This window comes from Acipenser ruthenus, chromosome 13, assembly GCF_902713425.1.
Source record: "Acipenser ruthenus chromosome 13, fAciRut3.2 maternal haplotype, whole genome shotgun sequence".
Taxonomy (NCBI): Eukaryota; Metazoa; Chordata; class Actinopteri; order Acipenseriformes; family Acipenseridae; genus Acipenser; species Acipenser ruthenus.
Window position 1 is genome coordinate 31,547,554 of NC_081201.1, and position 107,980 is coordinate 31,655,533.

At 39.0% G+C, this 107,980-nt stretch overlaps 3 protein-coding genes and 1 pseudogene across 6 annotated transcripts in view; 3 read left to right on the forward strand and 1 right to left on the reverse strand.

Annotated features, from left to right (window-relative positions):
• The window catches only part of LOC117417651 (aspartate aminotransferase, cytoplasmic-like), a 7,315-nt gene extending 738 nt beyond the window's left edge, over nucleotides 1–6,577 (forward strand). The window contains exons 2-9 of the mRNA XM_034029811.3: nucleotides 386–567; nucleotides 905–1,028; nucleotides 2,189–2,301; nucleotides 3,283–3,387; nucleotides 3,768–3,918; nucleotides 4,289–4,454; nucleotides 4,693–4,835; nucleotides 5,256–6,577. Of these exons, the coding sequence (XP_033885702.1) occupies nucleotides 386–567; nucleotides 905–1,028; nucleotides 2,189–2,301; nucleotides 3,283–3,387; nucleotides 3,768–3,918; nucleotides 4,289–4,454; nucleotides 4,693–4,835; nucleotides 5,256–5,395 (1,124 nt within the window). The 3' untranslated portion in view covers nucleotides 5,396–6,577. The remainder of the gene's footprint in view (nucleotides 1–385; nucleotides 568–904; nucleotides 1,029–2,188; nucleotides 2,302–3,282; nucleotides 3,388–3,767; nucleotides 3,919–4,288; nucleotides 4,455–4,692; nucleotides 4,836–5,255) is intronic.
• A 4,210-nt stretch (nucleotides 6,578–10,787) lies between these two features.
• On the reverse strand, nucleotides 10,788–11,871 carry LOC117417816 (metal transporter CNNM2-like; annotated as a pseudogene).
• A 13,539-nt stretch (nucleotides 11,872–25,410) lies between these two features.
• Nucleotides 25,411–93,540, forward strand: LOC117417872 (inactive heparanase-2-like). The gene is made up of 12 exons (XM_034030256.3): nucleotides 25,411–25,938; nucleotides 29,916–30,073; nucleotides 32,780–32,941; nucleotides 64,319–64,492; nucleotides 64,982–65,156; nucleotides 69,467–69,514; nucleotides 71,718–71,811; nucleotides 74,347–74,453; nucleotides 74,729–74,843; nucleotides 82,565–82,710; nucleotides 84,950–85,096; nucleotides 91,080–93,540. The coding sequence occupies exons 1-12, from the start codon at nucleotides 25,670–25,672 to the stop codon at nucleotides 91,243–91,245; spliced, it is 1,761 nt and encodes a 586-aa protein (XP_033886147.2). The 5' UTR covers nucleotides 25,411–25,669; the 3' UTR covers nucleotides 91,246–93,540.
• A 3,773-nt stretch (nucleotides 93,541–97,313) lies between these two features.
• Nucleotides 97,314–105,090, forward strand: LOC117417990 (BLOC-3 complex member HPS1-like). 4 transcript variants are annotated; one of them, XM_058985108.1, is made up of 19 exons: nucleotides 97,314–97,773; nucleotides 98,082–98,198; nucleotides 98,393–98,527; nucleotides 98,858–99,000; nucleotides 99,198–99,306; nucleotides 99,559–99,719; nucleotides 100,169–100,271; nucleotides 100,642–100,752; nucleotides 101,096–101,165; nucleotides 101,358–101,419; nucleotides 101,730–101,897; nucleotides 102,142–102,321; nucleotides 102,478–102,545; nucleotides 102,780–102,944; nucleotides 103,238–103,302; nucleotides 103,545–103,690; nucleotides 103,881–103,994; nucleotides 104,216–104,298; nucleotides 104,424–105,090. In XM_058985108.1, the coding sequence occupies exons 2-19, from the start codon at nucleotides 98,082–98,084 to the stop codon at nucleotides 104,584–104,586; spliced, it is 2,163 nt and encodes a 720-aa protein (XP_058841091.1). In that variant the 5' UTR covers nucleotides 97,314–97,773; the 3' UTR covers nucleotides 104,587–105,090. The 4 variants fall into 4 exon arrangements, with proteins under 4 accessions (XP_058841091.1, XP_058841093.1, XP_058841092.1 ...); XM_058985109.1 differs by having other exon boundaries at nucleotides 97,316–97,773; nucleotides 102,813–102,944; XM_058985110.1 differs by lacking the exon at nucleotides 100,642–100,752 and having other exon boundaries at nucleotides 97,315–97,773.
• Nucleotides 105,091–107,980: the final 2,890 nt, after the last annotated feature.

The window sequence follows — 107,980 nt, forward strand, 5'->3', positions numbered from 1 at the left end:
TCACACGAATGTGAAGCCTGCTTCCTGTTTAAAACTCTAGGACACTGTGCATTCTCCTCCTTTTCTCATAAGTGAGAGTCGGGTTTTTTTTTCCTGGTTCATTTAATTAAATGTAAAGACACCTATAACAATAAACTGACAACGCGGTGGAACAAACCATTCTGCACAATGCTGCATCTGATCTGATTATTGAAACTGGTCTGCAAGTGTGAGGGAAACAGAAAAGATGATATTGGGCTGTGCTGACACATGAAGAATGGCCTGTGTATGTTGCTGTCAACAGATTTTTCACATTTGTTTCGAGTACAGCTGCAACCCTCCCTACCCTCTTGTGTTTTGTGTAAATTCTTAGCAGCTGTCTTTGTGCCTCTTTCTGCCCCCTCAGCGTACCGCACAGATGAATGCCAGCCATGGGTCCTGCCGGTGGTGCGGAAGGTGGAGCAGCTGATCGCTAACGACCACAGCCTGAACCACGAGTACCTGCCCATCCTGGGACTGCCCGAGTTCAGAGCCAGCGCTTCCAAAATCGCCCTGGGGGAGGACAGCCCCGCCATCAAGGAGAACAGGGTAGGAGTCTTGGGGGGGAAAAGGGCTGAGGGGATCAACTCTAGACCTTATCCAATACAGTTTTAATGTGCTAGAATTGCACAAAGCGACCTTCTCCATTTGTAAATAGCCCCACCCCCAACACAAGCCCCGTTCAGAACACATTTACATCCGCACAAAGTTACTTTCACAGTCGCAGCTACATGATTTACTTTCTTTCATACACACACACACACAGGGAATACAAGCCATGTGTTTGAGGGCAGTTGGATGAGTGTATGTATGTTTAGTAGTTTGAATGGTGTGTGTGTGTGTGATTTGAACCCCTGCTTGTGTCCTCACTGTATCTCTGTCCCAGGTGGGTGGAGTGCAGTCTCTGGGCGGTACAGGAGCTCTGAGGATCGGGGCTGAGTTTCTACGCCGCTGGTACAATGGGAAAAACAACACGGCCACTCCCATCTACGTTTCTGCACCAACCTGGGGTGAGTCTGTAGTCCAGGCTGAACTGACCTTGTAACCTGATGATCCATGTTTGTGTGTAAGCAGTATATGTATCGCCCACCTCCATGATCGCACAGCAACAGCACAAACTACTGGAGACGTTGAGGATTGTTCTATGGCAGCTAAATAAATAAATGAGACCTCTTTCTCCAGGTTTCTTCCTTTGGAAAATTTGACTTCTTTACTTCAGCAATATCATTCTCCCACACAGCGCTTCTGCATCACTCAACTAACAGCCATGGTCTGTTATTCATGCTGCAGGCTATCATTTTTGGCTCATACACACAGTACATCACAGCGGTACTATTATTGCCTAATTATACAAGCCTGCTTTACTTCTAACTCTAAAACAATTCCAGGAATTTTTCATTAACCTATGGATCTCTCTCTCTCTCTCTCTCTCTCTCTCTCTCTCTCTCTCTCTCTCTCTCTCTCTCTCTCTCTCTCTCTGTGTGTGTGTAGCCTTGTGTTATCAGGTTGTTTACAGAGAGCTAACTAGGGCAGTAGTGGTTAGGGCTCTGGACTCTTGACCGGAGGGTTGTGGGTTCAGTCCCCAGTGGGGGACACTGCTGTTCTACCCTTGAGCAAGGTACTTCACCTAGATTGCTCCAGTAAAAACCCAACTGTATAAATGGGTATTTGTATGTAAAAATAATGTGATATCTGTATAATGTGAAATAATGTATAATGTGATATGTTGTAACAATTGTAAGTCGCCCTGGATAAGGGCGTCTGCTAAGAAATAAATAATAATAATAACTAGTGTCATTATGGCATTTTATGAGACCAATAAACATCAATTTTAAAAAATATTAATGATAATAAAAAATGTTTATGCAAAACCTTTTATTGTTTGGTTAAATGATACAAAAAATCATACATACAATTTACAATCTATCTTGTATGAATATCTCTTATGTTTGTATTGACAGTCTGGCAATGGGATTACAGTCTGTCCAGTTCTGTACATTTTTATTTGCAATATGAATTGGTGGTTGTATGTCTTATTGTTTTTCCGTTCACATTTATGCAGGTGACTGAACTACGTGGACTTCGTTCAGTGTTTATCCTTTATCTCTATTTGGAGAGCTGACGTGAAAAGGCTTGTATTGAATCCTTCCTTTTTGTTTTTTCTCTCCAGAAAACCACAATGCTGTGTTCGGTGATGCAGGGTTCACGGATGTCCGTCCCTATCGGTACTGGGATGCAGAGAACCGTGGGCTGGCATTGGCAGGATTCCTGGAGGACCTGGAGGTGTGTGTGTGTGTGTGTGTGTGTGTGTGTGTGTGTGTGTGTGTGTGTGTGTGTGTGTGTGTGTGCGTGCTGTTTCTGAATTCGATCTTGAAGATGTCATACGGCAACGAATCTAACGGCACCCTTTGCTTTGACCTGTGGCCTAAGATGGCCTCCACATTGAAGTCATGTGACTTTGGTTTCCAGGTTAAAGACCTATGGCTTCGAGATAATGGCTCGCTCTCTGTACCCACTTGTATTCTGTGATTCCCTAGGTCAAGTAATGACTATGGGTATCGCAATGTCAGAGCCTCATATCTCGGAAACCATTAGAGTTAATGACTTTATATTTTCAGGGTTTTCTAAGCCCTGCATGATTAATGTGTTGGTGACCATGGCATTGACCTCTGTCCTAATATGGCAACCATATAGAGGGCATGTGACCTTTGAAGGTACAGCTGCATATATTTATTTATTTCTTAGCCAATGCCCTTATACAGGGTGACTTACAATTATTACAAGGTATCACATTATTTTTTACATACAATTACCCATTCATACAGTTGGGTTGACGGAGCACTTTGAGTTATTGTCTTAATGTTTGGTGCACCGCTGTAGTCTTTGATTATCTTAAGTTCCATAACCAGTGTTATCCATTTACAAATGAAGCCTGCATGCTTTGATGGGTCATTATAGTTGGTATACAGTTTGTATCTATGATTCTATCAGTAAAGTCAGTGTTTTTACAAGCTGCAGTCCTCAATTCACTCAACTTTCCATGATATTTGTTGTATATCAATTCTACAGATGTTTAACATTTCCATATTACTTTGTTTACAAACCATTTGATGTGATATAACAACATGACACTTCTGAAGTTTTAGGAGAGGAGACAGAGGTACGAGCAAGCATGTTCTAACAAGTATTGCACCCCCATACCTCCCTTTTTTTCACAATTGAAATATGATTGCCTGTGTAACATCCACTTCTTATTTTTGCCAGAATGCCCCAGAGTACTCGGTGTTCTTGCTACATGCCTGCGCCCACAACCCAACTGGAACAGACCCAACCCCAGATGAGTGGAAACAGATCGCAGAGATCATGGAGGTGAGGTGGGCCGCCGTCTCTGTGAGGGGGGGGTCAGGTGGGCCGCCGTCTCTGAGGGGGGTCAGGTGGGCTGCCGTCTCTGAGGGGGGTCAGGTGGGCCGCCGTCTCTGTGAGGGGAGTCAGGTGGGCCGCCGTCTCTGTGAGGGAAGTGAGGCTGCTCACACTTGTCAGGAAATGGTTAAGGGGTGAACTGGAAGGACCTATTTCCTGGTAGCGTGAGCTACTGGACTGGGGAGCAGGTTTGCCAAAGGGCCCAGTGCGCTCTAGTATGCTAATCTGGGGCTACTAGGCACCATTGATTCCCCCAAATTGATGAATCGCTGACTGTAGTTTATTAACACCTCTAACACATGAATTTTCTTTCCCTTCTGTTACTCTAGAGGAAGAAGCTGTTTGCTTTTTTCGACTCTGCCTACCAAGGCTTTGCATCAGGGGACCTGCAGAAAGATGCCTGGGCTGTGCGTTACTTTGTGTCCAAGGGCTTTGAACTGTTCTGTGCGCAGTCCTTCTCAAAGAACTTCGGCCTGTACAGTAAGCAGTTTTTTTAAATAAATTGTATCCCTTTGTTTTCACACCTTTTATACTTGCAATTTTTACACCTGCTCTATGTGCAAACTTAACTTCAGTAGTTGAGGGCGAACCCTTGTGACACAATTTGAAACAAAATGGCTGTTTGGACGAGATGATAAACCCCTGTGGTAAAGATGGCGATTGGTGGAGGTGGAGAAATGTGAAATTAATTGAGAACATCGAGGGGTTAATGACATATCAATTTATAATTTTCACAGTTGACTGATGGTTGTCCTTCCACCCAAACTGAAGTTTAAAGCTTATATTTAGAGAGGTGTTTAAATCGCTGTTTGTTGTTTTGCTAAAAATAACATTCCCCTTCCTTCCACAGATGAGAGAGTCGGAAACCTCACTATCGTGGCCAAGGACTCGGACAACGCGAGTCGGATCCTTTCCCAGATGGAGAAGATCGTCCGGACCATCTGGTCTAACCCCCCGTCACAGGGTGCCCGGATAGTAGCCACCACATTGACCACCCCAGAGTTGTTTGCTGAATGGTACAGTTCAGGGGTCTGTTGTATGGAGCCTTTCTTTTTCACAAATGTTTCCAATGGGCCTGAGAGAGCTCGAAGAAGCTCCTTGTGGCCACGTACTGTAATCCCATTGGCAGTAGAAATTAGAAATGTTAAATTTACTTCAACTGTGCGTCTGTGGCAAATGCCGAGGTGTGTTTGGATGTGGCTTGTGTGTCTTTTGTTTATTTCTCTGAGGATATTGTGTGTGTGTGTGTTGCAGGAAGGACAATGTGAAGACCATGGCAGACCGTGTTCTGTTGATGAGGTCACAGCTGAAGGCAAAGCTGCAGGCTCTGGGAACGCCTGGGACCTGGGAGCACATCACCCAGCAGATCGGCATGTTCAGCTTCACTGGACTCAACCGTACGTACTGCAGCTTCTCATGGGAGGTTAACGTTGATTACCGTAGAGAGGGATGGTTTTTCTTGTATTAGATATCAGGTAGTTTAATGTAAATACCTGGTACATATCGGTGAGATTCTGGTCATTATATGGGCTGCATCCACATGCAATGGAAATCCATGCATTCTGTGTAAATGAGGTGCACAGCTGATGCATTATGAAGTCTTTCTTTCTTTTTCTTTCTTTCTTTCTTTTTATTTATTTATTTATTTATTTGGATAATGCAGATGGAAAGTGATTCAGGCACAGATTTCTTGTTAGATTTGTCTTGTTTAATATCAGTAAGGGCAGCATAAATTCTGTTGCTGTTGGAATCCTTCCAATCTGATCTGCCCACCATGATCTTTCCTCCTGACCACCTTCTTCTCCTCCCGTCTGCAGCCAATCAAGTGGGGTACCTGATCAAGGAGAAGCATGTCTACTTGATGGCCAGTGGCCGCATCAATATGTGTGGCCTGACCACCAAAAACCTGGATTATGTGGCAGAGTCTATCCATGAGACTGTCACCAAGATCCAATAGAACAACTACTTGTCTTCAGCAACTCCCTAGCACTTGCTGATGCCACAGAAGTGACCATCCACTTCAATCATGTCTAATCGCTCACCATCAGTCAGACAACTGATCAGACAGCTTTCAATGTATGCCTACAAGAAAGAAAATTAATATGTAACTTAACTCTTGATGTTCTGATGTAACAATGAGCTGTGTATATTTCAAGGCAGCCTCTGTCTAGGCTTTTTTGGGCCATGTATGTGTGTTGCCTGGTTCTAGGATATTGAAATTAGTTTCTCAGTAATATTGAAGTTGGGTGTAATACTACTGTGTCTGTACCCACAGCCTGGGTTCCAACACATTTTAGTATTGCGTTTTCCATTTTCAGAAATGTGTACACTTTAATACAGTAGAAAACGTGCTGTCTCCTGCTCCCCTGAAATGATTTTAATGATATTTTATTAAACCAGTAGCCCTGATTTTCCAAAACCTTTTCTTTAAACAGCATTATCACAAGTCAATGGAATAAGGGACTTGTGAGAATGCTGTGACAGGAAGTAAGGCGATGTTTGGAAAGTCTTGGTTTTTAAATCCTTTTAACCAGCAGTGTGTGTTGCATAACAATTAAAAAAAACACAGCCTGAAAAACACGGTTAATGATGAGGATGTAGTGTGTGATTAAAAGAAACTGCTACGTCCCAGATGGTTAGAGAGAGCTATCTCTCGTTACCCAACGGTTAATGTTTAAATGGACCTTGCTGCTAGATAGTCACTTTATATTGCATTCATAGTGCTGTGTGAGCGCCCTCTTAATCAGACTGATTTATGCTTTAAAACCATGAAACATCAGGCAGTGTTTTCTGCCAACTACAGTACTGAAGCTGCCAGTTCAATGTTAAGCTCCAGGCAATGTTCCCTTGAACTATTTCCTTGAAAGGCCTTTTTTTTTTTTTTATCATTTTGTCTATGAATTGCACAACAAATTAGGCAAAGTAATTGACCTTTCCTGGTCTCCTGTAATCCTATTTAATTATGTGATCTATAGATTTAAGATGTTCTATACCTGTCGGTCGAAATCTGGATGTGTGCTTTGTGTTTTTCTGTGTTCTTGCTTGAGAATGTGTGACTGTCTGTGCACCTCGACTCGCACCTTGAAGCTGAGAGAACAAGGAGAAATCTTAATTTGAAAAATAAATGTAAAATGTGTAATTGACTGTTGATGTTGTTATTACCCCTTTCAGATGAACAGAAACTCACTATCTTACCAGAACTGCATCTGCAGCCCAAACGCTGGTTTTGCTGTGCTGTGCAGTAGTATATTAATCATTATGCTTATGAAGTTATGGCTCTTGCAGCGTGGGTCTAGGCTTGCACCTTTAATAATTGGAAAAACTTCTGGCCACTGATTTTTTATTTATTTATTTATTTTACACTTCGCAGCTACTTCTTTGTGATTTATAATAAACTGGGTTTAATAAACCAACAGTGAAAAATGACACTAGTATTTACTAAGGGTGGCAAAGCCCTGTTTCTGAAAATAACTGAGCTACAGTTTGCAAAAAATAGCAAGCTCATGGTCTGTTTTCTTAGTTTCTGGGCTTATCCAGCACGCTGTTGGAATTGAACTTACACCTTACCACATTTCTGAATGAGTCATTTAGAGATGTGTTTGCTGGGAAAAGGACCAACAGGCTGTTCTCACCACAAGCTCTCATTGCTGGAGTTTAGCAGTTAATACTGCACAATAAAAACCTGCTCTATGGGGTTTAAACATAACAGTTTATCAGACAGAGAAGAAAGTGAACAGAATGCATTGCATCAGCCCTTCCGAAATTCTGCAGGTACTCGATAATCATTCAGCTTAGATCAGAACATGGAAATGTCAGTAGTTACCATAATAAAATGCAATGGCAATTTGTTTTATTGCAAAATAGAAACCTCTTCAAATGGTGTTTTTCAAACATTGTGGAGTTACAGTGCATATTTGTAAATACTTCCATGAACCAATTGAAGGGGTATTATAAGTTTAGCTGGGTGTGCAAGAAGCTAACTCACAAATTCGGTTCAACACGTTCCTTGCAATTATTTCTGGTAGCGTATATACTTTTATGTTGTAATGAATGACATCTTTAGTGCTACTTTCCTCAGCTGCTACAGTGTTTACATAATTAACAGATACTTGCTGTGATTACGTTCCATAACTACATGAAACTTCTGTTCTATGTTGAGCTGTGAGATAACTTTATAATCAAGCCCTGTCTTTCATGCTCTTGGCTTTGATTGTTTTTGTGTGTGTCCCCCAACCCCTGACAAAAAAGATAGTTTTTGTTACAGGTCATGTTCATTCCTCTTCCAGTCGTTTTTTGTTCAAACCCTCTTCAGCAGGAAGTGCTCAGTCGCCACCATGGAAGTGAACTTTCACCTGTGGGAACACAGATTGACCCCTAGAGGCCTGTGATCCCAAATTGTGCCCCCTTTTGGTCCTTGCCATAGCTGAAGTGCAAGTTGCTGTTGACTTAAATTGGAGCCTCTTTAAAAATAAGGCAGATCTTTTTTTTGCGTTTTATGAATACTAAATCTCCTAAATTCAAACCATATGTAAGACAAGAAATAAATAAATGAAGATCTGGATGCTAAGTCGCATTGATGCATCAATGACATCATAGCTTAACACGCAACATGCAATATGAACAATAGAAAAAGAAGGCTGTAACAAGATGCCCCAGTAACACAATTTCAGTTATATATATATAGATATAGATATAGACATAGATATAGATATATAGTACCACAGTATGTATATAAACAAATATGTATATAAACATGATTAAGATGTACATCTTGTTTACAGTTGACATGGAGTCAAACAACACAAGACTTTTGGCCAACTGGATGAAGTATTCCCAGTACATTTAGCTCCTATTTAGTGTAACGCTGAGTGACTTGTGATCAGCCTGTGTTGAGATGATGCCTGGGTGAATCCTGTCTTAAACACAGAGTTCCATATGAGATGATAGAAACCAGGCATTCCATTGCATTGAGCCCCCCAGAGGTGTGTCTACTAAATTGCTGAAACCCTCCAATCAGTAGCCTCAGGCCTATCAGCATTCTCCCAGGGATTAAGTCAATCCTAAACTAAACATATAAAACAGATTGCTGGATCCTTCACATCAAATAAAACAACCTGAGTGGGCAGTGAGTTAAACTTTACCTGACACCCATAAAAAACAAAGGCATTGCATAACCTACTTAGCATAATGTAGAATTCAAAATCCATCTGATCACTACAAAATGGCAAAAAGAAGCAGCAGGGTAGTCTGGATTCAACGCAGGCCCACCGAGCCCACCAATACTGACAACTCTGATGTTATGAACTTGTAGAATGAAGGCTGTCTGAGGACTCCTTTCACTAAATCAGTTTCTAAAAAGAATCAAACAGAGCTGATCCTGTCCTTAAATCTAGTTACTATTATTGATTTGCTTGCTTGTGTTTACATGGACATTCCACTTCAATCGCAAGTACAACTGGAGATCCTAGCGTCCTTCATAGATGTCAATCAGTTGTCAAGCAAGTAGTCAGCTCTAGAAGTGCACAGATTCCTGTGTTCCCCATTGCATTTTGGCATGTTACGAGCTGTCATTAAATTCAATTTCATGAAGTTGCACAATAAGGAAGTATAGGGCCATATTTACATTGTAATCATTTGGATAGTTCCACTTGATGCAGAACCAACTGAAACCAAAATGTCCAAGAAGTTTTTTTTTTGTTTTTTTTTTGCATTGCTCATGTGCATGCCTGGCGCCCCCTTCTGATGGAAAGGGATTAGGTTTTCACGGGCGGGATTGCAGAGTTGTCCACTGGCTCTGAAGGACTCCAAGATGAGTATTTAAATCCCTGCTGCCGCTGCCACTGCTATGCCAACATGACATTACCAGCTTCTTACATAACCAGCGCCTCTTCTCTGAGCTACATACTTATTTGCTGTGAAATTACTGTTTTAGTCCAGCTACCCCGCTATCAGCACCCAAGATAGGAATTGCAGCTGACATAGTAAGCAAGCATGGCAAATAATGATAGAAAAGAGAAGCATAGAGAACACACATATTATCAACAGCTATGAGATTAACTATTAGAAAAATGCTGATGTTGGTGAGTGTCCCTTTTATATTAAGCAGCTAATGTATGTGGCTGGAGAGATCACTGCTACTTTAGAAAGTTGACATTCTGTGAGCTCAGTCAGTGGCTTGGAAAAACACCAAGGTTATGAAAATTACAATTTTGAACTAGACAAAATAAACAAGTGGGTTATTTTAATTACTTACAACAAAAAATGTCAACAAGCATTTAAACTGAATTTGGAAATAACGACTCCCTGTAAAAATGAGTTTGAATGTTTTAGTGACCGAATGGATGGGATCTATCAGTCTGACAACATGGCTTTCTGTCGCTGTTGCCCAGTATTGATGCCTGTGTTGAAGATTTGAGAAATGCATAAAGTAGTTCACTGTGCTAGCATGCAACACTGTAATAGGCAGATTTAGGCAGTTTTCCTTGAGAAGGCTCCTTTCATTGTTTAAAAGTTGCTCTTAACTTCACTGTGAAAATGTAAACATGCAGTCTTATTCATAACACATGAAATCATCATTTATTTGCCTCTAGAAACTTAAAAAGTAAACTTAATATGGCGGTCATATCAGGTTGGAGGTCAGTGTCTTGGTCACCAAAGACATTGAGCACACAGTGTTAATAAGACCCTGCAAATATGAAGACAGTATCTCAAATGGCTTGGGATGATTTCAAGCTAGCTATAACATTTTATAAGTAACTTGAACTCTGCAGCTGTTTAAGAGCTGAAAACAATTAAAAGGGTCTAATTAAGCAAATTATCATTTCAATTAAGGGTCTAGTTAAGTAATTGAGAGCTCAGTTGAAATGAAAAGCAGCAGACACAGGGGGTCCCCAGGACCAGGGTTGGGAACCACTGATCTTAGTGACCCACATTTCATGGGTCAGACAGTCATTGTACAACCTGCAAAATAAAACGTATATATGTAAGATCACTGTTTGGGTGATGTAAAAAAAATGAAGTTTGTCATTATCAACATATGACTGTAGGTACACTCCATTCATTGACAGGTTCTTAATTCAAGTTGCAAATTATATTATTTTAAATTAACCAGTGTTTGTTGTTTTCTTTTTTTCATTGATTCAAAATGTAATTGTAATAATTTAGGTCAGATTCATTATTGTACAACATTTTATTGAGGAAAGAAGATATTGCAGCACAACTTCTCCAGCTCCATAGAGTACAAAATGAGTGACCAAGGGGGTGTACATGTATGTATATATATATATATATATATATATATATATATATATATATATATATATATATATATATACTGTAATACATAATACATATCAATACCATTGGTATGGGTGTATAGAGATATATGTAGGTCTTACAAAAGATGAACAGTGACTGTTTATTGTACCCTTCTTGAACTCCTCCAGCCTTGCATCCAGCTTGGTGTCGTTGAAGACACGGTGCAGGGGAAGGTTGTAAAACTGCGTGATGGTTTTCAGCGTGGTGCTGTCATCGGGATCCACGAAGGTCAGGTCCTTCACGAACAGGATATCAACGATATTGGCCCTCTTGTTCTCATGGTGTAACCGCTCTGCATAACCTCAGACATGGTGTTGGACCGAGCATAAAGCAGTCATTCAGTAGGTGTCAGCACATGTTCCACCGTCTTAGTGCGGAGCTCCAGGGCGCCCTGGATAATATTCAGCTCCTCTTTGACCAGCTCATGGTAAGGGTCTGTGGCGCGCAGCATCCACAGGAGCTTCTCTCTGGTGTAGAAGTTGCTGATCTCCTGACGCGGGAACACGTCCAGGAGCTTGCTGATGGGGAAAGAGATGGAAAATTAGATGGCCATTAACAGTCGCGTCATCCAGATGGTATTGGAAGCAAGTGCCAACCCGTGTCTGGATGCCACCGAGTGAGGAAGAATCTCTCCGATAAAAAAAAAGATGCCGAAAGTGCAGACGAGGATGGAGAGCCGCTGAGAGTTCTGTTGAATCGCTGGGATGCTGTGTAATAAACACGCAGCCTGAATCGCGTCCCTTCTGTCGCTTTCAGCACCCATTTTCCACGGACAGCTCTCCCGGAGTTTCCTCGGGGCGGAAACCGAGTAATCCAAGAACAGAAACCGGCAAGTAGAAGGCAAAAATGATGAGCAGGGACACGGATCCGGGTCGGGAGATGCAGAGCTAAGAGCTCACAGCCGCAGCATCCGCAGCCATGATGCTGAGTGACTTGTTTAGAGATATTGGAGAGTTCAGTCACATGGTAAACCCCTCTCCCCTCTTCATTCGTCTGCTCCTCGTTTTAGCAGCAGACATGCAGGAAACAGCTGGAGGACTCAGTAAATACAGCAGAGTGAACTGAGAAGTATAAGCCTAATGTCTGTACGAAATATTGCACTACAGTGATGCAATGCAATTTAACAATAGGCTCTACAGCTTATGTAGTAGCTCTGTTACAATATCCTGACTACACGTTCTTCTTGACGCACGCTGCCTTGAAAACAAACATACATGGGCTTATTACTTTACGTTTGTGTATGTTTTCTTCTATGGATATTTGTTTGGGTGTTTGTACATTTTTTTAAAGTGTGTTTTTATTTTAGAACTGCACTGTCCGGCATTTAAGATTATGTTTACACTTCAGTTTGACTCAGGGTACATGCATTCCTTCATTTGCATCTCTTTAGTACACGTGTCTATAGATTAGCACTCTGTACACCCAGTTTACAGCTTTATCTGCATAGACACATGCAAGCTAAAATATCGATTTAAGGAATAAGAACAATAAAGAACGGTTCTGCAGACCCTTGCTGAAGTACGAGGTTACATATGCAACATATTCAAACTCAAGAAGGGACCATCCAAATGCTGATTAATCCCGATAGAACTGGTGATTTCAAACCGTGCACATAAAATAACAACCTTTTACAAACATGAATCTATTAAATAAATACATAAATAAATACATAAATACATCTTATGAGATCGCAGTGTATTTACAGTGATTGTATAGGGGTTCTTGTGTAGGGACACAATATTATTACAAATAAAAAGCCTCAGTTTCCAGGTGTATTTCTCCTTTTGTGGATAATCGGTCAAACACAACCATGACACTTCCAATCCCACAAGTCCTGTCCCTCCCACCCCAGTGTGATCCAGAACACTTGTCGTTACTCAAGTTTCTCCTACAGTTAAACACAAATGAGTTTGTACAGGAATTGAACATGGCAATTCGAACCCACAAGATGGCGCCCTTTACACTTCTAACACAACTTTTTTTTGACCACAGGAATTTTATAATAGTTGAAGAGGTAAGGCTTGTCGTCTTGTTAAACTGGAGTTTATTCATCTATATTAATCTATCTTCAGTTTATTGTAACACCAGTTATCTGTGTCAGATGTTTATTCGGGCAATCTGTATATGAAAAAATGTAAAACTATTGGCTGTATGTATGTATGTGTGTATGTATGTATGTATATATGTATGTATGTATAAATGATTGCATTATTATTAATATTATTATTATTAGGTGGTGATGATGGTGGTGGTGGTGGTGATAAATATAAAAATAACTAAAAAGGCCTAATAATATATAATGAAATGATCCCGGAGGGTCGTGGGTTCAATCCCCAGTGGGGGACACTGCTGTTGTACCCTTGAGCAAGGTACTTTACCTAGATTGCTCCAGTAAAAACCCAACTGTATAAATGGGTAATTGTATGTAAAAATAATGTGATATCTGTATAATGTAAAATAATGTATAATGTGATACCTTGTAACAATTGTAAGTCGCCCTGGATAAGGGCGTCTGCTAAGAAATAAATAAATAAATAATAATAATAATAATAATAATAATAATAATAATAATAATAATATACCTTAACAGTAACGGAAAATACCTTGTGGTTGGCGTAGTCTTCTTCATTTTTATGCACTTTCACAAATCGCAACCACTGGTCTACACACAATTATTTGTTGATTCTAAACACTTCAGACAAGATTCAAGTTGAGACTTCTAACTGAACAGAGAGCAGAACATACGTTTTCAGTTAAACTGATTTGAATTCTCGGGTTTTATTGGTTGCATGCGAGTTTGGGCTCTGAGATGCTTGACTGCAGTTCCCAAAGGGGGCAAATACTTTGGTTGCATGATTTTTGGCTTTTGCTCGACCTACACCACGTCGGGATGAATAAATCACTGATGGGATTGTTTAGGACATTTAAAGTAACAAGGATTCCACCTGGATTAATGTAGTATACTGCAAACAATTCAGCTGACAATCGAAAACTTTGAGGACAGGAGTTGTTATAGCAACCATCGTTCACTTAACTATTATGTATATTACTATAACGAGTGTTCGTTGCCTAAAAAATGTTTGAAATTTAAAAATAGCACAAAAGGTTTTTTTCTGTAACATACTATACAGCTATTATATTGCCCATTTTGCAACTAACTATGTTTGCAGTTGAGTAGTTGAAAATGACACTAGAAAGGTCCCCAGCACATAACAGAGCAGAAGGTATACGTGCATTCCAGACAATGTGCTGCGCTTAATGCAAATATGCGGGGTTTCACGACAGACTGAATTTATTACAGTACTAGCTGCGTGCGTTTTATGAAACTTTCTGGTGCCGTACGCGTTCTAATTCAAAACATGCAAAAGATCCGCGAGAGCAGCAACCTCTCCCCCCAGAACATAACGCCGACTTCTCCGATCTTCTTTTGTTTAGTTTATTCCGTTTCTTTAATATACTTTTTTTTCTTTTCTTCCAAGCGCGATGATGTTTGCTTACATTTAATAATACCACCCCAATTATCGAAGTTCGGCTTATAATGTTGGGACTTTGGCCAACAGTACTTGTAGTAATTGCACAGGAGTAAAAGGTAAGCTTCTTGTCATTTCTTTTGTGTGGTGCTTTTTTTTCGGGAGTAGCACTTTAATAATATTAATATTTTATCCATTAATCTTTATAAAGTTTGTTCTAATTCAGCTAATTGCTTCCCTGTTGAATGTTGCATATAGGACTGACAGGTATTTAATATTGAACCAGCCAGCGGGCAAAAATCACTGAGGTGGCCAACCACGCACTCGGGTTCGAAATATACTGTTCATCTCAAGCCGGTGACTTGTTTAAACTTACAGTGCAATTAAAGTGTTGGGAAGACGACTTGTGCATGCAAAAAATTAACTAAGAACGTGTCTTACTATTTCTAAAAGCCAAATAACAGAGTCAGTATTTTAGTTAAATAAATCAATTCTATTGCAAACAAAGTCTACGACGACAGCAAGTCACCTGATTAGCAACGAAGACAGAGTTGACCGGTCACGAGATTGAACATTTGTTGAGATACACGGTTCTTAATATCTTTTTGGGAGAGCGTGTTTCAGAGATTATTTTAGTGCACACTATATCAAGCACAGATTTCCTTGTATAAAATAACTTTTCATGTGTTAACATTTAAAATAGCACAGACGTGAAAGAAAGAAAGAAAGAAAGAAAGAAAGAAAGAAAGAAAGAAAGAACGAAAGAAAGAAAGAAAGAAAGAAAGAAAGAAAGAAAGAAAGCGAATTTAATGAACTCCTGATGGAACCTATAAATCCAGTCTCACAACGGGGAAGGAAGTAACCGGACTTTGTTACATTTTGTTTTGGACAATCGTTCTTTATGCAGCAACAGTCATTCCTTAGCCCGGGGTATTAAGGTGTTCCTCGTTAAGAATAGTCTATCCCTTGTTTGGGTAGACTAGAGGCAAATAAATGAGTACAGAACATGTATTTTGAGTTCACTGAAGATGCGGTATACACAACTCATTACACTCATCTGTAAAGCAATATAACCATACGTTACTGTTTTCTGAAATATCTGCATTTGTGCAGAGAAAAATACTGGTAGAACGTTACCAGTAAATAAAAGAATAAAATCGGCGACACTGACAACAAATAATATACACCCAGATTGTATCAAAGGTTTTCACAGAAATTTCCTGTGTCCTCTTGAGAAGGGGTTTATTTGAAAATCTGCGGTTATAACGGCTGTCATATATACAGTCTTAGAACAAAAGGTTCGATATAGAACTTAATAAGGTTTTATCCACGGGTATAAATATTAAAAGGTTATTTGAATGAACCCTACATCAGAGGTTTTATATAGAACCACGGAGGTTCTTTTTAAAGAATCCACTACCAGAGATCTATATAGAACCACTGAGGTTCTTTTTAAAGAACCCACTGTCAGGGGTTCTACAGTATATACAGGGTGTCCCTGTATATACTTTATTTTACAGATCTTTTATTTTAATCATGGCACTGAGTAAAGACGACCGTGTAAAGTCCCCGGGAGGTAGCCAGTAAGATCAATGATGCACATCCTGACCGAGAACCAGTATCATTCCAGGGTCGGCAAAAGATTAAGGACACAGGAAGCTTAAATGACAAGCCACGCAGCGGAACACAAAAGACTACAGCTGACAAAGATAGAAGTGCTGCAGTGCTCACAAAGTTCGTTACGAGTCCAAACAAGTTCATTCACATTTTGTAAATGCCATTGGTTGATATTCCCTATGGTGCGTGACTCGTGGGGCACTGAGGTTCATTTAAGAAACTGTGAATGAATCAACCCATCATGTTGGTCTATATAATAAGTCATAATAGTGAGTATCAACCTTCGAACAAAACTAAGTAAGAAACAACTTAGGTGCATGTAGGATCAGTTAATCTCATCCACTTTGATATTTGAATTTTACTTCTGTGGCATATAAACTTTTTCTGCCATCAAGAAAAAGTGGAGGGAATTTTGCACTGGAGCAAAAAGCTTGGACAACCGCCCCTTGTGTATAAAAACTATGTAGGCCTACATACCGTTTTGGCGGATTGATACCTTACTGTACTTTATCGGTGATGGTTGTGTGGACATGCTGATGGCATTTCACATTTATGTATGTATGTATGTATGTATGTATGTATGTATGTATGTATGTATGTATGTATGTATGTATGTATTTGTTTGTTTGCTTGTTTACTGTGCTGGCCACGTTTATTGTATGACTTCTTATCTTACGATTACTGCGATTTATATATAGAAATAAAAAAGAAAAAAAAAAACCATTATTGCTATTCGTGGATATATTGAATTTTGTAACGTTTGTATATAGGCCTAATATGATTTTTCTCATCATAATGCAAAATTATTGAATAATTTAATAAAAAAAAAAAAAACTGCCTTATTGACTTGTATTTATTCATTTTATGGTTATTAAAAGGTTTTACATATGATTTGGCAATGTACTTTGTGATATTTTGCTTAGTTTGGAGTCTCCATAAAATAGCTAACAGTGCCTGTAAATAGGGCCGTTTTGTCATACAGGCCATGGCCCCGACAAAATCTTGGAGCTCCTCATCTGTAGAAGATATTTTAAAATCTGGTCTTAAATGTTTTCCCTGTCTTAAATAAATTAAAAACTAAACTGTATTTTGATTTTTTAATGTTTGGTTTGTTTGTTAAGAAAAAATAGTTCCCTTCACAGACGGAATTATACCGTTGAAGAACCGCTGCAGCAGCACGGACGAGCACCGCAGTGCATACAGAAAAAAAAAGGTTATAAATCTTTATTGCTGTTAAAACCATTAAGACGGTTTATAAGCGCAATAATGACCTTTCCTGGCCGTTATGCCCTGGCTGCGGAGCCGTAACTAGGCATTTTAGCGCAAGGGTCAGACAATTATACACCTCCCCCACCCCCCACCCCCTTTTTTGTGTGTGTGTTAGAAGTTGGGATGGTATAGGCTATTTAACTTATTATTTCCGAATCTCTCCTTTAACATGTTTGAAGGGAACACAACATTACTTAAAACGGAAAGGAACGCGGAGATCAAGCTATTGTAATAAGGACGATTAAATTGTTTTCTTTTTTCTGATCAAATTAAAACTTGATCAGTAACTGCACGCATTTGTGGAATTTTAGCAATGTCGGTGTAAACAATAAAAATATTGTATGCTTATTTTAGCAGCCACATTAACATTTACAAAATCCTTTAATATATCTATAATATCCTCGTATATATAACTTAAGTTCATGTGTGGCGTTTTCTCATAACCATTGATTGGTACTGTAAAAACGCATGCATTGAAAATAATCTTAACACAAACGCGGATGCTATGACTTAATGGCATAATCAGAAATACATAAACTCGCATTTTCATCTATATAGTTAAAATGATTCTGTTTCCCTAAAGATCCAAAACAATTTAGAATTTAGCAAGATCCATACAGGTTTGTATGCAATTAAAAAAAAGGTCATTAAAAATAATAACTAGATTTTATGTTTCTTCATATGGTACGTATTTTAACGCATTATAAGAGCTAGTAATTATCAAATAAACTTGTTTTATAATGGTGCTTTTAAAAATAGCAAATAAATAAATACTGGTACCACATTTAACATCTTGTAGTTCAGGATGGTGAATTTTAAGGGCCGTTTATCTATTTGCATTTTCTTATAAATTAATTTCTTACTTGTTGTCTATCCTATGGTAATGTTTTGGTTTACCTTTATTACGGAGGTGCTTAATACGTGTTATGAAACGTGCCTTTACATTTCACACCGCAGGGAAGCGAACGACACAGATATGCCAGAATAATAACAAACTGAAGACGCTATGGTGTTGGTTTGTGTATATTCGTGGTCGTTAAGACCGTTGCCAAGGAAGTGACGCATTCCCTTTTCTAGTGCAGAGGCACATGCGATCTTCAGACTCTGCTAGGGTGGTGTTGACAGCTGACAAGTGAAAACATCTGAGAACCGTAGAACAAAATTAATACTCGAGTGGCAATGCATTTAAGTATTTTTCCGCCCCCAACGGCTTTGCGCCTGGGGCGGTTGCCCCGCTCGCCAACCCCTAGTTAGGGCTATCCCAGGCTGGGTAAAGCGGGAAAAGTCGAGCTCGCTCTTTAACGTTAACATGATTTATTTTGGTCCTATGCATTTCAATACATTTTATTACAGGGCAGTAGCCAGCCATGACAAATGAGGCACTTGCTGGTGCACTGCGGCTAAGCAACGTGTAAATAAATAATTATTTGTATGATTTTAAACGAGGCCCGTGCCTCATAGCTGGCTACGTCCTTGTATTATATGTTAAAATGAATGTGAATTGTAACAAACCGTCTCCTCAAGCAGCAACATCCTTTTCATGTTACGTCTTCTTCAATGGGCAACAACGCATCAGTTCCAGGATGTTGATTAATGGGTGGGAAGACTGACTTATCTCCAAACGCTCTACAGGCAACCAGTCCAATCGAATAATGTTCTGTTCTTTGATCTTAAGCGTCTCATATCTCTGATTGGTTGATCTAGTGGTATCAGTCACAGGTAGTGAGCGCAGACCTCAACAGTTTAATATAGAACCCCGAAGAACCACTGAGAACCCCAACCCTAATTAGAACCCTCAAGCACCCTTTTTATAGTGTTTACCCTGACAGAAACGATGCAGATCTCAAAGCTGGGACTTCTTACGGTCACACTCTTCAAAACATTGGAAATAATGAAACTACACGTCCATCGTTATATCATTCAAATAGAGCTCGGCGCAGACACCCGTTTTTATATGTTAATGCGTTTGTCTTTCTTCTGTTTAACCAAACCAATACTTTTTATTTAATATCAAGTATCCAGCCCATTTATTCAAAAGATACAGAAGACTGGGATTATTTATTGTATTTATAATACTTTTTCTTGTCTTTTATGGATTTATTATTTACATTGTAAATACGAATTTTTAGACGAATTATTTTAGAGGGATTTCTCTTTAGGGAGTGCTTTATGTATTGAATTATGTATTTATGTATGTGTGCGTGTGTGTGTGTGTGTGTGTGTGTGTGTGTCTGTACGCGCACGTGTGTATGTGTCTGTCTGTCTGTCTGCCTGTCTGCCTGCTGCATGTATGTATGTATGTATGTATTTATGTATGCCTACCGGTAAGTACTTATTTAGCTAAGGAAAGCCCTGAAAGTTTAATGGTGCAGAATGACTCTTTTGCACCTATGAGGGGATTACTGCAGAGAAAGGGGAGACTTTCCTAACCGAGAGTTAATTGCTGAGACGCCGTGCTGTCACTGGAACAAAGGGATACCTGGAGTGGAGTACAGTAGCTGCCCGCCCTTCACATCGTGCTCTTTGAAATAAGATACACTGCTTTCAAAATAGCAGTTTGATTTGATTATTTGTACAGCCGAGCATTAATAACAATAGTTCATCGGCATTCCGCATGCACCTGATTCTGTAATGCTGTTGTGTATGAATATTTTATGGCTAAAGAAAAAAAAAAAAGGAATATACATATTGCCGAGTTATCCAATTATGTGGGTGACTTTGAACTGAATTTTATACAAATAGGCTTATTATAACGAATGCAAACACCTTGATTTATGATCAATGGTTTTCCAAAATATTTTCTCCTCCAGATGTTAATGAATGCGTTGGCCATAGTTGCTTTTAACAAGCGCCGTCTGAAGCAGCGCCAGGTCCCGACTCCCGCGGATATCTCGCCGTTATTATTTTTCTTTTCCTAATTGGATTCATTATACTATTGTTAGTGTTTATTTAATCGCATTGTTGTTACATTTAATTGCCTTTTTGCGCAACGTGTGCATTTTGTTGTCTATAATCTACACCAGTGATATCCAGCCAATGGCTCTAAAATATGTCTCTGGGTTTGGCGGTGTCTATTAGAACATTTTATTAGCAAAACAAACAAAAAAAAAGTCAGTCTAGTCAGCTTTTTGTTTTGGTAAATTAAACCTATTTAGAGAACACTATCCAAATGCTAAAACAGATTGAAAACTTTTAGACTAACTTCAGACGCACAAAACCCACAAAAGTGTTACCAAAATACAAAAAAATTACAGAAAAAGTTACACAATAAATGTTAACACGTGTTTACAGATACGTTTTACATTTCATTTCAAAACATTTGATTTAGAGTGTAAAATCTGAAATGTTTTAAAAAAAAACAGTTTGTGCATTTTATTTTTTTTATATACCAATGTGTTTTTCCCTTTGAAAACATTTCGTGTTCTTCTTTTGTGTAAACGGGGTGTTGCAACCTGCCCCTAATGACCACTGCTGGTGTGCGCTTTTGATGTAGTTTTATTAATGTTTCCATCAGATCAGTGTTGAATTGTAAATGCGTCTGCACTGTTTAAATCGGTAGAATTACGGAACCTGCAGCAGCGGATTTTTCTTTTTACATTCTTACATTCTCATCAGACCCTCAAAAATATTTGTTTTGCTTTTTGTACCATGCAGACCATTACAAGTTAATACACCTTTAAAAATAAATAAATAAATAAATAAATAAATAAATAAAAATCAGCAGAAACATCCTGTCCTATCATCGATTTTGTCTGCGCTTTTTTTGTTTTGTTCTGAAGCAAGTGCACTCCAAAGCAGATCTTCCCAGAGGAATAGATTATTCTTATTATTCGCATTATTGTTATTGTTATTATTGTGTGTGAATGCGTCAGCTGCAGAGTCACTGAGCTGGAAGAAGGGTTCACATGCCCATGAATGGTAAATACAATACCATATATGGGATATAAGACCTTCTTCCAGTGCGTAAACCAAGTCAGAATAGAGCGCAGGGCCAGATTAAAGGATGTGGAGCCCTACGGTAATCCACATTTTGGGGGCCCTACGGTAATCCACATTTTGGGGGCCCTACGGTAATCCACATTTTGGAGGTTTTGTGCATATTGTGGCGAATGGTGTTATTGTCATATTGGTTAATCCGGCCCTGCGTTGGGGACATAGTGTGAGCGGAGCTCTTTCACAGCACTAAGAAATGGTGTTGGACAAAAAAAAAAAAAAAACGGCTGACACATACAGATGCAGTATTACATGATACATACATGTAATACATGGTAACCATTAATTTTCCAGTTTCAAACCAAAATTTGGCACTTCTATGTTTTGCAGGCTTGAGAATTCCATTTTTAAACAAAAACTATTATATTCAATGTGATTGGCGTTGCACTTTATAATTAATAATGGATTATATATTTTCTCCTGATTGTGGAGCTGCCATATAAAACCTTGAGAAACGGCATCATGTGTTCACCTGTCTGCTGTTATTAGCACATAGCCTATGTTGTTCTTATACAGTTCTGCGGTTATGGACCAATACAGCGCTGTGAACACAGTTTATATTTTCTGCACTCTTAAGGATAGATCATACACTACAGGGTGGTCTGTCAGCCCCGTTGAGACTCACTCCTGTTCGTGGGTTGCTCTGAGCTCCATATGAGATATTCGGATACAAACAACGCCAGTATAAAGCTAATTAGATATGAATCGTTTGAAATATGTAAGTGCACCGTCGTAGACATCGTAGGAACCGGTGCATTGCAAGATGATTCCCTAACCTTTTCATTATTTTATATTTTAGGGGCCACCTACATACTCACTCTTCCATAGCAACCAGTTTTTAGTTTTTTTCAAACCTGTTCGTAGATTCCTTCTACGGACCACTAGTAGCATTCCATTCAGTAGAACAAAACAATCTATTTTAACAAAAAAAGGTGAATAACTAGAGAAACAAACACTATGGACTTAAACCCGTTCTTGCCGGTTGCAAACATTTGAATTTCCTTTAGCCTCCTGCATTGTACACGTTTACCATACCTGCCTTTTTTTCTCTAAAAATCCAACCCCCACATGAAAACGGGAAATGTCTAAAATTTGAAGAGGCATATACTGTGCGCCTCTCTTCCTTTGTGTTTGGGCCCGCCGGCCCGCCCACGTGCAGTTTTTGTAAAATGTCCCAAACAAACGGCGACTTCGAGTGGGCCCCAATTCTGCTGGGGGCCCTACGCTATAGCGTCATTTGCGTATTTGAGTGAGCAGGGATTTGAACCGGGGACCTCCTGGTTACAAGCCCTTTTCTTCCACCGGACCACACAGCCTAATAATATATCATTTAACGGTCTAAAACAACATACCAAGAAGGTTAGCTGTTTAGTGATTGTAGTATTTTATTTATTCATTCGTTTAATTTTTTGTGCTAGTTTAATTATTATTATTATTATTATTATTATTATTATTATTATTATTATTATTATTAGTAGTAGTAGTAGTAGTAGTAGTAGTAACGTAGTAGTAGCAGTAGTATGTAGAAGTTGTAGTATTATGTATGTATGTATGTATGTATTTTAATTTCGTAAGACCATAATTAAATTAGTTTAAAGAAGAAAAATATGTATTTACTTTGCACAGGAAATGGTAATGTGATATACCGGAATTTAAGTCTGTAAGATTAAAACAATTTTAAAACAAAGCCTAACAGTTTGATTTCGATGTGTAAAGAGTTTAACTTGAATTTAACAAAGATTAAACACGATTCGGTCTATGGTCGATAAACAAGTATTGTATTTTCATTCTTGTTCTTAACAACAGTTCCATTTCAGTTTTGTAATGTATTGCCGGGTCTAAAAGGTGAGGTTCCAAGTGTCAATAATTCTAGCACATATTCTTTTTAAAAATGTATCTTTCTTAGTAGCTATTATTTTTTTATCATATATATATATATATATATATATATATATATATATATATATATATATATATATATATATATATATATATATATGTATATGTATGTATATAAGTTGCATAGTGTACGGACTATACAAATGTCTAAGTTGTTATTTCCTGTAAGTAATTTTACAGATTTAACCATGCATGTAATCTTGTTTTCTACGGATAACATGCTCAGAGGCTTCCCATTTTCTTACTATTTATTATTAAAAACATCGCGGTTTAAAAGGATAAATATGTGTGTGAAACTGACCACTTGCTAAGGTATATAAAAGAAAAACAGCGGATCCAAAAGAGAAATTGAACATGACGCCAGAGTAAACATTAAAAGGTTAGAGCTGTTGTGTTGATCCAACTGTATTCGACATACAGAAGAGAGTGGCACATCAATGCGTGACAGCATTTGACAGAAAATGCTCTTAAGCAAACAATAACTGATTTGTTCTAATTATGATTATGAAATAAAAGAGAACAAAATAAGAAACTTAAATATATTTATCGACAAAAAAAAACGCTTAACAAAGTTACATATGTTGATAAATTAAAAGTAAAACTCTTTTGGCCAAATAGAAAGAAGGGTTGTAGAAGGAGAGTGAGGTTATAACGTATATTCAACAAAGAAAATGAGGATCAACGCGTTAGCATATTCACCACTAGCATATTGATAGCATAAACTACAAAATATTTGTTGTAAAAAAGTGGTCGTCGTCATATAACGCGTTTAACACAGTGTGCACTTCAATTTTCATTTTGGTAACACTGAAATAAACACTACAATTCGTTTATAACATGTTCCATAAGATTTTTGTTTTATGCTAAACATTAGTTTTTACAGTGTATATATTCAGCGTTATATATTAGACAACAACACTATAAAATAAACTGGGAATACATTAATACATTATTGGTTTGTTTATTTATTTAAAAAATACTGTTGCAATAATTTGTTTGATAACGGAATACAGTTCTGTGTAAGATGAGTTTTCATGCTTCTAAGCTGTTCCGTGGACTTTCTACAAAAAAGAGAACAGTATCATCACTGATATTAACGCAATTGTTATTGTTTAAGAAAAGCAAATGTTTAAGAACTAAGTACAAATCCCGTGGAACAGCTTATATATACATCTGAGTGTGTCCAAGTGAGCAATACCTTATATTAATGGGGTACCCCTTAAACACTTGATTTACAGCGTCGATATTGTGAGAAAGAGGAATTACTAAGCGGTTTAGTGTAGTCAAAATATTAGTATTTTATATCATCTGGTGATTGCACAGTCAGACAGACAGTCAAATTTCACATAGTATAAATAGGTAAAGCGCATTTAAACTAAACCACTGAAAAACAAGACACACTTAACAAGATACACGTATAGCAAGGTAGCATGTACGTTGTGTGTGTGTGTTTGAAATCGGCAAAACCTTTCTAATCGACCACATACACAAATACTTGCGCATGGGTTTTGGAACAAAAATTCTGTATAACTTATTTATATACATATCTTGTTTATTAAAGGTGAAACAGGAACGTTGGCTCTAACTTCCTGGTATCAGCTTCCAAATATCACAGGGTGTTTATTTGCATTTATTTTTCTCCCTCCAGAGATTAATAGAAACCTTTCTTAGCACCACAAGCAATGGTTTTCAAATATTTCTAGTTGTTTTCCATTTTCTCGGTGATGTTGTATGTCAACCCTGTAAAACTATAGGCTACTCAGTGAACCACGAGGCAACGTACTTCATTAGGGAACTATTATTATTATTATTATTATTATTATTATTATTATTATTATTATTATTATTATTATTATTATTATTAATAATAATAATAATAATAATAATAATAATAATAGTTTTCTCCCTGAAATAACTCCCTACATATTGCATTAATTCCTGTAAGCATATACGTGTTAGTATTTTTGAAAGGGTTTTAGTCTGTTTCACATAGACTTCAAGGTCCATATTCACAATTCATCAGTTCAGTAACCATCAGGGTTTTACAGAAGAGAGCATATACAGCACAGTGGTAAATACTTAGAGAATATTGCCCTAAATACATTATGCCAAAGAAAGGGTTTTAGAGACACCATTAAAAATGGCGTTTGAAGAAATTAAAATATGTGCAATATTCAATATCTGATAAGCCTCAATAGTTATCGTAATGCTTTTTTTTTTTTTTTTTAAGAATATGTTACAGTATTAGTTAATGGGCATGTTATATGTGTCCTTTCTTAAGGTTTGCAATATTGTGTTGTCTATGTAAACCTTTTTAGATATTTATAACTTCCACCGATGCGTAATTTGCAAGAGTACTCCCCAAGAGATGAAATGAGAACCACCTTACCTTTAAGAACTAGTTATCAGACTCTCTTGGCCCTCTTAAAGGGGCGGTGCTGGGAAATATCTGCTCTTGGCACCAGTTCCTGAGAAGGCTGTCCAGGGGCGTGAATTCCCTCCACCAGCTCCAAAACATTGGGGAAAAAAGGGAGAGAGAGACAGAGGAAGAGAGAAACAGATATCTGCACTCACTGAGGACAATTCGTCCCAAGGAAGATCCTCTTAAAAAGTATTTTTTAAACTGCAGCCGGATTTTCAGTCGAGGTGCTCCTCCAGTTGTTTAAATGATGACGATGCCCCACTATTGCCTCTCCCCCATCCTTGGCTCTTCGCTCTGGTTGGCATCCGTTGCTTTGATGGTGCAGCTCGCAGAATCTTCAGCAGGTAACTACAGGAGACCGGTCCCGGGGGGGAAAGCCCATGGGTTCACGGAAAGGACGCTTATTCTCCTTGATGTGAACACTAGGAGTCCCATTAAGACTCTGAATGCAAACTTCCTTTCCTTGCAATTGGACCCTTCTGTCATTCACGACGGCTGGCTCGACTTCTTAAGGTAAGCAATCTAAAGAGATCGGCCTCCCAAGAGGGGTCTTATATCCAAATGGCTTTTTTTTCTACCAGACAGATAAGGTTTCATCATTATGGCAAAAGCAATGTGCTCTTAGTTAAAATACATGGCAACACGTAACATTGCAACAGGCTGTATGTCAGCTGGATGAGAAAGATGTCATATTTCATTATATAATGCAGATAAGAAGACACATCGCAAAACAGGGGAAGAGGACAACAGACTCAAAGACATTACACAACCTAGGGGTATCATTATAACAGGCCCCAAAAATATCACATTGCATTTTTTACGAGACGTAAAACCGAGGTCCTGTTGGAAGTGACTCTGCAGCAGCATTTGTGATTCATAGTTCGCCCCCAAATCTCTGTATTTCGCTTTGGATAAAAGCGTATGCTAAATGACTAAATAATAATAATAATAATAATATTATTATTATTATTATTATTATTATTATTATTATTATTATTATTATTATTATTATTATTATATTTGTGGACGCCTTTGTGGTATCTTAGTTCTCAATGCAAGGCTACTTTGTTTTATAATACTGTGGAAGCTGCCATTGATCAGACATTCTTAGAACTTACAAACCAGTAATATGTATCAATTAGGTTTAAATATAAAATTGCAAAGTCCGAAAACCTGTTATTAATTTCCCAGTTTGCCAAGCGAATAACTTGCTAGCACTGTTGCTGAAAAAATAGGCTATTTTAGAATCCCCAGACCGTCCATAAACACCTTGGGCTATACTTGACATAATTTAAACTTGCTGAGCTGTAGATAAAATTAAAAAAATGTAACGGTCTACAATCGTCTAGTTGTCTTTGTGGAAGTGTTGTAGCCTACATACGCTTGTTTTGTTGAGAGCGACACATCTCGTGTACCTCTCAATGAAAAGCCTCCCCAAGTGATGTTAAAACAAAACCTCCACAAATCATGACCTGGAAGTGAATATCTGCAGTTGTCAGTTCTCATTTCAGTGCTTGGTTTCCTCGGGATGTCTAGCCTCCACAGCCGTGCAGTGAATACATGGGGAAGGCCCCAAGACTTCAAAGGTTTACACTGCAGTAATTCTAAACGTCATTTTGCTGATTAAACTGTTCAAATGCACGTAATTCGAGGGCCAGGTTAAGGAATGGGTCTCAAATGGAACTCTATCTGATAAAACAATAAAGAAATAAATAAATTAACAGCAACAGGAAAGATTTGGATGCAGGAACAGATTTTTCTTATGCTTTTCTCGGAATGTCATTTTTAACGGTGAGTAAAAATGTTTTTTTTGTATCTATTCAATTATAATGAAACTATAACAAAACTAAACATTTTAAAATAATAATATAAAAAAAAACAATACGACAAGCTTAACACATTTTTGGTCAGGATGTTTTTTTTTGGTTTTTTTTTTAAGTTTTGTAAATTAAAGACAGAATTGTATTTTGTCCATATAATTAAATGCAACTTTCCAAAAGTGATTTCCGTTTAGGGAAACCAGTTGTAGTTTTACTTGGACGTTTTTCTCCAAACGCAAACACTGCTCAGTCTTTGTAGGGCTGTTTTTATTTATCTTTGTTTACTGAATCAGAGGTTTGATTTCCTAGTTCATTTTTAACAGGAAGAAAACTGACGGACTAGTTTAGGCTCTTGTTTTTTTTTTTTTTCAGGACTTTGTGTTTGTTAAATTCAAGTTAATAAACTGCATACACTTTGTATGAGCATTTCTGATTGGAACATAACTGAACAACATTAAGCCAACTTCTCTGCGTGTATCTTCAAAGATGAACAACTACTAACACCACTACCGCTGTAGCCACACGTTTTGCATCACCCCATAAAATTAACTGATTTTGTCGAATGAATCCTGCTGATTAATGTTACAAAATATATTGAATTGCATACCGCTTTATATATATATATATATATATATATATATATATATATATATATATATATATATATATATATATATATATATATATATATATATTTAATGATGTCTCAATTCTAAAATTCTATGTGATGCAAAACTTTTGGCCATAGCAGGCTTATTCCTAAACATTACCATATATGTTAATAAAGGGTAATAATAATAATAATAATAATAATAATAATAATAATAACAATAATAATAATAATAATAATAATAATAATAATATAGCATAATTGATAACATTCCATGAGCATAAAACAAACCAAAAAAAAACCCACATATTTTTCGCCGTTTCCCGAGCTATTCATTTATTACCATTATTTATTTCATTTTAAAACAGATTGAAATGTAACAGTAAAAAATGCATATCCGATAAGACTGCGGCTAACAATTTAAAACAAATAAACAGGAAGCATAAATGATCTACGTTGTTACTCCTACTACTACTCCTAATACTACTACTACTACTAATAATAATAATAATAATAATAATAATAATAATAATAATAATAATAATAATAATAATAATAGCAGCAAAACATCTTGTGGAAATAAAAAAAAAAACATTAACAGGCCTAGTAGTTATAGTTACATATTTAAAAGATTGCTCTAAAGGGTTTCAACAAATGCACTTTCATCTAAAATGAACATTATAAATCCAAAACCACGCCTTAACACAGTGCTAATCAATTATGCGTCTTGGTTGTTGTATGCCAAGGCCATGTATGTCACTGTCTTTGACAAATATCAACTTACTTGGCATTAGTTTGTTTTCCTGCTTGCGTGATTTAAGATGCATATTGTTCTTTTTGTAAGTAAATCAGGGAACCTAAAGAAAACAGCGCGTGACTGTAAATGTCATGGTAACTCGTTCGTACGTCTGAGAGCGCCCTTTTTTTTTTCTCCCCAGGTATTCAGATTTTACAGATTCAGTTGGACAATTACCACGGGAATATTTTTTTTGGAATACATATACATGTGCGGCAATTATTTTACATTTATACTAACGAAGGCTTTTTTTTTTTTTTTACCAGGCGTATTCCATGTACAGTGAAACATGCACTATGTTTTAAAGCGGGTGTTCCCCAACGTTTTTACCAGGGCCCCACCTGTTCAGCTGCATTAGGCACTGCCGCCTACTATTAACACTCTAAGAAAAATGACAGATGAAAAACATTTTAAACTTGTAACACTGTAAAAAAATACTTTTGTTGCTTTATATATATATATATATATATATATATATATATATATATATATATATATATATATATATATATATATATATATATATATATATATATATCGTTTCTCTGTCGTTTCTCCGTCGTTTCTCCCGCGGCCCACTCGGCACTCCACAGCCCACGGTTTGGAAGCCCCTGCTTTAAACACTTGTTGAGTATCCATATTACATTGGATACATGTAACCAGAGCCTCGATCATACAAACCATTTACGGTAAGAACCATTGGAAATAGGAAACTGAGCATTTTGAACCCTTCCCTACCAGTTGAATCTAAGTTCGACACTGCTGTGTCTCTGAGACACTCCCCATACCCCAAAATAACATTTCTTTCTGTACAAAAAAAAACGAACAAAAAAAAACCCATATTCCCATATTGGCTTAACTAATGTATAATTAACTGTGAATAGCTTATTGTTACACTTTTCTACTGGAAGAATGAAAATATTTTTTCTGCCTTTTTCCAATTGTGTTGTTTTTAGAATTGAAACAAAGTCCATATCTTTCAACCTCGGGCCATTTTTAAATCCTTCCTGGATCTTTTGACCCTCGGAGTGACTGACCAAACTCGATCAGAGTCAGTGGGGTAACCAAACTCAGGCAGCAGCCCCTGTTTAAATAGAGCCTGGCTTTCTCATTCCTGGGGATGATTCCCCTTGGAGCTAACACAATTCTAGCAATGCACGCCTGTGTAAACTCCAGATAGACTCGATCTGCCCTGTGTTTAAGTGAACTCTGGCAGCTGGACTGCATTAGTAATATGTTGCACTCTGTCTGTCTCTCTGTGCAGTTCCAAGCGATTGGTGACGCTGGCGAGGGGTCTTGCCCCAGCCTATCTGAGGTTTGGGGGGAAAAGGACAGACTTTCTTTACTTCCACAACCTAAAGAATCTGGCCAAGCATAGAGGAGGCCCGGGGCCAGATTACTACCTGAAGAACTATGAGGATGGTAAGAGCACGCTTTGGGAATAACAAAAAAATCACATTATACTTTCCCTTTAAGGAAATCATAGACAATAAATAGCTCACTAGATTGAAATGTAAACAATACTATGTCAGCCACAATGCCTTCTGTCCCTCACTTCTGACTAGGTGGCCACACTGCCCTGTATAGATAAGTAATTGACAGACTGCTTTATGACTAAGCTGGAAGGCTGTCCGTGTTCAGTCTCTCTCCCAGCAGAGCTGAAACCTTATTCTGATAATTATGGGGTGTAGACCAGTCTATTGACTGGAAGAAACTCCAGGCATCTGGTTACAGTTCACATTGAGTTTATTGGGCTATCACCCCCTTAAATTAGTTGTGTGTTATTGTATTTCAGTGGGGCTGTTTGCTGATGATCATTTTCTTTTTCGAATTGCATCCCTTTTTTCTGGCTGTACAGAATCCAGACGGTTGTCCTCTCAATGCCTTTAGTTCAGCACAGTGAAGGAGGAGTGCAAGGTACACAGATGGTTGTCCTCTCAATGCCTTTAGTTCAGCACAGTGAAGGAGGAGTGCAAGGTACACAGATGGTTGTCCTCTCAATGCCTTTAGTTCAGCACAGTGAAGGAGGAGTGCAAGGTGCACAGACGGTTGTCCTCTCAATGCCTTTAGTTCAGCACAGTGAAGGAGGAGTGCAAGGTGCACAGATGGTTGTCCTCTCAATGCCTTTAGTTCAGCACAGTGAAGGAGGAGTGCAAGGTACACAGATGGTTGTCCTCTCAATGCCTTTAGTTCAGCACAGTGAAGGAGGAGTGCAAGGTGCACAGACGGTTGTCCTCTCAATGCCTTTAGTTCAGCACAGTGAAGGAGTGCAAGGTACACAGACGGTTGTCCTCTCAATGCCTTTCAGCACAGTGAAGGAGGAGTGCAATGTGCACAGATGGTTGTGAGAACTTGAGCGCACCACACTATTATTGAGCAGTAGAAGAAGGAATCCCGTTTATTAACCACAGCTCTGTCGCTTTGTCTCGTTTAGGTGAGATTCTTGTATCTCTTGTATACCCCCTAAACAAGTTTATTTATTATGTGAACAAAGGGGCACACATTTATTATGTGAACAAAGGGGCACACATATCAAGGATTTTGCAGTTTGATTTATTTTATGCAAAAAGTATTCAACATATTGATTTGTGCATGTTTGGGTTTTCAAATAAAAGCCCATATTCACAAAGCATTTACCATCATGCATCATTCTTTGTAAACTGCTAATGTTACATAACTATCAATACACAGCTTATTATTATTATTATTATTATTATTATTATTATTATTATTATTATTATTATTATTATTATTATTATTATTATTAATAATAATAATAATAATAATAATAATAATAATAATAATAATAATTTAATCTAAGCTTCTTTCTTTCAATAGAAACCCTGGCCACAAGCTAGATTAAGGAAAGGAAAATGTAACTTAAACATGCAAGTTTCTGTCTCCTGTCCCATTGCTGGGGCAGGGAAGCTGTAATGCAGTCCTTTGAATAGACAGGGTTGTTTGTGCAGTTTGTGGTTTTACGATGATAGAAGAAACACGACATGACATTGTCATTACATTGTATGAACTTCATTGTCAATCATTTGTGCAATACTAATAAAGCAATGCATGTCTTTATCATGGATTTCTTTCACATTACAGATAACATGTTTAGAATTCCCTAGAGACTGCTGTCAGGTGCATGTGTTATGGTAAAAGTCAGAATATTTGCAAATCTTAAGATTTACTGGTAAATGTTGACATTTACCAAGCAAAACAATAAATGTCCAAAAAAAACACGATAATGCTTCATTTCGGATATTTACCAGTAAATCTCAAGAATAACCAAGTGCCTTTGGCTAATGACTGAATGTCTTGCTCTTGCGCATTGTAAGGCTATGTATCTCCAAGTGCCACAAGAGTCTACCATGCTGCAATAAGTAGTAAATACTGTATATCTATTCAGTGTCTGTATTTGTCATAACCAAAGTGTGATTTTCTGTTGAAAAAACAAAGATCCTAAATTATTTAATTTGCATTTAACAGAATGTTATTTTTCATCAAAATACGATGTATTTGGAGTACAATATCCTTCAACACCATTGTGAATTGTTTTATAAGCAAATTTTCCAGAATGTTGATTGTTCTACATAAGTGGATCACAATATAGTACCATGTTGAACTGCTCAGTTGTGCATTACTCTAAGCTCATTAATGATTATTTTGTTAATGGAAAATGTGTATGCAGAAATAAATATATTCTTCGACATTAATGATTATTTTGAAATACATTAATGAAATACATTCTTCGATGATATACCTGCATTTACCAATACACTTCGGTAAATCGTAAGACTAACCGGTAAATGTCCAAAAAGCAATTTATTTCTTCATAATTTCGGACATTTACCACCTTATTTGGTACATTTACAGGTAAAACTTAAGATTGACCAGATTTGGACTTTTACCATAAAACAGGCACTAACTTGAGCTGGAAGAACTAAAAACATTTTCTTGAAGAACTAACAATACAGTATGTCATGAAAACATTTGCAATTTTCAAACATAACACATTTCTAAGGCTGCTACCTCCCTCTGCAGCTCTGGTTAGAGTTCACACTGCTTTTAGTTTAGCTATGTTTTCAAAACTGCCCTGCCCCTCATGTGCATGCCTCTGTCTGCCCATAGATATTGTGCGAAGTGACATTGCCCTGGACAAGCAGAAGGGCTGCAAGCTGGCCAGTCACCCAGACATCATGCTGGAGCTGCAGAGGGAAAAGGCTGCACAGATGCAGCTGGTCCTGCTCAAAGAGCAATTCTCCAACATGTACAGCAACATCACAATAACAGGTAGGAGACTTTACATACCGGTGATTACTACAGCATATACAAGACATGTTTAGCTTTAAGAACTACAGTAGTCCAATATATAAGGATTCAAAATCTGTCTTTGTTTTTAAAATATTTATATATTAGGAAAATACTGGACCCTTGAGCCGTATGTTTTTTTTGTTTGTTTGTTTTTTGTAAGAAATTAAACCAAGGTGTATAGGTTGTTTAATCATTTGGGATGGTGTGCTGCTTGAATCGAAGGCTTCCCTCCTTGTGCTCTTCCTGGTTTAGCTCTTGCCCCACAGCTTTCTGGTTTAGCTCTTGTCCCTAGCTCAGACCCATCACTCTCGGTGCCCCAGGTTTGTGCCTGCATGTAACATTAGCCGTTTTCCGTGCATGCACCTAGACTAAACTGTATGTTCACATTAGGATCACTGTCACAACACTCACTGGCTTGGGACAGGCAGGAGCGCAGAGGGAAGAAAAGCCTGTATAATTACACAACAGGGTCAGACTGACAGTAGGCAATCGTGTAATCAGAATGACTTTTTTGGTTTAGAATGGAACAAACGCATGTTTGACACGTAGGTCCTTGCCAACACGGTGTGCATATGAGAACAGGGGTTTCATATGGAGGGCATTTTGTAGGAGCTTTACAAACCCATGCAGTTGAACTTGTACAGGGAGATTTGTCTAAATATTTGTAAACTGGATAAAGGTCCCTATTCATGAGGTTCTTTTTTTTGTTTTTGGTATAAGATCATGCACAGCAATTTCAAAGAGATGTTATCTACATAGTGCACTTCTGACTCAAAAGTAAAAGTGGCATGCAATTCCAGCTTCTTTGTTTGTTTGGTTCAACTCTTGTTTGCTTAACTTTGGATCAGTGCTACCCAAACTTTCATATAACATGCAGGGACGGATTTGGACTGATCTTCCCTTCAGTCTGGATGTTACTCCAAGGAAGGTTGGGAGGTTAAGTGTACAAAATGAGGAAGCAAGAAAGTTAAACAAAATAAAATCCTGATCTGTATTTTTTTTTTTTTAAGATGGGGGTCCCCAATTGCACTGTGGTTTCCAAAACCCAGACAGTTGTTTCTAATTAAGATCTGAAAATAAATTAGGTTTACCACTCAAGTCTTGCAATAACACAATTAAGTCTTGGCCCTACAAAATAAAATTAGGGTAATTTGCTTGGCAAGGATTGGTTACATAATTATTTCTCTCCCAATTGACTAACCATAGGCTTACAAGACCAATCTTTTTAGTTAGAGCAGGACCAGGTAATCCCCCGGATTCTTGGATATCTCTAAACTTTGCCCCCACAAATCAAAGTTACCAACAGGGAACCCTAAATAGCACATGCATGGGGATAATAGAATAGGTAGATCTGGGATATTTTTGCTGGTTGACGAATTCCCTTAAACAGGATGTTAGACTTCCTACCTTTGGACAGGCTATTGTAGCAGAGAGGAAGTACTGTAGGTGTGTAATTAAGCAATAATGGTCTAGAGCCTAGCCTTTGCAGGTTGTAATAAGTTGACCCAAGCTGACATTTGTTTCCTTTGTTCCGGAGAGGCCTTTTATTCTTGGTAATAGTTTCCTAACCATTATAGTTACTACAGATTTGGCTGTTTTTAAAACCGTGCTTGTTTTGGAGTTCATGGCACGATTTTTGCAATCATTTTGCGCTGAAAATGTAGACTCTGCAAGTCAAAAGACAATCGGAATCCGTTGGAACATCAACTCAGCAGGGGTCATCATTGCACCTGTAAGCAATATAATTATCTGAGAACGATGCAATACAATCTAATGATATATAGAAATTCAATCATGTCAATTAAATATGCCATCTGTTGTCGGTAGACAATTTGCACATCATACCATCAAGGCCAGCTTGCAGATTGCTCTGAACAGTCAGATAAAAATTAGAAACGGGCAATAAAATATGTAACTCAATTAACTCAAGCAGTCTGTCTGTTGGAATACATACTGTAATTCCTGCTTTGAAGCATATTTGTTTATACATATTGTGTGTGTGCACATGTTGGTGTGTGTGTGTGTGTGTGTGTGTGTGTGTATAATCGGGTGGATGAGGAACACAAAGGTACCAGGAAGAGTTTGACATCTATTACACAGGATTACATACAGCTCTATAATGTGGGGATGACATTTTTGGTTTTGGTGGAAACTGTAGTGGATTTGTCACAGATCTCCAATTGCTGCTCGATAGTCAGTTCTGTTTTAAAATGATTTTACTATGTCGCTTGGTGTCGGAAAGGGTCCCCAAAATATTCTGGGAATTTATCATACTTGTTGCATTGTCAGAAAATAAGGGAAGGAAAAAAAAAACATTACAAAAAAGCCCCAGAAGTTCCAGATCAGCTTTTTAAATGAAAGTTTGCTGTTTTTGAGCAGGTGTCATTGTTTTACATTCGTCCTTCACCATTATTATTATTATTATTATTATTATTATTATTATTATTATTATTATTATTATTTATTTCTTAGCACTCCCTTATCCAGGGCGACTTAGAGCCGTAAACAAAAATACATTGCAAGAATCACAGTACAAGTATTAATACAATTAAGAGCAAGATAAAATACAATGACTTCGGTTCTAGCAAGTACAAAGTATATGACAAAATACGATTCAATAACGGAGCAGATAACAGTGTCAGTGATAGTTACATCAGGATATAATTAAATACCAAAATACTACAGATTAAATAACACTTGTGACAGATTACAGTACTCTAAAGTACAGGATTAAATGCAGTAAAATGGGGAGCAGATAAGAGCAAGTAAAGAGTGATAAAGTGTCCAGAGGGAAAAGAGGAGTTCTACAGGTGCTGTCTGAAGAGGTGAGTCTTGAGGAGGCGCCGGAAGGTGGTCAGGGACTGGGCAGTCCTGGCATCTGTAGGAAGGTCATTCCACCACTGCGGGGTGAGGGTGGAGAAGGAGCGGGCTCTGGAGGCAGGGGAGCGTAGAGGAGGTACAGCCAGTCTTCTAGTGCAGGAGGAGCGGAGAGGTTGAGTGGGGGTGTAGGGAGAGATGAGGGTCTGGAGGTAGCTGGGTGTAGTCTGGTCAAGGCATCAAGGCGAGTACAAGAGTCTTGAACTGGATGCGAGCGGTGATCGGGAGCCAGTGGAGTCAGCAGAGCAGTGGAGTTGCGTGGGAGAAGCGAGGCAGACAGAACACCAGGCGAGCAGCGGAGTTCTGGATGATCAAGATGAACACGATGTGGAGTTCAAAGCCTCTGGCTGGGTGTTGGGAGCAGTGAACCTGAATGGTTTATGTGTTAAAATAATTTCACCATGGTGTAGCTCTTGAGACTGCGTTACCCTTTCTTTCAGGAGCGTCCGCAGAGCAGCACAGCAATGTAGGTAGCAGTTAAAGGAGTGCAGCAAAAGGCAAGCACAATTTGATACGAGAAGAAGATCCGGAACACCAGTTGTGAACACAACCTGTTAAATAATGCACAGTACACGTAAGCCAGAACATATTGTGTCATAGGAAGCCAGTGAAGTTGGGAAAGAACAGGAGAGATATGCTGGCGAGGTTTAGTAAGCAGAGTTTTTGACTGCAAATTAGTCAAAGAAGATGGGGGTGGGGCAGTACACATACGATTTTAAACTTAGTTCTGATATGTTACCCATGCCAGAAGGCATAGTGCTCACTGAATAGATTTTGTTTCAGTGCCATAGTTCTAACACCACAGCATGGGTGAACGGATGGGGGAATGCTATAAAATCCAGCCTTGTTTGCTCAGAACTTAGTGACCACTAATCACCTCATTATAATTGTTTGTAAGAGCTGTACAAAGCCAAAATGGTTCATAAAATGGGTCCATCCTGTTTGTCTGGGGCTCCTGTGCTTCGGTTCATGTTGTTCAGACCCCCAGTTCTGAGTTCCGGACCCTTTGAGTTTCCTAGTTCTCTGTGCTTCTCAAGGAGACGTCTTTCTCAGCAGGAGACGGGTGTAATGGGAGCAGAGCTTTTCTGTTTAAAGCATTTTTAGCACCTTCCCCTCTTAATAGGTCTCTGCACCTCCTTGTTATATTTTGTGTTTGTTTTTACAACTGCAATGCTTCAGAATATAATTATTTGCACCTGCAGGTCTGTGCTAATAAAGATGTTTAATGCAGTATTATTCTTTTTCATTTTGTTGCCAAACTTCAATTTTAACATCTGAAACTTTTTATACAATTATTTAACAAACCTACAGGAGGTTTGTCTTTGCTGGTGACTGAAAGGTCTTGAGTTATTGGCAGTGTATATTATCTGTTGCATTTTTTATTAAAAGCTCTTTAATAGAAATACTTATAAAGATTATCATACAGATCCATAACAAATTCACAAAAAAAAAAATCATAATTCAATTACAATCACCTTTACAGTTGATGATGTGTAATGTGCTCACCCAACTTGATTTAACAGCAAGGCAGCAACCCTGCAGCCCTGAAGGCTTCCAGAAAGACAACGGGTCCCATTCACAAAGCTTTAGTTCCACAGCAAAGTTTGCACTGCCTTCTAAACAAAATAAAACCATTTATGACGTTGTGTGGAGTCCTGGCATAACCATTCAGCATGTATTAGGCTACTACTTTGAGGCACACACAAAAGTTTCTGTGAAATAAATGTAAGAAAAAAATTGCAATAATTAAAGATACCATGATATCGTACCATATGTGCACTACTTGTAATACCAAAATATATTTTCATTCATAATAATCTACTACGTCTAAATTGCTCAATTATGATTTACAAATAATAACTGGCAACAATTATAAGTGTAATGTGTGTGCATCGTCAGGCATATACACAGGGGCCGACTTTTCAAATTCCAGGTGGGTGCCGAGTCACTTCGACCCCGCCCGCCCCGAAAATAAATAAATATATAAATAACGCCACTGTTATTTGATTAGTGATTATTAAATATGGACAGTATTATATCACGAGAAAATCGGTTTCTTTGAAGGCCAGCCGATCTGACATAGCTGTATGATTTTTTTTAAAAAAAAAAGTATTTTGTATGTTTTTATACAGTAGGTCTACCTACGCGCCTTTTATAAGGCTACATACAGTACACAGTACACATAAATGCGTTATGTTATTAATTCTACTCACCCAGTTAACACCATGATATGCCCGGGGTTGAGTGTCTACGCGGCTAGTATGTTGTTTTCGTTCTGACATTTTTTTTTTTTATGAATTAATTCTAAATCTGATACTAAAATGTTAATTGTAGCAACATTCAGCTGCATAAAAACGTGCAGAAAGAAATAAACTGAAACAAAAGTTCTGTTAGTCCCGCCTCAGCTAACTTATGATTGGACTGCCGTAGAGAAAATGCAGATCTTCGATTGGTTGATCATATCGCAGGTCTGGCTTTAGGAAAACTTAGAGTCAGTGGCAGTGCCTTTCACAACAAGCGTGCCTGATGGCACGTCCCAAAACATAGAGTAGTGCTGTTTTTTTTTTTTTAAAAAACAAAACCGAGATTATTAATTTAATAACATGTAAGCGTAAAACCAAAACGGCCGTAACTCGGTGGGTGCTGAGCACCAGCTATTTTTTTTTCAGCGGGTGCTTGAGCACCCACAGAGTCGGTGCCTGTGCATATATATATATATATATATATATATATATATATATATATATATATATATATATATATATATATATATATATATATGTATGTTTCATTGAAACTTTGGCTGGGTTTTCTCCTGACATAATGGCATGGGATTGGTTGGCTGTTTCTGTGTGAAAGACAAAGAAAAACAAACAGCAAAGAAATCCCACATGTCTTACTCTTTAATGAGCCTAGCAGGATCAGCCCATTTTAAACACGTGATCCTGGCTCAACGAGTCCTGAGCACATCTTGAAGTCCTATCTCTGTTCTAAAGCCATTTCATTCACACTCTGGGACATCAATAACAGCCACTCAACTGTCTATTTCATCTCTTCAAAGAAAATACAGTGGCATTACAGTAGCAACCCAATGGTTTTTGACGAAGTGCAATGATAGAGCTAACACAAGGGCAGCTACTACTACAAACTGATCCACACTGCTAATTCAAACATAGTTTTGTTCCTCTTCAGATTAATACTCCAAAGCACACAACTTGTAATGGTTTCAGAGAGTTGCCATACATGTGCTGTCCTGAACAAATATGTTGATGATTCCAATGTTCAAAGACATTTTCTGACATCTAAGGGTCAGAAGTCACTTGACAGGAAATTATTTGTGTCAGTAATCTTGGGACCACCTAATGCAGACATACACAGTCCTTCACACACATACTAACCATATAAACACAAATATGTTGTCCGAGATGCAAATGGGTGAACACAGAGAAACACACCTGTATCAATAATCACATTATATGGACTTAGACGTTTGTAGTACAGGAATAAAGTACGTTTGTGCAAACAGCAGAGTGTTATATTAAATGTTATAGCATCTGCACACAAATACTGCACCCTAACTTATGGGCACAGACAGACAGCAAAACAAAATATGTGCAGAGATACAGGAGCACACATAACTACACGTCCAATAAGCAGCAACACACGCACACCTACTCAGACAGTCCTACACACGTGACACTCTGAGACACACAGCAAATAAACACAGTGCATATACAGTACGCTCTGTTGCTTCCTGTGCAGAGATACATGAGAGGCTCTATTTGGAAAGGCTAAGATGCTTTTCCTGGTGTATTTTGTTGCTGTAATCTGATCAAATTCTTCAGCTGTTTTGCTGCACATACCATCAGACAGACTATGGAGGCTAAGCCAGGTCACCTTCTCCTACATTATCATCTACATTTCAATACTGAGCTGCCACAGTGAACCCTATTCATATCAAGTGTCAGTATTAACACTGACATACATTAAGGATGCTTATAAATTATCATAACTGGAGTTGTGCCGGATGGTTTGCAATACATTCCCAGTCCTGATTAGATTAAAAAAAAAAAAAAAAAAAGTTATAGTTTTTTTTTTTTATTACTGGTGGAAAGGTTCCAAATCAAATAATTGTCATCTTCTTCTGATTGCATGGGTAATATTAATAGTAATATTAATATATATTTTTCATGTGTACTTTTGAACCTGCCAGCATTTAAATCAGTGTTTCAGATGCAGAACAAACCTGCCAAAGAAAGTCTGCCAAAACCCAATTTTGGTAAACTGCGCTGGAAGAAAAATTGGAAAGTATCTAATTGAGGGATATTTGATAATGGATTGCATGATTAGAAGTCAAATAGGAATGGCATTGTTTCTTATCTTGTGTTTTTTCTTTTGAAATTATTATTATTATTATTATTATTATTATTATTATTAATATTTTAGTAATATTTTGTCGTGTATCCTAATTTAATAACTCAAGAAAATCGGTTTGTGAAATCTAATATATATAGTAAAAGGATATACCGACTTGTTTACATATTGTAAATATAGAGATAGATTATGAGTTATCCCATGTTTGATCTCAAGACAGGAGATTTTCCTAATTGAAGCCAGCCGTATTCCACAAGGTCACGGGTAAAAACAGTTTAGAAATATCTTAAGCATTTTCAATTTTCAACCCCAGTAAATTGAACGTACACCTTGCTTCAGGCATGGTTTAAAATTTTTTTTTTTTTTTTTTTTTACAGAAAACAGAGATTGATACCCATGAATGCACATTATACTTAAAAAAAAAAAACAACTGCCAGTATATTTACTTCATGAACTGGTGCAACACATGCAACAAGCGATGATTGTGAAAACTATGAACCGGCCTATGGAATTAGCACACTTTATGTGTATCACAGTGGCGTATTCACAAAGCTTTTACTCCTGAGTTAGTAATAGCTGTACATTCTATACTGTACAGACACCTCAGGTGTGCCTTCAACAGTCTGTATATTACATTATAAACATTCAGACCGGAATTGACTAGACTGCACTGTTCTGAAATCATATAACACCAAAGGAATGTTGCAATGTAATCCATTTTTTTTACAAACTGTTTAATCATATAATCTGTTATATATATATATATATATATATATATATATATATATATATATATATATATATATATATGATTGGTTGTTTTGAGGTCACTTGTATTGGAATCTGTTTTATGCCACACGTGATGAGGAATGTGTGAACGACTTCCTGACTGAAGTTATAAATAGTTGTTTCTTATGATTGGCATAAACCTGCTAGAACTTAATTTCCCAGGCAATCAATTACTGTAAATGTGAGTCGACTAAATGCTTTAAGCACTGTAACAGGCTTTTTGAACTATCAAGCTCCTACTATAACAGAATGGTAACTTAATATATAATTTTGAGGAATAATTATGAAATATTTATTCATAATGGCAAGCCATCAACTCAAATGTCTCATGACGTTCAAATTAATACCCCCCCCATAAATGATTATTTTCATCATTTGTTATTACTTATGACCACATTTTGATTTACATTAGAGTCCACAATCAATGGAACCTCAGAAAACCACACAAGTAATATTTTAATATATGTTTATTGACTTTACTCTGTTTCCCATCTATCTTCAGTAATCTAATCATACTTTAACACAGTGAACAATGTTAGGTGGTTGGCCAAGGCCCCAATCATCTTGCATCTTGAGTTCACCCAGCCCTGCAGCACCAACAGCTCCCTACATTTACTATTTATACAACTAATACGTTGTCCAGGTCCCAAGGCAAAACATGCCTCCTTCATTACAAGCAGACAAGTCTTATTTTCCTAATTGACTCTCAGGCTGTCATGTGTTATTTATGAGCACGTTCTGGGAATGTGATTTTTTTTTTCATGAATTGTAACAATTATGTTTATTAATAATAATAACCTTAGGGAGCCCCAGAGCGAGTGCCCTGAAAGGAGCTGAGGCAAATAACCCAATGAGATGCATTGATGTGGAGATTTCACCTGGCAGGTTGAGTGTTCCCAGCCATCCACTGGGTAAATCTCACCCCAGCTACCCAGTCCCCCATCCGGTTATCTCAGCGAAGCCCGGCACAGTTCCCCCAGTCCTTTGAACTTGACAGAGCTGCTTGTACTTCGTAATTTAATACTAAGAGCCTCTATTAGGCAAATTGGGCTATTTACGTAACTTATTGGTTTAATAATTTTTCACAATAGCTGCCTATACACAGAGGGATATTCTGCAGATTCCAGGGTTTGTTATACAATTTTTATTGCGTTTATCCAAAGTTCCAGATATATTAGTTCCATTAAACTGTGTAAAGAAAACCCTGTATATTGAAATATCTCTCATTAAAATTATCATGTGTCCAGTATTTAATTAAATAATTAAATATAGTATACTCATGGCTTTGTGAAACTAAAATGAATTAAATGAAGTTTTCCAACTACTGTATTCTAATTCTTCTGGTTTGGATGGCATACATAAACATGTCATAGAGAGGATACATGAGGGTTCTAAGTGGGAATTACACAAATAATCAAAGAGTGAAGATATAAGCTCATAGGGACAAATTATTTATCTATTTACCACAAGTGGTTTATGTAGTAATAAATGAAGTCATTTATTTTTGTTTAAGGATTAACCGTGCTGTGGAGAGCTCTGAATTCAATGCTTGTCGAAGCTACGAACTGGCTATTGAAATATGAAAAATGAAGAGCATCACACTTGCTTATGAGTTACTGCTAGGTAGGTGTTTGTAGCCATAGCTAATGAAATGAATTAGAAAAACTGATAGTATTATACATTTCTATAGGACCAACAAAAATAAGTGATATTAGGTCAATATAAAATCTCCTTTACACTGCTCTAACTCTTCACTACACTACATTATATATATATATATATATATATATATATATATATATATATATATATATATATATATATAGCTGACTCAAGTATATTTTTATCTTAAGGTTCCATATTGGCATGCATATCATATTGGAATGCATATGTAATGGAAGTTAGAAATAATAAGATATTTCAACAGACACTGATGTGTTTTTTCTCCCCCATACTTGGACAACAGTACAGCATGCAAAGACCAATTTATATTACCTTTTTTTTATTCAAGCAAACGTCGGAATGCGTTTTGTTTGGCAAGGAAGAGTATCATTATTCGTTAAAATAGGAAAGGATATTGGGTTACCAACGGTGTCTGATCTATTTCCTGAAAATATGCTACATATCCCCTGAAAAGAGACATACTATATTCGTGCCATTTGCGAAAGGTGCCCTTCTCACATCCATAGTATCTTGGTTTCTGTAGTAAAGGTTTCTCATTACTTACATTCTCCTGAGCTGCTGAGCAATCAGCATTGATCTCCATCCAGCCACTGGAAGATTTGTAGCTCTTCAAAAACTTGTAGAAAAATGCATCTGACTCCAAAGAGTATTATGTTTCTGTTCTCTGTTGTGTTTTTATGCAGCTGCTGCTGCTTCTTTACTGCCAGGGCACTCTTAAAATAAGACGTTGTCTTGTGAAGAATGGGTCTTCTCTGGATAAAAATACATATTAACCATAAATAAGGATACATCCTGCCACTACAGATACAGCTGTAGGACAAGATGTCGTGGCAGCCGTACTTGAAAACAAAATGACTACATTGCGCTTTCACATTGACATTACTTTATAAGAAAACCCATGTGGTAAGGTTCTGCCAAGCATTCTAAAATGCTTAAAATACTGATTTGGGGATATTTGGCAGTTGGCCTACTTTAATATATAAATAATATTCTTTCATATGGCTTATTGGTGGTCCCAGTTTAAGACTGTGTGTCTAAAGTGTTTTTTTCTGTTCTTTGACAGATTATATTATAAACAGAAAAATACTAAATTGCAGTCATCATTGCAAAAGAATTACCATAATCATGCTGGGTATTAAAATAACTGCATTCTTTCTGAAAGAGTCAGAAAGTGACAGCAACAATTGTAGTCTATTGGTATTGATGGCAGTAGTAGTGTTGTATACTGTTGGGGGATTAGGTATATATAGAATACATAAAGTATATAAATCCTTATCCTCTGAAAATAACATCAGATTTACATGCTGAAACAAACAGAAGGCTATCAATTCCTCCTTGATTCAAGTTCCAGCCTGAGGCCTTGCAAATGAGACTTTTCAGGGTTTTTTTAAGCAATAATGATTTATTCATACAACATAACAAAACAATAATAATAGCATTCAAGTAATTAGTCAAAGCAGCTTCTATAGAATTAACTGTAAGATATTCTATCAAAATCACTTATCTTAAAACTGTAAGTTGCATGCAAAACATGCACAAACCCAAATAGTACTGGATGCGATCAGATTAACTAACACACACACACACACACACACACACACACACACACACATATATATATATATGGTTTCATATATGTAATATACGGTACGATATCTGTATCTTACTCACATACATGCATAGATTTTAACTCTGTATCATGGTTCACCTCTCTTCTTAGGTAACTCTAATAAGCATTAACATTATGTAATACTTACATGAAGTTTCTGTTGTATAGTTAGCATCTTCTTAGGTAAAGCATTAAGGACTTTTTAAGGCATCAAAATCGGGTTCCTCTGAGGAGCAATTTGAAGAACATGGTACAGCACTGATGGCTTGGTAGTCATTTTGAAGACAAGGAAAAGTGGTACAACTAAACAACTTGCCAGTCATTTTGAAGACAAATTTTAGTTGGTAAAATTCTTGTTTTATTGGACCAAAGGAGGCTAGAGAGATTTTTTGATTGGCTGGTCATATCAGAGCTGACACCTCCTCTGTATGAATTTTACAATGATTTACTTAAAATCAGTGCTTATGCATTTTTAAGGAAAAAAAATGTAACTTTCTTTTGATATGAAACTCATCAGTGTTCAATGCAGGCAGATCAGAGCTTTAATTTAGTAAATGTTAGATATTCTTAATGGTATCTTATTTATTACTGATTTGTTTGATTCTGGATATCTTTTAATCTCAATGCTTTCTTAATTCCTATGGACTTCTGTATTACTTATTTTGTTTGAAATATTTTAATTTTCTTGATGTATATTTACATTTACTATAGAGTTATATCGGTCCTTCTAGGACCTCTGAGAGGCCAGGAAGTCTGGGTCAATACCTAGTTTGCAAAAATGTCTTCCTTTAAGGGGTTAAGGGTTACTGATCACTCTATGTTGCGAGACCCTGAAGAATTTACCTTGATTAAGGAACTTTTGTTGGAAAACCAGTCTGAGTGTCACTGAATTTGTCCTCTTAAAGTAATTACTTAGATTACTTATCTGTCTGTAATGTTAAAACCAATATGACCTACAATACTAAGCAGGAAGCTGTGTATAATACATTGATAATACATTTGAATACATTAACTGTAAAATCATTTGTCAAGTAATTTAAATAGCTTATTTTTGTATTTCTACATATTACAATGTACTGTTTTAGAGATATAAATGAAAACTACAAGGAGCCCCTTCTAAAAGTTTACCAAGGTATTTTTGCAGTTTTACCATTCTCTTCCCATGGATAGTCTATGCATTTACTATAGTTTACTCTTTTTTGACATATTTATTAATATGCTTTACTATACCTCACAATTCTTTATAATGATTACTTATGCTTTAACATGCTTTTACTATGTTTTATTACACTTTGCTACACTTTTCCTAACTTTTATAAGGGCACTGGCTGAAATTTAATTAACAAGTTTGTTCAAACTGAAGTTTGGAGTTTTGCACAGTCAGAAGCAATTAACAGAGAGAATAATCAGTTCTTAATGAAAGCAAGTGATTTTGTCAGTGGTATGCATTCAGGTTTCAATAGAAAATGGCAAGTGCTAATTCAGTTACCAGTATTGAATTTTCTGTCTGAGGAGCAACCTGAGAATGTGCTCACGATCAGCACAACTATTAAAAATCTTCCACCTGAGTTGCACCATTGTTCAGTTTGTCAGACAGCTTATTTGCATTGGGGTTTGGATCATCCCTAGATAAGCTTTCTCCTAAAACAAAAACATCAGCCCAGATGTTGAATACAGGAGTTATTTAGGGAGCTGGGCCAGCTGCTTAACTGTAAAGTCTCACGTAACCCTTTATTTACATGCACCCTTGCCAGCATAAGAATAATATTGTATTAAATGAATGTATTTTCCATTTGTAAGTGCAACTAGTGAAATTAAAACAAAGATAAAATTCCAGGAGAAGCTGGATTTAATAAAAGAGTTGCAGTCTTTTATTTTTCAGTGGAGCCCTTTCTTATTAAAAACAGAAGCTGTTACTCCATCAGTACAACAGCCTTCCCAGACAGGAAAACCGCTTAAGTTTCTGTACCTGAAAAGAGACAAGTTGATCGGTTTGGTTTTTCTTCTGATTGGGTTGATCTTGCATGTGTTTGTTGAAGCTGCGTAAACCTGGAGAAATTCCCTTTCTCCTTAAGCTTTTCTTTAAAAAGAGTCCTCATTATTTTGAACGTAATTCCAAATTTAGTTGACATTTTTGATGTCAACTAAATTTTCTTTCTTAACTGTACGGTTCCCGTATATTGATTGAGGTTTACCTTTTATGTAGGGGATACAGGAAGTATGAATGAGAGAGAAAATGTGAGTGAGACTTGTAAGCAAGACTAAACAGCTGCGCTATCCTCTTTTGCTTGTGCAGCTCTTCATGCTGTGTAATCTCCCACTAAAGCCTTTTTAACCTACTTAATGGGTATTGACAATTAATACACAAGCCTTACAGAACAGTCAATAATCAGACTCAGTCAATGATCAGACTCAGATCAGCATTTTAATTTAATTCAGTGAATGGGCTAGGTCTCTGAAAATATTTTATTTTGACTGGAAGGCTGGACCTATGCCTACCTGAATGTCAAAGACAGACAGAACAATAGATGCAGGGTTTTAGATTCTCATGCTATAAATTCTTTCCTTTTTTCCCAAGCATTAAAATATCTATCCTTGTGCAAAGAATGGCAAAGATATATCAACTTGCGGTTTTGTCAATACCTCCCCTGAACTAACTACGGTTTTACTCAAGTTTACTCTTTGCTCTTGTGTATTAATTAAGTCTCCAGTTTTTTATATTTAAATGGCTTAAATTAAGTTTCGATCACTGCATGCTGGTACCAGAAAACTTTGTTGTTGAATATCACTATAGAGTTATTATACAATGCAATACAATAATCTGATAATATATGACAATCCCAGCTTTTAAAAATAATAATTTAAGTGTTGATACAGACATGTAGCTGTAAAATATCAATAAATACGTTTCTCTAGTTATGCTACCTGTACCATTAAATTACTGGTTTGGTAATTTGTACTATTCGGGTTTGCCTCTCAGCACCTGTGTTAACCCTTGAGTTAGGAGGATATAGGGAGTGAGGGAAGAAGTGTGAGATGTGCGTTGGCAAACAGGGATATCAGCTTTATCCCCTTAGCTCTGTACACTCCTGAAGCATTTGCTGTCTGTAATAAAGTCTTTAGAACCCACTTACTTTGTGTTGGTAGTCCTCTCAAGCCTTTACAGTAGCATGCCTAGAGACCATATACATGCATTACATCTCTGTGGTAGCAATGTAACGATGTCACAGAATTGAGCTGACACTGGAACATTTTCTTTCAGTAGTTGGGTGTCATTTTTGTATTTGGCAGTGCTGAGTGGTGGAAACTGAGCATAGATGTGTTATTATTCAAAAGAAATCTGAAGAGTGAATGAATAGGAAACTTACATACAAACAGGCTGTAGCAGGGCGATTGCCCTGCACGTGTGTATTTAGTGTGGATATAAGTTGTATGGGGAAATGGGTTTATTGTGTGTTGTTTTGGAGTTGATTTGTTTAATTGAATTATTGTTTTACAGACGGGCGCTCAATTGAGACTTGCTGCCTGCTAGGTTTGGTTGAGGGGAAGGGCAGCAAGTGATTGGCTGTGCTGGACCTCAATCAGTAGGTGGGCGGGTCTTGACTGGGTGTCCGTCAGTTTAAAAGCATCCGCGGGAGATGGTTCGGGGCGACTGTAATGCCATGCCAGAGGGGAGCGGCGTATACTCGGGAGGAGAGGGTCTGCTCTGAAGGAACGACAGCTACGCAACCCTGAGACTGCAAGCGGTGCTTGTAAAGGCAATGCCCAGCCAAGGCCGTATGAAGCAGCACGAGTTGTTGTATGAATACCGGCTCATGAGTAGGTTAGTTAGGGGATTGTGATCCCATGTGATGTATAGCAAGGGTTACGTAGTGTAGCCGGTTCCTGGAGCGGGACGCCTCGTTTTAAGGCTAGCGCTCGCCCTCTGGCATGGCATTACAGTTGCCCCGAACCATCTCCCGCGGACGCTTTTAAACTGACGGACACTCGGTCAAGACCCGCCCACCTGCTGATTGAGGTCCAGCACAGCCAATCACTTGCTGCCCTTCCCCTCAACCAAACCTAGCAGGCAGCAAGTCTCAATCGAGCGCCTGTCTGTAAAACAATAATTCAATTATTATTTATTTCTTAGCTGACGCCCTTATCCAGGGCGACTTACAATTGTTATAAGATATCACATTATTTTTACATACAATTACCCATTTATACAGGTTTTTACTGGAGCAATCTAGGTAAAGTACCTTGCTCAAGGGTACAGCAGCAGTATCCCCACCGGGATTTGAACCCATGGCCCTCTGGTCAAGAGTCCAGAGCCCTAACCACTACTCCACAAATCAACTCCAAAATGACACACAATAAACCCATTTCCCCATACAACTTATATCCACACTAAATACACACGTGCAGAGCAATCGCCCTGCTACACAGGCACACTCATTTTTTCTGTGTCTTGGCTGTAGATAGAGCCAAGACACAGACAGGCAGGCAGCTTCGGTCTCAAGGTTTGGTAGACCTGCAGTTTTGATAAATATTAACCTTAGCTCAGAAAAATCTATAAAGTTTATTTCAGGGCTCCAATGACCATTACAGTTAAATTTTACAAGAATCTCAAGTTTAACACATATCCTGAAAAAAAAACTGACATTTTGATGGGTTTTGCCTTTCAGATTTGTTTTTCCTAGGCCCATGGCTGCAAAATTAAATTTGTTCTGGTCCAGAAAGCATAGAACAAAAGTAAAATTACATTTTCTGTGGTATGTTGCATGGGTCTAGGGTTCTTAACAGAGAAGAAAAAAAAACTTGCCCTCGTTTTTTTTAAACTTGAACTTGACTGACAGCTACTGACACCTCTAAACAACACCACATGTGCACACTGCTTCCAGCTCTGACTTAGTGCATCTAAAAGGCAGAGGTTTTGGATTGGCTTTTATGGTCTTTCTGCTCTATTAAGGAAAACTTAGCAAGCCTTCCAAAATCTCTTCTCATTACCACCTGCATTATCCATATTTCCTGGCTCAGTCTGCACTCTAACAAACAAGAATGATTGCAAGATATGCACAAGGTTAACATTGCCAAGATTCTGCAAACCCCAAGTGGGATGAATCCCATAATGATGGATCTGAATTCATGCAAATGGAACATACTGAATCAATAGTTACCGTTAATTACAGTTCAGTCATAACTATTCATGTTTTCCAGAATCTCAGCTCTGTTCTCTTGCTAGCTGTCTCATCAGCAAGTGAAGATGTGTACATACTTGTAAAACACCAAAATTTCAACGAACACTCAGTAAATCGGTGGTAACAGCGGTATATTTTCAATAACAGCGATGTCAGTAAAAGACAATGAATGTCAAAATATCATGAACAACAAAGTGAGTAAACCCATTACAAACCCATTGTCTTGCTGTTGCTGGTAATGGTGTGGTCTGCTAACAGTTCTTTTACGGATTCTTCAAGGTAATGCAGTGATATTATAATCTGATCCCAGTGGTGTTTTTTTCTGTAAGGATGTAGATACATGGAGAATGCTGCTCACGTGCATTGTAATTGGAGGCCACTGTAATATTACATACTCTTGCAGTCTAACTGCATTCTGTTTGTGTGTGGTTAACACATTTTGTTTTTAATTAACGCCCCCCAACCTCCACCCCCTGAGGCCACAATGTGAGATGGAAAATCTGTCATCGCCTCAAGCAATGTCATTCCCAATAGGAGTGTCTGACTTTCTAAAGCTACGTACATGCCACCACCTATAAAAAAAAAACAACAACAACATTTTATTTTATGCGCGTTTCATGAGGAATCACTGGCATTAAAATAACATAATTGCCATTTGTAACAAACTCACACAATTTGGAAGCATGAGTTCATTGAATCGGCTATTTGCAAATTAAATAAAGTAGAATGACTTGAATTACTTTGCTTAGCTTAATTTCATGAATCAGCAAAAGTCAAACACTACCAATGTTCCAGAAACACAGAACCTCACATGCTGATTGACCATCATTTTTTAAAGCTACCATTTAGTCACCCAGCGCACCTGATGAACTCATACATAGAATGATGGGAATTGTAGTCCTATGGTTCAAGCTGAGCCCCTTGCTTCATAAAATTGTTCGGATGGCTCCTATTTTTTGGAAGGTGTTTTTGAAATGCTGTTTTTGAACATCCCACTTCTTCTGCATTCAGAAAACATCTGTGAGAAACATGCTTTGCAGTTCTGCGGGTGACAGAGTAACCTTGACCTGTCAGAGCCTGTTATCACAGACCTGTTTATACCACAGGTCAGCATGGCCATCCTGGGTCGATGGAAGCCACCAGTATCCAGTGCAGGTACCTCTGCTCCCAAGCAAAGACATGACCACAACAAGATGAAATGTATCCTACCCTAGCATGTCACAGAAGTTTTGGAACACCCTTTTTTCATAAATATGTGAACAATATGCTTAATAATGACATATGGTAATAATGTTTTATAACATGCTACATTGAAAAATAAAACTACAGCATCTCTCACTATTGAATTAAGCAAGCAACAGCACTACAGCTCTCAATAATGAATTAAATGCAAAATCGCAGCAAGTGAGAACTCCTAAGCTTAGATTGGATGGTATTTCCAGCACCATGACTATAAACTCTTCAAGGAGAATTTTCCATTGTTCATGTTTATGCAACTACAAGATGTGAGAGAAATGTGGGAAAACTGTCAGTAAAGAAAGTTTATTATTCAGGAAAGCACATGCTGTGATCGCACAGTGGAAGAAACAAGAAAAGCGTCTGTCTGTCGTTACTGTAGATGTCATTTGACGTGAAGGATATCAGTCCCTTGTTTGTTGGCAGTCAGTCGTTCTTTGTTGGGAATCTAGAATAAGTGATTTTACATTCAGAACTCTGTGTAACCCACAGCTAAGCATGCTGTGAAGTACCCTTCAGTATGAGCTGCAGTGCATGGCTGTTTCATCCATTAGACATGCAGTGAGAATGTCTGCAGGTAGTGCCATTGTATTGAACATTTGAAAGGGTAGGGGCCGCACATATGTTTTTGGTATCAAATATACTCTGCAAAAAACATGACATTTTGAGTGCAGTGAAAACATAAAGGGAACATTTATAATAAAGTGTGTTCAGAATGGAAGGTAGAAAGCCAATGACCCAAGGGTATGTATGGAATAGTTAAGTTAACACTTAAAATGCTTGGATGGTTACATAAATGAATTAGCTACTGTCCTGGATTAAATGGTGTGGTAGCAAGAAAGAGTCTTAATTATCTGAACATCCTCATCCCATTCTGTGACTGTAATGCAAAAATATTTTGAGGCAACAGGGAACAAGCCATCAGCTGCACAATAACAGAATAGCAAGTGATTGGCCTGGGGCAATGGTCACCCAAAACCTGTAGCTCTTATTGGAAATGATTCAGAACAGAGATGTTAAGAGTGGCATAAACAATGACAAGAAAACCCTCCACATCTGTAAGAAATCAAGAATGTTCATTATTAGATGACAGATCTATTTTTTTTAAGCAGCTCTCAATGCCAATGCTAAGAGCCCAGGGTGATCCTCGAATCTCTGTTTCGGTTGTCTTCCACTTAATTGCAATTTTTTTTTTTTTTTAAATTACCGGTCCATCCCAGGGCAATTATAGTATTAGAGCTGGAGAATGAAGAACACATTTAAATACTTTCTGGTATTCAGGGGTTTATAGGATTGAGAATGGCCTTGTAATACCATCTTAATCAGCCCCTCCCTCAACTACTCCTTAAATACCTCAAGCGTTGCAGCAAGTGCAAAGAAACTAAAGATGTTTCTTGCAGTCTTAAGCACGTGCCAGCGCTGGCCTTGGTTCTAGGAAGGAGACTGATTGATTTGTTTATTTACATGTATACAGTTGTAGTCAGTAGTTTACATACCCCAATGGAAATTTATAATTTTAGGGAAAATCTTTTGTAGCAAATGTTTTGTTTTTGTGGATGAGGTAAAAAAAAAAGTTACAAGAAATAGCTGTTTACAATTATTTATTTTACAAAACTCCAAAAATGCTAATTCAAAACTATTCATACCCTTTGATTCTATGATTGTATTGTCTACAAGGTGCTAGAAATTTAAATATGATAATTCAGAACCTAATTCTAGAAAAGTCTAGAAAATGCTGGATTATAGATGAACATTCTTAGAGAGTATAAAAGGTTTAGGCACAGGATGATTGCTGTCATTACCAATAAGTCAATACGGGGAAAAGTAAAGAGCTATCTGAAGACCTTAGGCAGAAAATGATTTATTGTCATAAAGCTGGAGAAGGATACAGGAAGATTTCCAAGCATTTGAGTCTGGTGAGGCGTACAAAGAAAAGAACACCATACCTACTGTCAAGCATGGAGGTGGTAATATCCTTCTATAGGGCTGTTTTTTCTTCCAATGGCACAGGAAATTTAGTTCCGATACATGGTAAAATGGATTCCATAGCATACCAAAAGATATTGACCAATCATCTGAAACCCTCTGCTACAAAACTTGGTTGGACATTCCAACATGACAACGATCCAAAGCACACATATTACAATTTACTTCAGACTGGTTAAAGAAGAATAAAATCAAGGTTCTGAAATTGTCTAATTAAAGAACTGATCTAAATCTGATTGAGAATCTTTGGTATGAGTTGAAGAAGGCTGTGCACAAGAGAAGTCCTCAGAATTTGAATGAACTGGAACAATTTTGCATTGAAGAATGGTCAAAAATCACTAAAGAATTATGGCAAAAGCTCATTAACAAATGATCCTAATCGTTTAAAAGAGGTTATTATTGCTAAAGGTGCCTCAACTAGCTATTAATTTCATTTTCCTTGTCAAGGTATGAATACTTTTGAATTTGCATTTTTGGAGTTTTGCAAAAAAAATGCTGAAATAAATAATTGTAGACATCTATTTCTTGTAACTTTTTTTCCTCATCCACAAAAGCAAAACATTTGCTACAAAAGATTTTTTTCTATAAATCTTTGTTTTTGAGAAGTTTCTAGAAATTATAAATTTCCATTGGAGTATGTAAACTTTTGACTACAGCTGTATATAAAGGGAGTGTAGGCGAGATGTTAGCATCTCCCATTCTCCCGATTCACAAGCACTTCCTCCCAGCTGGCAGCACAGCATTAACAAAACAACTCACGTCACGTCACAGAAAACACAAACACGATACAGCAGAACAAACTAAAAACAGGTGCTTACATTCTCCAGATGCCTAATAACATGTAGCTTCACAATGATCATCGGGACTCTAGCACTCTACCATGTTATTGCAAATAGAGTGGAGTTTCACTATGATTGTCACAGTTTAAGAATAATATATATGTCTAGCATTATTGCAAGCAGAACTCAGTGGAGGTTGCTTTCCTCAAGGTGGAGGGATTCTTTGGTGGGGTTGAGGGTGGAGGACAATACCATTTTTGGATGTCAGTCACCAGTGTAGTAGTCTATTGACAGACACTACCTGCTGTAAGGGCAGTCTGTCGCCACTCAAGTGAAGTTCAACCTCTCCCAGCAGGTGGCACTATCTGACAGTGGGGCCCTGTTGTTGAGTTTATTCATTTTTCTCATTAGCTGTTATTTAAATGGCTTTAAAGAGTAAGTAGCGGGGTTCTGAAAAATATAGCATCCCCACATGTTGTTACAACTGTTTATAGTTGTACCTGTAATTTTTCTTTTCATTGTTAACATCCTGACAGCTTTTTACACTTATAACTTTAAAGTCTGTTTCAAAGGTCTTTTCACTAGTGCACTGGGGGTTTGAGATCTGTCCTCTAAATCACTGCAGGAAGAGCGATTAAACAAAACAAAAACATAACAAGTGCTCTGGCTTTTCTGTTCCGTACCATATCATGGATCGTTATTTCTGTGTTACCTGTTTGACAATGTGGGCAATAATCCTTACACTATCAGTGCACTAGAGCGGCCATTTTGAAAAGAGCTTTGAAACAGACTTTTAAGTTCTAACTGTAAAAACTGACAGGTACTTTATTTAACATTAGATTTTTCAGAACCTTGTTTGCAGCAGCCATGCGTTTGTCCTTCCTTATCTCTGATAAACCATATGACACCATGACCTTTCAACTCTGTTGTCTTTACCTGCTTCTATATTTGTCAGAACACAGTCGAATGATTTCTCTCCCTGATTGCCACTGTGAGTCAAATAGATATATTAAGAAATAACATATATTTAGGCTCTGTTGTAGCTCAGGAGACAAAACAGACCCCACCTCAATTCTCGCATCACAAACATCTACAAGAGGTTTGAATTAGAGGTTTGGATTCATTTGGATTCAGTTTGCATTTCTGAGAGTCATTTAAAGACTGCTAGATACTAGGTGGTCAAATAAAGGGATACAGACCACATGTGGACTGTTTAGTGAGCTGTTTGTATAGATAAACTAAAGAAAAACAAGAACAGTGCTATTTAGCCAAATGTTTGTGCTTGAAATTGACATATTTCTGCTAATCTAATTTTCTGCTAATGTAACTTTTCCCTGAAAAAGTCTAATTTGTTTAGATGTTGATTCCATCAATTTTGATTCATATGTAATGCAAACCACTCACAGCAAAATGACTTCATTGAAACAGCCACAGTGTAACAAGTGAACCACTACAGGCCTAATTCAAGTACATTTTTAGTTTTGAAAATAAGCATTTAGAGAAAATATAAATGACTGCAATAATTATGAAAAAATACACTTCATGGGAAGGTGTATTTCATGCTTTATAGAAGGAACTTGCTGATAATTTAGTTAGTAATCCTTTGTGAAACCTATAGGAGACACAGTTCCATAGGTTGCTGTTACTTAAAAAAATCACAATACGTTTTAAATTAATTTAGTGGCTGTGTGTAATTTAATTCTATCCAAATAAGCATGTCTTCAGACAGCTCTTTCCAATATATCCAAGTTAAATACAGTGTGTGCTTATGAATTAAATGCAATGAAAGAGTATAAACAAAAAAGGTTTGGGAGAATGTCTGTTTTCATGGCATACCTGGCCTAATTGATGGCTATTAACCCTAACCAAAAAGCACTAACAGACCCAGGTCCTGACCCTCCCCCCCTTTCCCTCTCAGCTGGAAGCTCTGCTCTGGGCTATCTGAGAAGGGGCTGTTCTCTGTAAAAAGTCAGGGTAGTTATCCAGGCGAAACCTGCATTTTTCCCAATTACCACGTTTGTTAAAGACTTCCTCCAACTAATCGTTCCAGATTGAGGCCTGGCTGTTGCCTGCTCTTTTTTTTTAATCTGCTCACTTTGACTGTTTGATTGTACTGCGATAGCACTGCACTGCATTACAAAGTCATTGCAAGTGCAGTTTACTCTATTATTATACATTTCTAAACGTTATTTCTTATCAGCCTGCAAGTGATGTTAGACATTGAGGTGTTCCAAACACAACCTATCAGCCAAGCCAAATAGAAAGATCTATTTGAAATCACCTAAAAGATAACCCGTAATATGAATAGATCACTGTTCCTTACTGTTAACAGCACAAGGTCTATGATTAATACTATTAAACCTGTTAACTTAATGAATCCTAAAGAAAATAAATCAAGAGCAAGTGCAGCTGTTAGGGATCGTCCTGGCTTCACTGAACTCTTAGCATGCTCCAGGTTGGGTTACTAATTTGGGTTATCCAGACTTAAATACACTGCTAATGAAGTAAACATTAAAACACTGTGCTTGCCAGCTCAGGCTCTTCTGCAGTGTATAAAGTGAAAGTAAGCCTTTACTGATATCAGCAGCTTTAAATCTACATGTACTAAAATAACTCACTTCCGTATCCAGTTTCTGACCTATAGATGAACTTCCCTTACAATTTCTTGTTTTCAAATTCAAATGCATAACTTTGTTTTCCAGTCCTGTGGGGGATCTCTAACATTAACATGCACTGAATACACCATCTTTTGTTTATTGTCATTATTTATATTATTTGCTCTACAAGGAAAAACATTATGCTTGATTTTTTGCACCTGATATTGTGCATTCAAGTACAGTTATACCCAGCATACCAACTAACTGAGTAGTAACAATAACATATTTTAACAGTGTAGTTGAATGCATGTCTCAAGTCCAGTGTCGGGGAAGTTACTGTTAAAAAGTAATCTATTACAGTTACAAGTTACTTGAACAAAATTGTAACTAATTACAGTAACTAATTACAGTAATTGGTTACATTTACAAGTTGTTACTTCTCAGCCAAAGTTTACATTTTACAGAGTTTTTTTTTTTGTTTTGGTCAGGCTGTAGTTTAAAATACTTTTTAAAATCCAGCTCTCGAACCCCTTCATCTAAAGCCATTTTCTGATTCGAAAAACGTGTTCTTGTGACAATTGCTTTCTGATTTCCACGTTGTGCGTTAGCCGTCGTCTCTTTTTTAAATGTAACTAAAAGTAACGATGTTCTTTTTTCACATACAATGTAATCCATTACCACATTTTGTTACGGGTCTGAAAAAGGAACCGTTACAGTTACAAGTTACAAAAAATGTAATCAGATTACAATAGCGCACTACATCACATGCTGCATTACTCCCCAACACTGCACCAGTCATGCTGGACAAGGTTGAAACACACTGCGGCACTGCGCCTCTAATAGCAGCTTTCATTATACAGGGAGGAACTGATTACATTCACAGGCAAAGGTTTATAAAATGGAATGCAAGCTGGGTTTGAGAACTCTTCCAGTAAGAGACAAATGACAGTTTTATTAGATGTTCAATTTCACGACAAATCGTAAAAAAAGGAGCTAATGCGATAGTTACTAACCATGCAAGGGATTTTAAATAAAAATCTTGCTCTGATGCAGAGCCTGTACAAGTATTTTTTATATATATATATATATGAAGTTTAATTTTAAAAAAATGAAAAGAAGGATTTTCCTCCAAGAAGGGGTTCTGTCTGCCCTGTCACTAAAGACAGAAGCTGAGGGAGGCAGGGGTATGATAGGGGGAGGGGATTGCTGCAGTCCACAGTCCCTAACACCTGGTGAGTGCCACAGGCTTCACTGAAGGTAAACAAGTCTGTAATTAAAGATCAGGGCTATGCAGTTCCAGGGCTCGTGGGGATTGGCCTGAACGAGTATCTCAGCGTAAGACTTAATTTATGAAATATTATGTGACTGACTTACAGGGTAAGGTTTGGCTTTGGAATGGTGTTTTAATCGTATTTTGGACCATGCAGCAACAGTACACACCTTCAGCTTTCACAGAGCATCATTCCAAATGTATCACTTAAATGCAAATCTGAAATAAAGTGTTATGTTATCATTTGTTTGTGGAGCCTTGGAAAATACATTTTGGTATTTTTTTCTGTGAAATGTGTATGTCGCTTTTGGGGCATTTCAAAACATAACAAAACTATAGCAGGGAAAACAAACCTTTGAAAAATTCAGGATCGCAGTGTAAATATGTACTTGCAACTGCCTGTCTTCTGGTTCGAGAGAGCTTCTTTATTCTGATTTATGACTCAATAAAACACAGTTTCTGTTCTGCCAGAATCGGAGCCCCAGAGGGTTGATATGGTAACCAGGCCAGGCCCTGCTGTTGTGTCTGCAGTGTGTTTTGTGGTTTCCACAGTTAGGCTCTGTGGTGAGGGGATTTGGACGTAAACAGTTCCCATTTTTAGGCCAGACGCTGTTTCTCATTATTGAGAAATACCAGACCCCTCCATTGCTCATGTAATTGTTGCTAAGAGAGGTACCAGGAAGTACAGCGTTAGGGAGAAATGATTTCTTAATGTTTCACATTTCTTCCGCCTCCCATCCTCTCCTGGGTTCCTTAACTCCTTAGCTTCTCCTTGCCCTACAGCAGCTGGAAGAAAATAAATGGCCCTGGGGTTTAATGTGGACTCTATCTGGAGCACAGAATACCCTGTTCAGATTATCGAAAGCTTTTCAAAATACTAAAACGGGACACCTGCCATTTCCTATGCTGTTCCCCCGAAGAGCGAGCAGCGAGCGGCCAGCGGCGAGCAAAAAGCTATGAGTTTTAGTGGCTGCCATAGTGACTGACAAAAGCCCACCCTACAGAATTGTTATTTTGATACTGGATAGTAAGTGACACTGGGATACCACCCTGAATACCCGCAAGTCCTTTCCAAAACATGATAGCTTGCTACTCTCATTCAACTAGCATGTTGCGTGACTCCAACCACTTAGTTTGTCCTTTATTCATTTTCATTATTTATTTACCCATTCCCTGACGCCCTCTCTCCCTGTGTGACCGGAAACCGCTCACACTGTCTCCGAGGGAATACGTATGGCGCGACTACAAGCATTAAAAAAAAAAGAAAAAATGTTTTCCACCTCTCTTCAAAAGTGCTGCTGACAGGTTAAGTAATTAACTGTGGCATATGAAAAATAAAGAAGTTTTATTGAGCAGTGGTCTTTAGCTTGTTCAGGAGTTTGGTTTCAGGTTTGGCAGTACCGTTCTCGCTGCGCGCACTTAGCATAACTGAAAACAAAAAGAATCTTGCAGAAATGAGCCGTGGCATTCTCGAGCAGTCTTGCTGGTATCTGATAGCCGTTGTGACATTGTCCAGATCCCTCCATTTTATGAGGTACAGAGCATGGTTGGGAGGTTACAGGGAAGTAGCCTGGTTTCATTTAAAGCTGTAGTGCACTCCTGTTTTTACCTGGTTACCTCACCAATGATCTCACTGTCTCTCCCCCCCACCTTTGGAGGAATCACTGTGCCAGATCACAGCCTGAGGTGCGTTAGACCAAAATGAAGGAATTCATTCTTCTAGGCTTGTGGTCAGAGGAACCTGGAGGCATGCTGACCAAATGACTGAGGGAAGCCAAGTGGTTATAATGTGAGAGCTGAGGATACAGCCAATGGAAGTCGTGTGATAGTGCCACAAGAGAAAATGAGACTAATCCATATGTCAGCAAAGAACGTTTTGAACAAAAACAACAGCATTTTTAATAATAGGTGTAAAATGTGTGATTACATAGTAATTTTACAGTTTCAAGATTGTTACTGTCTGATTTTTAAAATCTGGACACTGCTTAAATCACTAGAGAATATGGTCTTACTCAGTGTTATATCCACTTACTGTGGTCTACTTGTTCATCGAGTTTTGTTTTTAAATAAAACCACAATGGTTTTTATACTGATATTTGAATGTTCTAGGGCATTACTCAGCAGCCCTCAGCAGTTCCCATGTGTAGCTGCTTGGAACCAGCCTGTTGGATTGAAATCACAATGAGGCCAGCTTTGGTATCACTAGCAGTTCTAACACATAGGCTCTGAGTTGATGCTGAAATCCAGTCAACTGCCTGTTAGAGAAAGTGATGTCTAGCCTGATGCCACAAAGACCAACTGAGGAGTCAGACAGGTAGCTAAGCTTACCCAAGCTGACTTCATAAATCAGACTCTTCCGATTAAGCATATTAGGTGAGACCAAATCTCCATTCAGTACAGTTAAATTCTATATTATCAAGAAGATAAAATATTGAAACTGGAGACTTGATAGTTTAATCAGATCAAGTGCATAAGAATTAATTAAAGTGTGGCTGAGCTGTTGCTTCCTGGTACTCACTGTACCTGGTACAGTGTATTTGAAATGACAATGTAACAATTGTACAGCCTTGGTGATCACTAGAGGAAGAACTGCACAGGGCCCTGTCCCTTTAAGCCCTGCTATGATGGTCTGGTGCACAGGTGTGCGCTCTGGCAGTAGCATCTGGGAGGTCAAGTGCAGAGAGACTCCTTGGACAGTGGATTGAGGTGTGTCTGGCAGTCTGGGATCACTCATCCCTCCACTACACCTGGATCTGCTTTATCCAGCGCTCTGACACCAAGGCCCTGTTTCCTTTTAACAACTCTATTTGTATAAAAAGAAAAATATATATATATAATGAAATGGTACTGTAAATATAGAGAGAGGCGGTACTGGTGTGCTGAGGGCTGCAGCACATTATAATGTTGAGAAGTAGAGCTGTAATCGAAAACACAGTTGGCTTCCTGTCCTTTACAGGCACAACATCAAGGCTGGTGACATCTGGAGGAACTCAATGGCAATGTTTTAAAGTTTTTGCCTTGTAATGGTGAAGACAAAAACATAGAGCTGTATGTTGAGTACACGATCCCAAAGGGAGGTGATAAAGTCATAGGTTATTATTCCCAGGGCACTTTTAAAGTGACATTTTTCAAATCGAGAGATTTTTTTTTTTGCTGGTGAAACTGAACAGATTGACAGATTCCAGATATATGTCCTGTCCCACATTTATGAAGACTCGAATCTTTATAAAGGTAACAGGGAAATTGATTGGTCTAATAAAATGAAACTATTCTGTTATAATTACAAGAAAAACTAATTTATCTGCAGAATGGACTGAGTACCAGATTAATAATATATTAGAAAAGTATTATAAAAGAAAAGTATTCTCTTAAGTACTGTAACACAGCAGGGAGGGGGTTAAAATCCTCCCTGTTTATTGTTTGTTTATTGTTTGTTTGTTGTGAAGAACCTGACTGTGTCAGGTAGCCCTGAATGGTATTGTGTGAAGCCTGTTTGTGAATAGCGTTGTGTAATACTGTGTGTTTTGTTTGTTTTTCAGACGGTAAACAGCCTAGCTGTCCAGTAATTCGTTTAGGTTCCCTTTTGTGTTTTAGTTAGTGCTCGAAAAAGAGCTAGGTATTTATTTTCATTTTATTTATTTTTGTAAATATTAAAAGCGCATGAAGTTCTAAACTTCCAGTCTGTGTGTCCTGGGTCTATTTTTAAAGGGGCAACGATCATGAGAGAGTGTGCTCCATATATATATATATACAGACGTGCTCAAATTTGTTGGTACCCCTCCACAAAAAACGAAGAATGCACAATTTTCTCTGAAATAACTTGAAACTGACAAAAGTAATTGGCATCCACCATTGTTTATTCCATATTTAATAGAAATCAGACTTTGCTTTTGATTTTTTATTCAACATAATATTGTAAATAATAAAACAAATGAAAATGGCATGGACAAAAACGATGGGACCGCTAACCTAATATTTTGTTGCACAACCTTTAGAGGCAATCACTGCAATCAAACGTTTTCTGTAGCTCTCAGTGAGACTTCTGCACCTGTTAACAGGTAGTTTGGCCCACTCTTCCTGAGCAAACTGCTCCAGCTGTCTCAGGTTTGATGGGTGCCTTCTCCAGACTGCAAATTTCAGCTCTTTCCATAGATGTTCGATAGGATTCAGATCAGGACTCATAGAAGGCCACTTCAGAATAGTCCAATGTTTTGTTCTTATCCATTCATGGGTGCTTTTAGCTGTGTGTTTTGGGTCATTATCCTGTTGGAGGACCCATGACCTGCGACTAAGAGAGCTTTCTGAGACTGGGCAGTACGTTTCGCTCCAGAATGCCTTGATAGTCTTGAGATTTCATTGTGCCCTGCACAGATTCAAGGCACCCTGTGCCAGGCGCAGCAAAGCAGCCCCAAAACATAACCGAGCCTCCTCCATATTTCACTGTAGGTATGGTGTTCTATTCTTTGAAAGCTTCATTTTTTTGTCTGTGAACATAGAGCTGATGTGACTTGCCAAAAAGCTCCAGTTTTGACTCATCTGTCCAAAGGACATTCTCCCAGAAGGATTGTGGCTTGTCAATATTGCATTTGAGCAAATTCCAGTCTGGCTTTTTTATGTTTTTCTTTCAAAAGTGGAGTCCTCCTGGGTCTTCTTCCATGGAGCCCACTTTCGCTCAAAAAGCAACGGATGGTGCGATCAGAAACTGACGTACCTTCACCTTGGAGTTCAGCTTGTATCTCTTTGGCAGTTATCCTTAGTTCTTTTTCTACCATTCGCACTATCCTTCTGTTCAGTCTGGGGTCGATTTTCCTCTTGCGGCCGCGCCCAGGGAGGTTGGCTACAGTTCCATGGACCTTAAACTTCTTAATAATATTTGCAACTGTTGTCACAGGAACATCAAGCTGCTTGGAGATGGTCTTGTAGCCTTTACCTTTACCATGCTTGTCTATTATTTTCTTTCTGATCTCCTCAGACAACTCTCTCCTTTGCTTTCTCTGGTCCATGTTCAGTGTGGTGCACACAATGATACCAAACAGCACAGTGACTAACTGGCAGAAGGCACAGGTGTCGTTGTCCATCAAATCAACAGTACGGAGGTCACTCTTGAAATCAGAACTTAAAGGATGTGTTGCAGTAAGAATACTTCTGTTAAGAAAGGGGAACAAGACTAAAAGACTAAAATATGCACAAGAACACAGAAATTGGACTATGGAACAATGGTCAAAGGTGCTTTGGACTGTTGATGGATGGACAATGGCACCTGTGCCTTCTGCCAGTTCTGTTGTCAATTCAACGCTTGTCTTCTTTCTATTCCTTAAGGATATTATCTTCAAGTATTGCTCATCCTTGTTAGACAGCTTTTTGGGTATTTCAGTCCTGGGTTTGTCAATTATAGATGATGTTTCTCTGTACTTGTTGATTATGATTCGGATACCACACCTTGAAAATCGAGTGATGCAAGCTATTTCACTCAATGTGTTTCCTTCTTTATGCAAGTCAAGGTTGTTATAATAGTAGAAAACACTAGTGGAGGCTTTGAGTAAATTGTTGATGCTCATAATGCATCAGATATATAAGGGCCTTTGTCCAAAACATCCTAATTTTTTTTTAAATTATATATAATTTAAAAGGAATACAAAAATATTATACAAGTACCAGTATTAAGAAATGTAGATATGATACACTGCAGCTTTTTCCACATGCTATTTTTGTTACAGATAGAATTTACAGGGAAAGCCTATAGATCAGATGTTTTCAACAAGGGCTTATAAGTTAACAGCCTTCTTCTCAGATATGTAAAAACTATTTTTAACCTTTACTGCACATTGGACAATCTCACTAAATCTTCTCAAAAATCTATCAACATTTTGGTTTCAAATGTAGCTAATGGTACAGTCCAAACTTCCTTTGACTGATTCTGTAAGTTCATTGTGGGATTACAAAGGAGTTCATGTTTTGACAGACATTCTTCAGGTTTTACAAGTCCATGCATTTTGTAGGCCTCAGTGTTTTAGAAGGCTGTCAATCGGAACCAGTTTCTGAGTTGCTTTTTTACAACAGGAAATGGGGTCAAAGTGCATTGCAATATTTATGTTCCTTGCTCTGCTCTTAAAATATAGAGTTTCAAAACAAGCTCTAAAGAGTCGTGCAGTGCAGGAGGTCCTGGCTATCCACAGCACCTCGGCCACGCTTAAGGAAGTGAGATCACATGGCAAGGGTCTCGCTGGTGAGAGGAGGTTAAGCACCTTTTATTTCCAGAGTGACAATTACTGCAGGCTTCAAACCATCATGTGTTCACAGTCCACAGCCATGTCATTTGGAGACACCACCATTAAAATACCTTTATGAAATCACCAGATTGAAATGGTATAGCTTGTTTCTCCTGGAATCTGGATTCAAGTGTGAACGCGGTGCTACAAGAGCACTGGAAATACAACAGGTTGACAGATAGACGCAAGACAATAAAAATTGCAAATAAAGTTCATGCTGAAATTATAAATAATTATATTTTGCAAGGCATTCAATCTTTCCTTTGTGTGTCTAGTTAAGTGTATAAACAGTTTCTAATTTATTTTTTTACAATGACATATTTATGGATTATGGTGTATATTACTGTATACACAAATTAAAGCCTAATCTTAAATTCTTCAATAGAAAACTGATTGTATTTTAATAAAATGTTCACATTTTTTTACATGTGTGACTAGCAAAGTAGTTCTTGTCAAAATATAAATATTCCACACTTTTATCATTATGCAAGTCTAAACTTTTTATTCAAAAATTATTTTGGCCAGCAAATTAGCAGAGGGCTTTGTCCCCAGCATTGTCCTTCCTATATCATGTACAGTCCCTAATCCACATAAGATTCATGCTTTGTCAACCCCTAGCCATTCCCAAACTCCTTACAAAGATACAAAGAAAGACTTTCTAAAAGAGTAAAGAAACAAAGTTACAACTGCAAATCGCTTTTTCCCAGCCAGGTCTCTAGACAAACTCTACAACTTTGCCGACTGTGCCGGGCTGCATCTGATTTTCGGGCTCAATGCCCTGCACCGAAACCCTGATAACTCCTGGAATGGATCCAGTGCCCTGAGCCTCCTCAAGTACAGCGCTAGCAAGAAGTACAACATCTCCTGGGAGCTGGGCAACGGTGAGTGCTGTGGAGAATAGAGTTGAGATGGGAGGTGAGGAAGAACAGAGAAAATGAAGAGAGGGAACTGACAATCAGAAATAATGGGAAATTGGATTAGCATTCTGCTATCATCATCTCTATGCTTCAAAAGAAACAATATTATATGCATCGAATCTGGAATGAAAAGAGGTGCTTCTTTCTTCTGCAATAGAATCGAGCTGTGTTTTATATAGCACATACAGGTCTATTAAATCGTCTAAAAGGGCAGAAATTGCTTGGAACACTGTCCTGCCTCCGATTAGCCAGTAAGGATCCTCATGCCTTTCACGTGCTGCTGCTGGATCACCCAGCTCCAGAATGTGTGTAACAATCATTGCTTAATTCATTTCTGATGTAATGTTCTCTGTAGTTCTGTTCTTCATGCCTTTTTGAATTACACTGCAGGAAATAAGCTGTTTTCATCTGAATACACTGTTAAATTATTTTAAAGTGCAAATCTCCCTGCAGAGCACAACAGCTACCGGGCAATGGTGGGGCGCTCTGTAAACGGCAGCCAGCTGGCTCGGGATTACCTCCAGCTGCGCAACCTTCTGCAGTCGGTGCGCTTCTACAACAATCGTGCCAGCCTCTACGGACCCAACATCGGGCGGCCCCGGAAGACCGCCATACTGCTGTTGGACGGGTGAGTGGCGCGAGGCTCAAGCGGGCACTGTGTGAGGGCACTGGTTAATGGGTCTCAGCTAACAGGGAATAGTAACGCTGTGCTTGATCACGCTTCAATAGGGAATTATGAAAACTCCTGCTGTGTAGAGAGTTCAGAAAAGGAATTGTATGATGAGCAAAACATTGCTTGGAAAGGAATGTATCATTAATTTATCCTTTTTTTACTATTATACATCCTGGCAAATTCCTGTGTGCTGGTAATCTACTTCTAAAGAGAGTCTGTGGTCCCTTTGTGTTAAGTTTAAACAAGATAAGACTATAACTCAGTTTTTAGTCTTATGACAATTTTTGTAAATTATATCCTGTATATAGTGTTTGTCCATCTCGGTTCAGTCCCTGTCTAACCAGGTGCTTGTGAAGTCTTTGTTTATCAGAGGGCCTCTCTGAGCTCTCGTGCTTTAGGTAGCACTCGCCTGAGAGGAGATGTTTATCTCACATCGAGCCAGCCCTTAATCCTGAGAGAACCTCGCAGATTAAACACTCTGTCAGCTAAATAAAGTGTCACTTGATTAATAACGTGGAAGTGTGATTTTCCACCTGTGCTGGGCTTCACACAGACTGAAAGCACTGGATCAGTGCCGTCTCCTGCTCACAACCAGCTAGAACTCAGCCTTCCCTCACCCCAGAGCCAGGAGGTGTAAAACAATTCTAATTGGCCCTATTTCCTGTTGAAACTAATTATTTATTTATGTACAGTATTTGTTTTTCTCCACACTCATCCCTCTGAAATGTAACATCGCTTTTACAAGGGCTCACAGTCCAACACTAAAGTCTTTTAAAATCTAATTTCTCAAGATTCTGTAAAGGCAAAGTGATATTCCTTTGAGGTTATAACTAATTGAGAATGTGCAGTGATCTTAGGACACGCGTTATACCCTGGCTGTGTCAATAGGGGTTTAGAGTCTCCTTGAGTGTAATGACAGCCATGGCAAGGTAGTTGCTCAATAATATTTCCAAAGTGACATTGCCATATAAATCTGGCATTTCCTGAGCTGTAGCCTGTGCTCCCTCAATGAGAAATGTCCAGGCAAATTGAGCGCATAAAATCTCTAGACATGGGGATTTGAAGTGAAGTATTAATAGATGTAGGCAGACAGCCAGGCAGGTTGATAGACGGCTTGAAAGGTAAACAGTCAAGGGGGGCTTGGTAGCAAAGCGGGCTACCCTTTCATGACTTTCACATTTGGAGGGCTGGGTTCGAAGTGATCAGAGTTATGTGGTCTTAACCTAGCCCCTGTCTTCACATCACAAAACCACCTCACAATGGTGAGAGGGCCACGACTGAATGTGAAGATAAGGCCAACTTTTTTGTCAGGTGGATTTGCAGAGTTGTAAAGAATAGCACTAATGGAGGATGTAGCTAGTTCTTGTACTTTTCATTGTCAGTTCATGTCGTCGGTCCACCAGTGCGGCAGCAAAAATGTCAGAGCCCAGGATGAGAGGAAAATGTTATTCCAATCGGCTTTTAAAACAAATTAATTGTCATTGATTAGTACTCATTTGTAAACAATGAGGGAGGGCAGCTTGTCTTGTTTTGAAATCAACACATTAGTGAATGGATTTATTAAATACCTGTCAATGAATTGAAAATATGACCCTTTGTTTCTAGTGGTCTCCAGATGGAACAGCAGTCGCAGTCACACCTCACACATCTTACAACCACAGCACACAGCGCATCCAGAACAAAACGTGTTACCGGGGAAAATACATGCTTCAGATACTCACTGACTAAAGTTCTAATCAACTGCAGAATGGTGGTATTTTGTAGAGACAATGTGAGGTCACCCCAGACTAAGCAGCTCAGATAGTAGTGAATTATTTTGTTAACCTTTCACTCAGGTTCAGATGTAATGACAGGTGTAGTTAAGACAGGCAGCTCAGACATCATCATTCTGCCACTGACACCCAGACACATAAACTAAAGCATTCTGAAGAGATGGAGAAAGACACTTTGTGGAAATTCTTATAGAAATTAGATAAATGCATTACCTATTATAGATGTTATTCAAACTTCAGTATACAACTAAAACGTGAATTCATATATTAATCCTTGTTTAAGAAAATCTCTATTTTAGTGGTGCTCCTCTTCCTTCAGATTTAGGACTACACCACTGACGACAGGACAATAAATAATGCTGTAAATAACCACTGCATTATTAAGGTATAATTAGAGGGGAATGCTTAGTGAGAGAACCAGAGCACTACAGCCCTCATGTGGGAGAGGAACACTGGCACAGTTGGCTCAGTTTAAGACTTGCCTCTGTCTGTCAGCTTGAGTGAGATGTCTTAATGGGTTTCTATTGGTTTAATTGCACATATGCATGCATGTGAGTGTGAGAGTGCTTGTGTGATTCCGAGCTCCTATCCAGAAAAGCTCCTTCATTCATCACAGGCACACTCTGTAATTAGTAATCACCTGTGTAATTCTCTTATCTGCTCTCCCATCGCCGGCTTGGGGCTGTAGATCACAGCCTGACAGTAAGTATGTACCTTCAGGGTGGGTGGAGAGCAGTAAGAGGGACTGCACTTAACACAGCAGTTACAAGGTTTCTAAATATTTACCACAACTGCTTCAGCCATAAGCCAAAATGCCACCCCATCTCTGTGTCTCTTTACAACTTTACAGCAAACATTGTTACCCATTTAACACTTGAAAAAGGGAGGTTAATATTCTGGTAGTCTAATTAACAGGCTGGAGTTGTATTTGTTTAAGTGCAATGTCCTTAAACTTTGTTTTTGAGTTATAGTGCTATGAGTCTGTGATCTTCAAAGATGTAAGCATAATTTAACCCACATGTTAACTCTGAGGCGTTGCCAGAACATTGTACAGACATCGTTTTTGATGTAAATACGTGACACTTCGGCTAATGCACCATTTTAAATTGTGATTAGCTTCTTCCCCAGGTTTATGGGACTTTTATTAATCCCAGGTTCAAGGAAGTATTGCATTTAACAGTAAATAGCTCAGTCTTATATTTTGATGCTTTATTTTGTAATTAAACAGTGAAATTAAATGTTTGTAAACTATTATACCAATATAAATGTGCCTTTATCTTTTATAGGCATAATAAAGTATTAAACATAAAAGATCCACAAAATGTAATTCTATGATTTTTCTTTTGTCTGATTAGTAGGGTAGGTTTGTTTAGTAACCTGTAGTTTTAAACAGTATTCAAGTGGTTGCTACCCAACAAGGGGAGCGAATACACAATCACAGGCCCTGTACTTCCTCAGTGGTAATTCCTGCTGTACTTTTTAATCACCCTGATAATATAATGATAGAACCTGCCATTAATATAAGTCCAGTTCAACTGCAATCCAACTGCACTCTGCAGTTACTAATTATCGTCCAATAAGTGCTACAGCTGCCCTGTATTATATTTGTTATTTACAACGAGTAGTTTTCTATTGCTCCAGAAAATCAGTAGATTTATGGTTACAGCCCTGCTAATGTCCAGCATCCTGCTGAAAATCCACAGTTACACAACTGCCTGCCCCTCTCGCCCCTCTGTGGGTTTGGCTTTATGGAGCACATGTTGACAGATGACCACAAATGTTTAGAAATAAATCTTCTTCAAATGCTGACACCACCCCTTGCTACTACCAGTTTATGATTATAGCAAAAAAGACTCCGACTGAATTTAGACACAAGACAAGCGAGAGAGGGAGCAGACAGGTGGACAGGCTGATTTAGGAAGGCTCTGTCCCTACTATGGCTGACCGTTGACCAGATATCAGTGAGTGTTTAATTATAAACTGTGGGTCCATGGGTGTGAGCTGATGAATGGGGGAGTATTTGCCAGATCCTTTCCTGGAAAATATTTTCCAAATTAGGACATTTCTGCCATGTCTCTCTCTCTCTCTTTCTCTCTCTCTCTCTCTCTCCTCTCTCTCGCTCTCTCGCTCTCTCTCACACACACACACAACACATATACACACCAAGATTTATACAGCAAGTCGTATTATTAGGTTTTATTGTCTGTGTTGTCACAGAGAATAAACACCTGATAATCTGATAATTTGGCAGTGCTGGTACCAGCAGATGGAGAGGCTGGGGTTTAGATTTCCAGCAAAAATAATATTTTGTTTCTGTCTGCCACTGGGACTGAGTTGAAAGCATTTTAAATCAGACCCCTTTGTTTCCATTGGCAGCAGGCAGAGGGCAATCCATTTGGAATTTGGAATCTATCAACCTCAAAAAAGATGATCTCTGCATCTGCTCCTTTAAATATCATTCAAAATGTAACCTCTTTTTCATTTGCTTGTCAGGTTCATGAAGACTGGTGGCTCTGTTGTAGATGCAGTTACATGGCAACAGTAGGTATTCTGCATTTGTCTTTTATTTGTTCCTTTTAATGCAATATTTTAAGAGTAGCATGCATTCATATGCTGGAGGGAGTTGTGACTAGCATATTTTAATGAACATAAGTGCAGTGGTCTCACACAGTAATCTTTTCAAAGGGATCTGATATACATTTTCTGTAAATTATTCAGAAGAAGCTTGTAGAAACAATTCAGAGGTCTGTTATGAGGCATTTGAACGAAAGCTCCCCCTAAAGATATTATAATCATAATGAGCATTTCCACAGCTTTTTCTGAGGGCTAAAACCAGGCAAGCAAGTTTATTTGAATTGTAATTTGAGGTAGATTTGAAACTAGGTTGTCAGAGTTAGTGTTTAGGAAGTTACTACACCACATAATCACCTTATAGGAGACAGACGTAATTCAGGTAGGTAATCAGAAGCATCACCTAATTCTAGATGCTGAAATGATCTAGTGTATTAATCCTTAACAAACCAGGAGCAAGAGGTGACTTTTTATTTATTTTATTTTATTTTTTTTTGGGGGGGGGGGGGGTGTCATGTTTACATCTGGTATTGCATTCCTTGAGGGATTACAGAAGCACCCGGTGTTAATGATGCTATTATCTCATTATCTAGAATCCTTAAACTGTGTTTATGAACTTTATTGGCTATAATGGCCTGTGTAGAACTGCTCCACACAAATCCTGCTGCAGGGAGACAGGGATTGTGGGTTCAGTTCTGTGCAGTCCTGTGGAAGGAAAGGGGGAGAATTAAAACACTGATAGAACCCCTTTACAAGCTGGCCCAGTCCTTTTAAATATTCATGGTGTTAAAGGACTAGAGGCCAAAACGTTCATTTAGTAAATCTGAATCCTGTGCTATTTGTTGCACTTGTCTCATCTTCCACTCCTCACAACAGTAATATGTGACAGAAACAGGACATTTTCAAAGCAACAGCTTCATATGAAAACTATCCAATCACATAATTCTGAGGAGACACAGCTATTGGAAGTAAGATCCAGCTTAACCAGCTAAGAGCAACAAGTCTCATTCTAAGATTCACCTGTGACAAGATCATGTAGCACACAGTATGTTTTAGCAAAGGACATGGGCTGCCAAAAATATGATCACATATCTGTCAAAAGTAATGCTCAAACAGATGTTTATGAAGCAAATTACTTTTATAAAGAATCCCCTTTTGGATTACAGTATTAAACCACAAACAGGCAACACAGAAACCAACAAGAGTGGAAGTGTATTATACAGGACAGATAAGGTTATTTGTCGAGTCATTTCATTCATTAAAGAGTCCCAGCTGTAATGGCACTCTATCTTCGATGACATAGTTTCAAAATGAACTAGAATTTCAAAAGAGTCAGAAAGGCATTCCAGGCAAAGGCAGCTCAGAAAAAGCAAGCTTAATGAAATTGTAGGTGTCCTGATAACAGAACGCTAGTGCAAACTCACAGAACATTAGAAAACGTACACTTACAGCTTTTATTCACTGGATAATGGTAAAGGATCTTTTGTATCTTAAGCGTAATCTGTGTGAACTATGAAGGGACATGTGGGTCTTTCTTGGGAGTCATCTATACCCAATGACCTTTGCCCCATTATTGCCACCAGATGTAAAAAAAATGCAAGATATGAATATGTTGAAAAATGCTGATATTAGTCAAATTGAAATGGTTCTGTTGGAATCCTAATTGATCACGTGGAAATAAATACAGACTAAGATGCCTAAGATATTGAAAGGATAACTATATTAAAGAAAACAAGCATGGCGAGAGAGCCTAGGGCTTGAACCTTTCAACGATTGCCCAAAATGAAAATGAAACCTTTTCCATGTGCAAGTTTCAGAGGCTGTTTAATAAGAGAACTTTAAATGTATTCTCAGTGGCTGGTCAGCCGCATTAAACGCTGCCTGACTAGTAGGCTGAGTTAAAAATGTTGCTGAGTGCACGCAAGTTAGGTGTCAATCATGCTGCATGTAACTTATCTGCACACTTTCCAATAAGGAGCCAGGGGGCTTGTTTTATCAAACTAATCAGAAAGACTTACAGGACTATATCCTTACAGGGCTTTCTGATTCACTATAAGTAAGTTAGACCTCCACTGGCAATTCATATACACAGAGAAATTCAAGCCCCAGACATATTCCCTTTATGATCTAATAGATGTGTTCTGATTGGTAATGATCTCTGTCTTCCACACAGTTATTACATTGACGCACGGGTGGCCAAGGTTGCTGATTTCATGAAGACTCGTCTGCTGGACACTCTTACAGAGCAGATCTCCAAAGTGCTGAAGGTGATCTGAGCAGGGGGTGGATCAGGGGGGCAAATACACTTTTGAGATATAAATCATGGTATCTGAAATATTTGTAATGATATGTGTTATTGGTTTTAGGCAGATACCTCTGCAGCTTGTTAATGAAATGAGGATTTCAACTTTATTGTGTTCACGTTCTTATCACCATCTGTCCCTTATATTATATAATGGAGAATGTTTTTTCTAGAATTCTCTATTGTTGTTTCTGCTTAAATCATTATTCACCAGGCTTACTAACTATGTCCTGAAAAGACTGCTAAAAGCTGAATTTCTAAAGTGAGGTTATTTCACAAATGACCACTAGGGGCGTGCCACTGATGTAACTGTGACAACTGCGAGTTAGCACATGTAAAATCTATACAAAATCACAATTACTGAGGGGACGGAAATCACAGCTGTTAGGATAATCCGACTAAGTGCTTCACAACAGTCTTTTCTGCTGGACTAGTTTGTTTTTAAAGCATAATAAAAAATGAATAAAACAGAGGACAGCAATAGAGATCGCTAGGAAATTACATATTGTGTAAATGAAGATGATATAAAGTATCCCTTTTACATGGAAAATAAGTAAAGGAAAGGTATTGATACCACTTGACAAGGAGGAGCATCTTTCCAGTTCAGCCCGGGGATACTGTAGGTCTCCCTGCAACCTTTGGGATTGAAACTCCTGAACACACACAAAAAGCTTTGAGCTAAAGCAAACATATCCGACAGCGTCCTTTGTGTGGAATGTTTCAAGATTAATTGGTTACAATATGCACATTCTATTCTTAGCACATGAAAGAAATCAAGGGGAATGTGCCAATAGGGCAGAGTGACTGTTTTGATCTTTCGACAGGCTGTATGTGCATTTCTTGCCTTTTGACACAGTATAAATTACAATACTGAAAACCATGCCATATTGGCAAACTACAAATTAGTAGGTGATTTTGGCACACCTTATGGGCAAGTTGATCATAAATATGTGTTACACCCTTTTGGCATGCATCTACGTCGCTCAATGATAAACTGTTACTTCAGTGAGTTATGGAAGGTAGGTGACTGTGCCAAACGTTTAGTGAAAGCATAAAATCGGATTTCCTTTTTATTTTGTTGTTTTTGAATATGAAGAATGTGAATGCGCTGTACTACTTTAGAATGAAGACAGGGGTTTAAAATAAACATGTTAGAATGTTTTTAAACTTTCAGTACAGCTCAGGTGCTTTTTCTTTGGTTACGATTAGGTAGAATTTAGAAGAAACTAACTCAAGCAGACAAAAGTTCCATGCCTTCATCAGTGTGCTATTACAGATATCCATACTGCAGTACTGGTCAGTTCAACATCCGATCACATGCATTTTCAGCTTTTTGGTATTGTAAATGTAATTGATAACTCAAATACAGTCAGAAATATAAATCCTGGTTTAGCCTCCATACATCAAAGCTTGTCATTAAATCAAGCGAAAGTGTGCCAGAAATCTGAAAGGTATTGTACCAGGGGTCTCGCTACATGTGGCTGAAGGGTGATTAGTTAAATGACTTGGGTTACGTGGATGCGTGATCGCTGCGTGATTGACAGGAGAGGGAGACTAGAAGGTTGGGAATGACACGCCCCCGCAGGCGTGCAGATTTTATTTACATATAGTACAGCTAGGAACCCCACGTGACGCTGTCAGCAATGGTAGCTCACGTGGGACATATGGCCCGTCGTACAAAAGACAATAAACACCGTACAAACACTATCAAATAAAAGGCGCTACTCCGCTAACAAATGGAGGTCCTGCTTCCACACCTGCCTGCTATACTGGATGGGATCTACTATCCCGAAACTAATTCCCTGTTAATTTATGTAAGGGACAATACTGTACTACAACCAGGAGTGGACACAATCCAGATTGAGTGAGAGTGACACAGCAGTTGACAAACCCCTGCAGATAAAATTATTCCCAAGTAAAATGGTGGTATCCCAAAAAAATGACACGTTTCCACTGTATACTGATCAGTTTACTTTTTTGCAAACCACATCGCCAATTTATTCATGTTATAGGACTTTTTTATGTGCATTATGTATTGGTGGAAATACAAATTATCATATTAATAACACAACCACAGGAGTGGTGTCATATTTGGCATGGTACTACTGAGCCAACTTAAACTCTAGAAAGCAAGCCACGGGCGGCTCTGTAGAGCTGACATGAGACAGAATCAGTAGTTAATTTGTGAGTTTTAAAAGGACATTGCATGTTGCTACTTGGGTAATAAAAAAGGTGAGTAGTACCATAAAGAAGTTGTAAATTCTCTCGGGTTGTAGATGTGGCCTTGTGGTGCTACAGGTTAGTCAGTGCAAGTCAACCTTGCCTTACAGCTGTGTTTCATTAAAAGACCATTTCCAGCCAGAGCTCTTTAAGAGACGCTTTCCTCACAACCAGCGACACAGTGGAAGAACCAGTAAGAACTGGAGATGTGGGAGAATGTTTCACTGGAGAAATAATAATATTTCAATGTGCCGTCCCTCCCTCCTGTCATTGCCCCCAGGCTGTGAAGACTCATGCCCCGGGTAAGAAGGTGTGGCTTGGTGGAGTCGGGCCAGCCTGGGTCGGGGGCACCAACAACCTATCAGATACCTACGCAGCCAGCTTCCTGTGAGTATTCACTGTCTAAACAAGCTGTTATACTGGACTGCTTCCCTGTCTCTGCCACAGCACAACATTTTAATCCTAGCCCCTATAGAGTGCTTTCAGTGCATTGAAGTAGCTATTAGCTTGAGCAAGGTGAAGTGAGTGACTGCAATAGGCCAACACACCAGCCCTAAGCTCTTTACCATTTAAGTGGTAATATTTCAATTAGCTTTTTAAAGTTTTAACATTGAAGCTGTCTCTCTCTTCCTCGCCCACCACTTTGCCCTCATATTTTCCAGGTGGCTAAATACACTGGGAATCTCTGCAATGCAAGGAATTGACGTTGTCATACGGCACTCATTTTTCGACTATGGGTACAATCACTTGGTGGACCAGAACTTCAACCCTTTACCTGTGAGTTTCACTATATCAATATCAGTGTATGAATTCCAGTCGGCAATTGCTCAGGTCTTCTTGAAATACAGAAAACTGATCAGTTGTTGTCCTTACTGGCTCTGCTTGTCGGTTTTGGTATAGTTTGAGATCAATAACCACAAAGAGCCAAATGAATTAACTTCTGTTAAGGGACAAGGGGAAACTGTGTGCCAAAACATTTAAAGTTGGCACTGTAATGATTAACTTAAGACCAGGAAGAACAGTTTGAAAGACCAATGCCATATCTGTATGTCTTCAGTGACGTGAGTAACTGTACGATTTTGGATGCTTATCCTTGGGTAAAAAACAAGTATGCATCCAGTTGATGGATTGAACAGTTGCAGCGTGAAATAATGCTCAATACTAAGGTTTAGAATGAAAGTCTGAGAGAATTATGAATTTAGTATTTTAGTGATCATTAAGCAATGACAGTATTAGAGAGCTGAGGAAGGAGTGATTTAGATTCCCTTCACACCTTGCCTTTACTGAATCCAAACATGTTGTTGATTGATTGAAGTCCTGTTTAACTTGGCATAGAACAAGATACATCTGGAACCTTCATTATGAATCTCACAGACCATCTCAAGTTTATTTTCAGTGTTCCTTCTCCTACCGTTAGATTCTTGCTCAGCTTAATAAAAAATGACAAAGCTAGGTACACAAATAATACCAATAGTAAGGTAGTCAGTTCGGTTTGACACAGTCACCAAATACTCCTCCCCCCCCCCCCCCCCCCCCCCCCCCCGGTGCCCTGTGAAGTTTGCAAAGTTGAATTCTGTGAAATCTGTCACTGCTAGGTACTCATTATGATTCAAGGGTGCCAGTGCTAGGTACTCATTGTGGTTCAAGGGTGCCGGAGCTAGGTACTCATTATGATTCAAGGGTGCCAGCGCTAGGTACTCGTTGTGGTTCAAGGGTGCCAGTGCTAGGTACTCATTATGATTCAAGGGTGCCAGCGCTAGGTACTCATTGTGGTTCAAGGGTGACGGTCCTCTCAGTCCTATCTGCGGAAGTATTTGGTTTTCATTGATTCCAAAGCCTCCCAGCATAAAGAGCTAGAACCCTGCAGGTGGAGCTGGTAGTTGCAATGCTGCAGGTTAGTGCCCTGACAGCAGAGTGAAACAGCGCATGCTGCAGGTTAGTGCCCTGACAGCAGAGTGAAACAGAGCATGCTGCAGGTTAGTGCCCTGACAGCAGAGTGAAACAGAACATGCTGCAGGTTAGTGCCCTGACAGCAGAGTGAAACAGAGCATGCTGCAGGTTAGTGCCCTGACAGCAGAGTGAAACAGAGCATGCTGCAGGTTAGTGCCCTGACAGCAGAGTGAAACAGAGCATTCTGCAGGTTAGTACCCTGACAAAGCAGAGTGAAACAGAACATGCTGCAGGTTAGTGCCCTGACAGCAGAGTGAAACAGAGCATGCTGCAGGTTAGTGCCCTGACAGCAGAGTGAAACAGAGCATGCTGCAGGTTAGTGCCCTGACAAAGCAGAGTGAAACAGAGCATGCTGCAGGTTAGTGCCCTGACAAAGCAGAGTGAAACAGAGCATACAGCATCCCTGAGTCTCAGAACTCCTGACAGTGAGGCCTGGCCCAGCCTTTTGGCTCCTCTGGCACCTTGCGATTTTCCCGTGGGAGCTATTAGCTGAGATGAAAGCAGTTTAATGGTGTTGACTGCAGAGTGAAACATTAGCTCTTTGTCGGCAGCCCAGGTCAGCCCCCCTCCACACATGTCCTCCCTATGTGGAACAGCCAGCTGCTGAGAGACATGCAACCCGAGCCTCTAGCGCACACAGGAGGGAGCCATTCCAGTATCTGCAGCCCCTCAATTCACCACGCTTTACTGTTAGACAGCTACAGTGAAGAGCGCCTCAGCATTAACCACTAGGACTGCTTCCCAGTCCTCTAATCCTAAACTGGTACTGCAATTCTTCATCTTCTCCCAGTCCCTAAGCTGTAAATACTAGGCCACACTACCCCACTTCATTCTTACCACTTTACCTACCAGTGCTAAACTCTAAAAGTCTGGTCAGGTTACACATTGTCATACTGCTCCATAACATTCACTACACAACTTTTAACTGGTCTTAAAAACTGTGGATATCTAGCAAAAAAAAAAAAAAAAAAAACAGCAACTTTATATCATTTTTGTAGATTACCAAGCAATTTTTTTTTTTAATATATAGCAATTTAGTAAGATCAATCACCATAGAAGGTTGACTTCATTAGATCTTTAAACTTTTTTTACACCCCAATTTTTAAAATAGACTCCAGTGGACAATCTGCATTTAGAGTACAAAGTCATTTGCAGATTATGATTTGGAGTAGTGCAAGGACTTGCAGCAATGTAGCCTTAACAAAGCTCCCCAAAATAACTACAGTGTGTTTCTGATTTTATTGATGTGTCATAGGGTTTAAAAAAAAAAAAAGATTTCAACAAGAAAAAGTATTTATGATGAAACTTGATGATTTGATGATGTTTGTTCCCTGGGATCCAGCAGTTCAACTGTTGGCAAGCCTGGTGTTTTTGCACAACTATCGCCCCCTACCAGGATCACAATGCTTTTAACATAGTTGGGCGTCTGTGTGAATGGTCAGGCTCCCCACTGCGAGAATTCGCAACAGCCTCAACCTGTCAGCCTGCCTAGAAATTTATAACCCAGCTCCATCCCTTTAATCCCTCGTGCCCCAGTGAGAAGAGAGCAGTCAGGGTGAGTCTGTCTCTCTCAGAGCCTCGGGCCCCGCAATCCCAACCCAGCGGCTCAGCTGCCTTCTTGTTTCTTCTACTTTTATTAATGGGGTGCGAACAAAATGCTTCCCTGTATGCGACAAAGGGAATGTAACACCTGAAGACCGATAGTTAAAATCCACAAATGTGTTTCTTTGGATTTTTTTTTTAAGGTGGTTCAGAATGTCCTGTAGAATCTCTATCCGGTGGTGACAGCACTCATGAACTTGTAGCCACGCAACAGTGTTACAGGTAAATCAAGATGGAGGAATTGATTTACATGGGGAAATAAAGTATATGCAGTAAATTCCAGTTTATATAGGGTACAGAGTGGGTGGGCCATTAGAAAATCCAATGACAGAGTATACAAAGCGATAATAAAGTTGTGGCTCTCATAAACTGTGTCTAATGCAGTTATACGAAGCCATAACACATGCACAGACAGTTGAATAAACAAGAAATATCCAGTATATTCACAACCCTGTGACATCCATTTACATGGAATGTAAACAAGAGAGGACAGACTCCAAACTCTCAAATACCTTCAAAGGAATACAAACCAGCAAGGGAACCAACAGTATACAGAGCGACAGGGCGCTAAATGAATTCTCCTTGTGATCCTGAAACTCACTGCACAGCAGCTTTGTTAGGCAACTCCCAGATTTCTGTCAATTTTCTTGCAGACGTTCTACATTCCACAGGACAGGTCTTTGCCCTAGTTAGTTCATAAATTGTGTTTAATCTAAAAAAAAGACATCTCTTCTACAAAATTTGTATCATTTCATAACAACATTAGTTGTTACTGAATCTTGTTCACTATCTTGTTCCGCAAGCAATGACTAGATGTTGCACAGCATAAACAGAATTGATTCAGGATCCCTATTATATATATTCTCAACATTCCTGTAGAAAAGAAATCTCCTTTTTCCTGTCCATAAAGGCAACATTTATAGACATTGCCTCACCCTGTAAACATTCTCAGCACATTTTCACATTACTTTTATACGTGCCCCAATTACAGAGGACTGCAGACTATAAACTTTTATTTAATAAAGACAATTTTTTCTGTTTTCGCTTTGATCTGGGACTCATGAGAGGAGTCTTTGCAAGGGTTTGGAAATTTAACTTGAACTCCAAACCCTGCAGCATGAAACAAAGGACAGCCTCAACAGCCTCCCCTACTCTGCTAACACAAGTCCTGCTCCGAATCTCGCCCAGACAGACAAAGAAAGACAAAAGGTCTGCATGAGTGAGAAAGAAGCACGTTGCTGTTCATTAGGGCTGAGCATCGCTCCAGTATTTACACTATTTCAGTGTGCTCAAGGATGCAGTGACAGTGGTCGAGACTAGGAAATGGAGCGCTTTTGTAGACATTACAGAACATGATGGGAGAGTTGGAGAGCTGGTAAGTTCAGTAGACGAGCATTTTGCTTAGTAGCAGTGTAGTGCAGTTCTGGAATTAGGTTAGTGTTCTTTTAGTTCCCATTACTTTTTAGGGCAATAGCAATGGCAAGATGAAAACTGAGTTGTCTTGTGTTTGTGATGGGTGTCCAGTTTTGTTCTTTGATTGAAGTTCTGTGTAACTTGGCAGCGAAGGAGATACATCTGGAACCTTGTGCTCGCCACATGCCATTAAAGCCAGATGTTGTGAGGCTGGCAGTTATCATCATTGGCAGTATTTTTATATAGCTATATATTGCTACAAGCAGCATTTCCTCCATAGCCGCCACTCCAACCTGAACAGGTGTCTGAATCCAGCTATGAAGCAGTGCGGCCTAGCAGTGAGAGTTAAGGGACTCTAAGACAGTTTTCAAGGTCTAGTAGTTAAAGCTGTCACTCATATTTTGGGATATCAGTGTGATCTGGGGTGACACCAAGGCCAAAGTAGCAACTCTTCTCTCTGTCTGGAGAGACAGCAGGTCAAAACAGGGATGGGAACAAAAGGGTTATAAACACAAGAGAGATTATTAACAACAGACCACTTTAAATCCTAATGGCTGTGAAAGCATTATTATTATTATTATTATTATTATTATTATTATTATTATTATTATTATTATTATTATTATTATTATTATTATTATTTTTAGTAGTAGTAGTAGTAGTAGTAGTAGTAGTAGTATTTGTTATAAAGCCCGAATGCTTGTTTTGGTAGCCTGGGACTGTAAGTCTAGTAAAGGGGTTACCTCCCAGCTTTGGGTGGCCGGGTCCCTCCTCTTCCCAACAACCAGCTTTATTTTATATCAGAATCCGTAAACACTATTAGGCTGTAAATTAGCTAAAAAGGTGCTTTTAAAAAGAAGCCCTTAAATGCTGCCATATGCAGGATTGCATGGGAACTTCCTGATGGAAACATGTTTATCTGAAATACTCAATTAGGTGTTGAAGCTGGGAACTGCTGAGAGAGAGAGAGAGAGAGAGAGAGAGAGAGAGAGAGAGAGAGAGAGAGCGAGAGAGAGAGAGAGAGAGAGAGAGAGAGAGAGAGAGAGAGAGAGAGAGAGACTCCACTGCCAGCTGAACACTTCTTTATTTCTCTATTAAATATTGCCTGTCAGACCAGCATATTTAAATGTTTATCTTAACAGGCCCTGTTCTTAAAGCTTTGGCTATATGAAGAATGTCTTTAATGCGACAAATAAACAGCTTGAAATTCAAAAAACGATGTTCTGTTGCTAACTCGTTTAAAGACACTCTAGAATAGTTTCCCTGTCTGATGTCTTCTTTCCAGCTGCCTCTGGGACTGAATTGAAACTCATTGGAAATTCATTCCTTTTGTTTCCCTCAGTCATCAGACCAAAATCAACACGGTTTGAACTGGGAGTCTGACAGTTTGAAATCCTAACTGATGAAACTCTGATAGAACTTGATAATCAGTTTATTTGGACAAATCCACAAGACCCAGAATCTTAGGCTTGCCTGTAAGTCTGTTGTAGATGACTGAGCAGTGAAACAAACATACTATTTTCATGGCTTGACCATGTATCTGTTTGAATGTTTAGTTTTGAAAAACTGAGGGACTGTGTAGAGTAGCTGTTAGACTGTATACCTCTGAGATACAGCAGCAAGAGGATAGTGTAGTCAGACCAGCTGGCCGGTCTTGTCCTCCTGCCACTCGACAAGCTCCTGGATTATGGGCCTTTTTAGGGAAAATATTTTCCCTGGCTCTGTTCCCTCGGCAGTGTAGCTGTAAATCTATGTGATTCCTCTGGTCAAATTAGGAAGAATAGTTACTAAGTTGTGAAACAGCCATGTAACTGGACGGATTACAGTGTAAAACCATTTAATCAATTCCACAAGGCAAACTGGATTGATTGTATCACACAATAAATAAATTATTTCTGTTTCTAAGATCCCCTCAAATCAAGAAAGATCATTAAGGGCTTACACTGCTTGAAGAAATTTCTGGTGACACAGGATATTTTGGGGTTATTATTATTATTATTATTATTATTATTATTATTATTATTATTATTAGCTCCAGTAGAACTGCAGTAGAACTGAGTGCTCCTTGCACTATGAATGCATTGAGAGTTCCAGGATACTAAAGCCCTGTTAGCTAATGAAGATTGTACTTGGAATCTTCTTGGTTGAGTTAATCGCTAGTTTTACATGCCCACTGTTCAATTCTAGAAAGATCCTACCTCTTGTTAGAAGGATCTTACCCCTTTACTTTAAAAATCAAAACTTGTTTTGTTTAGTTCCCAATTATGTAGGAACTAATGGCAAACACTTGTGTGCTGAAAGCAGTATCTCTGGCAGACTGGCAATTGTTCAGTGCATGTTTAACACCAGTTATAATTTAGGGTTGTCCTCAAATGAGCATAAACCTTTTGATATGAATATAATACAGCGCTGACATGTATTCAGCTTTGCAAATGGTATAAAACAAAGCATTACATTTTTTTTTTCTATTTACACATTTTTAAAAGCAGCTATAAGGAGAGTGGCACCGTGATTAAAATGTAATTCTTGGGAAGCTAATGTGAAATGTGCTACTCGATGTGAACTGTTTTGTTGGTGTGAAGGTTGGCGGACTGATTAATGCGCTCAATTCTATGATGTCTTTCCATACAATTTGTATGTATATGTTTAAAATCACGGCTCATTACATTTTTGGCACATTTTCTTTGCCGTTTTGGCTTGTGCAGTGGAATGTTTGTGACATATCCTTCTCCAGTATGTCTGGAGATTTGATTCCATAGCAGCATTTAACTTGGAAACAGCATGGGTCACAAAGCAGCGTTGTATTTTTTTTTATTATTAAACCCACCGTTAAATTGATATCCCAAAACTCATTCCACACTCCATGTAATGGCTCGTAAAATAATTTTAATGAACTTATGAAAATAAGAAAGAGGTTTCCCTGTAGTTCCCATTCCTCTCCAAGCCAGATGAGAAGAACAGATGGCTATCTGCTTGTTGTATTGCCTTGATACAATAATGCTGATGTATCCATCCACAAGATGGATCTGACTGGGGCACACTTTCCTCACCATGCTATAAATCTCCTAGAGATCGCTGGCAAATCCTCCCTCCCAGGCAGGGGCAGTATAATAAAGATCTCAGCAGTGGGGGCTGAAGGCAATGCAGGATTAGCTGAAGAGAACTCAGTGGGGAGGTTGGAATGCAGCATGCCTGCATGCAGACTGTGTGATAGTGCCAGCCAGCTCAGTGAGGTACCACTCAAGATACTAACTGTTGCTTCTTTGTAGTCTATGGTACCATTGTAGAGTCCTTTGAAAATAAAAAAAGCCTTATGATACCCTGGACAAGAAATCTTAAGCAACATTTAAATTTGTGTCAGATACTGTTACAAAACTGTAATATTTAGATCTCCATCAAACAAGTTACAGTGAGGTTCAAACTCGAATATCTTGTCATTGCTGGCAATGCGTGTGTCGATAAAAGCACCACTCAGAATTCTTGAGGTACTGCTAATTGTGTTCTAATTGTAATGGTATTCATTTTTCTTGTAGGATTACTGGCTGTCGCTGCTCTTCAAGCACTTGGTGGGTCCCCGGGTCCTGGCCGTGCACGTCGCTGGTCTGCAGAGGAAACCCCGACCTGGCAGAGTCATCCGGGACAAACTGCGCATCTACGCACACTGTACCAGCTTCCAAAAGTGAGTCCCACCCAGATCAGCAAGCACCCGCCAAGGACACAAGGGTGTACAGACCTGTGCCTCTCCGTAGAGTTTTACACAACGTCTAGGAACCTCTTATCCAATTAGCATGAAACTTAACAAAAAAAGTATTAAAATCTGGCTTTTAGTTTTTGTACGTACTGTATGCCACACTTACGCTTATCTAGAGAACCACTTATCCAAGTGTGATGAAACGTAGTTAAAACATTATTTACCACAAGTAATTGAGTATCACCATCTGGTTATATATGGAACCTTACAGTTTGTAATTTGTACATTTTTACGACATATTTGCCGCTACCTGTAATTTAGTTTTTATAGTAGCGGCAGGGGTGTACTGTATGTTACCAAATACTTGTTCAGTTTGTGGTTGACAGTAATAGTTTGTGGTCCTAGGCTGCTTGTGTTCTGTAGTAATATGTCTAATCACCAGGGATTCTTGAAATAAGCTCCCCTGTGCAAATGGGCTGCTTTGTTTACAAAAATGAACTTTCTATATAGTAAATAAGGGAACAGGCCTCTTTGGGCATGATCGTGGGTTTGTTTCTTCAGGAACAGTAACCTCTGTTCCTAAGGGACGTAAGGACATCTGGTAAGCGAACCCAACGAGGAAAGCGTAAATGTATAACTCCTTATCTGACAATAATAAAGATATATAAATAACTGACATCAGACACCCAATCTTTCGGAGAGCAGAGCCATAAAAGTTAACGAGTATCAATTATCAAGCGCGCTGGGGCCCTTTTTTAATGTGAAAGAGCTGCTGAAAGGTGCCTGGTACCTTCATCCCGTCTCAGATACGTTTGGACTACAGGGCGAACAATAGACAGGTCTGTCCTGTGACAAGATAAAAAGTGCCATCGTGCCCTTTGAAGGCAGTTATCATTTAACCAGGATGATATTTACCGACCCCAGGCTTGTCAACACCAGAATAGATATACTCCCCACGCCCCGCCTTGAGAGAAACTCTCGATTTCAGACAGGGCCACCTTCCTCACTGCATTCTTTTATACAAGTTCCTTTACTGATTTCTGTTTTACAAAACTGTTACAAAACATGTGTCAAAGCTAGAAATATAATATATGATACTGTTATTCCCCTTTATGACTAGCAAGCAATTACTAAATCTCAAAACAAGTGCTGCTGTTTGGAACCTGTTTGCTTCTTGTGTGTATTCAAGTTTGGATCCCTCCCTGCTCCAATAAGGAAATAGGAATATATACACTCTAGCGGCTTTCTGTGTACAGCTATTGCCAAAAGGTATGCATCGCCCTATAGAATTAACTTATTTTGCTTCATAAAGTCGAAAGAAACCTGCTGAATAATGTTATGTTAACATACTGAATTACATACCGCTTTGTAGTTTTCCATATACTAAACAAAAAACTGAAAAAATTGGCTTTTCGAAATTTTACATGAAGTACTGTACTACTATTATGGCCTTTGGTAGACTTTTGCAATATCATTTTGTAGTTTCTTTGATTACATGATATTTAATAAAAGATCCAAATTATTTTGGTTTTTTTTGTCTCAATATGAAACTCAAGGTGGTGCAAAATGTTTGGCCGTAGCTGTATATTGAGTGACAATAACAGTGTACAGCTTAACTGGGTACAGCTGGAGGCTCCTGTTAAAGTATGCAGGAGTCCTGCAAAAAAAACACTGGCTGGTACAGGCAGCCAGCTGGCTTTGGGGTAAGGATGTGCAGTTCCAAAGGTACAGAGAGACCCCACACTAAGTCCCTGCAACAAGCTGCTGCAGCTTCTCCTGGTGGTTTGCAGTCCAAATAAATATTGATTCACTTAATTGGAAAAAGAGTGAATGGTGTATACAACAGGGCAGGGAGTTTTCAAAAGCAGCTGAGGTGTAGGTATAAAGCTTTGGTCCCCATGCCCACACACTGTCACTCACCCCTAAAATTGGAGTTATTTTCCAAAATAGGAGATACGGAGGCACAGAAACCCTTTCAAGATACCACTAGCAAAAGTTCAAAGAACTACATCGTATATCAACCCACCACCTACAGTACAACAATAAAATCATAAAGCAAAGAAAACAGGATGCCTACTTTTATTAAGCTATAAAACCTGATTTATTAAACTGTAAAACATGGAATTTCTATGTACATTTACCCACTGTCACTTAAATGTTAAGTTCAAATTTAAACGAGAGATTGAAACACTTTCCTCCCCAAACTCCTGTTTTTTCCTCCTTCCAGTCACAATTACGTGCGAGGATCCATAACTCTCTATATTATCAACCTTCACCGATCAAGAAAGAAAATTAAACTGGCCGGAACTCTTCGAGACAAAGCAGTACATCAGTACCTGCTACAGCCCTATGGGATAGAAGGTCTGCAGGCAAAGTAAGTATGGGATCCACCAAACTCTCCTACTGTTAGAGTTTATTAAGAATAAGCATTACCCCAAACAAAAACGTGTTTCTGGAAATCGGGAACTGTACTAAACTGCCAATATAAAATTAAGAATAAGCACACATTTTTTCATTTTGAGGTAAGTAATAATAATGATAAAAGAATTAGAACATACTGTGACAACTTCCCAACAGTCTCTGGTTTATAATTTAATTAATGAGATATGTACAGTGGATTTCATTATATCCATGGCTTCACTTACACTAATGTTATGCTTATATGCTAAATATTAGGGTTTTTCTTTGGCATAAGGCAGGTTTGAGTTCTGTGTCTCATCCACGTAGGGGCATCCCTTTAAACTGAGCATTGGGGAAGATGTTAAGAAGTACTGTTGAAAGGCAGCTGAATCATGGGTGGCAGAGCGCCATCATTCTGTGGAAAAATTGAGACCCTGGCACCAGCAGTGGTGAGATAGACAGGGGAGCAGTCAGACACCAGCATCAGAAAACCTAAGAGTGTGTATGTCTGGGTATTTAGAGGATATGCAAGCACGCAGATTAGCCAGAGAACTCAGCCCTAAACTATGAATGGTTCTGTAAGTTTACAAACAGGTTAGGAAGAGCGTAACTCAAAACGTTAGGCCTGGGACGTACCTAATCAAATCTGTGTAATAGGCAACAGTGAAATTCACACTCTCTACTTCATATAACATCATATATAACTTTCAAAACTCAATCAAAAGATATATTGAAACTTCATTAAAAAATTTACAAGGTTTGAACATGTATATGAATGTAGAAACATGGGTCTTAAATTCATGAATTATTTACCCTCCAATATAATATCCTGGTTCAATACATAAATAATATTACAGTGCTTTCTTATCCAATAATACATTGGACTTATTGCAGCTCCCAAGGTGGTCTAAAAAAGCCAAGTGTAAACAAGGTTAGAGAGTACAATATTGAATACAGTTGTTTAAAGTATTGGGCTGCCAGCTTCAGTAAATCATAATCTATGACTATGCACTTAGAATTGGGTTTAATCCATAAGGGCTAAGTATTAAGGAATAAACTTCCCGACTTTAGTCTCCAGGGCTCTATTACATTTCATAGGTATTGAAAAGAACTACCCAGGTTACTACAACTTGGCAGACCTTTTCCATTTCTAATCAGCTGAGAAAAGGCGGTGTGACATTTTTTCCCAGGGAATGTAAACAAAGTGGGATTTCTGGATTGTCAGATTATTGAGGCGTTGATAAAACAAACAGCAGGTCAAAAAAACTATTTGATATAAAGTGTATTTGTTCTGGAAGTCTTTCAGGAACAGGGATGGGAAAATTGGAAAGGACAATGTGGAAGTTCTTTTCATATTGTCCAGTTCAGGTGGTTTTTATGTCACAGTTAAATTTAGGAATGATTTGAGGAACAGATTGACAGGGATATCAAATAAAACAGCTCATTAGAATTCCTATCAATGTTCTGCATGATCAAGGCCACTTTTGCAGATGAGTAGGACTGAAGTACAAGAAGGTCAGAAGAACTTGCACCCACAACATGGTCCTACCCTCCAACAAACACCGGGACATATACTACCCCTGAAGACAAGACCCATGAAAATCCAAATGCCCTAGGCTTGGTCTCTGGAGATCAATTTTGTCAGACAGTTTGAAAATGGTTCAAATGAATGTCAGTATTGAGTACAGGCTCCCCAGGGGACAGGAGCATGATTTTAATTAGCAGCAGATGATGTCTTGGGGGATCCTGTCCCATTCTTTAGTTAGTGCAACACCAAGCTCTCTGATGTAATTGGAGGGTGCAGAGCTAATGAACACAACGTCCTAGAAAACCCCAAAGGTGTTCTCTGGGATTCATGAGACCTTCTTGGTGGCTACTCCATAGCCTCTATTGTCCCATGCTCAAGATAATCCATGACAATCCTGGTAGTGTAACAACAGGATTCTATGTACTGTCGAGCTGTTCATATTCATCAATGTTGCACACAGTAAATTGTTATCCTCAGGCTCTTCAAACTCAAATATGTCGCTCTTTATTGGATAGATGAAATCTTGAGTCATCAGTGATCCAAACAGGTTCCCAATGAAAGAGCTGCCAGCTCTGGTGATCAGGGCAGTATTCAAGACAGTATATTCAGTGTGTCATTTGTAGATCTGTAGCTTGTCATTTTTACCTCACATCAGACTCATGCAATTAGTTTCTCACAGTTTGGTCTCATGTTGACTCTAGTTGCTGTCCTGAAGTTGATATTGAGCCCATGTACGATGGATTCCTCACTGCTATATTGTGTAGATATTGGTCATTGTGTTGTGTGGTTGACCTCCCATGACCATGTCCAGGACGTCTAGCATACAATCTGTGGTTTGATAACATGCCCACAGTCTGCAAACAGAAGGGGACGCAGTGAATTGGCCAACGACACATCTACCCCAAATTCCAGAATTTGAGCAGCTCTGGAAGTCTGGACTTCAGTCACAAATCTTTGTGTGCCACCCTCTGCCTCATTAGAAGGCATGATTGCAATCCAATCACAAAAACAATTTTTGCTCCATTCATTTTGTGGAGGAGTGGCATATTGGAGGCTAAAGTTTCTGATCTCTAATCTTACTTAACTACTGTGCTTGACAGTTTCTAACATCGAAGCTCTAAACCTGAATTGAGCCCATATATTATTTCTGTATGATTATCATCTGATGTGGCATTGCCTTAGTACTGCTGAAATGTGATTACAATGTAATTATTGAACCTGTAACCTTTAGGGGAGAAGGACCCCTTTCTGTTTTAGTCTTTGAAAGATTTAATTCACAGAGGAGAATGCTAAATGTGTGGACAACATTTGAGAAAATGTCCCTACAAAGATAGGAACACCTGAAAAAAGATGTTGTGGGGACGTCCCCACTTTGTAAAAAAATGTTTACTAAATAGCTTTCAAAAGAAAAAAAGAAAAGTGCCCAAATATTTAGTTTGTTGTCGACTTTCACCCTGTGTAGAGGTAGGGGTATTCAGAACTCTTAACTGTACAAGAAGAGTTTTTTGTAAACAATAACCCTGCATGCTGTTATACTAATTTAGGACCACAGCAAGTATTTAATGAAATTACACCTGGGTAAAGTGACCTGTAACAGATTGGCATCTCAGCCTGTTAAATTAAATGGCAAAACACAATCATAGCATCAGAGATGGACGTCTTACCGTTCAATTAAAGAGCTAGTTATGCAGTCAAGCGCTTACATTCATTTCACTGTGAGAGTGTCTCATGTTTGCTAATATTTGCTGAAGACTCCTGTCAACACAAGAAAGTCTTGTACCTTCACAACTGTTAGTATGCAGACTCAGTAACCCAGATATGTTCCACATGTTCTAAGCATGTGTTTCACTGAAATACAGTGATTGAAGAGGCTCTCCAGCTCTATCACCCTTAGTGAGCTTCAAAATAGTGAGATGAAAAGAATCCATATTTCATGTCTCTAATAACCCTCTTTTGATTCGTTACATTCATTTTGATATGTAATATTGCCAAACATGGTCCAGGTTTTACTTGTCTCTGGCTTTTTTTTTATCCTGTCAAAGAAATGAAAGAGAAAAGTGAGATGAACATATCCCAGGAGAACCACACACATCTGTACAGAAGCAATGTTAAAATTCTGAACACATGGAAACATAATTTACAGTAGAAATCACATCAAAATGCTAACTCTTCTTAATACATAGCACTAGATACTTAACAAAGTACCTGCTGTACAGTCTCAGTCCAGCAACAAAAGTAATTAGCATGACCATAATAGCTGTTAAATCTGAACGCAGTTGACTCGGCAGCTTTATTTTAGGCATCAGCTTAAATCCATGCCTTACTTGTGTTTAGTGTTCAGTGGTCCTCCTTTTAATATCAGTATCGCTTTGGATTAGACAGGCATTGAAAACTATGTCAGTCTGGAATCTAACCCACTTCCTTTGCAGTGCGGTCCACTTCTGGTCTAGGGTTGTTTTCTTTGGTATGGCCATCCACTAGGTTGTCATTGGATCACTGCTGAAGTCAGTTCCCCACCTGTGGCTTTCCTCAATAAATAGCCTTCATTGAGTCTTGCAGGGTGTTCGTGAATATAAACATTTCTTCTTTTTGCTATGGTATGCTGGACTACAAGAAAAACAAATACATGCTAATTTCCAACATTTGAGATTTAAACATATAGACAGGCTGATCTAAAATCAGGCATGCCACCCTGAGCTGGTGATAAATCAGCTGCAGATGGCTGGGGGAGTGATAAGATGGTGATCAGTGTTTAATCCGATGTCTTACCTCAGGTCTCAGCTCCAGGTGATTAAGTGCTTGTTTAGTGACAGCCAGATCTGCTTCGAATAACAATCGGTATGAGATAACAGGAAGGATTTGGCGGCCTCAGAATGTGGAGCAGTGTAACCTGGGAAGCAAGCAGGAAATATGTGACATCATCCTGCTTCTGCTCACACACACATACCTTATTACCTTCAGGAAACCTAAGTAAACACTTTTCTGGAAGAACTCTGTTTCCATTTAAACAGTACATGTCTTTTGGAACTAGTTTCTAGATGATCGCAGGGCTGCACACGCTTGGTCAGAAGTGTATTATAGCTTGTAATCTGGACGGGTCCCTGCTCCCTTTGGGTAGCTTTGTTAATGGGTCAATCACTAGCGAAGCACATACAGTATGAGATGGGTTAGGAATGGTTGCTGCAGGGCTGGATTTGTGACTTATATAAAGGAGGAGGAAGCTTAGGACAGGATTTATACCAAAGCCAGGCAGGAGGATAGGGAGAGAGAAGTACACAGGCAGCTATTGCTGTGCCCTGTTAATAAAAGTGCGGGGGGTGAAACACTACTGGTTGCAACTGGGAAAATTATTTATATCTTTATCTTTTCTAACAAAGTCACAGGCCAGCTCCCTATGAGATCTATTTAAACTATTTTTACCAGCCAGGAATTTCTGGTCCTTTTAAAAGTCCAAGCAACCACTTCCTGCTGGCGTACCTGTGAACCAGAATCCTAACAGTAGAGGAACAGCATCCCCAACAAAATGGGCTCAGGGTTCAAGGTATCAAGGTTTACACTCCAAAGTGCAATTTGCATAATTTTTTGGGAAGGATCACAAAAAGTTAATGTATGAAAAAAAGTATATATTTTTTCCTTTTTTTAGAATATACATTAGTTCAAATTGGAGTTGAAGGCTTGATTTATTTTGGTTCAGTAATCTTGACATTAAGGGTATATCTTAAAAATTAGACTGACATAATTGGTGACAGAAATTGGCACATCTTGACCCCCACCCCCATATTATAAATAACAACTGTTTGAAGCTGTGAGCTCAATTGTTCCTGTCAGAACCTGTTTCGTCCTGTCACAATCCTGGGTTGATTTGTGGCTTAAAAATCAGATGGGGTGGTTAACAAGAATGGCTCCTTAAATTGCAAATAAATGGCTATACAATAGTAATGTTATTAATTACTCATACTTCTGCAACGCTCCATCTGTCTTACGGTATATGTGACAACACCACCCTCTAGTGAACAAACTTTTATATTGCATGCAGATTTCTGTCTTAAAGGTATGCCACTAACAGTGATAGTAGGATCTGTTTATTTTAAGCAAAACATTTTAAAAGTTCTAAATTAATAAAATATGTATATTATTAAAGAAGGTTTCCAAATCCATTTTCATGTTCTTGACACACATCCCTAAAAAAAAAAAATCTGTGGACGGTTAGTTCTTTACTGAATTCAGTGTCTACATTCACCAGAATTTGTATTTATTGTAAGTGGAAAAGCAGAGACAAAAGTCTGGAGTTTAGGGAAACTGATCCTACAGAGTTGTGCCTGTTCCCAGATTCCCAGCACCTAGTTATGTTTTATTGATTAGGAGTTTAAACAAAGACATGTTTATGTTTCTAATAAAAACCAGGTTGTTTCTGCTCCCTGCCCCTCAGGTCTGTCCAGCTGAACGGAGAGCCTCTCAAGATGTTGGACGATGAAACTTTCCCAGAGTTAAAGCCCAAGATGCTGCGCTCTGGACGCACAATCGTCATGCCGCCAATGACAATCGGTTTCTACGTGGTCAAGAACGTCAATGCGTACGCCTGCCGCTACAGATAGCTGCAACCCTGCCACCCCCGACTCCCAGACCTCAAGTCACAGACTATGCTCCGTAATACTATTCCTTTAGTCAGTCAAGCAAGGTGTCGACTTTTGGGGAAAAAATGGACTTTAGGATCCTGGTCAACTTCCGTTATGCTGCGTTCATACACAGACCGTTCAGTGAAACGAGCCTCTGTAAAGAGCTTTACAGTGAGCTAGCATACCAAGTTCACAGCAATGGCATTACAAATTATGAATTTTGATGTCTCCATTTCCTGTTTGTCTGTGGCAGCAGGTCACTGGGTGAAAACACTTCAGGGTGATAAAATGCAGTGCAAAAACAGGTTATGTGTGGGTAATAAACCAACAGACATCACTGTAAGGCTACTGAAAGGACGGGTGACTGGGGAAGAATCAGTAACCCTTACCAACAGCAGCCAAGACCTTGTAGATCTGCTCAAAGAATATTGCTCTTGGCAAGGTGGATGTCTTATCATATTCTCACTGACCACACACATATACACACACGCAAACACATACACACACTGAGACACACACACACACACACACTGAGACACACATACACACCATTTTCATTGAGGGTGAATGTGCACAAATTCCATACAAAACCTCTTTATGGAGGGAAGCAGAGTCACAAGTTTTCTGCTGAGTGTGGTTCGAAATCAACAACAACAAAAAAACGCTTTGTTTCAAGTATTGCAATCTGAAGGGAAGCATGGTGGCATTCTCCACACACTCTCTCACACGCACAGCATCTCTGGAACATTAGCAGGACGTTCAGTACTGGAATTTTGGACACCAGTGTGTTCTCTATTCACAGGACCTGTGTGGATTCAGCAGGAGTGGCTGAGAGGATTAGTTCAACCACAGGAAAGGCAATCCGCTGCACAGCCATGTTACGCTGCTTTCTCTTAATATGCGATGTTATAAATCTCAAACTGTCCTTGCAACATAGCCATGTCGCTGTATACATCTGGCACTATTTAAATAGTTGCAAAATCTGTATAAACAGAAAGACGTTTTATGATATAATCTTAATAGAAGACGTATGCACTGTTCTGTATAACAGTTAGAACCCCAGTGGTTTAGTTGAACTCCCCATTGTTTGCAGATTGTAGGAGCTCACTGTGGCACATTTACAGCAGCTCTGTGTGAAGTTTTCTGCATACCTGGGCTCAATCTTAAAAGAGAAATGGGAGAAGATTGGAAAAAAATGCTGAGAAGAGATACTGTAAGGGCATGGGTGGCCATCAACTGTATGCTCCAGGGTAAAGATGCTCATACTTCAGTGGTTAAAGCAAACAAAACACACACACACACACACACACACACACACACACACACATATACTATGCTGTAATAGGCAAGAGGTGATTGCATGTGTAAATGTTTTAGAGGGTATTTGAGAGGCAGTGTGGTCTAATGGTTCTAGCTGAGGGAATGGGAGGCAGTGTAATAGAGAGAGGGGATGCCAGTGTTTTTGAATGGTTAGATGTGAGGGACAGCAAGTCAGTTTAGCTCAGTAGTTAAAAAGAGAGACAGCTGAAGCCAGTGGGCTCACGTTTTTTTTTTATCCTAGTGGGATTACTTCTTTTTCTCCATTAATGTTGTAAATGTTCTTTCTTAAATTATATTTTCAGAACCAAAAACGTAAAAAAAAAAAAAAAAAAATACTATATACTGTATATATTATATAGAAATATGCGTTAACCCTTTCAGTCCTGGTAGGACCTCAAGGTCCCGCCTTATTTTAGTGCTATATGTTAACATATGCCATCCGAAAATCACGTTGGTATTCCTCGGTCCCAGTCTGAGGTAGTGTATAAATATATGTAAAAAAAAAAATCAGGGCTGAAAGGGTTAAACTTAAAACAGCACGTAGTTGCCATCAGAACCCATCTTGATAAGGGATACATTTGTAGGTGCACATTTTACAACTCACAATCAACAATGGCACCATGGCAGGTGCAGTGGCTCTCTTAAGAAGGTCCTCTTCAGCAGTGAGAATGCTCATGTACTGTAGATTGCTTTATATGTTGTTCTCCAGTCAGTATGAGGCACTCATCTGCTGGCACTCTGTTGGTTACTATGTCTGTAAAAGCTATTTGTTACAGATATAAGTCATTTTCTTCAGAATGTGTTTGGATTGTTTATGTGGAGTTGTTCATATTTTCTTTTTTGTTCATATTTTCTTTTTGAAGAAAATTATTTTATTTCGGAAAATTCTAAGACTAACATTTTTGTGTTAAGAGTTTATGCAACAATAAAATAAACAAATACAATTTAAAAAAAGATTGTGTCCATGCTGTAGTGTATGTATCGTTATAATAAAATAATGCACTACTTATATAAATTGTGCATGTGATATAGGCTTTGTGATATCAGTAGTGTACTGTCACACAGTACCTTAAAAGGAATCTTTAGTAGGCAGCCTGGCTGAGCTTGGAGTCAAATATCCTGATTTCAAAAGCTCAGCTCAGCTGCTGGTTTAGCTGTTATATTTCAAATGGATTCATGGATTCATTAATTACATTAGATGTGCTGATCTTAACTCTGTACCGTGACCTTGGGATGGGGGGTGGAGGGACACTATCTCTTCTGTCTGAGCCCGACCCTTAATCCAAGGAAACGAGCTGGAGTGGAGAAATGGCATCTCAGCAATTGGAAAAAAAAGAGAAAATGAATCTCTGCTGTTTGGGTATTAGATAGCCTAGAAGCAACAGTATAGTCAAACTGGCACATTTAAACAAATGCATATTGCAGCAAAGAAAATGTATTTCTTTTCACACTACTGATACAAAACACACATCGCAGTATTTTATCAGCAACTTTACATGATCAAAACGAAGGCATACAAAGATCATTACATTAAGAGGTTTTCACTGTACTGTATATATAATCATAGGCAACATGGGAGACACATACAATGTACCGGTAGCTGGCTTGTTGCCTTCTCCTCCTACCTCTCTGGCTAGTCAATGTGTTGCACAGGCCTTGGGAACTCTGTGATATGAAGCCCACAAGAGAGACACTAGTTAGAGAAGACAGCGTGCCAGTGTTTTATTAAATGCTGCAAAGTTTGCTTTCTGAGACCCAGGGGTGATCAATCTCTCTCAACATGTTTTTTCACTGATTTGTAACTTACCTTTTAATGATACACTGAGATGTAAAGAGCAAGCTGTTTTCAGGCATGCACACTATTCAGGGTGGCTGAGCAGCTTTGTATATCAAGCCAGATACAAAGCCTGTCACCTTTTTAATTTAGCTATGTGATTCCAGCACAGTGGATCAATTTACTACATTTTTTCCTAAGCACAAAATCTGCAAACATTTGTCTTCAAAAGGAAATGAAACTATTAATATAAAAAAATGTAAAAACAAACCATTGTATTAATACAGTTAAAGGTTCCTCTATGCACAATGTGATTACTACTGAATTTAAAGGTGTTTGGATCTGTTATAGACTTGAATTCTGGTAATTCAACCTCCCATTGAGGGCCACACATTGTCTTTGCTTTTTAAAGTGGAGTTACCTTGCTGTACTGCTCTGTAAAAAAAAAACATAACATTCCAGGTCAAACATTCTCTTTAAAACTGTGTCAACTTTGACTTTTTCCCTGTAATATAGACCCTTTCAACACACATTTCTTTCTTCATTTTCAGAAACATATAACCTGTCAAACATTAAACTTTTACAAGTATTTGTAAAAGTATGTGGCAGTAAATTAATACCAAAAAAAGGCTGCATGTGAAAAGGTGCCCTCTCTTGGAAAGCCCCAAATCACTACAAATATGTTTTATTTTTGTATTATTTTACTATGTATTAGAAACCCTGTATTATGAGGTAGATTAAATGATAAGCCAGAAAGTGATTAGCTGACCTCTACAGTAGCTCTGATAATAAACACAGAGCTATGCAAAGTGGGCATTAATGCACAGGTAAACACTAGCACCTTAAAGGGGTGTTCTATAACTATAACTTTTTTTTTTTTTTTTTACATCTGGATACTGAAAATCCCTTTCTAGAACCATGATTTAAAATTCCTAAACTTGAGGTAAGCCTATAAATTAATGAGTGAAATATCCCCGAGTTTGATTATAATTTAAAGAAAAGCTGTGCGGATCGAGTCCCCTCAGTTGAGGGGCAGCTGATGAGTGGACACGCCTTCAAAGAGCCTCCGCTACTGCAGCCTGTTTGCTCAGAGCAGATCAGCGGGAGGGAGAGCCACAAGGAGCCCGCAGCACCACTGCTGTTCCCAGCAGAGCCAGGGCAGCAGATGTTCCTGGCAGCCCGGCACTTGCTTTGTTGTGGCAGGAGTGGGGATTGTCTTGTCAGAACAATGTTGTGGAGCAGCCCATGATGGGAAACATTCCCGCCTGCCAAACCCTGCAGCTATGCAAAGCATTCCCGAAGTCTGGGAATAACCGGGATAATCCAGACCAGCCGCTCTGCATGACCATGAAAGGCTGGAAGAGGCAAGAGGGGACCGGGAACCAGAGCTGGGATAGAGGTACAGGAAGCCACAGCAGGACGATTTAAAGGGATGCTAACCATGAAGAAGTTGCATACTGAACTACACAATCCTGAATATACCTAATGAACTATTGCATGGACTGTAAATGGTTTGGCTTTGTAAATAGATATAGGTAATTGTTTGTATTGAACCGGAGAGTAAATAAATACCCCTTCCTGTGTACAGTATATCCATCGCCCCCCATACAGAGTGCCCATTATTGCCTCTATAGCCCCACAGACTGCCTCCATTTATTAAGAGTCAGAACCTATGTTAAAATCCAGGAAATGTAAATATATACTGTATTACTGTATATAATTTTTTTTCTCTCTGTATAATTAAATATGATGTACTGCAGCCTAGTGGTCTGTACAGAGTCAAGCTATCTTTGCATGACAAACTCTCAAACTCTATCCCATGCAAAAAGTAACCAAATCTAGAATGAAGATAATTGTACTGGGAATCTATTTTGGAACGTAGGCTCATTCCCCAGTTCTAAAGTGGAAGACGTGAAGTGCTATTAACTGTTTGAGCGCAAACGCTTTCTTTCAACATAAAAAAGTTGTGACTGATGCTGTGACATAAGATTTGGACACGTGTCTTTGATGCTGTAAACAACAAATGAGGTCCTGTAGTTGTTGGGTCAGTTTGCTGGCGAACTGTCATCGTAATGTTGTTTTGAAGTTGAAAATGTTTTTCTTTTTGTAATGAATTTTGTTGGATTATTGGCAGCACTGGAGACAGAGGTCCTTGATGCAAGTCTATCCTGGATTCAAAACACAGTCTCCATGCCCATACAATCCTGGGCCTCTATTTCTGAGACTAAAACCTGCCAAGGGGATAAACTGAGACTATAACTTTTTAGGCCAAAGTTAGATTCAGACCCCGCCCTCCAAAAGTGAAAGGATAGTGCATTAACCTGAATGCCACAGACTTTTATATTTGGGTACTAAGTGCATTTTTGGCAGGAAAACAAAATATATCATAATTTATTCATTTTGGGTCATCTTCTGAAGTAATTTTGCCAGACAGACAGACTACTTTTCATTATATATATATATATATATATATATATATATATATATATATATATATATATATATATATAGTTTTTTAAGAGACTCAAGCTGGGTAGGTTTTAGTATGACAGACATGCTTGTAACAGGATATTGCACAGGGCGAAGCATGACAGTGTCATCTGTAACATATCACATTATTCTTCGGGTATTGTAGACAATTTTACAGCTCTGTGTTGCATTAAAATGGTTGAATGCATTCCTCACAATGCATTTTCTATTAGAAAACTTTTGGCTAATATTTGACACTGTGTGTACACGTTTTAAAGTATTTCCAAATTTTAAATAAATGTTTTGAAAATAGCCATTGAGGTGTTTAGTCTTAAATACGGTGTAAAATAAATAAATAAAATAATACATTCAATATTACTGTACATAGGGTTACCATATGACCCCACGTTCACTGGGACCGTTCGGGCTTTTTAACTCACACCCAATGCATTCTGGTAAGTGCAGTCCTGCTTCTCTTAAAGAAAATAAATAAGTGAAAGGTACCTGAGACGGGTAAAGCGAACCAAAATGCAAAAGTGAACATGGATATGGCGCTTTAACTTTACCATTAACTTTCCAAATTCCAATGGATTTATTTTCACTCAACAACAGCCTGGAAGACCATCGCTTGGGGTTTTCAAGAAAGCAGCACTGTTGCATATAGCATACTTTTAATAAGACTTGAATTAAGTTACGACAAACAAATAAGCAGTTGCAGTTTATCTTTAAGGGGGAACGCCCAGTGCCTTAGATATCACGTGGGCCGCAATCACATGATCAAGATCAAGTTTTTTGCAGAAGTACAATGGAGGAACACTGAAGTTTGATCTAAACACGAGCCAAATCTGCAAATCGATTTAATCTGTAGAACAAACTGAACCGAGGAAACCCGCTGGAAGACCAGATAGACATGAGACTGAGGTGAAATCTGCTAAAACACAGAAGTAAGTTTACTAAATAGTTTTAGCCACCCGTGGTTCTTACTCGAATTGTATTTGTAATGCGTGCCATCGTTAAATGTGATCTAAGAGAGTTATAATTCAGAGAGAGTTTAGAAAACAAAAAGCCAAAACAAATAAAAGGACATATGATGCATTAACTATCCCATTATAGTATACAACAAACACTGGGGTGTCAGTGGACGAGAGTCTCCTGCCAGTCTTGCATTTCAAGTCGAGCAGGTACTGTATGTGTTCAAAATGGTGGGTGTTGCTGAGAGCCTGCCTGACTGACCTGTTGTGTTTTCCTGCAGATGAAGTGTCTGCTGGTGGCCAGTGAAAGCGCAGAGGTACTGTTCTACTGGGCCGACCCTGAGTTCGAGCAGAACATTCGAGATCAGTATGGACCCAGGCAGTATGAGGGAGACACAGTGAGTCAGCCCTATATATTTAATGCCGTGATCCCCTATACAGTAAAGTGCATAACCCTTCCATTGGAATAGATGTAAGATAAAATACAAATCTTATTGTTATTTTAATTATTTGATTTGATTACATCTAAAATAGACTTTATCCAGGTGGTGGAGTTGCTACTGTCTCTCCTCTCTCTCTGCTCCCTCTCCAGTACCCTGCATTTGAAGACAGCTTCAACACCCTGTTCGCTCCTCTGATCATCTCCTGCAGCACCCTGATTGAAAAGATTAATGACACCTACACCTCCTTCATCACAGAGAACGCCCATCTCTATATCCTCCACCAGGTACCCTGTGGAATATATTGATATTCTGAATAATGGCTGTCTGCCATTTTATTTATTAATACCTGTTTTTTTTTTTATCATTTGACTGTTAATCAGCAGTTGTTCTGTCCTGAAACACCCGCATTTTCATTAAAGCTAAAACAGAAATATATTTTATTTAATGATATAATCGTATTTTATTGTGTCATTTATAAGACTTAACTGTTGCTTGGGACTCACTTCTGTTGTCCCCTGTTCTAGACCATTTCGATCTCTTAGACTTTTTTTGGACTTGTGTAGACCGTTAGACAGTAAAAGAATGTGATGTTTATCTCGGTTTCTGTGTCGCAGTTTGGAGAATGTCTGTACATTGCTGTCAACGGGGATGGGGAAGAGAGCAAGGAAGATTTGAGGAGGAAGATCTACGTCATGAAGAAGCTGATCGAGGTGCACTTAGGCATGGTGACCCTCAACAGCGCCCTCCTGAGGAAGGAGTAAGAACTTTATTTAAACTTGTGAAACAATATAAAATAATCTGAAACGGCAACGCTTGCTTTGAGATCTGATCAATTGCAGTACAGTCCAAATATCTGCATGTTTATGTATGTGTCATTCATTCGTTTTGAATTTGAATAGCCTTTTTGTTTCATGAAAGGAGTAAACTGCTTCTCCCTCACTCCTCCTCCCCCAGGCTCCGACCCCAGGACACAGAGCAGCGGATTCAGCTCTGGAAGATGCTGCAAAGCCTTCTGGAAACGTACAGCCTCCTGAGAGAACAGGACCAGAGCTTTCTAGTGGAGGTAAGGCAGCGGAGAAAGTGAGCAGAGAGAAACAAAAGTATTTAGGGGACATGAAAAGGGATGGAGATTAATTTGCCCATTATTAAAAACATGGAGTGGATTGGAACTGCTTGATGTGACGTTGGTTTGGTTGGATTTAGTTTGTTTGCTCTCCCCCCCCTGTGTGTCTGTCAATGCGCATTCCCTTTCCCCTTCCTCAGCCATGTGTCTCCCCTCATTGACCTGCTCTCTCTCTCCCCCCTGTGGTGGCAGGCGGTGGAGCGACTGATCCACCCCACGCTGTGTGAGCAGTGCATCGAGTTCCTGGAGCGGCGCGTGGTGCAGCAGATCAATGGGAGCCCCGAGCGGGCCGGGGAGGAGGTGCTGCATGCCTTCATACTGGTGAACACCAAGCTACTCGCATTCTACTCCAGGTAACCATGCTCTTTATCTAGCATGAAGTAATGATAAACTGACAATGTTTCATACATAACACTTCATAACCCACACATTTTGTAATGTATCCAATTGTATGGAAATACACTTACTAATAATTCTTACCACCTATGATTGCACAAACCATGCAGTCATTCAGTTTGTATTTCATTCAGTAATTAAAAATATATTTTCTTTTGATCGTCAATTTATGCAGATGGTTTTTGATTAAGAAATAAAGTTGCTTATTTCGTAAACTATTAATAAACACCTTTGTGGACCAGGACTGTTTGTTTTGTGATAACATTTACAAAATGGTGTTTATTGAATTATCATTGGAAAATATCCTACTGAATCCTATCAAGCTATTTCAATGCTGACCAGACCCTAGTGGTAACTTCAGTAAGGAGGACCTGCAGTTTAATGTCTTTCGTTTGTCTGCCTGCAGCCGCAACGCCAGTTCAATCAAGCCCTCGGACCTGCTGGCCTTGATCCTGATGGTACAGAACCTGTATCCTAGCAACAATGAGCTGGACGATACAGCCCTAGAGGTAGGCAGAACCAAAGGACTTGTCCTGGAGGTTTGATAAAACAGCCCTGGTGGTTTGGCCATGTAAGCCACAGATGCTGTTTTTTGGTGGTGAAGCTTGGTGGTGTTCACAAGTGTTCAGCACATTGTCCAATACACTTTGTTTAATGATTTATTATTATAAAAGTATTGCAAATTTCCTTTGCAATTATAACAAAACAAACTCCCCACACCATACTAACCAGTTCACTTACAAACACACCCATCAGTTTTCCTAACTTACTTCACTAGCTAAACTTTCTCACTGGCCAGTCAGCCATTCCCTCTGCTTTCACTGGCTAGCAAGGTGGCTGAACTCCTAACTGGTTCTGTTCCGCTTCTCTCTCGCCCAGCTGTCCACACAGCCTGTCTGCAGCAGCAGTGGCAGCATCTCCATTCAGAGGGCTGGAGGGAAAGGGAGCACTTCTACTAACACCACCTACTCACCCAGCACAACACAAGAGGTACACTTTGAGGCATTTCCAGGGGAGGGCAGGTTGAATATTTAGGGGCTCTGTTACAGAAGGGGTACAGATTGAGGGAGAGTTGGGTGTTGGTTACAGTGAGGTATAGAGGGGTACGGATTGAGGGAGAGTTAGGTGCTTGGTTACAGTGAGGTATAGAGGGGTACAGATTGAGGGAGAGTTAGGTGCTTGGTTACAGTGAGGTATAGAGGGGTACGGATTGAGGGAGGTGTTGGGTGCTTGGTTACAGTGAGATGGAGATTTAGGGAACGCATTTGAGTTAGGAAACTGTATTGTATGTAACTTTTAAATAATAATCTTAAGTGAAACTTTTTGTGTTTAGGGGCCAGAAGGCAGCTCTGTGCCTGAAGTGTTCTACACCCCAGAGCCCTCACCCACAGGCAGGGAATCAGGTGGGTGCAGAGACATGCTGGATTTGTGTGTGTGCTTATTTGTTTTTTATATTAACATGCATCTGGATCCTGCACTATGGCTGGTTTTCTGTTCTGTGTGAACTCTGTGCTGCGTCCAGCTCCCTCTTGATGTTGGTTTGATGGCTCTTGGCTAGAAGAGGCTTGACCTGACACTGTGTATTTTCATTTCAGATGCAGCTGAGATGGAAGGAGAGAGCACTCCTGTCTTTCAGTTTATTGATCCTGATGTTCAGGTAACACTGCTCCCCATCCTTCTGTAGGAAGCACTTTCTGCTCTCAGTATACAGGCATAGACAGCACTTTATTTGTATATTTGAATGTGTAAGACTGCTGGTGCCTTGACTCTAGCCACAAGTAGTCCTCTGCATACTATTTTGAAGCAAGAGTAAGAGCACGTTTTTAGGAGCAAGTTTTACCTTATCACTTGATTGATAGTTTTGAAGTCTTCAGTTACATAACCTCATTGTATTTATCTTGATCTCCTGTCCTTCATGTTTTAGTTTTGTTGGATATTTGTCCTAATGGCTCTCTGCTTGTTTTCAGGTGGCTGAGGACAGCCTGAAGACCCAAGAGGCCCAGCCCCCTGACCCTGCGACCCCCCGCAGGGTCTTTCTGGAGGCCACGTTCAAGGAGGGTTACTGTCCCATGATGCCTCACTCCATGTACTGCCTGCCGCTCTGGCCAGGCATTTCAATGGTGCTGTTGACCAAGGTTAGACAAGCCTTAGCTATGGGTGTGTTGAAGGGATGTGCTCTTGTTAAACTGCAAGCTGGCTTTTATTTATTTAAGTGTGAAATTTTACAGTTGGGAATCCTACAAATAGATGACAACAAGCAATGTCATTTTAAAAAGAAAATGCCCTTTTTAAAAAGAGGACATATTGCTTGAAGAATCTAGATTTATTTTTACTAGCTGTAGTAAAGTGAGAATTGGTGTTTCGTCTCTTCCTCTTCAGATCCCAAACAGTCAGGTGGCCGTGTCTCTGTACCAGTTTCTCGAGGCGTTCACAATGCTGGAGAAGAAACTGAGTGAGGGACAGGAGGGGGGCTCACTCCCCCGCACACAGCCCCCCCTCTCTGAGCTCCGCAACAAGCTGGACAAGTTCATCCGGGCCCTGGGCAGCAATGAGATTCAGGTACCACACTGGGGTTAGGACAGAGAGACCAAGTAGCAGTGCCTAGCTGTTTCAGCAAGTCAATGTAGCCCAGGCTTGAGTAAAGACATTCAAGTGAAATGTAGCATTAGGAATGCAGATTATTTTTAAAATATTGTCATGTCCTTGTTTCCTCAGCTGCAGAACACCTGGACTGACTTCAAGAACAAGGCATTTTCCAGAGCAGCGCAGGGAACCTCCAGGGAGTGAGTAACACATCATTTTTTTAGGCAGATAAAAAGCTGGTGTGACAAAGGGGCTCTAACATTTCTGGGAGCCAGTGTAACTTCCTGAGATGGGATTGCAAGTAGGGTGTTGCAGTGTGTTCAATCGCTAGAACTAAAACCTATTTTTAAACCTTCCTGTGCGAGCCAGGAACCAGATGAGTTGTTGAGATATCTTTTTTGCATCTCTATTGTATCTGGAGTTTACAATTGCAGGAGGAAACAAGATCTATGTGACTGCCTCCACAGGCTGCTGATGTCCTGCCATGCAATGAAGACTCGGCTGTGTGCTGTCTACAGGCAGTACTTTGTTGTGCAGAGTCAAAGGAGCCCTCAGCGCCTCTCAGTGAGCCTCCAGGAGAAGGCCCTCGCCATGATGCAGTAAGCGTTTGTTTTTATAAAACCAATTGGAGATGATTTCAGCGCTCAAGGTGATCAAACATGAGAAAGTACTTTCGGGCAGCCACAGTACTGGACACCGCACCAGAGCTGCAGTGTGTGTTTCTATAAAGAATGTACCACGATTTCTTCTGAATTTCTACTGTAAACCTTTTCTTTCACCAGGTCTGACCCACATACAGTCACAAACAAACTAGTCTAATAAACATTGCCACTCACACAGTCTGACACACTTTTGCTGCATAACAGTAACCCTCTTCCTGTTTCTTTTTCAGGGAGAAGCTTATGGATTGGAAGGACTTCCTGTTGGTGAAGAGCAAAAGGAACATCACCATGGTGTCATATCCTCCCAGTCCCGTAGCCACCCACTCTGGGGCCCTGTCAATACATACTCCCCAATAAAAGCCAGTAATTAGCCATTGATAATTCAGTAGGTTGTCTAGAGCTAATAATATTATGGTACAGAAGAATGTTCAATTCATACCTTATCCTCCACCGTTCTGTGCTGTTCCTCTTTGTCCCTGTTTCCTTTTCCTCTGCAATCCCAAGCTGGATCTGTGTTTTCCTTAACCCCGAGCTGTACCTACCTGGAGGACTTCCCAGGATTGGTGCACTTTATCTACGTGGATCGCACGGCCGGGCAGATGATTGCTCCCTCCCTCAATGTGACGGACCTCTCCACCACAGAGTTGGGCAAGGGGCCGCTTGCTCACTTCATTAAGAGCAAGGTGAGACAGGCAGACGGGACACCCCTCACAAACAGGCCTGAATGGGATGTGCCTTTTAATCCATTATCAAATAGTTGTTTGGCCTCTTACCTTCAGTAGATAAAGTCTGTTGTGGTCAGGGGGACCCCCCAGGAGCCGCAGTAATACACACGCTGGCCCAGTTTCTATAACTGCCTCCCTCTCTCTTCAGGTGTGGTCTCTGGTTGGAACAGCACGACGCTACCTACAGAAAGGGTACACTACAGTGACCCTGAGAGATGGCGATTATTACTTCTGCTACTTCCTGTGGTTTGAGAGTGAAACGGTAGGGCCTGGTTTTTTTTTGTTTGTTTGTTTTTATATATATATATATATATATATATATATATATATATAAAATTTAAAAAATGTCACTGCCAGACAATGTATTTTCCTCTGGGTGGAATTACAGACTAGACTCAATCAGTTGCATCGCACTTGTATTTTTTATCTGTATAAACCTATGCTTGATTGTGTTTCTTACTCTGGACTGTTGCCTCCCCACAGGGATACAAGTTAGAGGGGATTGAGCTGCCTGTCCTATCTGAGGACTCTGCCCCGATAGGGATGCTCGCTGGCGACTATTACAGGTACTGGTATATTTAAACTGGTCCTGCTTTTCCTGCTTCTCGCTGTCTCTACCTGTCACCCCCCACCATCCTCCGGTGGCTTTTTGCTTGTTGATAAAATACTGCTGTTTTCGGCTCCGCTGCAGGAAGCTCCTGAGGTACTACAGCAAGGACCATCACACTGAGATAGTGAAATGTTATGAGCTGCTGACCATCCACCTCGGGGTGATTCCCACCGACTACATCCTCCAGCATTGCTGTGAGCTGGCCAAGAAGCTGTGGGAGCCTACGAGGATCCCCCTGCTGTAGAGGAAGTGTTCTCCAAGCTTCTCCGGAGCCCCTTCGTTTCCCCTACTCTAAAAGAGGTGCTGCCCACACTGCTCCAGGGAGCCCCCCTAATGCCATTGCTGTAGAGGAGGTCTCTCCTAGGCTGAGCCACCTTGAACCCCATTGCACAAGACTGATTGATAAGACAATAACATGCAGCCTCCCTGGAGTTTCATGTTGGTGACATTTGAAAATGTTAATGCAGATGATTTCCTAGTAAAAAAGAAAAAAAAAAAAAAACATCTCCCACAGCTTGTACAGGAAAGTACTCCACAGGACCAAAGATTGAAATCTGTGTTAATGCTTCTTCATGAGCATTCAATTATGTGACAGGTTGTTTTTTTATTTATTTTATTTACTTTAATAAATGATTGCATAACATGATAGTGCACAGGACATTTTTAAATAAACATTCTTTTTCTACATACTGAACAATGAAGCAGTGTGATGCTGGTTAAGTAAAAAAAAAAAAAAAAATGTACTGTATATTGTATAACATGCACTTTATTTATTTTAGGGGCATTACTTACTACAATGCATTTATTACTGATCCCTATTTATAACTGAATGAGTCTTCCTTGTTCCTATTGGATAACGTGAGCTGTCTCTATGGTGACTTCCATAACCAGAGTTCTGGGCTACCAGAAGACCCCTCCAGTCAGGTCATGGACCAAAGACCTCAGGAATATTTTCTCAGCTCCCACGCCCTGAACTGACTGCGCCCCCCGCGGCATCCCTGCGCAGAGTCTTGTAGTAGTGCAGGGGGGCCTTGGGGATTTTCAGGTCATGTCCAAACACCGCTAGACTGACCTCGTCACACAGCTGAATCGCCATGATGACTGCAGTCACACCCAGAGTGGGCACCTTCTACCAGAAAGAAAGACAAGTAGCTTTTAATTGTTGGCAGAGTAGGTTTATAGCATCGTTGTCCACCCCCTTTGCATTTATCAATGTGACTTACTAACAGGTGTTGTGAGACAACTGGCAGCTTTTCATTGTAACATTGTTGGATACTGGTCGAGGTATCTTGTGACCGAGCCAAAATGTCCACAGCAGCTCAGGACTGACAAACAATTCATCAAGCATTCAAGCGTAATCAAGATTAACAGTCATGTGTTTCTGGGAACACAAACTTAAAAGAAGGGTGAAACTCACCTGGCTGAGGCTGATTAGGCTTTGTTGAGGTTTGGGGTATCCCAGGAAACCTAGAGCGGACTCCTGGATGATCTCAGTGTTCAGGATTCAGCATAAAGAGGGATGGATTCCACTACCTACCAGAACCACAGCTTAGTCCACCAGCCCTACACAGACAAACGAAGGAAGACTGCCTTGTTAAATGACAGAAGTACAGGAGCTCTGCACCTCTTGTGACAGTGCTGTATGTGGTATAAGAAAGCTCAGTAAGGTTATTTAACTGCTGTGCAGAATATATGTGGTCTTTCATCACAGTGTTTTTTTTAGTTACTAATGAATTCCCATCTTACATTTAAAGTGAAAAAACTGAGAGATACAGCTCACTCACCACAGGCTGCTTGGCCATAACTGTGGTGAACCAGTCTAGGTCTCTTGTACAGCGCCATAACCAGCAACAAGGTGTTGCTGTACTGTCTGGCAGAGTGGGGCACCCCATCTGGGTAGGTCAGACGGACGGTAGTTCTGTAGCCAACGTCCTCCTCAAAACCAGAGACTGGAGCACTGTTTGGCCTAGCATGGGAGGTGTGAACAGTACCATGAATTCAGTAATAACAAAGATGATTGAAACAAGTGATAGAATTGTGGCATAATATGTAGGAGTTGTATGTTGCATAGTCAGGTCCAGACCAGGCACCTTGGATCTGTAAAAGCTAAGAGTCTACCAGTCACAATCATTTACCATTAATCAAAGCGCATCCCAAAGTATAAAAACACATTGCACATTGAGGATGTTGCTTTCTATTACTGCTGTTCTTCTCCTACCTTTTTTAGGGGATTGTTTACTACCCTCAGTCCAGGACCTAAATATTTCTTTTACATTGTTTTTTGCACTACAGTACCTCAAAAGCTAAACCTCAGAATCTCCTAACTCACGTCATGTGCTACAGTTTAAACTCCCTCCAGTGGTCAAATACATACAATAAATCACCGGTTAGTTCTCGCCAATGCACACACACTTAAGTCTTAACATGGTTGAATTTTTCTAAAAGATTTATGATATGTATTAAATATGATATACGACACTGGTTTAAATAAAACAAAAAAGAAAATACCATGCTGATTTGATCTAAACAGCATGTCAGTTGACCCCAATATTCCTAGTCTTTATCTATCAGCACTACAGTTACCTAAATAAATGTACTAACTGGGATTAACAAGGACACCGTCCATGGAAACGTATTGCCAGCAGCCTTTATGATAGGATCAATCGAAATGCTGTTAATGTGATATTTTGAGTGATAAGATCTGCCTTTTGAGTTCTATGCTTCAGTGCTAAAAGCATGCCCCACCCCCGTTAAATACTGAAACCATGTGTTAAATTGTTTCCGTTGCTGTTTTTTTTTTTTTTTCCTAACTCATCTTTCCACACACTTTCCTTGCGCACACACCGTACATGCTGCCTCTCCTTTCACACTCACACACATACAGAGCTGTAAACATGTCAATTCAGGTCGTTCAGCATGAAGTGTACATTGCATCTTTGTGAATCTCCCTCTGTTTGTAATATGAATGCATTTTCCAGTACATTACAAGGAATCTGAACGAGTAATTATACTGAGTAACGTGCAAGGTATAACGCATTACAGTAAAAACCTAATCCAGCATCGCTTGGGACCAGTAAAAATGTGCCAGATTATACAGTGTGCTGGTTTACAGAGGTACTGTAAAATCTAATATTGTACCTCAAAAAAATAGAAGTATAAATGACAAACTATTTGAACACACCATTAGTTTTAATAGGTATTTGGTCTTGATGCAAAAATGATGCTGAATTACATAGAATAAACTAGACAGACAGGTATTTGTAATACACACATGCACATGGGTATTTATAGTGTAAAATATTAAATATGTGAATACCTTTATACAGAACAGATATTCTGTAGTCATTGCCTACATCCAGCAGCCATATAGTTTATTTTTGTAAATGTTTTGAATGTATTTTTAAGGCAACAATTTTGCCACGGTAATTTTTTGTACATTTCACTGGCGAGGTGCGGCAAAAAAAAAAAAAAAAAAAAAATCACAGTAAATTCACCAAATAATGTATTTTTGCGACATCAACATGCACATGACATGAACAGCTGCGACCACTTTGCGCAGCGAAAAGGGCTGCGACACGATGCGTCCCGTCCAGCAAATAGTGCAGCTGCACAGCTAGCTGTCTGCGTCTGGCGTATCG

Excerpts from the sequence above, each read along its gene's own strand:
- LOC117417872 (XM_034030256.3), top strand. The coding sequence starts at position 25,670 with ATGATGACGATGCCCCACTATTGCCTCTCCCCCATCCTTGGCTCTTCG. Across the intron at positions 30,074-32,779 it reads CCTGAAGAACTATGAGGATG|ATATTGTGCGAAGTGACATT; the intron begins GTAAGAGCACGC and ends GTCTGCCCATAG. Across the intron at positions 69,515-71,717 it reads GATGCAGTTACATGGCAACA|TTATTACATTGACGCACGGG; the intron begins GTAGGTATTCTG and ends TCTTCCACACAG.
- LOC117417990 (XM_058985108.1), top strand. The coding sequence starts at position 98,082 with ATGAAGTGTCTGCTGGTGGCCAGTGAAAGCGCAGAGGTACTGTTCTAC. Across the intron at positions 100,753-101,095 it reads CACCCAGCACAACACAAGAG|GGGCCAGAAGGCAGCTCTGT; the intron begins GTACACTTTGAG and ends TTTTGTGTTTAG. Across the intron at positions 103,995-104,215 it reads TGTGGTTTGAGAGTGAAACG|GGATACAAGTTAGAGGGGAT; the intron begins GTAGGGCCTGGT and ends GCCTCCCCACAG.